The 122,861-nt window shown below is 34.9% G+C and overlaps 10 protein-coding genes and 1 long non-coding RNA gene across 28 annotated transcripts; 3 read left to right on the forward strand and 8 right to left on the reverse strand.

The window, feature by feature from the left end:
* Positions 1 to 306: 306 nt before the first annotated feature.
* LOC108917817 (COMM domain-containing protein 10-like) lies at positions 307 to 1,116 on the reverse strand. Its single transcript, XM_018724579.2, has 2 exons — positions 1,028 to 1,116; positions 307 to 975 (listed from the first exon to the last, which is right to left on the reverse strand). The coding sequence occupies exons 1-2, from the start codon at positions 1,057 to 1,059 to the stop codon at positions 411 to 413; spliced, it is 597 nt and encodes a 198-aa protein (XP_018580095.1). The 5' UTR covers positions 1,060 to 1,116; the 3' UTR covers positions 307 to 410.
* Positions 1,117 to 1,698: 582 nt separating this feature from the next.
* LOC108917822 lies at positions 1,699 to 3,153 on the reverse strand. The gene is made up of 2 exons (XM_018724583.2): positions 3,065 to 3,153; positions 1,699 to 2,979 (listed from the first exon to the last, which is right to left on the reverse strand). The coding sequence occupies exon 2, from the start codon at positions 2,957 to 2,959 to the stop codon at positions 2,075 to 2,077; it is 885 nt and encodes a 294-aa protein (XP_018580099.1). The 5' UTR covers positions 2,960 to 2,979; positions 3,065 to 3,153; the 3' UTR covers positions 1,699 to 2,074.
* Positions 3,154 to 3,527: 374 nt separating this feature from the next.
* LOC108917793 (CD2 antigen cytoplasmic tail-binding protein 2 homolog) lies at positions 3,528 to 4,758 on the reverse strand. The gene has a single exon (XM_018724552.1). The coding sequence runs from the start codon at positions 4,536 to 4,538 to the stop codon at positions 3,555 to 3,557; it is 984 nt and encodes a 327-aa protein (XP_018580068.1). The 5' UTR covers positions 4,539 to 4,758; the 3' UTR covers positions 3,528 to 3,554.
* A 312-nt stretch (positions 4,759 to 5,070) lies between these two features.
* LOC108917826 (anaphase-promoting complex subunit 15) lies at positions 5,071 to 5,697 on the forward strand. Its single transcript, XM_018724588.1, has 3 exons — positions 5,071 to 5,241; positions 5,294 to 5,353; positions 5,413 to 5,697. Exons 1-3 carry the CDS (start codon positions 5,119 to 5,121, stop codon positions 5,581 to 5,583), a joined length of 354 nt encoding a protein of 117 aa, XP_018580104.1. The 5' UTR covers positions 5,071 to 5,118; the 3' UTR covers positions 5,584 to 5,697.
* A 266-nt stretch (positions 5,698 to 5,963) lies between these two features.
* LOC108917886 (high affinity copper uptake protein 1) lies at positions 5,964 to 19,094 on the forward strand. Of its 10 annotated transcripts, XM_018724687.1 has the most exons (7): positions 15,640 to 15,782; positions 16,146 to 16,235; positions 16,293 to 16,434; positions 16,518 to 16,645; positions 16,822 to 16,917; positions 17,255 to 17,284; positions 18,601 to 19,094. In XM_018724687.1, exons 2-7 carry the CDS (start codon positions 16,150 to 16,152, stop codon positions 18,800 to 18,802), a joined length of 684 nt encoding a protein of 227 aa, XP_018580203.1. In that variant the 5' UTR covers positions 15,640 to 15,782; positions 16,146 to 16,149; the 3' UTR covers positions 18,803 to 19,094. The 10 variants fall into 10 exon arrangements, with proteins under 10 accessions (XP_018580206.1, XP_018580207.1, XP_018580205.1 ...); XM_018724690.2 differs by lacking the exons at positions 15,640 to 15,782; positions 16,146 to 16,235 and adding an exon at positions 5,964 to 6,268 and having other exon boundaries at positions 18,601 to 18,802; XM_018724691.1 differs by lacking the exons at positions 15,640 to 15,782; positions 16,146 to 16,235 and adding an exon at positions 9,164 to 9,306 and having other exon boundaries at positions 18,601 to 18,802.
* LOC108917888 lies at positions 6,735 to 7,616 on the reverse strand. Its single transcript, XR_001964816.2, has 2 exons — positions 7,138 to 7,616; positions 6,735 to 7,079 (listed from the first exon to the last, which is right to left on the reverse strand). It is a non-coding gene; the product is annotated as an uncharacterized LOC108917888 (long non-coding RNA).
* A 4,750-nt stretch (positions 19,095 to 23,844) lies between the features above and the next one.
* LOC108917770 (programmed cell death protein 4) lies at positions 23,845 to 25,904 on the reverse strand. Of its 2 annotated transcripts, none has more exons than XM_018724518.1 (2): positions 25,791 to 25,904; positions 23,845 to 25,418 (listed from the first exon to the last, which is right to left on the reverse strand). In XM_018724518.1, exon 2 carries the CDS (start codon positions 25,338 to 25,340, stop codon positions 24,006 to 24,008), a length of 1,335 nt encoding a protein of 444 aa, XP_018580034.1. In that variant the 5' UTR covers positions 25,341 to 25,418; positions 25,791 to 25,904; the 3' UTR covers positions 23,845 to 24,005. The 2 variants fall into 2 exon arrangements, with proteins under 2 accessions (XP_018580034.1, XP_018580035.1); XM_018724519.2 differs by lacking the exon at positions 25,791 to 25,904 and adding an exon at positions 25,505 to 25,709.
* A 644-nt stretch (positions 25,905 to 26,548) lies between these two features.
* LOC108917867 (leucine-rich repeat-containing protein 57) lies at positions 26,549 to 28,834 on the reverse strand. Its single transcript, XM_018724653.2, has 2 exons — positions 28,712 to 28,834; positions 26,549 to 28,636 (listed from the first exon to the last, which is right to left on the reverse strand). Exon 2 carries the CDS (start codon positions 28,613 to 28,615, stop codon positions 27,899 to 27,901), a length of 717 nt encoding a protein of 238 aa, XP_018580169.1. The 5' UTR covers positions 28,616 to 28,636; positions 28,712 to 28,834; the 3' UTR covers positions 26,549 to 27,898.
* Positions 28,835 to 29,137: 303 nt separating this feature from the next.
* On the forward strand, positions 29,138 to 73,504 carry LOC108917756 (guanine nucleotide-releasing factor 2). Of its 7 annotated transcripts, XM_023455354.1 has the most exons (16): positions 31,523 to 31,553; positions 32,241 to 32,477; positions 51,127 to 51,418; positions 53,122 to 53,386; positions 58,603 to 58,997; positions 59,165 to 59,334; positions 59,438 to 59,905; positions 60,186 to 60,311; positions 62,247 to 62,270; positions 62,820 to 63,042; positions 63,101 to 63,495; positions 64,587 to 64,755; positions 64,809 to 65,168; positions 67,464 to 67,742; positions 67,802 to 67,933; positions 71,652 to 73,504. In XM_023455354.1, the coding sequence occupies exons 2-16, from the start codon at positions 32,327 to 32,329 to the stop codon at positions 71,782 to 71,784; spliced, it is 3,582 nt and encodes a 1,193-aa protein (XP_023311122.1). In that variant the 5' UTR covers positions 31,523 to 31,553; positions 32,241 to 32,326; the 3' UTR covers positions 71,785 to 73,504. The 7 variants fall into 7 exon arrangements, with proteins under 7 accessions (XP_023311125.1, XP_023311122.1, XP_023311123.1 ...); XM_023455357.1 differs by lacking the exons at positions 31,523 to 31,553; positions 32,241 to 32,477 and adding an exon at positions 29,138 to 29,339; XM_023455355.1 differs by lacking the exon at positions 62,247 to 62,270.
* On the reverse strand, positions 34,318 to 40,438 carry LOC108917866. Of its 2 annotated transcripts, none has more exons than XM_018724652.2 (4): positions 40,330 to 40,438; positions 35,142 to 35,417; positions 34,547 to 34,999; positions 34,318 to 34,498 (listed from the first exon to the last, which is right to left on the reverse strand). In XM_018724652.2, exons 2-4 carry the CDS (start codon positions 35,413 to 35,415, stop codon positions 34,404 to 34,406), a joined length of 822 nt encoding a protein of 273 aa, XP_018580168.1. In that variant the 5' UTR covers positions 35,416 to 35,417; positions 40,330 to 40,438; the 3' UTR covers positions 34,318 to 34,403. The 2 variants fall into 2 exon arrangements, with proteins under 2 accessions (XP_018580168.1, XP_018580167.1); XM_018724651.2 differs by having other exon boundaries at positions 35,142 to 35,464.
* Positions 73,505 to 83,000: 9,496 nt separating the features above from the next.
* Positions 83,001 to 98,914, reverse strand: LOC108917823 (tolloid-like protein 1). The gene is made up of 10 exons (XM_018724584.1): positions 98,704 to 98,914; positions 94,968 to 95,175; positions 94,705 to 94,913; positions 94,418 to 94,646; positions 89,236 to 89,432; positions 88,811 to 89,039; positions 88,349 to 88,752; positions 87,490 to 87,619; positions 87,246 to 87,427; positions 83,001 to 83,239 (listed from the first exon to the last, which is right to left on the reverse strand). The coding sequence occupies exons 1-10, from the start codon at positions 98,897 to 98,899 to the stop codon at positions 83,001 to 83,003; spliced, it is 2,223 nt and encodes a 740-aa protein (XP_018580100.1). The 5' UTR covers positions 98,900 to 98,914.
* Positions 98,915 to 122,861: the final 23,947 nt, after the last annotated feature.

The raw sequence follows: 122,861 nt of genomic DNA on the forward strand, positions 1-122,861 counted from the left end.
TACACTTTCACAAAACACGTGTGCTCTGGTCGGCTGCCTGCTAGGAACTGACATCTCAGATCAGAGTATAGTATAAAGGGGAAATAGATTTGTGACCTTGAATATTTGACTTACATTTTTAGTTTCTGCAGTTCTGAGTGCAGAAGAACTTTTAATTCTTACAGTTACTCTTGTGGATTTGAACAAAATAAAAGTTTACATTTTAGACGAGTTAATTTTCATAAACCTCTGATTTTATATTTTGTCATTTCTGTAATGTACATGAAATTTTCTGTTTTAGGTTTATTATGGAACATTGCATTAAAAATAAAAACAATTTATTAACTAGTTATTGTGAATAATTTTTACAGGCATATAACTTAAAATTCAATAAAATGTATGGACCTTAAAAGTAAATTTTATATCATTATCTAATTGCCAGTATTATGAAGATTATCTAATTTAATTTGTATAGTCTCAAGCGTACTATACAGATGGAGCAATTCCTCTTCATCGAACTCGACTGTAACTGTGTCTTTTTTGCTGCTATCAGCCGACTTTGCTAGTTTGAACTGAACCCTAGCCTTCGGTATCACCTGCTTATTACAAATTTGATTCGCAGTTTCCAAATTTAGCTCCCAGTTAACATCCTGTAGTTTGAAACTATTTTCAAAATCGCCGACGTCCTTCTTAGTTTCACTAGACCATAGCTTAACAAACTCTTCGGCTTTTTCAGCATCTAACCCCAAATCTTCTATCAACTGTTTTTGCAGAACCGTTGGTTTGATTATAACCTTACTGGCCTGCTTGAAAATATATGCGATACTTTGAATCAACAGTTGCAAATTGTCTTCTGTTAATTTTAGAGAATCTTTTAACTTTTTCAATTCTTCATCGGTGAATAGCTCCTCGTTTTTGGTATTTACTATGTGAGTCAATAGAAGTTTAAACTTTATGGTTGTCATGGAATTTATTAATCCTGTACCATTTATTAACCTGAAACGAAAACCGTTCGAAGGACCTTTGAAATATTAGTAAAAAAACTTACCTGGAATTTACTGTGAGCCATTTTAAACTCATATTTATTTAATTTAATCAGTACAAATTTAGGTTAGAGTACATGACTTTTAAACAAACGTTTGACATTTTTGTTTAAAGCTGACTTTACACTGGGTAGATCACAAAACATATAATATAGGGTAGATCATATTACGATTTTTGAAAATTAGTTCTAACGTCCAACGTGTTGGTCCTGGCGATGTTGAAAAAACAACAAGAAAACCAGATGTTTTTATTAATGATTATTTAAAAATTTCGATATGTTTAGGTTTATTTTTATAATAATATTTAGACATTTTTAATTTAGATAATTATTTGCTAGCTGTTTACTAGATATTGTGGGTATAATTCAATGCTAGTTGAAGCATCTAGTCCATAAAGTAGTTGTTTCCCACAATATAATCAGTTAAAAATCTTGTCTATGTTAGTTAGTTTAGATATCTTTTGTATTCCATATTTTTCTTGATGTCTTATGCATTCCATATTTTTGATATGGAAGAATACTGATTTTAATAAAATATTTAGGAAAAATTTTGGAATTAATTTATTTCAATGAGCAAACGAAATAAAGGCAAAACTAAATTAAGAAATCCAAAAACTATTATAAACAATGAAATTTTATTATTTCTAAAATATAATGTAAAATACAATCAGGTAAAATGTATGTGTTATTTTTAAAATAACTTTAAAAATTGTCTTTTAATTCACATTTTCAAATTTTTTATATAAAATAACACTAAATAAAACAACTTTCTAGTTACACCTAAGATTTTGTCATTTGTCAAAAAGGTACACAATGAAAATAAAATCCATCCTTAAATGGCAGATATTAAAAAACCGAATGACTTAAAGATATATTTTGGGAAGTTATAGAAAATAAATATTATTTCTGCAAATAATAGGAAGTAACGATATTTTTAAAATACTCTGGTATTATGCACATGACCTTGTGTTAAAATAAATAATACCCTGAGACATAATATCAAAAATAACTGCAATATTAAACAAAACAAATTAAAATACAACACCGACCCCTCTATTTTTCAGAAGTGCCTTTGTATGCGAAATAAGGCTTGAATAGGACATCCCTAGCCACGCACTGTCTAAGCATTTCCGATATGTACACAGAAGAGGGTACAATTCCCCCTTCAATGGCTTCGAAAGACGGAAAGAGATGAGGATAGTTCGTAGTTGGGATGTACCTGCTGTTATTTTTTATTTTTGTTGTAGATTTCTTTGAAGATGTGCTTCTGGCTAGTTTCTCACTAATTAAAGTTATACCGATATCCACAACATCAGACAACTCGTCCTTTACACTTCCAACTTTTATGAAAACGATTCTACGGCTAGGATCTGTACATTCCACTACACATATCAACACTTTCTTCGAAACCAGTTCATCGAACCGTTTAACAACCTCATAGTTCCAGACATGTTCACTGTGTGGTTGTAAATCACTTAATGACGCCCTAACAGCAAAACGAGGCACTTCATAAAATTTTTCTGAAAGATAATATATATCTTCCAAGTTGACCATACACGTGTACCCAAAATCGAACAAAAACACAATTACTTTTTTATCTAGCGTAAGTGAATGTGGTATACTAACAATGAGTCCTCTGTAAAATGCATTTTCTGTAAAAGCTGTGCAGTACATGTTTTCTGAAATGGAGTTTAAAGACATTTTATAACGACTGCTATATTTATTATAAAAGTCTGCCAGAAACCTTTGAAATACGTCCAGTTCTTGCTCCTTCACCACTATCCAAAACTTTGAGGGGTCATATATATTACTTACACGCATTCTGTATGTTTCACCGAGTTCCCAGTTTTGCTTATCATAGTAATGAGGTATTTCGAATTTGGACTGATCACAGTGAGAAAATATATAATTGAAATCGATATTGTGTGGCAGATTCATCCTTTATTGGGTGCGCTGACCTAAAACAAATATTTGATACTATTTATTATTCTGTCTGAAATAAAGTGAATTTGAATTTAACAGTTCGTGTTTAGTGTAACGTACTCTTCATAGTATTCTGGTAAAATATTAAAACTTGGAAAACAATTTTCATTGCAACATAACCTGCAAAGTTTCGGTTTTGTATATAGTTGTATACATTTTGTACCATAGACCTTATTATCCCACAGAGGTAATAATTACTTCATTTACGCCATAGAACAAACACACTTCTCTGTTCTATACAGATCGCAACCATAGACAAATAATAATATTCCAGTTCTCTGGAAAATTGCAGTAGCTTTGTTCCAAAAGCAATCTAAACCCGTTTATAAACGTTGATCCAAAAAAAATTTTTTTCTTGAGAAAATGACCTACTATGAATCCATGATATAGGCAACAGAACATACAAGTTTGCAAAAAATTTAAAAATATTCAGTAATATATATTTAATTATTTATCAGCTTGCTTTACAACATTCTTGTTTAAACAAATCTCTGATGTATTGCACACAATTATCAACACAGCATTTCGAAAAATACATTTATTTTCAAAATTATTCATATAACTCAAAATCAATTCTACCCAGCGAATAGAAATTTGAAGATTCCCCACACTTTCTAACCATGGCACCAACTGTGAAATAATTCTCTTTTGACCACTTGACCATCTGTTGAGTGCTGTATGGTCCATGAATATCTTCATCCTCAACTTTCCACTTAAATTCCCACATTATCTCTTTCTTCACTTCCTCTTTAGTTTCACACATTGTAACGGTGGAAATTTTCTCTTTTTCTTTCACGTCAAAGTCATCAGCATACATATCCAATACTGGCTCTGCCACACCCGTTGCTTTTTTCTTTCCTTTGCTTTCAACTTTGGTTTTTATTTGCTCATACGTTTCTTGATATATATCCATATTTCCTTTTTCTGTTAGAATTTGATTTGCCAATTCCGTTAATTTTATAACGTCTTCATTTGTATTTAACGTACCGGCTTTCTTCCGTCGCAATCTTTCCACACTTGACAACTTCATATCAGCAGCACCTAAACGCTTGATAGCTTTGTTTACAGTTTCACCAGGCTTCATATATTCTAACATGTTTTTATAATTTGATATCTCATCGAAATCATCATTCATTTCGGAACCTGAGTCACTTTCATCGCCTAAGCCTTTCTCATCAATATTATATTTGTCTTTGGAATCTGACGAAGTTTTAATTTTTTGCCAGTCAATGTTGTCCAACCAATTGTCTCTTATCTCTTTCTCATTATTCCATATGAAATGGCCTTGTCTGTCGAAATGACCTTCTTCCATTTCTTCCTTCATGTTAAAGGCAGTCATCTTTTGCTCCCCATCTTGCCTGGCAATGCCCTCTTCTTCGCCTTCTATATCATCAACATCTAAGACGTTGTCTTCATCAACCTCATCCTCTTCATCACTGTCTAATGTGTGTTTCTTGTCGCTTTGCCTTTTATTGTTTGGTACACGTTTGATTTCCTTTTGCAAAAATGCTGCCTCATAATCTCTTTTCGACATTGTTATATATTACTTTTTTCATGTAATCACAGAAATCAATATTTTTCGAGGTTAGCTTTGCTTATCAAAATCGGTGGCAAACGTATAACTACAAAATACGTTTTATTGCACCAAGACACTTTCCAATTATTTGTGTTTGAAAATTTACCAGCAATTAATTAAATTTAATTATTATTCTTTGTAAATCGTCTGTACAAAATCAAAATCTATAAAATGTCAAATAAAAATCTTTAATTTATGTTTTCATTTCCCATCTTTCTCTTGTCTGTAATCTGTAATTTATGGTAAAATATACTGTGAAAATTGCCTAAAAGTCATTTGAACTAAATTTAAATTCATATTAATTTCATTTTCAAAAATATTTAATAACGTTTTCAACCTAGTTCTAGGTACCAATTAAAATTTAATTCGTGTGTTTTTATTAAATGGCTGTGTAGAACTGGAATAATAATTTCTACTTTTACGTTCTTTAAGATTAGTTCAAATATTCAAAACAATATGTCAGATGTCAAATACAATTTGACAGATGTGTTTTTGTATTTGTAATTGTTCCACACAGAAGTTTTAAAATAATCTAGATATGAGCATTCCACTTTTTCCAAATTTAAAACCAAGATTGATGCATTCCTCTTGGTTTGATGTAGACCAACCTTGTGATGATGAAGATGAAGTGTCCCAAATGGAAAGAGAACACCAAAATTGGGTTCGTAGGATTTTACTTGCATTCATAATTATCTGTTAATAAAGTATTTTAGCTCCAAATGATTACCCAAAGAAATTCTGATTTGACGCCCATTGGAAAAACTGCTTCAGAGGTAAAACTGAACAACAAACATTTAGTAATATCTTTCATAAAAATTTTATGTACTTGTAGAATATGGAAGAAGACGAGGAGGAGGATGATGAGGACGATAATGATGATGACGATGAATCTGAAACTCATGACGAGGAAGAGGAAGATGAAATTGAAATGGATGTTTCTCAGGAACGTAATTCGCCAGTGGATGTTAGTATTAGATTAGTACAGGGACATGGAGTACGATAATTGTGCATATAAACGTGCTTTTATTTTGTTTTCTTGTATTTCTTTAAATTTTAATTAAACTTGTTTTTATATGTGTAGTACAACAAAGGTTCAATAAATTATGATTGAGTAAAATTCCCCGTTTATTCATTTTAGTTAATAAAATATATTCATTTTTATTCCATTTTGAATTTTTTCTTTTATATACATGCAATTTTGAACAGACAGAATATGCAGCAGCAATATTTTGGTTGCCTATGTAAAGGGGCTCAGAATATCGGTTGGTCGACCTGTATTTTGACATTTGCCGTCATGTTATGTGACCACGTAAAGAGTTAAAAATAAACCAGGTCTTCGGATCGCCGATGTAGAACCGAATGTCTTCGAAAACATCGTTTCAATTTGTGCAATATTCAACTTACTGCAATTGTCAAGATTTTGATTTAACGATTATGTGTAAATGGTTATAATTTCCGTTTAAAAGAATTGCAGTTTTTAACCCCTTTAATTTTACCTGTCTTCCCAATATACAATGAAGCTATATTAACTGTTAACAAGAATCACGTTAACCTATAACTTTTCATAAAAAGTTAGAGGAATATGCTCTATATTTGAGAAAACTATTACTTTCTAAAATAAGTAGATGTATTATAACAATTACATGGTGCTAGTATCAAGATTGAAGACGAAGAAAACCTAATTTAAGGTAAGTTAACTTTTCACAAAGAATTGACCGTCCCAAATTACCTACAACAGTTTCATCAGTAAGTAGTAGTTTTGTTTGATTAGAAAAGGAGTGAAACAATTAATTGGTTAAGTAGAAATGTAGATTTTTCACATACATACAATACTGAGTATCAGCATATGCAGTGGTCTATAATTTATTCTTAAGAAGTGTCATTTCTCCATTTTGCAGTTTGTCAAAACATGAAGATATTGTAAAACGTTGTCTTCGTGTTAACATTTCTTTAACATTTATTAAAATCAAATATTACTCTACACATACAAAAATTCTAATTTATGAAAATTTGTTTGTTATCCTTTTTCATATCATCTGAAAGCTGCTAATAGTTAATTTTGTAAAATTTCAGTTGCTCGTTTGATATAGGTATCAATCTATAATTTTATGTACGTATGTCGATTTAATATAAATAATATAATAAAGCCTATAAAAGGCTTAACCGTTATAATTTATTATATTTTTGAACCCTAAAAAGACATATTATTGTTATAACATTATCTAGATCTGTTACTAATGTCCAAATTCCTCTCTTACAATTAGTTATTAATGCATTTGCTCGGAAAAGCCTTTTATGGCAGCCGTATCAACAATTAATCCCTATGATCCGTTTTCTTTCAAACATCACAAATTTTTATCCTTCAAATGAACTCTGGTTCTTAGTTTTCTTAAATCATTTTAAAATTTTTGGAAATATACTTCATCGGAAACGTTTCCTTGTTAGTGTACATTTTTCTCTATCTTCATTCCTTTTTAGTGCCAACCAAGGGGCCATTCACTTTTAAGAAATAAAATTATTGCCATTATTCTCAATAAACCAGATGCAATGCATATACCTAATGTATATTTTTAAAAACACCATTAACATTGTTTTTTGAAGAATATTCAATCATTTGAGTTGTTGCTGCAATATTTCCAGTAATAATATAAAGACAAGACTCAATAGATGAAATGTTTCTGATAGTTCTGAACTATTATAAGCCTTTAATACTGCTAAAATAGATAAATAATGTTTCATTAATAACAAAGGTTTGTAGGTATGGAATTTCAAAATATATTGCCATATACTTCGACACAGTCCTCGACTATCTAATATCTAATCCAGCTCGTCCAAAGGTTACTCTTACTCCTCCCGGCAACAGTCACCAAATAATAAAAACCAATCAATTTGTATCCAAATAAAAAATTATCGGTCGCTGCGACAGCACATTTCTAATAACTTAATAACGTTCAATTAAAACCCCAAGCCGGCCTGATAAGTCCGGCTAGCGAATGTTTTCGCACTGTTGAATAACGCACGGTTACGTTATAGTATACTTTTGCACACGGCACCAATTTTGCGCACGGTTTTGCACGCGATGGCTTGCACACGGCACCAACGTGGTGTCGGGCCGTGTGCAAGGGTTTTTTAGCAAGTCCTCTTCTCTGATCGCAGAAATTCAGAGGCCGCGATAGCGTTCCCTTCGTTCCGTACCGTAGCAAGCGGAGATAAAGCTTTTTGTTATCGGAATCGACAAGTCATGACTTCAGACACGTCGTGGTTGGCCGTTGCATAATCAGTAGTAAGAATTAGAAAAAAAAACACTGTCTCCTGGGAACCTGTTACTAGATTGGGAGATTTACTTTTCGTAATTGCAGATATTTCTACAGTAAAAATATTTAAAACATGATTTCTGATATCTAACAAAAAATGACTAAAATTAATTCTTCCATTTTTTATCGGTTGATTTTAAAATGGGATATTAACATCATTTTCAAAGTTCTTTTAGTGGGTAGTGGTCAAATATAAACTTGTTTGTTACAATGGACGAGAATATACCTATTTGTTATAATTTTAAGGTAACCCTCCTATCGGAATTCCAAAAACCGTAACCTAGGTTCCTGGCTTATTATAATTTATAAAGTAAAAATACTATTTTAAATATCTATAGGATTTGACCCAGAACCCAGATGTTTACCTATTTATTAACGACTCTTCACTTCCGAGTAATTTGTGAAATTCGTATTCTTTGATCGTTTTTTTCTAAAGAAATTCGCTTTAATGATCTGAAATGTTAAAATGCTAGATAGTACCTATTCTAATAAAAGGTTTTTTAGTGTAATATTGCGGATGAAGGTACTTATCTACTAAAATTTCTGATATTTTGTTATTTTGTGGTGGCCATTTTACAAAAGTGAAAACAGCCTGACCACAATTGTTGTCTTATTTCTTGGATATCAGTTCTAGTTTTTCAAGGTATTTTACAGATAACCAGCAAATAAGATTGCCTTGAAATGTAAATAAAAATAAAAAGACGTTATTTAGAATTATCTCTGTTCAAAGTATCTACAGGGCGTTTTCAATTTAAAATCTGAGATTACAGGATTCAGGATTGGATTCTTTATTTAAAAATTAGGGTACTTTGATCTACTTATAAACGTCTGTCTGATTTTCTTCTATATTAGCAGATATGATACCTGTTTTACTGGAACGCTGGGGGAAAAAAATGTACTAAATTGTTTTAAAAGATTTTGGACAATACCCTTCCAATTTTTTTTTGGGTACTTTATATCTTAAAAATTTTTGGAGATACAGGTAGTATAGAAAAGCAGAACCCGGTAACTTTTCATAATGCTCTTGCACATCCGCTTCTAGCCATACATCTTGAAAGAGATCGAGATCGCCGTTACATTGCAGTTACTTTCCGCATAAAATAACCGATCACGGCCCCGCCCACCGCGGTCTAATTACGTCTATTATTGGCCGAAATATCGGGCTTTGCTGTAATGAAGAAAAATTTGCGGTCCCTATCACAAATTTCCCTTTCCAGGTGAACGATATTTTCTAATTGTTAAAAATCCGTCGTCTTGACAGTCCAGCTCAGTGTTTGGTTATACCGAGCGCTCGCTCGATCATAGCAGCCAGTAGAATTGGTAGATTTCGGTTATTTTGTTATTTTAATCAGTGCCAGTTGGTAGATTGGAATCGGCCACGCATTGTTGAGCGACTGAACAGCCTGAATTAGGTCAGTACTTTCGTAAGTCTGTTTCTTGCCTACTAGTTGGATAATTGCAATTTTGTATGGAATTTTGTTTAGTTGCACAGGGCGAACCGCGATATACCGATTTTGTTTCGCTTCAGTCATTACTGAAATCTAAACATTGAAATGCAATTGGATCTGGAAATTGGTTATTTTTAAATTTTCGCGTTATCTATTTCTCTTTTCTATTGGGAAGTCTGCCATCGGTGAAAAATTTTAAAAAAATGAACGCCCTTGCGCCGAAAGGATTAGATTTTTGCTTAACTAAAAATCTAACATTGAAAAAATCCGACAAATGCAAATTACACATCGCTATTATATCGCGCTCTTCAAAAAATTGGTTTTGACTATTTGAATTTGTTTGTTTTTTATTGTTTACATAGCTAGAGATGTTTTATTCTAGTATTACTTCTTCTTTTAATATTGGTAGCTAACTAGGTAAAATGACTTGCAAAAAAGTAAAATAATGTTGGTCTGGAAATATACCACCTGGGATTGAATTCAACTTGTTAACTTGAAAATTTTAAAAAATCTGATTTTGTTCATCAGTAAAGTGTCATTTCATTATGAGATGCAAAATGTTAAAAATTCTATTATACTGCGCATAGGTACCTATTATGTATGTACTTACCTTCAAGGATCGTATATCAAAATTTTTAGAAAATCCTACCTTAAAAGCGTAGAGAGATGTTCAGAAATGCAGTAAAAATAAATAAAATTACCTACAGATGTGGCACCAGAAGCTTTTTCTTTCCAATTTTTACTATAAGCATTTATCTCTATCTCGATCTCATATTACTAAAACACATTGTATAGTTATTGAACTTAGAACTGATACCTAAAAGCTATTTTACATTTACAATTAATTGATGAATTAATTCATGAAGTCGCTTCATCAAGAAATTGGATAAGTGTAATGCACTAAATCTGCTGTCAAATAACTTCATGAATTTATTCATCAAGTTCTTGACGAATTCTAATTTTCGTCAATTTCTTCGTGAAGTTCAGAAGTACCAACTCAACAAATTTCCAGCCTCAGATCAATAATGAGGTTATGTTATTGGTATATATAAATAATTGTGTGGCATCGTACTAGTTTTGCATTGTTTTTACTGATTTGTTACTAACAAAAGCTAATGTTTATATAATATTTGTCAAAACGGTACCGCTGTTGTATCACTACCATTATGAGTGGAAGGGTGACCTTTTTTAAATTTATTTGCTTCTTTGATTTGTTGGTAGAACTGATTCATGGGTCAAAAAATTTCACAAAGTCTGTAGCAGTGTAAAACCACACTGTTTACCAATAAATTCGTGAATTAATTCATGAAGAACTTTGTCAATTTATTAATGAATAAATTGTCAATGTAAAACAGCTATAACAAATTGAAATTATAGAGAAAAGTTAAATAAAACCGTAAAGTATATTTTAACCGCCCTGTATTGACCTGGTTGTGAAAAGTTTCTGATGTAGTCAACTTCTTTTGTTTAAAATTATAAATTAATTCAAGTTTATAACTAGAATTGTTTTTAAGTGAATCAAATTTCATCTGTTTCTGTAGTAATTTCGCCAAATATATCCAGAAGTACAGGGCGATGGAGTAGGAAAACCAATTTTTTTAACTGAAGATTGCTTTATTCCTTTATTAGGGGTTCTTTTCTCACAGCGATTCATTTTATTTTTTTAGTCGATCTTTTCTTACAGTTCCATTATCTTTTTTGTACGGAACATTTTGCAGAAATGTGTATCACGTAACGCAACCTAAGCTTCAAATACTCGTATAGTAGAATTTGTAGAATGAAAGTCAATTAAAAAATAAATCATTTAGCTTTATTACCATACAATTAAAGATCATAGGCCAAGTATAAGCAGCATAAGTTTTTCTTGAAGTACCATTCCCTCAATTTTTAATCCCTCAACGAACTACGCCTGTAAAAGTGTAAGGTTGATTTTTAGTCGTGTGTTAAATTTTGTTTAAAAAGTCGCCAGTACGAATTTTCCAAATTTACCCCCAAAAAATCGTAGCAAACCTCGATTGTAAATACATACACTTTGCTTTTTAAATAACCCCACGAAAAAAATCTAGTAGGGTTAAGTCAGGGGAGCGTGGCGGCCGTTCAAGCGGCCCACTTCGATTTGGAATTTGTGAAAAGGTAATTTCTTACATCGAGACGAAAATGTGGAGGGGCACCATCTTATTGGAACCAGACATCACCAGCAGGCATATCGTGTTCATTAAGGTTTAGGAAAAATTAATTCCGGGCTGGAATCAACTGAAAACGTTCCGTTTAAGCAAAAAGTTGCTTCGTCAGTGAAAATTATATACCTAAGTTGGGTTGTCCTTCAAATAAATTTTTTAAGTTGGACACCCAGTAGATAAAAGCAACTTCATTTAAACAAAGAAGCGATTAACTGGAAAACCGCAGCGATAATTTCCCTTTCCAAACCCAGGTGAATGATATAATGATTTGATTCTTGGTCTTCCCTGGCCGAGGCGAGCAGTCTTCGTTCGGTGCGCTCGCTGCAGTTTGTAGCTCGTGCGTTTCAATTTTTTTTTAATACATTTGTTGCTCTTTACAGTGCAGTGTACCAGGACAGTATAACGCTTTCCGTGAACTAGGTTAGTATGATAAATGAATCGTTTGGAATATTAACTGTTTCCTGAAAATTGGATTGTTGGAGATGTCAAAGAAATTAAACGCCAGGTGTTTTACCTTCAGTGCAGTCACAGGGGGGGCTTTGATTAGCGTTAACCAGTGTCAAGTTGATGTACAGAGTGTGGCATTTAATTTTACCGGTATGGTTTCCTTAAAAACTTTTGCTGGGGTGAAAAATTTAAACTACTTTGATCGAACGAGTTTGGCGAAAATTTGTTTGATCAAAACAGTTTGAAGACGACATAAAAATCAACCTCGGACCCTCATATCTTCAAATTAGTTTAACCAAACCGATTTCATCTAATTAGTACCTAGAGTAATAGCTAAAGCTACCCTAAAAATGACCTAAAGAGCTATCGGTTTATTTTTCCGAATAATGTTTTGTTTTCTGTCCTATTCCTATTCTGCTATCATTGTCAAAACACTACAGTCCGTACAATATTTGTCTTTCTACCTCGAGTGTCGAATACGATTAATTCCAAAAAAATGACGTACACAAGGGTCTACTTAGAATTCTATCTCGACAAATATCGACTGCAGATAAAATTGCAAAGATCTCACAGTTGATTTTAGAAGCAAATATGGAAAAAATGTCCAAAATTTAGTCGACAGATTTCTTTAAAATTTTGGGGCAATACCATATTGTCTATGTTGAAATATAAGATTGAATCTGCAATAAATATGATGTAAAAAATATAAATTTTATACGTTTATTATACACACAAATAACTGCATTGCTGACTAAGGAAGGCTGCGTGAGACTGAGAAAGAACGCACTCTACTAGAAAGAGTAAGACACAAAGGCGGCGATTAGTAGGCGGAGCTATCTCAGATGAAAACTTATTTGTGTCGATCCGTAAATATATGATAAAGAAGCACCTTAAATATTAAATTTTATTATTTTATAGAAGTACGTATTTTTTATCAACGCGAAATTATTTTAAACAGTTTAACAAGATAAAACAAAATTTCAATCTAAATTAGTAAAGATTGGTTAAATTTTGATAGTTTTTGATTTGAGTAGCAGTTAAATTAAAACAATATGTAAATAACAATTGAAATGCAGGGAAATATTTAAAAACAAACAAAAGTGACTGTCGCACCACTTTTTCGATGCAAAACAAAAAACATTCGGTTGCGGTCACAAATCTAGATTTCTTTTCTAGGTTTGTGGTTGTGGGTTAATCTAGTACACGAATCCAGAAATACTCCTAAGGACTATAAGTTTCTTTTTATAACAACGCCATCTACAGCTACGAATACAAAGCAAATATTTGTATGCCAAGGTGAACCCACTGGTTTTACTATGAGCTAATGTTTCTACTATTAAGCCTTTGTAGTTGGTAGCTCATTTATGTTTTGAGCTGGTACCTGGTCTTTTAATTTCTAATAACCGTTTTATATTGTCATTCATGAAGAACTTATGTATGTCAAATAACATCATAAATTTGTTCATGAAGTCCTTTTCGAATTAAAACCTGTTCAAATTTATGAAGTTCAGTTTTCAATTTGTTTTTATTTACCCACTGCGACTTGCTTGCAATGTTGGTAATAGCCATTTTTGTTTCAATGAAATTCACGAAGTTTGGCAAACGTTAGTGGGGACTTTAAGTTACTCACCCTGTAAACAAGATGTTTCAACCAACGAAAGTGCCATTTTTAGCGAAATATTAAATTACGAAAAGTATTTCAATAACTCTTAAAAAATGTACCCAATCAGAATAAAATTTGTCGTACATTTCTAGCTACTGTTGCTACACATGAAGAAATTTGTGATTCCCCTTGTTAGAGACGTAGCTAAAGGAGATTTTTGAAGTTCGAGACATGTAAATAACAACTGGTTCTTTAACAATTAACATATTACCCGGGAAACCCCAGCTCGTTTCGTTCCGGTCTGTTTATTTTTCTGTACACCGCCGTTTTATTCATGCTGAATATGGCAACCTATTAACGTTTCAATTATTTGAAACCCTTTACTAGCTGATATACCCACGCAGACGCCGCTGCATTATCACTCTTTATGTACAATTGAAATATGTTTGTTTTTACCAACGATAAGTACTTGTAATAGAGATTAATACACTCTAATTGTTTTCAATTTCAACATTAATCAAACAAATGTACGATTGTTAATCTGGATTACTTGTGTCTGTCGATGGTCGAAATCATTGGTAATTATTAATTACACAACTGTCATTAATTGATTGAAGCGTATTGGTAATAGTCTGTCGCAGATAATCATCTAGGCATAGAAATTAATGATCTTAAATCGTTGTATAAACTCTTTTTACCTGTGTAGAAATTTTATATATTAAATGTTATTATAAAAAAACCCATTTCAGTTTGTCTGTCATTATCGTTAGAAAATTACATCGAATTATGATACCTATATAGGAATAATTGTATGGTGCCGACCTTGAGTAGTAGAAAGTGTGGCATATCATTATCAGATTAATGAGGTGCTTTTCATTTTTAAATAGTGACGGCCCAGACCATTTTTTCTGCACCCCGTAGAGAACTTTAGTGAGAAAAATTTTCGAATGTTGCACATAACACATATTTGCAAAATATATTTTTTTTCATAATAAACTTATATACGAGATCTGTTCAGGAAATAACCGAACTTGATTTTGACCCAATTGAGATGCTGACGCTGACCCCTTCTGCAATTTCTTTGACAGTCGATTGGCGATTTGCACACCAGATCTTTGACTTCCTGATCCTGGGAGTCAGGCATTCCTGGTCAAGGAACATCTTCAACCATATCACTACATCTGCTTTAACGTGTAATTCAAAAAGTTCGGTTATTTTCTGAACAGGCCACTATGAAGAAAAATTAATTTTGCAGAAAGAAACACCTGATTGTATTTGTTGATTGATAAAAGTATTTTGTAAATATTTATGCAATCCTTTTTGGGAACTGAGGAACTACCATCCCTATTTTAATATTTTATTTTCCAAAGACACGAAATCACTAGATCTCTATTTGGAGGTAAAAATCATCCTCTCAAAGAGGGTATAGGTTCAATGTTTGTTTATCAAAATATAGCTACATATTTTAATTTTCGCGAACTGTCACTGTTTTTAAATGAGATAGTGTAGATATTTGTTAAGCTACATATTTATTTTTATTTTGAATGTGTTTTGTAGTAGCCATGTGTTTTGCGCGATATCACTTTTATCAGCACATTTGTTCTGCACCAAAGTAAACCAAAGTTAAACCAATATTTTTATCTTCTTATCTAAGCAATAAAACCACTTAAAAGTTAAATATATGTAACCTTAATAGCGTACCTTAATAATTTGCAAAACTTGTTTTCAATAAGACATACAATTTATTACATTTGTGTGTTTTTTCAACTATGGACTTGCCCAATTAGACAAAATACTAAAATTACAGTACAATGCTTTGAATTTTCTTACATAAAATTATGATAATCATAACTTATCTTGAAAGTTATCTCGCTGGACTTCTTAATAAATTAAATAGTACAAAATTAAGTAAAGGAATGTGTTTGTATGTTAAAAAAGTTATCAAAGACAGTGGAAGCCACTCGAGATAATAAAAGTTACTAGTTTGGTTGTTGCTTTGTATTTCAATTGTTTCTAAAAAATTGATAGTGTTATCGACCATCTCAGTTCGGTACGTTGAAAAGGGTACGATGTATGTGCCCAGATTAAGTAGAATATTTTTGTAATTTGTTATTGTTCGTCATAAACAGAAAATTTAAAAAGTTATTTTGACATTGGCCATATAGTCGTCACAAACATTAGTTGGGTACATTAATATTGTTTGTAAATATGTAAGAGTTTTTACATTATTCATGACTATTTAAGAGACAAATTTATTTAGAACCAGCTCAGTTAGCAATCCAAGAAATGAATTAAATAATTGCAAGATCAAGATGTAGTGTTAATACATTCAAATTAGTATTTCCTCCGAGACGGGTAATAAAACAAGAAAATTTTAATGGTTTCTGTGAAATTTAAAATTAAAATGTCCACTTATCAGTTTAATATACAGGGTGTTAGTTTTAAAGTTGGACACAAGAGTATGCAATAGTACTTAACAAATAGGGTTTTCCATATTTAATCCGAATGCTTTTCTGTGATTCTGGACACTTGTACAATACATATGCGATGTACTTTCCTATTTTTGTTCTTAGGTAGATGATCCGTTTCAGACGTAGGCAAAAAATTATCATCCTCTTGGCGTGCTTACTATTTATTTGCGTAATTATAGCACATAACGATAGGTTAGAATGTTAGCGAACAATGTGTGAATTTCATTTAACGATTGCCTTCTTTCTCAGAAAAATGGACCACATGGATCACTCTCAGCACAGTATGCACGACCACCGTGACATGAAAACGGACATGGGCAGCGGCAGCCGGGTGGACCACAACCATGGAGATACCGGAGATATGGACATGAGCCATGGAATGTCTATGGCGGTAATTTTTTTGCCCTTATTATATAGACACTATAGAATTCTCTCTTTAGTACCGTTGTGTAATTTCTGGTACTCTGTTTTCAGTTTCATTTTTCGATCAGCGAAACGGTACTTTTCGAAGGTTGGAAGTTCGCTACAGTTGGCGGCCTAATAGGTTCTATGATAGGAATATTTTTTATGGCAGCTATATACGAAGGACTGAAATACTTCAGGTAAAACACACGGAACAGTATTTTTATGGTTTTTAGGTGAATCGTATAATTTTTTTTAATTTCTTTCAAAGTGTGTTTCTATATTAAATTATAATTTTGCGAAATTTCAATTTCAATTTTAAATTACATCGAAACGTCGTAGTACAAGATTTTCTTAATGAACCAATTTTTTTTAGGGAGTATCTTTTCTGGAGGACGTACAACGCACTCCAATACAGGGCGGTTTCGATTCCAGATAAGGGTACGCCTCCGGAAGACAACCAAGTCGTACAGTAAGTGTCCCTTGCCTTCGTTTTAAATTAATGGTGGAAGTATTTTGTTGTTGCTCATACTCCGGGGTAACAGCTTATCGTGTGTTTTCATTTTTATATGTCTGTATCACTAAGTTATGTCTGATTTACATTCACGGGTTCTGCATAATCAGTCGAACGTATTGTTTAGTGTTCGTTGCCCCATCAACAGACATTATTCATTCGATTTGTTAAATGTGTGATATTAATACATTTCGGCATAAAATAAACACATAATGTTGTCTGGGCAAAGAATGATATAGTTTTCATATTAATCCATATCATTGTACACATTTTTTTATTTATTTTCTCCTCGCAGAGTAATTGGGGAAGTCGTTCACAAAAAGCCGTAAGTTTGATGTTTGGATATCATTTTTGCATGCCACTAACATATTACGGCAAGCAAATTATTAAGCTGTTACAGAAAATAATTCTAATTTACGAATTTCTTTGCAAATAAATCCATTTGAAGGTATAGTCTTTCCGATCTCAATTGTTTGGTCGCTACTCAGCAACTCGACATTGAAATATTTGAAAAACTTGTTCCCATATTTATTTAGCCATACCCATATACAGGTCTGGTCGAACTAAACATGCAGGTGGTAGAAATGTATAAGCCCAGTCAAAGAATGCGCGCGCGGGCAAACGGCGCACAAACACGGCCGCATTGGGCGACCGGCCATAAATTTCAGTTGTTGACAAATTGCCTAGCAGTGCAGTGTAGCAATGCCAAGCAGTAACATATTTTAATGAAAATGTAAATGTTTTTTGATGTCACAACCAAAATTTACCATCAAAATAATAAAAATGTTTGAGCACATAAATAATTAAAATATGTCGTTGGCCAAATGAACATATAATAGAAAGTTTCTATACATTATATATAAATTATTATTTTTTACCTTTAGCAGAAGACTTTTTTAGGGACTCCTATGAAACTCATTAAATTTTGTTGCTAGGCGTTTTTATACATGTTCAACTGACTTCGGAAAGACTATATTTACTTCACTTACTTTTTTGCTTGTTTGCTAATAGCACTAATGTTTTTATCTGTATATTATTTTCCGTTTAGATCGTTGTACAGAAATATAAACATACCGAGGGTAGCTGTAGGTTATGAATTATTGTTCTTCTCTATTTTCTTAATGTTAATCTGATTTTTGCTTTCATTCGACTGTTGGCGAATTAAATTGACCCAAATTCAATATTTTGCATATTGAATGTAGGCATTATATTGAAATACGCATGCGTTTGACTGTTTTGGACTGCTCCGGGAACAAAGCTATTAGTTTTGTTCCTAGGGCAATCCAAAACTGTTCCTGGTGCTATTATAACCTGAAATCAAAGCAGTTGATTTGTTGAATTTAGAAAATTATGGTGGATTTTTAAATTCAGCCAATCTACTCTTTGATTTCAAAATTCAGTTTGTAATCATGAGCGAAAGAACTGAGGTTTCTCTTCAACTAGACCTTCTGATATTGTTATATTTCTGTTTGTGTAGACAATACAAATTATTGTACTTTTATGTTAAATTTTACTACTCTCTCAACTGTAACGACTCTTTTGCCCGTTTCCTTGCCTTGTCGTTCACAAACAAGAGACATATAAAAACTGAACGCAGTTAAGCGTCGACTCCAGTTCGATCTAACAATTTCTCCTTTGCAGGCCGACGATGCTGAGCAAGATACACTTCTTGCAGACGTTCCTGCACATGATCCAGATGATTTTATCGTACTTCCTGATGTTGATCTTCATGACGTACAACGTGTGGCTGTGCATAGCCGTGGTGGCGGGCGCGGCGGTCGGTTACTTTCTGTTCGGCTGGAAGAAATCGGTTATAGTGGACGTTACGGAACATTGTCACTGATACCGTGGGTCGTCGCCAGCGGACGATAATAAGTACATAGCAAACTTTAGATTCTTAAGATAAATACTTAGGTTAAAAAAGTGACTCGAGCAACTAATTTGCGGAAGTAAAATTAAGGGAAGCAAAACTGTTTTTTTTATGTATAAAATCTGTATATACAATTGATTTCTTGGGATGTATACTAGGAATTTTAGATTTTTTAAAGAATGTTTCGCGGTGTAGGCGCCGAGACGCCTATTTGTTTTATTATTTTAATAGTTATGGAAAATATACTCTCTGCGAGTCTTATACACCTATTTGTTTTAATTCGGAACAAACTTTTATTAGCGTTAACGTTGAGTTCTGGTCTCCAGAAGTATTTTTAATTAAAAAAAAATTTAGTGCGACCAAAGTTCTTGTAAACTATGAATTAATTTCTTACACTGCCTAAAGGAACTTCCACACTTCTCTCAATATGTATCACGTACTGAGTGGTTTGATTTTCTTTATCAAACTCTAGGAATAAGTGGATTATTAAAAAAATTATAATTCGCTATACAGGGTGGTCCATTAGCGTGAGGAAGTTTATATAGAAGTTGTACAGAATCAAGAAACCTAAACTACAAAATTAATTTGAAACATACAGGGTGATGAGTAAAAACGTTGCACGCCAAATATTACATTTTTTAAATCGAACACCCTGTATATTTTTAAACATGGATTTCCGAGAAAATTCTGTGTGTGGCAACATAGTTTATCATTTTAGTGCAGGGTTGCCAAGTTGTGTAGAAAATTCTTTGAATTTTGGAAAAAACATGACCTCGAAGAAGTTGTATTAACTTTCAGCTACTAACGCTCGGAACAAAATAATTAGACAGAGTTATAGGCAAATGTTAGGCAAAGATTCCTATATTAGCTAATATCGATATTTTATACAGGGCATTTTTTATAATATGATCATTTTTAGAAAGTTTAAACTTGATTCTCTAAAATTTTTCAAATGAAACACCCTGTATTTTATTGTTGTATTTTATTCACAAATTGGTCTACATCAACTTTTATTGAATATGTTCTTTATCTAAAATTGTTAGTGTTAAAGATACAGCAACATTTCTGAAAAATTTTAATTTTTATTATTTTACAGAATACCACAAATAAATAACTAATAAAATTAACTCAAAATGGAATGATACATTATGAACTGACAAGTTGACACAATGTGACAGTTTTTTCAAAAGCAACCAAAAATTATAAAAATTAGGTTTTTCCAGAAATGTTGCTACATCTTACAAACTAACAACTTTAGGTGTAGAACATACTTAATAAAAGTTGAAGTGGACTGATATGTGAATAAAATAGAATAATAAAATACAGGGTGTTCCATTTGAAAAAGTTTAGAAAATCAAGTTTTAACTTTCTAAAAATGGTCGTATTATAAAAAATGCCCTGTATAAAATATCGATACTAGCTAATAAAGGAGGCTTTGCCTAACATTTGCCTATAACTCTGTCAAATATTTTTGCCCCAAGTGTCAGCTGTTGAAAGTTAATACAACTTCTTCGAGGTCATGTTTTCTCCAAAATTCGAAGAATTTTCTACATAACTTGGCAACCCCGCATTAAAATGTTAAACTGTTTGTATTGCCATATATAGAATTTTCTCAGAAATCCATATGTTTAAAAATATACAGGGTGTTCCATTTAAAAAATTTAATATTTGGCGTGTCCCGTTTTTACTCATCGCCCTGTGTGTTTCAAATTAATTTTGTCCTTTAGGTTTTTTGATTCTGTACAACTTTTATATAAACTTTTTTTCTGTATTAAACAAGGGCGTATATACTCCATTCGAGAAATGTTTACTTTTTCAGGTACACTCTGTATGTCGTTACGGTTTCCTCACAAAAAATTACTTTTTCCTCAAATGATTTACAAATGCACCAAGTTCCATTCCTTGAAATTTGAGAATACCTTTTTAATGCTTTTTTAAACGCATTTTCAATTTTTCGGTGTTGCAAAAAAAATGGACAGAAAATGCCTATTAAAAAAAACTCGCCACAGACAAATTACGAAAATTTACAATAAAAGAAATATTTTATGGTTACAAATAAAAAATACATAAAATAAACCTGTGCCCGTTAATTTGTATTATGCAGGGTGACCCATTTATTCTGTCAATTACTGAATTTCATACCAAACTTGGGTCCAAGTTGCTTAATTTCTTTTAGTGTTGAGATGTCCGTATGATATTTACGCCAAATGTAACTACGAAGATTTTTATAAATGTTTTATTTAGAAACGATCAAATTAACAAAAAAAATTCGAGACGATCCGTTTTTAACCACAAAATGAGCAGAGATTTCGAAAAAGAATCAATTTTCTTATAACAAAGGTACCTGCCACCCTCTTTTCTGCGACATCAATAAAACTAAGACAATGTTTCGTTTAAAAACACTTTTTTCCCGCCAAAAATATTTGTTAATATTTCAACAATGGAACATTTGCCTGTTTATCTGAAAAAGTAAATATCTTTCAAAGTAACTTTTACTTTTTGATAATACTTCTGTTCTGAAATTGTCAAAAAAAATATAACCACCCTGTATATTTGAGGGGAATGAATTTTAATTCATTGAACTGCTTCTCTACGAACACCGATAAGACTGACTCGGTTTGTTGAACATTTCCAGAATACATGTAAATTAGTTGTTGACCTTTTAAAAGTATTACTATTACATATTTTAAATCGTAGACAGGAATTTAGTAAGTAAACAACTCGTAGGAAAAGTTATGCTTATTTTCAGCCATGCGTGGCGTAACTTTTGCTATTTTCATCCAAGTTACAAAGTGAGATTATTAGTTTTTATATCAATTGAGGTAAAAATTGCCTATTTTTGCTCTAAAAAAAAATAGGGGGTTTCCTCGTAACCGATAATAAATATCTATTGGTAATATAACTAGATGTGCGATGCTCAAGTATGTGTTCCTTGATTTTTATTTGTATAAGTTAAGAGACACAAGCTCGCTTGTCCATGATGTAATGTGGGATATATGTGGAGCTATATTAAAATGCATTATATTATGATGCCGTGTTTTATTTCAGGAACGATTGTTTGATAAGGTTTATATTTATTTTACATAAATTGGACACACTCCACTTGTAACGTAAATATTTTGATGGAATTTTCCTTCACCAACACAATCCGGTGGTATTATTACAGCAATTATTGTTATCTACACAATTATTTCGTTTTTACGAACTAAAAGTAGGTATTTTAACTCCACCTATAAAACGGGCCTATTCCTATTATACAGGATGGACCTTGATTACATTCTGATAATAAAGATAACTTTTAATTATTTTATGGTGAAGAAATTCTTAAATTTTTTTCATAACCAAAGCTTTAGATTTTTCGAAAAATCACTAGGAATTTTTTATAAAAATTTTGGCTGCTTAGCCTCGGTCACCATCACTTAAAACGCGAGTATTCATAAATAACTGCAAGCCATGTGACCAGTAATTTAAGTTCCTTCATGTTGGCAATTAAATTTCGATAAAATCAAACCATAAGGCCGTGACTACATTGAAACGGAACATTCTGTTTCACTGGCTGTAATCGATGCAATTTTTCACAAGATTCTATTCAACCATTCAGCAATCGTATTATCTTGAGCGTAACCGTAACAGTTTGTCATTATTCATTGTAAACGAATCATTAATATTGCAATGTTGGTTGCCTAAGGTCAGCGTTCACGTAGCTTGTAAACATTTATGAAGGCTCGGTAATATACAGGGTGAACCAAGGGAACTGCGTCGATCGATATCTAGGAAAGTATTGCTCTGAAAAATTTGAAAAGTTGGCAACATGGCAATGTCCCTGGGGCGAGCACAACTAATATATCTAGAACTGTCCAGCACCTCCGGTTATACCGGAAGTCGACACCAACTTCGTTATTTTAAATGGGACACCCTATATATTATTGCATTTTCGGATTCTACGTGAAATTTGAGGGTCACTTTATTAAATATTCCCGATACCTAGGAGTTATAGATTTTGAGATATTAATTTTTAAAGAAAAAATTTGACAGATACAAGGGTTCACGGAGATGCTACTAACTCGCTTTTCAGGAGCGTGATATCAAGCCCATTTTTGGCACCTGTAAAGGCCATAGGCAACAATACATTATAATATAGCAACAAAATAAAACATTTAATACTAGGTGTTTCATTTTTGCCGTTACATTTTGATAACTTCAAACGGCTATAACTTTGTTAACTTAAATGGAACACTGTATTTTCTTTGTAGTATGCAGATTGAAATTTCCTTTCAAGCCATATAATAATTGTTATGGTTGCCATTACTACTTTTAGAGATATTTGCAATTTTCTATTTTTTGGACAGTTTTTCTCGTATCAGACTTGCTGTCAAATTAGCCATGACCAGAAACACTCCAAAAACAATTGAAATAACTTGACATTCATCAAGTTAGTCATCAAATTATTGTTGAATCTGAATAGTTTTTGTCGAAAATTTAAATAAAAATGCCTGGGGAAACGTTTAAATTATACTAATAAATTATTTTAATTTGCTTGTTATTTATGGAAAATGTGACAAAGTAATTTCAATAACATGTACAGAATCTGCTGCTTTTTTTCATAAATAACAAAATAATCCTTATAAATATAATTTAAACAATCCCCAGCCATTTTTATTTAAATTTTCAGCAAAATTTATTACAGACAACAATAATTTGACAGCTAACTTGACAAATGTCAAGTTATTTCAATTGTTTTGGAGTGTTTCTGGTTATGGCCAATTTGACAACAGGTCTGATACGACAAAAACTGTCCAAAAAATAGAAAATTGTAAATATCGAGTTGAATTTTTACATTTATTTCCATTTTTTTTTTGCAGCTGTGTCACCACACCGAGTTTTATTATTCTACATTAAACACCTTTCCAGGTATCTGCAAATTTGACACGTTTTATCGAAATGTACTTAAGGAGCACCCTGTATAATTAGCAACAAATTTTTCCTTTCAAGTTTTGGTGAAGCATTGATACTCGTTAACTTGAAATAATCTTTATTTCCATAGAACATATACAAAAAGTAACACTTCAATTTATTTATTGAATTTGCACCTAGTGCTAATAGAAAGAAAAACGTACAAATGCATATCCTCATGAAAAACTACAGGCGTAGTACGATGTCTCATTATGAGCCACCCTCAATGAATAATTTTGTAGTTTTTAATGAAATGCTGGTCGCCCTCGGACACGAAACGCTTGCGTCCGCGAGCGGGCAATTTCTTGATGATGTTTTCGGTGAGGAAGCCCGAGTTATGGCAGCGATCCACAAAACGGTCCAGGATTATGTAAGCCAGGGGGACGTCCATGGATATATCGGGGAGATCGTCAAACACGCGCAGAAAACCGTGCTCCATCTGATCCGGGGTAATCAAAATGGCATCGGAGAAGGCCTTGAGGAGAGTGCAAAGCGCCTCCTCCTTTGAAGCGCTATTAGCCTCCAGAGCCATGACTATAGCCTCGTACACCAGCTCGTGGTGGAAGTGCGGCACCTCCAGAAGCCTAAGGCAGCGGCTCGCCTCTTCGATGTCCCTGGATGATATGAATTCTTGCAGAAGCAACGACATTTGCCGTGTCAGAGCCTTGACGGGCCTCAGGGCCCCTCCAACGCCCCAGACGTTGTGCAGGCGCACCAATCCGTGCTTCATCGACAGGAGAGTGTCGGCTCGAATGAGGGCCTCCTGCAATTCTTTATTATCGCTCTTTTCTCTAGTTCTCTGGATGAACTTCGGGGGGATACAGTCGTCAGCGATAGCTCGCGCAATGAAATTGCCAAGTACAGTGGGTGCGTCTGGAATATCCAGAATCAAATCGTTCAGATTAGCAAGGAGGTTCTCAAATGCCTTGCTAATGTCCGTTTCAGCGATGACGTGGGGAAATAGGTCTGAAATCAGCACGGACGTCATTTCTCGGTGAGACGGTTTGTGATCCATCGCTATTTCAATGAGTTGCTCTACGAGAGCATCTCGACGATTCGCGGGTATCTGTTCCTCTATGGAAAGAATAGCTTCGTGGGTGTCCCCATTCTCGAAATATTCTAAGATAATGGGTTCTACTTTCTTTTTTATTTCTTCATCGGACACCTCAGGCACGACAGCCTTTAGTTCTATATCACCGTTGTTCAGGTTCTCGTTATCAAAATTGGGATCGTCGACATCTTCATAGGTTTCCAGGAGTTCTGAGCCGGGCAAGCCCCATACACCTTTACCCCCAGCGCCACCCTTCTTGGGTAAGCCTCTTCCGTAACCATTTCTAGACCTGCGGCTATTCTTCCAAGACCTGGGACCATGCACGAAGCCACTGCTGACAACATTCTCCTTGGAGTTTTGCCTGTGGACCTTCTTGGGCTTGCGTTTGATCAGGTTCTCGTTCACTGTAGCATTCTCTTTGGCTGCCAATTCTCCTTCTACAATCTTGTCGATGTCTATGTCACTGTCGTCGATTTCGACATCAACTCCGTCCCTCTCTGAAGCCATTTTTGCTTCTTAACACAAAAAAAACTGGCAGTTTCTTTGACTGGGTGGTCAACTGTGCCCCGCCAATACAAGAATTACCTGAAAAATAAACGAAATGCAAGTACATGCACGAACGGTTCTGTGTGATTTTGATTACACGTCACTCAACGGTCTACGTGACATACCTAAATACGACTTAAAATATTGCTATTTTCTTACAGTTTCCACGTGAAAAAACGCCCACGAGTTTTATATCTCACATGACATTACTCAAAACAATCACACAATTTCAAATCACATCGATTACCGATGTTTCTAGAACGACAGAAAAGCCGCTGGAGGCAAGCAAGAAGTAAACAAAAACATCCAGCTGGCCGAGAAACGAACCAGACAAAACACCGCCATATCACACAGAACAAACAAAATTACAGTCGTAAAGATATGAGTTACGAGAATTTATTACTCACTTACCTTACTAATACCCGGAAACAAGTCTTTGAACGCAAAAAAAGCGGAAACTTTCGGGAACTAGGTTTTTGCGCAACACACCACACTACCTTCGTCGTCCATAAACAATACAAATCGAATGGTGTTTGCTTCACGACGAAGATCGTATTGTGTTTCTTTCTCCTTCTATGGGCACGTTTCGACAAACGCTGGACAAAGACAGAGAGAGGGGTAAGGACAAGTAGTTTCCAACAATCAACAGTGAAAACAAATAAATACTTTCATAAATTTGTACACACCTTTTTTTAACTGTTTATATATTTCAAAAAAACATCGTACATAAATAAAAAGAGTCGTGGTTAGAGACTAAAATTATTCAAATTAGAGGCCAGTCCGCTTCATTGACCTCTTTACGAACTGATACGTGATTTACCTACATCATGTCGTATGTGGTAATTTGCCGGTACAAACTTCCATTGATGTGAAACGGAAATATAAATATTATTAAAGTTAAAAAATATTTAAGTTGGAATGCATAAATTACGAACAATTAGTTTATGCATTAAACATTTTCCTTTTTTTATTTATAATCAATCAGTGCCTACATAACAGTATCTAAAAATAAAGTTATTTATATCGCAAAAGTATTACGATACTTACGCAAGATGTTTTGAAAATAGTCGACGCACCTTTATTTTGAATCTGATCTATGCAACCCACTGAACTACGTTTGTTTGGAGTTTAGGATACAAAGAAATTTACGAATAAAACTTTATTGCAGGATATTTTGTACAGATAGAAAAATGGTACTGAATATATTATATAATAAAAATAGAGCAAAAGTGCAAATTATCTATAAAAATTCAAATAGACAAAATACATAATTGATAAATATGATAGAAGTACACTTTAGGCATGAAAATACAGGATATTTATTTTGTATAAATTATACTAATACGAACAGAACCTAATTACATGTATAATGTACATATAATCCTAGACTAAAGGTATATACCTACCTAGATAACGTCAAGTATGTATTTAATAAAATAAAACTTGTATATTTAAAGAAAGCTGAATATTTTAGTGTTCGGCTACTTAAAAACAGACTTCCATTTCGTATCTATAATATTGCTTGGACCCCAAAAATATCGACAATTCGAACGAAAAGTGAAAAATTAAACTACAAACATCAACATCGAGACATGTTTCTCTAAAACATTGATTGTCTATACAACACTCATGCAGAACTTTAATTATTATATATTTCCGAAGCTAAGCTTAGAATAGACCAGTTAACGACAAATACGAATCGAATTATGCATATCTTTCTTGCACAACAAGGAAATTCCTATTTGTCGTTAAAATACAGTTTTAAAAGTTTAAATACATTATATTTCTGTAAAAGGGGGAGGGACTGGGTACATTGTTCAGTATTTCGACCTGATTGTATGGAAAGTTCATTTAAAAACATCACGAACGGAGGAAAGTCACTACCTCAAAACGATAACAATAGGCGTAATATTCTACGTTAGGGTATGATATTGATTAGTTGATAGAAAATTGACAGCGAAGCACCATAGGTAATTTTTTAATTTACATTCCCGGTAGAATTGTAGGAGTAAAGAAAATGCACCGAAAAGTGTGCCGAAGATAACGGAAACGATAATAATAAAATATTACGCAGATTCAGCACACGATATTGAAAAAAATTAAATAAATTATTATCTTTAATTAACAGAAATTTGGTTAACGAAGGCATAAAGACATTTTTTTATATTTACATATTTTAATTGTTTATCAGATGTTTTCATTAACACAGGAGGAAATATGAAACAGAATGAATATAAATTATTTGTCGATTTCTAGACTAGAATAAGACCATTTTGGTGGGAAAACTATAGATATTGCGTGACGAATCAAACTTGAACACTGAATATCGACACAAAATTTTAAAAATATACAAATTCCAACTACGTTTTAATCTTCTCTTCATAAAAATCATCCAAATATTTAAGATATCACTACTCAGCCTTGTCTACAGTCTTCCCATCGAATGATTAAGTTTAAAATACTCAAAACAAACATTCATACGATTTCTGTGCTTTGATATTTCTCCCCACGAGAACATTTTAGAACAACTTTTTCTTCACAGCGGTAAACCGTTCCATATAAGCCTCATAGCCCGGCAGATCAGACAGCTGTTTCGCCTCGAATAAATTACCGTCGACGGCTAAATTGGAGACTTTCGATTCCAGCAGGATCCTTGTAGGAATCGACGACAGTTGTAGACAGTTCTCTTCTAACCGCAAAGTCTTGAGTCTTGGACAGTCAGCGATTTGACTAGAAATTTGAGATATTTGGTTCTGGTTGAGGTTTAATTCAGTTACATTTAGGCCAGAAACTTCGGTTGGGATCGATACGATTTCATTTCTCGACAAATCCAATACGTCGAGGTGTTTGAGTCCAGAGAACATCAACGGGAAGTCTTTTATGTGGTTATCACTCAGGTTTACTTGTTTCAAGTGGATGAGGTTGGAAAAGGTTCTAGGTAAACTGGTGAGGTTATTGTGGCTTCCGTTGAATGTTTCTAGCTTTGTCAGGGCTCCAATGCAATCTGGAATCTTCGCTAATTTGTTTTTGCTTAAGTTAAGGTGCCTTAGTTGCATAAATCTACTTATTTCATTAGGCAAAATCACAAATTTGTTGTCGGATATGTCTAGAGTTCTCAACGAACTTTCAAGCTGTTTAAAACCAGGAGGGAATTCATTCAGTTTCCCCTGGGATACTTTTAAAACACCTGTTTTTTGAGCAGTTTCTATGTGCTGTTTTAGACCTGAGTTACCCATTTTCCAAGCTTAATTGGTCAGCTGATAAAAGATAAAACCTCACCTTTATAATTGCCTTGTGATAAGATAATCTATATTATTGAATTTAATAGTTACCTTTGCATTGTTGGGTTTAGATTTACGGCTTCTCTAACATCAATTACAAATTAGAAGTGTATTTTTCCTAATTACTTTTAAATTAAGTTTTCATATGGTGTTATCATCTCATTTACATCAAATTTGACAACCAGTGTTTTACAATTTGTAAATAACTTTCCAGTGCTGCCAGTTGGAGTGACTAGTTTTTTAAATGTTCACTGGAACTAAGAAGTAATGAGATTATATATAGGTAAAGTAAAATATATAAATTTTCTAACATTAGGCAGAATTTGGTGTAACTACATATTTAATTATAAAGCAATCATTTTAATTATTAAATGTCCACAGTTAACTCTGGCAACGATGTTAAATTGTTACCGACTGAGTTATCGATCCGTGTTTTTGTCTAAAATATTATTGTAGATGGCGGCGCGGCTCCGGCAGTGCAAAAGATTCTCCTTTTTTCGATATTTTTCTCAAAATTCAATAAAAACCAAAAATGAATAAACGTATAAATGTGTCCTATATTCGCCGGGGTGTTTCCACAGTAACTAAAAATCTCCCATAGTGTGTCTTGAATTGTAGTTATGCAAATGGAAGATATTGAATATGACATCCACACCGAAATCTGGAAAATATGTCCAAGGTAGGATTTTTTTGTAATTACATCACTGATTGTTCATTTTATTGCACTGCTTTTATCATTGTTAAATATAGGTCTGGATTGGTACATCGTTCCTGTCAGTTATCCCATCAATTTTTAAATAAACCTAATGTAGGCCAGGCGGTTTTTTTTTGTTTATTTTGCAAGTTCACTCAATGACCTTTTGGCATTTAGAAATCCTAACCTGCCTACAGAGAGCAGGTCATAATTACTTAAATACTTGCACATTAAAATAGCTTATTTAAATATTTATAACAGGAAGGTAATCATTTTCTATTTGTTATAAACTGGACTTTATCCTTGTTCTCTAGGTGTAAATCATAGATTTTTTAACCGACATCGGTATTGGTAAATGTTAATGATATTGCTCCCATATTAGGTACCTACTTGACAATATTGTTTATTGATTTATTAATAATTCATGCAGCTTCAGAAATAGCTGTGACCAATATTGAAATAAATGTATTGTTTTTTATATGGACTGGTATCTCACATTTTTTTATCGTGACGATATTTTTTGGAAAATTTACAATTTTTTTTTTCAATCAAATGGATATATCATCAACTGAGAATTATTAAGATTTAAAAAGTACCGCATTTTATACAGGGTACCTATTTTTTTTCCGATTTTGTAAATATTCTCAAAGTACATATAAGAATATTATTTAATTATGTTTAAAGAATATAAACAAACATAAGAAGTATCCCGTGTTCTATAAAAACAAACGAGACAAAAATTATATACAGGGTGTTACTAAAATCGGAAAAACTATGGTAAACCGCCTATGTTAAATTTATTAAAAAGTTCCTATAAATGTGCTTCCGGAATATAGACTGTTCATTTTTGAGACAACCTGCGCAGCGCTCTACAGGGTGTCCAGAATCGCACACGCCAATTTAGGCGATAGAGAACCCCTAAATAAGGAAAAAAATCTACGTAAACATAGCTTTGTTTTCGAGATATAGAGCTGAAAATAAAGAAAACTCACATTTACTTAAATATATATGATTTTTTCTCGGTCTGCAGATTTTTAGAGCCTTACAACTTATGAATATTAAGTAAATCAGTTTTCATTAATTCATTTTTATTTGTTGTTTTATTTCAAAGTATCTTGTTGAAATCAAGAATGCGAATATGAATTAAATATAACTTGTCGTTTGTATGCTAATTGTTACTTCCAAAAGCAACGACTGTATCCCAGAACAGTGCAATACGCTGTTCAAAGAGTGAATCCAACGTATGAACGTAGCGGACAAGAAAGACCGCAACAAAGCTAAAATAGAGAGGACATTTTACAAATTGTCAAAGAAAACCCGAGCCGCAGTACCCGCAACATTGCACATGAAATAGATGTTTTGAATATAACCGTGTAGGGTGTGTAACGAGAGCAGTCGCAGCATCCTTATCATGATCAATGTGTAGAGAAGAATTGTTGTCGTAAGGAATAATTTTTGGGAAACCGCTCTATATTAAGATATGAATGAATCCGATTTACTACACCGGGATTACGTCTATTGCAAACAAACGGGTAACAAGCGAGATCCTGAAATAAATCGAAACACAAATCGCATTTACAGGCCTGGACAATGTCCAAAAAAATATTGTTCATCACTACACGGCACATATGTCCGAGATAAAGGCGTCACAGCACAATAACACCGGAAACATTTCTGCTGTGCGGCAAAAAAAAAAAATCCACGCAGCCGTCCAATTGACCGGCAATGTCGAATTAATTAGTCGCTAACTGTTTATGGAATAGTAATTAACGTTTTTTTTTTCTAACGCATCCAGTAAACGTCGTGCGTCCAAATCCTAACGAGCTGTAAGCGTTTAGGGAATAATAGTTGCATGGGTTCTGCTGTCTGTCCCGTCCAGTTAAGATATTGGTCCCGAACTAGAAAACTAATTTCGAATTGTCCCGTGAATTTTTAGTTCCAAAACGCGACCGCTCGCGAAAGTACCTGGGGAGTGACACGCGATCAGATAAAACGCGCTTTTGTGCGATTTGTCGAAATATGAAACCGAAAGTGTAAATTCCAGTGTTCCTCGAGGGTCGGTGGGGAAGTGATTGCCATGTGTACAATAAAATTGGTATTCAGCGAATCGGGTTGCGATCCGAGTAATGGTGTATTTCTGGACGACCTTGGCGTTTGGTATATACAGGGTGAATGTATGGTGCCGCGTAACCAGAACCGGTGCGTTTGCATAAGCGGAATCCTACGGGGTGTATCAGAAAACAGTGATCGTACAGCAACCATACGTTATTGAGGTACAAACAATTGAATTTGAGTCAACTTACCTTAGTGCGAAAATGCACTATTGTATGATATTTCCGTGAATTAAAATCGGTTCTCTTGGCGCATGACGTCATGTGGAGAATGATTCAAGCAGTTCATTAATAAAGTATAGCCACTGTTTTCTGGTACATCCTGTATACAGGGTGATCCACCTAAGAGGGACTTTTGTAACTGCAACTGTAAATTTATATAAATAATAATAATTTATAACCATTTTGTTATAAATTTTTCAGTTACAGCTCCATCATTTTTTGTCTGATTAAAAAAAAAACAAAATATACAAATTCTACAAACTGACATCCCGTAATCATATCTCTAGGCCTACCTCGATTTTAGGCGATTGCCAATTGTTTATTTTTTCAAATGGAACGTTGCAGGAAATTAAACCAGCTACCAAAATCGCGTTAAATTTTCTAAAACTACTTCTCCGTAACCGTAACAAAGCATCTCGAATTCCAGACATTAAAATCTAACAATTGGTTCCGTTAAAGATAGATAAAACAAAATTGACCCGACCAACCCGTCTAAAATATGTGGCACCACACATTCTTGACCAATTTGTACCATTAATCCCTATTTAAAAAGGTCAGCGCCCAATGAACGATCCAGTTGAACAGTGCAAAGAACTCTGGAAATAAAAACTGGTGTTAATTCGATACTCTGCCGACGATATGCCTGACTACGACGAGCTGATATCGGAACCCGGGAGTCGCAGGAGGAAATACCGCGTCTACGGCGGCAGCCAGACGTGGGACTTCAGGAAGTACCGTCGCAAGTACTGGACGGTGCTGCTGTCCGTCTCGCCTCTGGAGGACGTGCTAGGTAAAAAAGCAATTGGTTGAATTTCTTACGTTAATTTGGAATATTTTCCTATTGTCGTCTGTACCAATCCACGTATCAAATTTTTGCCGCATATGCGCTTTCATTGCACAGAAAATACGTCTACCATTTCATTATTCTTTTAAATCGCTATATTTAACACGAATACAGCATAAGTCAGTAAAACTATTGACTATTCTTAAAGGTACTTGTATAACCCAGTCGGTTTGTCATCTAACCGGGAAAAAATTAGGGACCACAATTTTATTGTTCTAACCTTTAGGGGGGGGTCAATAGTAGTGTAAATTCAGAATCGCGACTGAATTCCACCCCTGCGTCAGCCGCCATCTTGAATTTAAGGAAAAATCGTTTTTGCTCAATATCTCGGCCATTTTCAACTTTACAACAAAAATGGTAAGGACTTAAGTTGTTGCAAATGCGATTTCCTACAACTTCTTTTATTACAAATTTTATCGTGCGATCGATATTTTTCAAGTTAAGGGGGAAAATAGTGACAAAGTATAATTATTGAATTATCTCGTTTGTTATTGACTTTACGACATAAATGTACATAAACAAAGTTGGAAAGAATTATATTTTCTACAATTTTGATCTCTTTGATTTTTTCGCTACTACCAATATTTAAGGTCCTACGCTTGCGGTAAAGACGCGAGCGTAGGACCTTGCGGGAGTTGGTTTCATAGGAATTGTTTTTGCTCAATACTACAACTTCTTTTCTTACAAATTTTATCGTGCGATCGATATTTACAAGTTAAGGGGGAAAATAGTGACGAAGTATAGTTATTGAATTATCTCGTTTGTTATTGACTATACGACATAAATGTACATAAACAAAGTTGGAAAGAAGTATATTTTCTATAATTTTGATCTCTTTGATCTTTTCGCTACTACCAATATTTAAGGTCCTACGCTTGCGGTAAAGACGCGAGCGTAGGACCTTGCGGGAGTTGGTTTCATAGGAATTGTTTTTGCTCAATACTACAACTTCTTTTCTTACAAATTTTATCGTGCGATCGATATTTACAAGTTAAGGGGGAAAATAGTGACGAAGTATAGTTATTGAATTATCTCGTATGTTATTGACTATACGGCATAAATGTACATAAACAAAGTTGGAAAGAATTATATTTTCTACAATTTTGATCTCTTTGATTTTTTCGCTACTACCAATATTTAAGGTCCTACGCTTGCGGTAAAGACGCGAGCGTAGGACCTTGCGGGAGTTAGTTTCATAGGAATTGTTTTTGCTCAATATCTCGGCCATTTTCAACTTTACAACAAAAATTGTAAGGACTTAAGTTGTTGAAAATGCGATTTTCTACAACTTCTTTTATTACAAATTTTATCGTGCGATCGGTATTTTTCAAGTTACGGGGGAAAATAGTGACAAAGTATAATTATTGAATTATCTCGTTTGTTATTGACTTTACGACATAAATATACCTAAACAAAGTTGGAAAGAATTATATTTTCTACAATTTTGATCGCTTTGATTTTTTCGCTACTACCAAAATTTAAGGTCCTACGCCTATGGCAAGCCTAACTAAACTCAAGTGATCAACATTCCATAGGCCTGACGTCTCCGCAAGCGTAGCTAATTTTTTTCCGGTTAAGCCCTTTTTTTGTCTAACCTGACTGGAGTAGTAAGAAAAACGCCGTTCGTGAAAATCACAAACAATATTTGGAGACTACAATCTCCCCAAAATTGCAAATCGTATGCTTGCTACAAATTCTGTAGGATCCAATTTTTTAAAGCGGTTAAATTATTGTGAATAACAGTTCTCAAAATGGAGTTAAACAAGGTGACAAATTGATGCGAACATTGTATTTTTTGACTTCTACATAGGAAATTGGACAAAATTTATGTTGCCGTACTAAGAATTTCTGGCCGCCTTTTTACGTGTTTGGTCACCAAAGCTTGTGAGAAAATCCACCCGGTGGAATCCTGTGCGTGGACGGCGTCGCCTCGGGGCTATATCCTACACCTAGCAAAGGATTACCATCTAAAAAAAAATGATTAATAATTTCCAATTTGATTTAGAAGACTTTACCTTTTCTTTTCGACCCTTTAAACTTGTACTCGTCGTTAGACGTGAGCCCCGTGCCAGTGAGGGGGTTCCTGGCGCTGCCGGAAGGCCTGGTCAACTCGTTGTAAGTCTCCTTCGCATCTTTCACCCTCTCCCTGGCCGCCGTCACCTTCTCCAGGGGCGGTTCCCCATTAGCCGCCTGGCCGAAGGGAAACACGTTGCTCGCGGCCGTCTCCCTCCGTCTGAACACCTTCCTCGAGGGCGATCCGTTGACTGAGAAGATGGCGGAGGCGATGCTGGTCTGTTCCTTCAAGGAGAAGATGTCGCTCTGATTCCTGATGATGCGTTCGCTCTGGATTAGGCCGCTGGTCGCGGACCCCAACCTGCACTTCTTCTCTAGGTTGGTGGGCAGGGGTTTGTCTTTTGGAACTTCTTCGGAGGTTTTGACGTCGTCGGACGGTGGCTCTACTTTGATATCTGTTTAAAATTGAAGAGAGTTAAATTCAAACGGTTTTTCTTTTATTTATTAATCTAGATTTATTAACTTTATGCGTTGAAAGTAAAATAAAAGTTGATTAACGTAAAAAAGCGACAAAAGAACGAAAAAAGACAAACCAACCCGCCTCTAGCCGGTCCACTTCCGACTTGGTCTCCTGCACCAACTCCAGGGGCTTCTCGAAGACGGTCTCCACTTTGGCCTCCGAATCCGCGGGCTCGAGCACCTGCTCTTGCACCCTCTGCACCTTCTCCTCGCTGGGCGGGGACGGCTCGTCCAAGATGGCGATGTTCTCCGACGGCCTCACCGAACGCAGCGGCTTCAGCGAGCTGCCGGACTCGCTTTGTTGGTCGCTTAGTTTTTCCTTTTCCGTTTCGTTGGTTTTGTTATCTCCCATGGCTGGAATCAAGACACCGAATGTTGTTTGAGTGTAGATGAGATGTAACCTATAAATAACTCCAAGCACTATAGAGAAGTGCTTACAGAAATACCCGAAAAAAAAAATGACCGTATATGAAATTAAATTTTAAATTGAGTTTCTTGTTTTTCAACTCTATCCAAATTGGCGAACATGGGTAAAAAATAGCAAAGTTGAAAAAAACGGTTTTTCTAAAATAACTAAAAAAAAAATATAGCACCGATCGAAAAAATTTAAATCAGAAAGTTGTAGGCTTTAAAAATATCTATCGACTGATTGTTTGTAAGTATTGATTACTTTGTTACTATAATAAAATAAAAATTGACAGTTATTTGAAAAAACATGCCCAAAAAAGTGTTCAGTTCAGTTATTTTTTATCCTTTAAATGAATAAATTCGTCAAAGTTTTATAACAGCATGGTAATTAGGGTTTCTAATTTCTCGGCCTACTTTTTTCTCGGGTCTCAAGAATTCTCGACTAGGAATTCCAGGGAATTCTCGAATTCTCGAGAAATTTCTAAAACTTAAAAAAGTCATAATTTTGGTATTGCAATGCGAAATATAAACATACTTAACAATCATTATTAACATTTATTATTTATTCAGTATTTTTATTAATTACTTATCTTTCTACTTCTACTAACAAAACTAAATTAAACTTTGAGTTTCCTCTTAAAAACCTTTAACTTGTTTTTTTATTAAACACTCAATATACTTTGTTTATTTCAATGTTTTTGAATCGTAGCTTTCTTCCAATAATAATTATTAATCATTAATCATGCAGTCTTTTAATGAAATAAATAGTAAATAAGGAATTTAACCGAAGAAATCTTAAAAAAACAAGCTTTAATTTAAAGATACAGAAGCGTTCTTACTATTAATTTATCACTTATAATCACAATCTTTTAATTAACAAAACAAAAATAAAATAATCAACTAAAGGAACAGGAACTAAATATTTTCAGAATCAACATCAGCTATAAGCTTATAATAACATTTCTACACAGACTTATAACTAGGTACATTCAAAAAATAAGGATCATCAAAGTAAACTAAAGCCTTAAAAACTTAAATAAATCATGAGCTAGTCGAGAAACCACTTTAACCGCTCAGTTATTTGTCGAGAAACGAATTGAACGCATGAACGAAACGAACTCCAGTCAAGAACTTAAGACGCGCGTAATTTTTAAATTTCTCGATTTCTCGACACTTTTTTCGTCTCGAGTAAGGCCAGATTTCCCGGAAATTCCCGCTTCGAGAAGTCTCGACCAGAAACCCTAATGGTAATACAACTCTTTACGAAGAAAATCAACCCAAAATCGTTACTGTAAGGCTATCCTCTGAGAAGATCTAGCCGATTTTCGAGAGCGCCTTTTTTTAAAAAAATCGATATATCGAAAAATAATTAATATTTTTAAATTTTTCAAAAATGTACCTTTTTGGATTGCCGCGGGCTATGCTTGCAATAAATAGCAAGTATGAGAACTTAAATGCAAACGAGTTATTGAAGATGAAAAAAGAGAAGATTTTTAACGGTTTTTTCGATATATCTCGAAAAGTAACAAAGCAATCGATACTTAAAAACAATCAGTCGATAGATCTTTTTATAACGTACGACTTTCTCATTTAAAATTTTTCGATCGGGGCTATATTTTTTTAATTACTTTAGAAAACCTGTTTTTTGACATTTTTTTAGCCATGTTCGCCATTTTGGATCGAGTTTAAAGAACAAGAAACTCAATTTAAAATTTAAAAATGCTTGGACTAAATGGGAGATAGAGAGGAGTTACTTAAATAAAGAAGTTTTCTGCAAAAATATATCCATAGTCACAGGTTTGATGACAGTGAACAGAACACAAGAGCACCTTTCTACTATAAAATTGTCTAAAACTTCTCATTTTTAAATCAAACAGTGGAAAAGAGTTAGAGCAAAATTGAACTACAACCCCCAGGTTATATTCACATACTTTTTTTCTAACTTTTAGTCCTAAAAATACTTATTGCAATCAAATCTCGGGACACCCTGTATAATACACTATTTTGCAGAATCCGACACCAATTTTCGCAAGGTACTTTCTAAAAATCCACTTATCTCTTAATTCTTAGATTCTTAGACTCCGGATTAGCTTTATCTTGCGGCGTATTCCAAATTCGCGGCTTCCCATTAAAAAATCCTGCACTATGTGACTTCGAGAAGGTATTAACACCCATTGCCATTGCGGGGCAGGCCCTTCTCCCGTCAGCATCGTGTCGGATATATACGTAAAGGAAGTGGGTTCGTAATGACATCTCGACGTAGGAAATGAGGTCTTCGTTCTGGGTAATCTTTCCCGAAATGGAAATGCCTGTCACGGTGACACATAAATATCGGCAAACGGCGGTTTGTGCGCGATCGATTGAGTACGTCACGCCGTGCGTAGGTAATGTAAGGAGTAAATTTGGATCACGGTGTAACTTCATCGTGCGGAATTAATTTTAAGAAGAAATTACTCGCTCTGATATAAAATTAAGTAAAATAGAATACAAACGATCAAAAACATATTTGGAATCCTTAACAGTCGTAATCAGTACACATTGTAAACTTTTAAAAAACGCCTCCTTGTATTTTACTCCATTAGTTCTTGGAAACCGATTTTACACGTTTTGAAGTTGCTTAGTTTAGCAGCTAGATGGCGTCTCAATCGTGAAAAATTATCACTAACCGCATATATCCTCCGGTCTGTATTTTTTTTCATAGAATCCTAAAATCTCGGAATGCGGTTTGCGTCGCTACAATATGATTCCGATTCTTGTGTCTGATGTGGGAAGTGGTAGTTAGATAAAAATGGTGTAATATGGAAATCTCGTAGGTGGACATTTCACTAAAACAATGAATGGTCGCTAAAAATAATAAAATCACACCCATCCGCGGTTTCATGTTTATAAATAAGCACGTATTTCTGTTTGGTGAAGCAAAAATATATTGATGTGTCGTAGTTTGGAAAAATTTTGTATCTGAAACACTTTTCTTCGTGGTTTTTGACGTTTGTAAATTATTAAGTGAAAACACACTATATTTATTGTGCAATTTGCTATATGCGATCTGGAAAATTTCAAGGATTTCGGTGGAAATCAGAAGAAATTCCAGAGTTTCATAAAATTCCAGGTCGAAATTTCTGAGATAAATAAAAAAAAACTCATTTTTCCCCGCATATGTACCCCCTTTCAGGTTTACTTCTGATTTGATTAATTTTAAAATCAAGTGACACCAGGGCGACCCAACATCTGTTTATGTTTACCACCACAGTAGGCCTTAAAGGTGTTTCATTTGAAAAATTGAGGTTATGTAACGCCCAGGATAAACTGGACACCCTGTATTGTAATTTACTTAATTATTATTTACGTTTCAAGAGTAATTAAAAAATCCTTGCTCTGTGCGCGGTATTTTTCTAACATAAACATTTGTTTTATGTCTAACGTTTTATTATCGTTTCTGCTTGGGTACGTCCCTTACTATTACCTTAGCAAGTGCCCGAAAAGTAAATATTTTGTTTTCGGTAGTGTCATACACAGTTTTTAAACACACCTCGAGTTTTGGTAAATAAACAGTCGGTAAAAATGTGAGGAATTCGGTGCAAAGTAGCAGACAGAAAGCTAAAAAAAACAATAAATAAAGTGGTGTGTTTTTTGAATTAAAATAGTCATGACTGCTGAAGAATTTGAACTATTTCTCAGTTTAAGCTTGCTGACCATTCGATAAATAGGTATACGTACATTTTTACTAAGGAAAAGAGAAAATTATTGTTTTATTACTGTTTGAGTATAGCGACTTAGATTTAGTTAACCCTCAAAGTGAATATTTTTTATTTATTTATTTATTTATTTAGGAAAACGGAACATAAACAGGCTGGCTAAGAGCCTAAAACAATGTTCACTAAATATAATTGATTAACAACCAAATCAAACATATACATATACACACACATATATCCATACACCCATAGACATATTACAGTATAGATACTATACACTAATAAAATATAATAAATAACAATAATGTAACTATCTGTACTAACAGAATGTTGTTTGTTTTAGTGCTCTCTTAAAGCTAACTAGCGATACTCTAAATATATCTACATTGGAAAATAAATTGTTGTATTTTGAAGTTAACTAAAAAAAAAAATCATTTTAAATCGTTATTGTCTAGCTAGATTTGTATTACGAATGGTGGTTGCTGTTATTTTCTTTTTTCCTATAATTAATTTTCATAAACTTCAGTAATTTTTGAGATAGAATATTCTAAACTGTCAAGACATATCTACTTCTTGAAATTTACCTGTTTTTATTTAGTTCAATGTTGGTACTTATCACTTTATCAATTTTTCTTACTTTCTTCTGCTTATTTTATTTATATAGCGAGTACTTAAATTTTACCAAAGCTTATTCGAAGATTTTTTATATTAAATTCATGAAGTACATTATTTTTCATTAATTTTGATTGCCAGGCAGTCTGACTGAATTCGATTTATCTCAAATGACGCATAATAACTGATGATTGTTACCTTACTATTTGCTATTAGGTATATTATAGCACAAACCCCGATTAGTATGAAAAAATTCGTAGAAATCCGGAAACTACCACATTGGCAGAAATGATCAATATATTTGACTATAAGACTATACTCTAGAAAGCTGTTATCAATTTCGTTTCTATTGTGATTTGTAATAGATCATTAGCTGTTATCTACAAATGGTAAGTGTGGACATTAAAGTATATTTCTTCTACTTTGCAGCATTATGGCTCCGTAAACATCGACGTTTATGGTGGTGACATTTAATGACGTTTTGGTGTTATCGTATTACATTAATAAAATTAAAATTAAAAGCCAGCCTAAAGAATTATAGCGGTACTCACTGTTGTGATTAGGTCTTCGATATTGTCTTGACTTTTACATTGATTTTTTATAACTTTCAAAAAATGTATTGTTTAATTTCATTTGGAACTGCCAAACAAATTTCACACGTCACTACTTCATATTTGTTTTCTATGTGAACCTGTTTTTCGGTCGCTGAATTTCGTTATAGAGAAAAAAGGAGACTTGTTTTGCAACTTATAGTCCAGTTGGTCCTAGAGGTTTTGAGATGGCAGTGAATAACTTGAAAAGTATTGAGAATTTTACAAACACGCAAACGATCAAAGTTGTAGAGCATAAAATTCTCTACGAAAAAGGTTTCTATTGATTTTTTCGTACAGTGCGTTATTTAGGAGATATTTTGGGATATACCTACATAAAATGAAGATTCTTATGCAAATCGGCCAAAAAAATACGTACTTCAAAGCGGCGCTGCACTAAATATGCGACTGCTCTTTTGTTTCTTGATGAAAATACATGAAACGAAGTTTGTTCGACAGGAGGAGGTTCAACTTTCCTTCTATGAGTTATTTTACAGGGAAAAATAATGTTAATGGGACAATCAATCAACTGAAGCGAATTGGGCGAATATTTAGCAATATGAAACCAACCGAAATGCGACATGTTTCAATCAAATTAAAAATGTAAATTACTATATTAACTACAGTTACAGTTTTAAATGAAAACATTATTTTGCTGTCGTACATCTTACATTTATTTATCTTTTTTTTGACCTTGTACAGACAGTAAACAATTTTGGTAATAAAATAAGTAGGCCACTCAAAATTCCTCTCTGTCTACACCACCAATTTAACATTTAACGGTTCGTTACGAAGGCTGTCGGTTATGTCAGTCGCTATTTTTAAAAATTAATATACTATTCGTTTACCACTGTAATCTTTTATGGTAAATTCCAAGTCTTACGATAATACAATAATAAAAAGTATCGTCCAGTTTTGACATAAATTAATTGTCTGCGGGAATACTCCATTCAAATCTCTCATCCAAGGCTGAGAATGTTTATGAGAAAATAAGCCACTTCCCTTTTTGTATGAGAATTAGTAATTAGTTTTTATGGCTATGATTTAATTATTAAAATAACACACTTGTGTCATTTTTAATAGCAGTCGCGATAGTCGAGTCTAGCTGGTTGAATTATGTGATTGTATAACAGCAGGATTTCAAATTCTCAGTTCTAAATAGAGAACGGTACATTCATGTGTCTATTTTCTTTAAAAAAATACATTTTCTTAAGTTTAATCATAAAAAATATGTTCCATATAAGGTGGTTTATGGGAAACGTTTTCCAGAAATTAATTAGCTGCGAATCATTCGAAATGAAACATAATCCATTTTTTTCCAGTGGTCTTTTACTTATTTTTATTTCAGCAGCACCTATCACAGATGCCATGTTTTTAACAGCATCAGCTCGAAGCCTGGATATTTTCATTCCTGTCATTTCATTGCATCGAAGCTGAAGAATTTTTACGAAACATATATTTGTATAGGATCTCTGGTTTATATTTAAAGCGGTATCGCCGCATTTTATTTCGACATCTGTAAAATAAATCTAACGAAACTGTCACTGGATTTAACCTGGACTGTTTTGTCAAAAATAAAAAAACAAGTTATATTTATTTTTATTTCAAAAATATGTTCTACAGTTTCGATTATGTGTACATGTATGAGCTACTTATATATGAATAATAAACTTTTAATTTAATTGTTAAAAAATAAATGTCTCGGTATATTGAAATTTAGGTTGGCTGTGACTGTATTTGTTTGGCTTAAAACGGCGACCATCATTCAATTGTTTCACAGGACAAGAGTGATGTAACAGGACGGAATTTGATTTGAGTAAATAAATGTACAGACGGAGCAAATCGGTTGGTTATGTTTAATAAACAATAAAACGCTTAAATAAATAAACAATTGCTTAGACATAGCCTTGATGTCTTTGTTTTTGCCAAAACACGGCGTCGTTCCTGATAATCACCTACAGACAAATGTGTCATAAAATATTTAAGTGTTGCTCATTAGAAGTGTTTGCTTTCTTTGTTTGTAATCAATGTCGCCTTTAATTGACAAATTCGAAATGTTTTGTTTTAAAGATAGGATGAAACCCGCTGTCGAACCTTTTTATCTTCGTTTTAAGAAGTCGTTAGTTTTGACAACTATTTGGTAAATATTTTTCTTTGACGTGCTATCAACACAAATAATAAATATAAAAAAACTACTTACATATGTTACCTACCTGTATTTAATATTTTTATTATTGGTAACAGTACCAATAATGTAACAGAAATATTAATTGACTTTGAAGTTCCTCAAATCTGGATGATAGTACCTTTATCTTTTTTTTGAGTAACGCCAAACTGTTTCTCGCTTACTCACTTGTGTAAATATAGTATTCCAAGTAATATTCATTCAATTTTTACCCTTATTTATGTTTATTACAAATCATATCGTTAAATGATAAACAATGACTAATATTTGTATACACCAGCACATACTACAAGAATCTCGTCACTGTGATCAAAATTACTATTTATTACCATTACCAATTGGTAAATTTTGTATACTCATGTACAGGGTGTCCCAGAATAACGTGTACGAAGGAAGCCCACAGATTCGTGGACTCAAAATAGGCAGATTTAGTCTAATTCACCTATATCCAAAATCGCTTCGTTTGTCCGGTAGATGGCCTCAAAGTTCTTGATAATTTTTTTAATTTTGTAAATAACTCAAATACGTATTATTCTACAAAATTTTAAAGTATCTAGTGTTAGAAATTTGGGGCGTTATTAGTTTTGTTTTGTCTTTAAACCACACCTTCTACCAATCATACAATGTTTACACAAATGATTCAACTTTGATTTTCACAACACTATTTAATGACAATAATAATTTACTTATTAATTTAACGGACAAAATTAGAAAAAAAAACAATTAATTATTATTAATTAGCTAGCGGTCTTAAATCACGACTGTATTCACCAGGCCAGCGCGGAGAAGTGTGTAGTCCACATCGGCGCTAGGACAGGCTAGTCGCTGCACTCTATTCCGCTGACACGGCTTTCTTTCAATCGTCTGTCTCTGCGATTGCTAACACTAGATGCTTTATTTGAGGCTGTGCAACATTTTGAAAATTCGAAAATTTTTTTTTCAAAGAATTTTGCTAAGACTATGGAACCGATTTTAATGAAATTTGATGTGTTACTCTACAGTTTTTTTACCAAAATTAGAATGCCCTCGGAGCAATTAAAATATTTAAAAAAAAATCCAAAAAACTTCATTATTTTGCCTTTTTTCATCAATTATTGCTATTTTCCAACATCGGTAATAAATTTAAACATTTTTAACTTACAGTATATTGTTCATTGTTCTAAAATGCATAGGTTCCAAGATATAAGTAAAAAACTCTAACTAAAATAGGTGTTTTTTTAAAAATTTTTAATATTTTTGCAATTTTGAAAACGTTCCGGACCTCGCCCAGATCTAGGGATCTACACTTTTATTATGTACTGAAGGTAATCCACAAAAAAATTGCTTGCCCCCTCTCACATCCACCTCCAAACATATCTGCCCTGGTCTATAGCACTTTATTTAGTATTGTAATATAGACATTAAAAAATTTTTTTCTTGTACCCAAACCGCTCATTTAATCAAAATTCTACTAGAGGCCCAAAAACTTCCAAATGGTATCACCTATCAAATAAAAAATAGTTGTCATTATTGCCCGAAAGAGGAAAAGTTATGAACGGATATTATCACCATACATCAATTTTGTAGGAGTTGTGAGTTTTAAAAAACACTCTGTATAACACCAAAATTTGTAGATTGAAAGCAAAAGTCCACACGCCAAAAATAATCAAAATCTATTAATACATATTTGAGTTATTTACAAAATTCAAACAATTTTCACGAACTTTGAGGGCCATTTCGCTGCCAAACGAGGCGATATCGGACATACGTGTATTTTGAGTCTACGAATCCGTGGTCTTCCGTTGTACACATTATTCTGGGTATATCTAAAAAAAATATGTATACCTAGTGCGATTTTTCTCATTATATTGCGATTTTTACCAATCGAATTACAGTTTTGTTGACATATTGAGATTTTTCTCGGGGTTAAGTTCCCATGATTTAAGTACCTACTTTCTTAAAAGAAGTAATCTATTTAACTACACTACTGGACAAAATTAAAGAAACAAAAATTTTCAAGAATTTTGTAAATCTCTAATTTTTTTTCCAGTACTTAGTGTATATTATTTCTCTGTACGTGGAGATTCTTCTTAACGTAAACATTTTGACAAATTCTTCTTAGCGTATCAGTATTTATTTACAGATCTGTTTATATTACGATTTTACAGACTTAACATTTCCCGGAATTTCGATACGGTCCTTCTCGGACTGATTCAATGTAAATATCGGTGGGACCGAAGTCACATGTGGCACCTCCATTGTTAAGGCCTTAACATAGGTTGTGTATATTTTTATCACGCCCCGAGAGTTGTGCGCTGGCAGCAGTGAATGATCTCTTAAAGATAAGCAAGCCATGGAATAGTACGGTCCGTAGGCGATAGAAAACGCTCCGCTTGAGAACGAAAAACCCTGTCGATTTTTCTCGTTGCTTGGATTTTATCGCTTGCTTGTATTATTGTGACGTTCGTTGTTCGTTGAAATTAGTTGTTTCTTAACTGTCATTTTCACGCATCTAAAACTGTGTTGAATTTCGGATGAGTTTAATGATTTTTGTTCCTTTTTTCCATTGACAATTGCGTTTCTATAGTTTTGTGTGAATTTTAGTGCTATATACACAGATTTTTGTGGTTCTATGTGTTTATTCATCCTATAATTGGGTTTCCTTCCCGTTGGATGAATTAAATAAATTAAATTAAATTAATTAACGATCCGACTCAATAATGAACCTTATCTTATCCACTGCTACTGATACATACACACTATCTCTTGCAATTCTTGCACTCAGCGTCCATACTAAAGCTTAAGTTGACTTAAGTCGAGTCTGTAGTTAACTGGCAACTTTTTAGACGTCTAGAGAGTCGGCAGTCAGTCGGAGAACGGCTTCGTGGAGGGTTAGTCGCCGCGTCCGCGCGTTTGGTAATGTTTATATTTTTTTTCACTGACTATCGCCAAATTTGAGTCACCGAAAGCATCACAAATCGGGTGAAGCACGGTTTGCGGGTTAGTCATTTTTATTTATTATTAGCTGCGGGTTTGTACATTTCATTGTGGTGTGACAAGATACAGAGTTAGTTTTGTTGTGGTTCTGTGACTTACTGGGGTTTCTACTCAACTCTCGTCAAAGGTATAGTGCTATGTTAAAAAAAAATAAGACAGTTTAGAAAGGAAAGGGACACCTAGTTTTCCAGCGACAAAATTGTGCAGCTTAGTCTGTGATCGAAAATTGGAAAGAAGTCAATTGTTTTATTTAATTCGATATTTTCTTCAGCCACACCTGAAGGATGTTTTTTAAATAAATACATATTTTTTCCTGTTAGGCAAAACTAAATTTGCAAAATCAACTTCCTGATAAAAATATCTTCAGTTTGGCAGAAATACCCAATTAAATGGAAATAGTAACTAAAAAGTCTATAAATAAATAATAGTAGCATTAAAGAAAGAAGTTTATATGAACATTTCGGTTTTGAGTGAACAACAACTGTATATTTTCTAATACATATTTGTTACAATAATGAACCAACATGTTCAAGATCTGTAAAATTAAGAACATTCGATATTTCATTGCTTTTTTAATAAATATTTTTTTTTGTAGAAAATAGGAACATTTGGCAATTTCGAGTAGTTCATAATTTTATCTATTAACAAATTGTATTACGTAATAATATTGGTTATTAAATCTCGTTTAGATTTGTATCTTGTACACCTGTTATCGGTTATTCACATTTTCCCATCGATAAAACATTGTTCTTAACTAAACTAATTTACATCTGAATAATGATAAATCTTTAGAACTGTCTATGATTTATTAATATTTGCCTTGGCGATGAAATCCTATACATTTTACTTATGGGCCGTTGTTGGCCCTGCCAACTCAGTGACTTAGTAAGACATGAGAAAACTACCGATATAAATATAAAAGTTTGTAATAGATCATCTGAGGCATGTGACAACTGTCTTGGAGGAAAACCAAACTTCAAATAAATTGATTTATACAGTATACAGAGGCAGTTTTTTGGTATAAAATAAAAAAATACAGACTTCACAAAAAAATGTACTTGAAAACGATAGATTAAATACTTATCAGAAATATGCCCCGGTTTTAAACAAAGCTTTCCTATAGTATTTGCTTTCAAAATAACAAAAAAATATAAATTAACTATTTATAAGTAAATTTCCACTAAATAAAAGAATCAGGATAATTTCGATCTGTACAGGTACCTATGTATTGTATTGTAAAAACTGCTTTTTGTTTATTTTTTTTTAGCTTAGAACACGGATATAAAAGATAGGACCTACATACATAAAACATGACAATACTTTTCAAACTGTTTCCTTTCAGGTCTCATATATTAAGAGAGGATAAAACTGTTGAATTTAAAAAAGGCACACTGCGTTTCGTGCTGACTTCCATAATCATCTACTAGGTATACAAAACATTTTGTAACATATATTTTCCTTAGAATAAAATTCAGATTCTTGGTTTTGTTTCCAGTAGAAACGTAATCATTGTTTCACTTTAATATTATATTGAGGAAGCCAACGAAACATAACAAAAAAATTAATTATGTACGTTATTTATTGAGCACCATTGATTAAGGACTTTGTTTAAGCACTTATTATGTTGCGAATAATGACGAACAACCTCGTGCATTTTTTCCATTAAATGACATCCCTTTCGATGTCAAATGTTGGGCCTCCTTTTTACAAAAACTTGAATTTTCGTTCCGTTTTCTTTTTGTATGTTGCTTAAAGACCACCTTCTAGAGATGCTAACATCTTCTGCAATTCCTCTGACTGTCGGTCGACGATTTGCACGGACCAGATCTTTGACTTTTTGAACGTGGGAATCATCAGTCGAGGTCCTTCCTGGTCGAGGATCATCTTCAATTGACTGACGACCACTTAAAATCGTAAAAACCATTCGTAACATTGCATACGACAGAGAATAATCTCCATAAGCTTGATTCAAAAGTTGAAACGTTTCCGTGAAAGCTTTCCCAGCTTCACCCGAAATTTTACGTTGTATCGTTGTTCCAGAAATTCGCACATTTAAAAAATCGCCACTAACACTTCAACATGTGCACTAAAATCACATTATCACGAAAACTAAATGACATTTCAACTTTTCAACAATCCAAGAACAGTGGTTATACAGAGGACTCAGATGAGGTTATGCGCAACGCAATGCTGCCAACCGCATCTCACTAAATATCTCTATTAGCGCGTGTTTCAAAAAGTTAGGAGTGTAAACGTACATAGGTATTGTATTTTTGAAACCGAGTGAGTTGTGCGAAACTAAATATGTACAGGACATAGCTCTAGTACCATGCGAAACATCGCCATAATTTTAAAAATTTTGTCACCGCCGTTCTTGGGGGTGAAAATTCGAAAAATTTAGAATTATTCAAATTTCGTGGCTGAAAAGTGTTAGGTTATTTTCTGAACAGATCTCGTATAAACCGTAGTATTATCCACAAACTTCTCCAAGTACCTCCTGTTTGATGTTCAGTAATCTACACTAAATGGAAAAAGCCTATTAAGCAAATTACCTACTTCTCGAGCTATATCAAGGTGTCATTATTCCGCGTTAAAAGCATGGTTCACACGGTGTAGGTTACGATATTATGGTCACCCTCTAAATATAGCAGCAACTTGCTAAGCTCGCCAAAATTCGTAAAGAAGTCACAGTACGGTTTTACAGGATGTTTTTGTGTACGTTTATTTGCAGTTTTATTTTCGTTTTACGCCCAAAGCGAAAATAAAAAGCCGCTAACGTCGCTAAAGATAATGCGTATCATGAAGCGGTAAACAGAAGGCCCGTAAATTGTCTTTTATTTCATGTTACTGAGTCCGCTTTGATAACAGTTATCTTGAGAAGAAACGTCGAAGAAAAACTTTTTGTAAATTCGATTCGATTTATTAGAGACCTTGGCGAGTACATCGCTCGATTATTTTTATATACCTACTGCATTTATATGGTCATCAAGAGATAAAAATGTCGTTCTTCATAAATGGATGAAATACGCAAGAGATGCATTTAAGGAATACAAAGGGGGCTGTTGTTTTAATGGGATACGATAGTGAGGCGTTTAATTCATTGCAGACATAAAAAAATTGCCTGGAAAATGGCGTTCAAAATATTTCTTAGCAAGATGAAATGTTAACTTCGCCTACATGGTTTGATAACGCTGAGTATGGTATTTACAAGTATTAGGAGTTTTTGTTTCATATTTTCCAGTTTTTCGACCAATAGATTGTTCAAGAAAGCAATAATTATTGAGGTATTGCACTAAAAAAACTTTTTTCCGGAGATATTTCTTTTGATTACTCGATAACCGTAGCTCAAACAATGTTTTGTCTACAGATCTTGGAACTAGAAACTTAAAGCTTGAAAATGTTTTTTTTCTAGTGAAAATTTTAACCCGTACAATCTCCGGGTAGAAATTATTAGCTAGCTGTAAACAAATGAAGCATAATTCAATGTAAATGCCTCCATTATCATCGACAAAATCACGCGTCGCCACATTGACGACACATAACGATAATCGCAATCTCTAATCCGTTTAAAGACGACACACGCGACCATTTGGCGTCATTTCCATAACAACCGCAAACGAGAAAATATGGCGGCTTCCTTTTTCAGCACTAGGTATGTGCGAAATTTTTTAAATCGTCACTGTTAAATTAATTGTATGCTAATAATCCGGTAGGCGTGTGTTGCGCAAATAACATCGATACGCATGTATTTAATATTATCCGCTCGTACAGTTTGTTGCTAATTGTTAAGGTTCTTGTGGGTAGTACCTCTTTGGTTGTATTGATGAGTACTGAGTAACACAGAAGCAATCACCATCGCCTGGCGGTTATTTCGGGAGCTGGACGCTAAGTAGTTGGGAAAATTTTACACTGATACTGTATCTTGGTATGTTAAGTAGCGACGAAGAGGATAGCTTAATTGTTATTTTTAACGGCGTCTCCTACAATCGCGATATTCTTGAACATGAGTATTAATAACCATCGAGGATTCAAACTGATACCTCGTTGGAAAATAAATACGTACTTTATTTTTTGGAGTAAAATGGGGAAGGGGTATTGTTCAAAAATGTGTTTCTTGATGTGATAAAACATAAAAAACATCTTAGATTTTTTTCATTCCTAGACTTATGACAGATTTACAATGGTGATATTACTTTTTGACAATCAACATTGTGGAAACTTTAAATTGTCGGCAGTTGGTGAAAGCGTTACTTATATAATTCGCAACAAGTCATAGATCATTTACAAACGGTCTGTCACGCACAAGGTACACAGGGTGTCCTGGTTTCAAAGCTCAAGTCTGCTCTGTTGTTAAAAATATGATCGATTAAGTCGATTTGCCAATAAGATTGCACGTGTTGTGGTTTGCGATACAAATAGTCAATCAAGCAATGATTCTATTTCAATTTAAAGTCATTGCTTACATCTTAATACTGCGTAAAGATTTTAATAAGTATTTCTGTCTACACCAAATCCTTTGTTTATGTTGTTTATTCCATGTTCATTCAAGCATGTCTTCATTAAATTTGCGCAAGAATTACTGTCGATAGTTGCAAGAAAAAGCTGTATTTTTCTTATTGTTAGTTCGAATAGGACATACATATGAAATAATGTTAAACTTTACGTTTAAAATATGATGGTTTATGAACGAGATCTGAATTTGTTAGCTTGTTAGCAATTTTTTGACGACACCCTCTTTTTGAGCATAAAATATGTTGCAAAGAACTTGACTATTTAAAAATATTTCGCTTCACGGAAATTTTCTGTAGATACTTACCTCCTACCGCTGATGCTTCAAACTCAATAAAATATGACCTATATTACAGCACGTTCTTATTAATAATAATTTACATTAGCATATAAACTTGCGGAATCGCTTTCTTCTGCTTTAAAGCGATGTCCCCATTGAATCAGGAAATAGATATTTATTTCGATATCGGTGTTGTACATGCGGCGCTTTCTTTCTTTACTTATTAATATTGAAACGTCTGTGACATATTTTTTAATGAATATTATCTGTGTATACACACGTAGGTACTTCGGAGGGCTGTTTTCAAATTTAACCTCAAATTGTACATAGTACAAAACATAACAGAACGAATTATTGAAGAAAAATGATAGATCTCAAACAAATCAGAAATTTATTTATATGGATCAAATTGAACAAGCGTTGAAACATTGAAATACACCCGTAATATCTACAAATTAACTAAGATCGTTTCGAACCTTTTAAAATACGTAAAAGTCTCTCGAAGGTTATTCGCCATGTTTTTGGAATAGAACGGAACTTCCAAGATTGAGGTAATTAAAAGGGCCTTTCGATTTGGCAAAAATAGTAGCTATTAGTAGCTAATAGCAACTTGGAGTTACTCTGAACTGATATTAGTTGCTAATAGGTACTATTTTTGCCAAAACGAAAGCCTCCAAGGTTAAGTATTAACTTTCTGCTCAACTTTGAAAATTCGGTTTTCAGTGGTGATGAGACAGAACTAGCGCGGCTCTCAAATTTTGTTTATCAAAAAACGGGAAATTATTGAATATCCTCTTTTTTTTTTCAGAGAACGAAACCTCCACGCCATCACCCCTGGCCGGATCAGGCCCGGGCGGCCACAAGGCATCCTTCAAGAGCACGAAACTCGCCCGGCGCGCCCGCTCCTTCAAGGACGACTTTTTGGGAAAGATATCGCAGATGCGGAGTCCTACCGGTCCGGGGCTGCGCTCGCACAGCCCCAAGGGCAGCCAGTCGCCTAAGCCCGACATGGTGGACCACGCCTACATCACCAGCAAGGGCCCCATCCAGGAGCTGGACGACTTCTGGAAGCAGATACAGATCGCACTCAAACACTTCAGGTAGGTGGCTGTTAATAATCAACTAATAAAATCGTTGATGTACGTTTGAAATACCTAGGGGCTCAAATTTGAGCCCTGAGGTACAATTTAATACATAAAAAGCAAGTGTTCGAAAGGGGAAAAGGTATCATCCAGTATTAGCTTTGTTTTTATAATTATAATAATTTAATAATTTGGGAAAATGGAACTAATTGTTAAAATTGTGGTGAAAATAGCAAAGAAATAAAAATTAATTAATAACAAATTTAGTGTAACCAGAACAATTAAATGTATTATCATTTATTTCATCTCTTCAGAGTTAAAAAACCATGGAATTAGACAAAAGTTCCATAACAGTCATGGTGCTCAGGAATAAAAACCACTTGCGGCTTATAAACGAAAGGATGAACATTTTGAAATTAATTTTTAGTATGATTGTTACGTTATTTTTAATTTGTTTCATTTAATGTTTTTATTGTTATTTTTTCACATTAATTATATTTTAGCATTGCAAAATTTTTCCGAATCACTGAATTTTTAAATCAAATATTTAAATAGATTAAGATTGTGTTATGAAACTAGATTTAATTTGAAGTTATTTATTTCGACTTAGGATAATTATAAAAACAGATTTAACAGTGGACGACAAAACAATTATTAGAAATTTCAAAAGAAAATAAATAATTGAATACTTGGTTAAAAACAAAAAAAAGCTCCCCAATGAATCACTTAAATATAAGGTCTTACAGTTAAAATGTAATACAAAATATTTGAAATTTGTAAAGTTGGTATGTCTGTAGAAAATGCCCTGTATAATAATGTATGATTGTTGATTCATGTTGTTGATTATTCTGTCTCTCATGATATCAAATACTTTGGTTCTAACTTTAATTATTTGTAAATTATTACCATTTTTCACAGATCATGTTTATCACAGAATTTAAGAAATTTTCTATATAATTATCAAATTATTATAAACTATCTGACCCGACAGACTGACCTGTCCAAGGGACAAAACAAAAAAGAATCAACCAAATATGTCGTTCCTATCGTCAATTATGATCGAGAGTGTATACAAAACTACGATTTTTACATTTTCCGAATTTTCAGACTTTCGTTTGTAATTGTCTCCATTTTTTTTCCTGAAAACTTCTTCAAGACCGTAACAAACAAAACAAAAGTACATACAAATATCCCATAGAAAAAAAACACTTTCAGTTTTTCCAGAATTTTCCAATCTTCCTGGTAACTTTCCCAATATTTCTTTCTCTAAAAACCTTATTTGACCTATTACGAACATTAAAAAAATATATTAGCCAAATCGGTCCAGCCGTTGTCAAGTGATGCGCTTACCAACAAACAAGATTTAATTTTTATTTATGTAAGCAGATATTTAAAAATATGTAGGATGTTCTATTTAACGTGCACCATTTCATACATCACCCTATATATTTAAAAATAAAATCTCTGGTCTCCTCTAACTTTTGTTTTATTTTTTTTTTGTATTTCAAATAATAATGTAGCTCTTGTAGTTTACTACATTAATAGGGCACCCAGTATCTGATCATTTTTAATAATTTTGCTTTTAGTATATATTTGTACATTTTTATTTGTTTTACTTTTTGTTTATTTTTATGTATTTGTTGTATATTTATTATACTTTCGTAGCAGATTTCATTCCAAAAAAGTAGCCACAATGCTCACACTATCCTTTTCCGTTCCAGAGATGTCGTTTCGAAACAGAAACTGGAAATGCTGCCGGGCAACGGCACTATCGTGTTGGACACGGTCTGGGCCATAAACCTATCGGTGAAGTCGTCGGTATCCGCGGACAGCTCCAGCAGTATTAAGTCGGCGATATGTCGCATGTACCAGAGCGTGGCGCGGTTGATAAAGCTGTGCGATGATGTCCTGATAGATGATAAAAGCGACGAGTTGGACAAGGAGAACGTGAACGAAATCGTGGCGCAAGTCGAGGATGCTGTCAAGGTACGTTCACGTTTGAAGTTGATTTTTTTAACTACCTGAAATTTATCTGTTTTTAGTTACTCTTAGTTCTGCGAATGTTTTATAGTTTTTCGAGCACGGATTTTCAATTTTTTTTACAGTGATAGAGAAAAAATTGAAATTATGCGTTATATTATAATCCTGTATTACTTAACAAAATATATTAATTGTTTTTGCAGATTTTGGCATGCAGCCCAAATTAATTTCCTTTTATTTGATAAGGAGGTACGCTTAAGCAGTCAGATCTTATCGTAAAGTACATACACAATAAATATTAGTCTAGGGTCGAGATAACGATGCAATAAAAATTTGCGCATGCGTACTCGTTATTTAATCTAAAAATAATGTTATTACTGTCTAAATTTGTATCGCAAAGTATACAATAAATTGTTAATGAAAAGATAAATGAATCTAATATGTACAGGATGTTTTGAGAGTTTCATTGAAATCATTTTATATCCAATAGCGTAAATGTGCAGAATACGAGTCAAATTTGTCACAAAAAATTGTTTTTGGTGCTAAAATCATCTAATTTTGTAAAACTTTTTCATTAATTTCATTCGAGGGACGTAAAGTANCTTTCGGAATTAGCAGAGACAATTAGTTTTGATTTTATTAAATCCAACAAGGCTTTATTTCTTTCATCCCGCCACTTAATATTCATTAAAGAAGCACAGAAGTGGCAGAAATGCTTAGAGCAAAATAAATCAGAATGAATACATTTTCGAGCCCCGTTATATTTTGAAAAATGAATGACCATTTTTTACTAGTTTTGTAACCATGCCAAGTTGAAAATGGTAGATCGCTGTTGTCTGTTGTGATCAATCAACGTTGCCAGGTTGTGCGCCAATAAACAAAATCTTAATTTTTTTCGTATTTTTGGAATTTTAGAACATTTTAATGTAAAGGAGGACAAATTGCGTCCTCCGATGTACCTATGGAGGACGGTTGGCAACCCTAATCTGACCCGACAGACTGACCTGTCCAAATTTCAATAAACTTGTTTATGATCATTTTGTGAATTTGTGAAAAACTATTGGAAATCTGTAAACAAAGTAAAAATGAGGTAAAAAAAACGTATTTCTGAGTAATCATTGTATCTATTAATGATTGTGGTCATCGATGTTCAATTTGAGGAGGAGTGCGTTTTTCCAGATTTTTCACCATATCTTTCAGATTTCTTTTTTTAATTGAAAACATTCAATCGAGTTATTTCCATCCCGAAAGCATAAGGAACAAAACAAAAAAGAATCAACCAAAAATGTCGTTGCTATCATCAGTAGTTATGATCGAGAGTGTATACAAACTACGATTTTTGCATTTTTCTGAATTTTCAGACTTTTGTTTATAATTGTCTCCATTTTTTTTCCTGGAAACTTCTTCAGGACCGTAACAAATAAAACAAAAGTACATACAAATATCCTATAGAAAAACACACTTTCAGTTTTTCCAGAATTTTCCAATCTGGTAACTTTCCCAATATTTCTTTCTCTAAGAACCTTATTTGAACTATTACGAACATTAAAAAAAAGATTAGCCAAATCGGTCCAGCCGTTGTCAAGTGATGCGCTTACCAACAAACAAGATTTAATTTTTATTTATGTAAGCAGATATTTAAAAATATGTAGGATGTTCTATTTAACGTGCACCATTTCATACATCACCCTATATATTTAAAAATAAAATCTCTGGTCTCCTCTAACTTTTGTTTTATTTTTTTTTTGTATTTCAAATAATAATGTAGCTCTTGTAGTTTACTACATTAATAGGGCACCCAGTATCTGATCATTTTTAATAATTTTGCTTTTAGTATATATTTGTACATTTTTATTTGTCTTACTTTGTTATAATTTTTGTTTATTTTTATGTTTTTGTCCTACATTTATTATACTTTCGTAGCAGATTTCATTCCAAATAGTAGCCACAATGCTCACACTATCCTTTTTCGTTCCAGAGATGTCGTTTCGAAACAGAAACTGGAAATGCTGCCGGGCAACGGCACTATCGTGTTGGACACGGTCTGGGCCATAAACCTATCGGTGAAGTCGTCGGTATCCGCGGACAGCTCCAGCAGTATTAAGTCGGCGATATGTCGCATGTACCAGAGCGTGGCGCGGTTGATAAAGCTGTGCGATGATGTCCTGATAGATGATAAAAGCGACGAGTTGGACAAGGAGAACGTGAACGAAATCGTGGCGCAAGTCGAGGATGCTGTCAAGGTACGTTCACGTTTGAAGTTGATTTTTTTAACGACCTGAAATTTATCTGTTTTTAGTTACTCTTAGTTCTGCGAATGTTTTATAGTTTTTCGAGCACGGATTTTCAATTTTTTTTACAGTGATAGAGAAAAAATTGAAATTATGCGTTATATTATAATCCTGTATATTTAACAAAATATATTAATTGTTTTTGCGGATTTTGGCATGCAGCCCAAATTAATTGCCTTTTATTTGATAAGGAGGTACGCTTAAGCAGTCAGATCTTATCGTAAAGTACATACACAATAAATATTAGTCTAGGGTCGAGATAACGATGCAATAAAAATTTGCGCATGCGTACTCGTTATTTAATCTAAAAATAATATTATTACTGTCTAAATTTGTATCGCAAAGTATACAATAAATTGTTAATGAAAAGATAAATGAATCTAATATGTACAGGATGTTTTGAGAGTTTCATTGAAATAATTTTATATCCAATAGCGTAAATGTGCAGAATAAGAGTCAAATTTGTCACAAAAAATTGTTTAATTAATTTCATTCGAGGGACGTAAAGTACTGATTTCAATTTTAAAAAGGCCTTCTTTTCCTGTCACTGATTTTCCTTAGCAAACACTATTTGTCTCATTAGTCCAACCAAATTACATTTGGAGAAAAAAAAATGTTACCTGGACTTTTATAAGTGGAAATAGTAAAAGGGCTTATAATAAGCCTTAAAAAAAATAAATGTGTGAGCAGGGGTGGCGGAGGGTTGATTTGGGGGGGTTGAAAAGTTGTGAAAAATTGTATCATTGTATCATTGTAATCATTGGGATTTCTGGCGAAAGTTGACGTCAAACAAAAAAGTATCCAATACAAAAGTTGTAGACCATGCAAAAATCTACAGCTTTTGTAGAGGTCACTTTTTAGGATACCCTCAAAATTTCCGAGAAAAATGCGAAAAACAGGATTTTTCGTTTTTTATTTCTCATTTCCGCAAAAATAATTTAATTTTGACGAAACTTGGTGAAAGTATACCTTTCTGTGTCATAAATAACCGCAAATTTTTTTAGATAAAGACATTGAGAATTTTCCGAGATACTAATTTTTTCCAGTCTAAAACACTTTTTCTTCAAAGAAAAATTCTACTTAGAAATATCATCGTACAGGGTTCTGCCGGTAATCATATTTTTCGTTTTGACATATACTTTTTGGTGAAATAAAAAAATTTGTAATCACACTTCAATAACATGCTCAAAAATGCAAAAAAAAATAAAAAATGACGCAACAATGGATTTTTCAGTAATTGTTGATAATTTGTTTAAATTTAAAAAAAAATCAAAAACTGATTACGCCATTCAATTCTACGGAAAAAAATACAAATTTTATTTATTCACTATTCGACTTTTGTTTATAGCAATACTGTACAAAAATAAAGTTTTGGGTCAAACAATGAGACAGTTTTTTTTGTATTTTTTCCATACAATTGAATGGTGTAGTCAGTTTTTGAATTTTTTTAAATTTAAACAAATTATCAACAATTACTGAAAAATTTATAGTTGCAAGTCATTTTTAATTTTTTTACATTTTTGAGCATATTTTTGAACTGTGATTACAGATTTTTTAATTTCACTAAAAAGTATATGTCAAAACGAAAAAAATTATCACTGGCAGAACTCGGTACGATGATTTTCCTAAGTAGAATTTTTCTTTGAAAAAAAAGTGTTTCAGATCGAAAAAATGAATATCTCGGAAACTTCTTGATTTTTTTATCTAAAAAAATTTGCGCTTATTTAAGACACAGAAAGGTATACTTTCACCAAGTTTCGTTAAAATTAAATTATTTTTGTGGAAATGATAAATAAAAAAACGAAAAATAAGAGAAAAAACGGTTTTTCACATTTATCTCGAAAATTTTGAGGTTACCTTAAAAAGTCACCACTACAAAAGTTGTAGATTTTTGCACGATGTACAACTTTTGTAGAGGTGACTTTTTTGTTTGACGTCAACTTTTGCCAGAAATCCCAATGATACAATTTTTCAACCCCACAAATCAACCCTTCGCCACCCCTGCTCGAGCATTTATTTTTTTTTTCGTTTATTATAAGCCTCTTTACCATTTTCACTTATAAAAGTCCAGGTAACATTTGTTTTTCCTCCCTCTAAATGAATTATTTCGACCGGTCTACATGTTTCTGATGTTTCTCGAACTGTTTATTTTTCAAACGCACTATTTTTATTACCAATTTATGAAAGTTAAAAAGTAGCCTTGCCTATTTCGGATAGTATTTTGAGCCTTTATAGTGTCAGGCCATTTCTTATGGTTAAATAAATGTACAATTCCAGCATATAATGATGCAATTTGAATTCATTTTACATATCAAATTTTTTTTTGCAGTTATTTATAAATACTTGTTACGAAACTTTTGTATAATTACAGGTATATCTCATTTCATATCTCCATTGAGACATTTTAATTTCAATGTTTCCACTGAAAAATATTTGTATTTAGATGAAATATCTAATCGGTTATTGTATATCCTCCAACCTTGCATTGAATAGAATTTCTCAAGAATCTTAATCTTGAAACTTTGAAAACATAAAAAAGGAAAGGGATAACTAATAATTTTCAAAAATATATTCTAAAATCTTTGATTTAAAAATAAGAATAGTTGCAACAATAATTTCCCTTTCATTTACTGTTTTTCTATGCTTATTTTTGATTAAAATAAGTAAAAAATTTTGGGGATCATAGTGACATAACCTACAAAGTAAATGTCAAACCTTAAATGTCATTGTTACTCAGTGCCTACTGGCATGAAGCATTGTTTTGTACCTACTGACGAAGTGACCTACTAATCTGTGTTTTGAAAATTAAGCTATTTCCGACATAATTTCACAGAAACTTTTCCATTTTAAATGACAAGTATATTTTCCATGTCTTTTTGCCATTTAATTCAGTTGTTTTTTCAACGTTTGACGATACGTACGTTATTCCAGGATCTCATAAACCTAGCTCAAGAAAAAATCTCGCACCAGCAAATAACCTACAAGACAACGCCCAGGTCGACGTACGGCAACAGCAGCTTGGAGATGCCGGCGCAACGAAACTCCCTCCCCGACATACCGCTCACGCCCAGGGAGAGACAGATCCTGGAACAGACGTCGTGCGTGACCCCCTCGATGGTGCGCAGCAGCCACAGCACCGAGTCCATCCTGAGGGATTCTAGTCCGCCTCCGAAACCGCCGTTGCCGGAGAACGTGTGTCGGTCGGATCCCAGCAGCTGCGTCACCCCCCCACCCTTGCCGCCTAAGAAGAAGAGCTTCAGGGCGCATCCGTTCATGGACGAGGGGTTCAGTGTGGACCATTCGCCGATAGCTAGTAGTTTAGAAAGGTGAGGGCGGCGAAGTAGTTCAAATGTAGAATGTCTGCGTGAAAATGTTTATCGCCTCTGTCCCTTTGCCATTCTCAACTGAAAGTATTATTTTGTACCTACTGGCAAAGAGTGACCTGCATATAGCTCACGTAATATTGTTTTTAATGGAATTTATATTTTTGTAGGGTCTCGATGCGGTCAAAATCCCCAGAGGACTCAATATCCTTGCTTTCGGAGAGCGCCGGTAGCGTAGACTCCATGTTAAACCACTCGTCGAGGGAGGAGGACGAAATCAAGGCTCTAATGGACGGCGATTCCGACATGATGCTCGACAACCACACCACGGACATTTTCGGTGAGTATCTCGTCCGTTCCGACCGCGTTCTAGCTTGGATTAATTCATTAACACCCCGCTGACTTTCCTTTGGAGTGCGTTTTTGAAATTAATGCTAATTTAGGGGCGAACGGCTCGAATTCCTGGGAGGAATCCTCGTTGAGTTCTAGCATATCGAACAGCAACAACGAGAGGCACACGTCCGTCAACGACTACCACCGTTTGTCCAACACCGATTCAGGTATCCTCTCGATCCGTTCGAACTACTCGAAACGGAGCTCCCAGCAGAGCTCGATCAGTACGCAGTTCACGCATCACATGTCCAAGCACTCCTCGAATGTATCGGAGATGGCGCAGTCCGAGAGCCTGCTACAGAACCTGCACAGGAGTTTCGAGAACCAGTTGTCGTTCAAGAATTTCAGCCACAGCTCGAGCAGCAGCAGTTCCGTCGTCATGGTCGCGAACGCCGGCCTGGGCAGGGACGAGCTGGATTTCTCGAACGAGGAGATCCCGCCCGCCATCCCGCAGAAGACTAAAAGAAAGACTGATAGGCAGCCCTCGCCTTACGATAATGTACCTGATGAGAAGTTAGGTGGGTGGCGTGCATGCCGTTTTATTAACCTCGAGATTGCAGCGTTTATTTTTCGTCTGTATAGGGTGATGAAACTTCGATGAGAACGTAAAAGTTACATAAAAATACCCGGTATGGCAGCTGTAATACTTGTTTTGACATATTTTTTCGCTGCGTCTCAACAAAATCGTTTCAAAAACTGCTCCGTCGCTGTGTGAGCAGCTTTTCCATCGAATTCGACTCACTCTGTACACGCGTGGTATCTAATTTAAGTTCAGTTTTGATTTTTTTTTGTGCGCAGGCGAATTACTGATAACCTGTGAGAGACACCAGTCGCACCAAAGCTTGTCGAGCAGCACAAGCATTGCCAGTACCCTCGAACAAGACGGCTGCAGACCGCCGCCGTTGCCGCCCAAGAAAAAGCACAGTAAGTACTTTTTTTAATATAATCGTTAGAGAATTGTACATATGTATGTGTTCCTAGAATTAGAAAACTAAATTAACGGGTGTTTTGGAAATATGTTTAAACATACTGTAAATGAAATAATATTTGTTGGGTTTTAGTCGTAGTTTTTTGAAATATATCCGGCTTCGAAGGACCAAAATTCAAGTACGATCTAAAGAAAACATTGAATATTCAAATTTTTGTGTGAGAAATCGTGGATAGTGGCATAACCGATTTTTCACTGTATTAGTTATTGCAAAAAAACGGCTAAAAATCGCATTTTTTTTCAAACTTCTACATCTTTACAACGAAAAAATATTTTTTACGAAAATTTAAGAATATGTAGTCGAAATAAGATTTGATGGGTTTTAGTCTAGTTTTTTTAAATATATCCGGCTTCGAAGGACCAAAATTCAAGTACGATCTAGAGAAAACATTGAATATTCAAATTTTTGTGTGGGAAATCATGGATAGTATTGCTTGTATTCGAGGAAATAAGATTTGATGGGTTTTAGTCTAGTTTTTTGAAATATATCCGGCTTCGAAGGACCAAAATTCAAGTACGATCTAAAGAAAACATTGAATATTCAAATTTTTGTGTGGGAAATCATGGATAGTAGCATAACCGATTTTTCACTGTATTAGTTATTGCAAAAAAACGGCTAAAAATCGCATTTTTTTTTCAAACTTCTATATCTACAAAAAAAAAAAATTTTACGAAAATTTCAGAATATGTAGTCGAAATAAGATTTGATGGGTTTTAGTCTAGTTTTTTTAAATATATCCGTCTTCGAAGGATCAAAATTCAAGTACGATCTATAGAAAACATTGAATATTCAAATTTTTGTGTGGGAAATCGTGGATACCATTGTTTATATTCGAGGAAATAAGATTTGATGGGTTTTAATCTAGTTTTTTGAAATATATCCGACTTCGAAGGACCAAATTGAAGTGCGATTTATAGAAAACATTGAATATTCAATTTTTTTTGTGGGAAATCGTGGATGGTTCTTATATTCGGGGAAATATCGTTGTGTGTGTACCTGCAAATTTGATCGTGTGTAAGTGTATATCCAAAACATCCGACGAAAAAAGTGCTCTGGAAATGAAAGTCCCGTCGAAGTAAATGTGTTTGTTCGAAAATAACAACCGATTAAACGTTCTGTCTCTTCATTTCGACATCTTCAGATATTTCGTTAAAACGATTTGATTCTTTCNGAAAACATTGAATATTCAAATTTTTGTGTGGGAAATCGTGGATAGTATTGCTTGTATTCGAGGAAATAAGATTTGATGGATTTTAGTCTAGTTTTTTGAAATATATCCGGCTTCAAAGGACCAAAATTCAAGTACGATTTATAGAAAACATTGAATATTCAAATTTTTGTGTGGGAAATCGTGGATGGTATTGTCGACATTAATTTTTCTTATATTCGGGGAAATATCGTTGTGTGTGTACGTGTAAATTTGATCGTGTAAGTGTATATCCAAAACATCCGACGAAAAAAGTGCTCTGGAAATGAAAGTCCCGTCGAAGTAAATGTGTTTGTTCGAAAATAACAACCGATTAAACGTTCTGTCTCTTCATTTCGACATCTTCAGATATTTTGTTAAAACTATTTGATTCTTTCAAGCGATAAACATATAAATATAAAAAAATAAATCCTAAACTCGTATTCTGTGCTAAATTGAACACTTTTACGGGGTTCTCTCGAATTTTCCGAAGAGACAGAAAATATAGACATATAGATTTTATCGAGAACTATACTGAAGATGTCTTGATGTAGACGAAACGTTGAGGTTTTAGAATTTTGTATGTGAAAAGGTGCTCAACGTAACTAAGAACTGACGTCGTGAAATTTTTAGAGCACTCTTCAAGGGCCAGTAATCGTGTTTAATATTGACGTTTTTTCCTAGTGTTCCAATCGGTGGCTTACTCGGGTAAGTGAGCCGCTACATTTATGGCGAGATAGGAAGATTTCGGACCCTCCTTTTGTTTTTTTTGCTCGTCTAACATCGTTTCGTTTTGCCTCCCGTTTGCCGCTTTGTGTGTAAATGCAACTTGCAACATCTCTTTATTTTCTCCCACGGTGTCCCCTTAGCAGCAACGTTGTAGTTAATTTTATGGTTTTTGTTACTTAATGCGTTTTACTCCTTAATTAAACGTTAGATAACGAAGATACACAAGCAAACACCCAGTTAGATAACTTTAATCAAACTGCAAACATTTTATATAATTAACAAAGTTTTTTAGCTAATCTTTAACGGTGTGATTTTACTTTAGTTCCAGCTTTTACCTGTTTGAGTTTCATTCCGTTCGGTCTATGAAAAAAAGGAACTTTTTATTTTGCTCGGGAACGACGTATAGAATCTGTTTTGCGTACATTTCTATACTGTTCAACCCGTTGAGGTAGCCGCTGCAAAATAAAGGTGTTCCGTTTGATTCGGTCTCTGCGAAAGCGTTTTTTCAACGTTACCGTCAATTTCTAGTTATGGCGTACATGGAGATGTTCGGGAATTGTTCGCACACCAACGACCAGGAGTTCATGAGGCACTCGGTGCACATGGTGCAGTCCCAGTGGGCGCAACCGCTCGCCTCGGGTCTACCCACCACCCAGTCGTGCTCTTTCAGTCACTCTTCGCACAGTTCGAGATCGTCGCACACTCACATACAGACCCTCGCCCTGCCGCCACATTCCAGTTTAGACCAAAGGTAAAACGTTGGATCACATTTCGTCCGTAATCGTTACAACGTTTTCCCTATTTTGCAGAATACCGTCGCCCTTGCATTCCCCCAACTCCATCATTTCTTCTTCATCTTCAAACTCCAGCGTCCCGCCGGCCTTACCGCCGAAACAGAGGTCGAGAAAGTCCTCGGCTAAATCGCCTCCGCCCACGCCTACCGGGCCGGTTATAACGGAAGTGAAACCGTCATCGCCCGTCATCAAGGCACTGCCCGATCTGTTGGAGCACACCGCCCTGCCTAAGAACGAGGAGAAGTCGGACGGCGGCGACATTAGTCCGTCTTGCGAGGAAGACTTGATGGAGATGCTGAGCGTCGATCAGTTTCTGCTGTTGAAGAAGCCCGAGGAGGACGGGCCCGATATCAGGGGCGGGCCCATAGATGCGCTCATCATACAGGCCACTAAGGCTACGAAGAATGGAGGTAGGTTGTGATCTTTTCGTAACGTTGTTTTTTGTAGCGTTCTGGCCGACTTAACTTGAAAGGTGTGGAGAAAGTAATTTTTTAAATATTTATTATATTTTAATATAAAAAATTATGCTTTTGTCATTTATTATTTAAAATTTTAAATGAAATTTGAGTTTTTACGTATTTCTCCAAAATATTTTTAGTAGTCGGGAAAGATTAAAATGCTGTTTTATTATTTGTCTACAAAAATTTTTAAATATTGTGCCATTTTATCAATTTTTATGTTGATATTTCTCTTTTTATCATTTATGAACGATAAATGTTTAAAATTTCAGGAATTTTTATTAGAACTACATTCTAACAGGGCTCTATAGCAAATAGGCAACCAGCAATACATTTTTTTATAGATTTTACTACTCAGTTTGTCTAAATACGAATCAATGTGCAAATAACAGACTTTCCTCCATTCTAACGCAGATTTTCTATGAAATGGACTTAGTTTGAAATTCAAGTTACTTTTCGTCGTAAAGAAATTTGTAATTTGCATCGTAAATTACAAATTTCTTTACACCAAGAAGTAATTTGAGTTTGAAACTAACTCCATTTCATAGAAAATTTGCGCTAGAATGGAGGAAAGTCTCTTATTTGTGCATTAATTCATATTTACACAAACTGTGTAGTAAAATCTAAAAAAAATGTATTGCTGGTTGCCTATTTGCTATAGAGCCCTCTTAAAATTATGTTAAGAAAATGACTCAAATTTATATGTATATGTATATGTCGTGTTTCAACATTATTTCCTGTATTAATTGAAATTTTTTGGCGCAAAACGCAGAAGAGAAGGAGAACGGTATGTAATGGGTTTAGAGATACCACTCAGAGTTAGATTTTGATTTCACAACAGACACAACTTAAGGGAATCGACACTTATTTTCCCCCCTTACACCGTCACCGACTTTATTTTAAAATCGTTTACTTCACACAACCTCCCCGACCGGATCCCTAGGATCCCACACTGTTTCTTCTCAGTTCCCCCTATCTCTCTCTTTTCTATCTCCAAACGACTTAGACGTATACAAAATCGATCACGCGCGTTTTATTTTCAGTATTCATGTACCAAGAGGCGTTCCTGACCACCTACAGGACGTTCATATCTCCCTACGAGCTCATCACCAAGCTCATCCGGCGGTACAATCACTTCTACTACCAACCGGATAAGAAACCGAGGTCCCGAGAGGCGTTCGCCTTGATCGTTCGTGTCGTTAGCGACCTCACGTAAGTAACCGCGTGACGTTTACGATTTTTTTTATCGCCCGCTGCTTTTGCAGTAGCTTAGACCTGGACGAGGAACTGCAGCTGAAACTCATGAACTTCGTACAGCAGCTGATATCGTGCGGGGAACTCACCTTGGCCAAGGCGCTCAGGGTGAAGCACCTGCAGCGTCACGAGGCCAAGCAGATGTCCATGAAGTACACCAACATCGTGACCAGTCTTTCACTGAGCGCGAGGAACTTCACGTTGTTGGATTTTAAGTCGGAACAGATAGCCGAGCAGATGACGTTGCTCGACGCGGAGCTCTTTATGAAGATCGAGATACCCGAGGTGCTGATATGGGCGCAGGAGCAGAACGAGGAGAGGAGCCCCAACCTGACGAGGTTCACGGAGCACTTCAATAAGATGTCGTATTGGTAAGAGTTTTGGGTTTAGGGGAGGTTTAGTCGATGAGTTTTTCGTGTTACACGAAATTTTTTATATGGAACAGGAAGAAAGACATTTTTTTTTAGATGAACCGTCAGAAATTTGAAATATTCATTCATCTCTATTTAGTTCAATCAACAGGTGGAAGAGCTTACAAAAAATACCGCCTGGAAACGAAAAATATGGTGATATAGGAAAAAAAATTCTAAGAAAGATCGTGTATTTTTTCTGTTACGCATAAACGGCGAAGTTAACCTAAAAAATTCATAAAAGTGAAAAAAACGGTTTTTCGCTGATAAAAAAAAACTTGGACTACAATCGAAAAAAGTTAAATGAGAAAGTTGTAGCTCTTAAAAAAATCTATCGATTCATGTTTTTAAATATATCGATTGCTATATTACTTTCCGAGATATATCGAAAAAACCGTAAAAAGTCGACTTTTTTTGTTTTTGCTGTATTTCTTGCAAATTAAGGTTTTGAAACTCGTTACTTGCTGTAAATGTAGCCCTCGGCAAGCAAAAAAGTACCTTGTTTTAAAATTAAAAAATATTAAACATTTTTCGAGTTATATCGATTTTTCGAAAAAAAGGTCATCTCGAAAATCGGCTCTCCTTGCTTGACGAATAGTCGTAGAGAAACGAATCAGGGTTCATTTTTTTCCTTAAGAGTTGTACTTTCAAGGTAAAAAAGAGCGATAACGATTTTATTCATTTCATGTGTCCAAAGGTGGTTTAGAAAAAAGTAAAAATTTTTTGGTTGCGTTTTTCTTGAATATCTTTTTCGATTTTCATTTCTCAATAATGTCTATTACAGGAATCGATTGCTTGCATTTTGACGCGAATTTTTATTTTAAAAATGTTGCTCTGCGACCTTCTGGAGCAGCTATTTAAGTGCTACAACATCAATTCTTACTGAGATTGAAGTTGAAGACTTATATTTTCAATACAAACATACTGTGGTTTATTTTAGCCACACATTTTTAATTGTGCGTCAATCCGAAGCATTCGAACATTCTAACTGTAGCGGGCGGCGGAGTGGGGGTAACGCTACTCGGTCACTCCGAAAACTGAATTCGAGCATTCAAAAGCGCTCTTACTTTCAAAATCTTCTAAGATAATTATGCTTTTAAGGCTGTCGTAAACATCATATTTTGGTTTATCTCGTCGAGCTACTCCAAATTAAATACAAAAGAATTTTTGTATATGGTCCGGAAGTCGAGATAATGAAGATTTTGAAAGTAAGAGCGCTTTTGAACGCGCGAATTCAGTTTTCGCGCTCAATTGCTTCGGTTTTATGCACAATTAAAAGTGAACCACAGTATTTTTTTATTGAAAATATGTCTTCAACTTCAACCTCGGTAAGAATGGACATAGCGGTCTGTGGAATTTTTTGAAAAAAAAAATTATCGACCCCAGAAGGTCGTAGAGCAACGTTTTTCTTTTAAATTCTTGTAAAAATATCAGCAATCGATTCTTGTAATAGACATTATCGAGAAATGAAAATCGAAAAAGATATTCAAGAAAACGCGAGTAAAAAATTTTTTCTTTTTTCAAAATCGTCTTTGGACACTTGAAATGAATAAAATCGTTGTCACTCTTTTTTACCATCAAAGTACAACTCTTAAGAAAAAAAAATGTGTCCTGATTTGTTTCTCTGCGACTATTCGTCGAGCAAGAAGAGCCGATTTTCGAGATAACCTTTTTTTTCGAAAAATCGTTACAGCTCGTAAAATTTTTAATATTTTTTAATTTTAAAAAAAGGTACTTTTTTGCTTGCCGAAGGCTACATTTACAGCGGGTAACGAGTTTCAAAACCTTAATTTGCAAGAGATACAGCAAAAACAAAAAAGTCTATTTTTGAAGGTTTTTTCGATATATCTCGAAAAGTAATATAACAACCGAAACAAAAACATGAATGGATATGTTTGTTTAATAGCTACAACTTTCTCATTTAACTTTTTTCGATTTCAGTTAGTTTTTTTCTTAATAGCGAAAAACGTTTTTTTTTTACTTTTATGAATTTTTTATATTAACTTTGCCGTTTATGCGCCACAGGAAAAATACACTATTTTGCTTAGAATTTTTTTCCTATATCATCATATTTTTTGTTTCCAGGTGGTATTTTTTGTAAATTTAACATAAGGCCGTGACAGATTGATTGGACTAATTTTTTATCAACAAAACTGCGATAAATGCTGCCTTTAAAGTAATTTTCTTTTAAAGTAAAAGCATCTAAAACTCCGTTACTTTTACTCCCACATTTGTTACGTAAACGAACGATTTTAGGGCGAGGACGAAGATCCTCACGGCCGAAGGCAAGGACATCAGGGAGAAGTACTTCATGAAGTTCATAAAAATCATGAAACACCTCAGGAAAATCAACAACTTCAACTCGTACCTGGCCCTGCTGTCCGCCTTGGATTCCGCCCCGGTGCGACGGCTGGAATGGCAGAAGCACGTTCAGGAGGGCCTGAAGGAGTACTGCGCCCTGATCGACAGCTCGTCCAGCTTCAGGGCCTACAGGATGGCGCTGGCCGAGACCCAACCCCCTTGCATCCCCTACATGTAAGTCGGTAAGCCTCGCGATTTGTTCCTCGGTATATTTTCGTCTGGATCTTTTGCAGCGGTTTGGTTCTGCAAGATTTGACGTTCGTTCACATAGGGAATAGCAACCTGTTGCCCAACGGTGCTATAAACTTCTCGAAACGGTGGCAGCAGTTCAACATCGTCGAGAATATGAAGAAGTTTAAGAAAGCGTGAGTAATTTTTTTTTTTTTTGATGTGTCGTACCTCTAATATTAATAATAATTCATGTCGTGGTATTCTTTGGAAGATGTCGTGTTTGCACCTCAACAATCATTTTTTGGGAAAATTGGGAAAAATTCACCCCAGCTGAACGTTTTCCCCGTTTTGATATATTTTTTAGAAATCCGCCATTAATTCTGAATAAAATTGGTCTCTGCATTTTTTTTCGTAAGATACACCGTTTTCGAGGAAAAAAATTAAACATATTTTATTGTAGTACGCAGAGCGCAAATGGCTCCATCTGTCGTGCTGACTCCCAACTGCGCCATTCAAATGACGACAGTAGGAAGCGACTTGCTACATCGCTAAGTACTTTGTAGCGACTGCCGCCTACAGAGGGCGAAACACACTGTTTTTAATTGCCAGTGTTGCGAGAAACAACTACTCCGCGGACTACATGCCCCGACCGGCATTGAATTATACTCGCAACACCTAGTGCAACAGACGAACGATCCTAGCTGTTGCACTAGGTGTTGCGAGTGTAATTCAGTGCCGGTCGGGGCATGTAGTCCGCGGAGTAGTTGTTTCTCGCAACACTGGCAATTAAAAAAAAATATTGTGGGTTTTGTTAATCTTTTATTTAAAGCATTTTTCAAATTTCGAGTCAATATCTTTAAATCTTTGAAATAATTATTAAAAATAAATAAAAAATTGAAATTTAAAAACTAAAAATATTTCGCACTTATTTTACAAACACCCTGTATAATATAGAGATTAAAAAACGGAGGAACTAATGCATGCAAGCAAAATAATGTGGCATGTCACTACGATTTCAACAATTTGGAAGGATAGAAATAAAGTAGTCTCTATTCGTAAACAACTCATTGAAAATGAAGTGTGCGAGATCTTTTGAACATACTTAAAGATTTGTATTTCTCAATTTTTCTATAAAAATTTTAAATAAAATACATGTAATTGGTTATTACGTCTATTGGTTATAACAACCGTAAACAAATGGTCCCTTGAAGGTCGTTATAACCATTTTTCACTGTATTAGTTATTGCAAAAAAACTGCTAAAAATAATAATATGTAGTTCTTGGTAGATAGAATAAATGCATTTTTGTAAAATTACAAAACATTTTAATAGTTTTTCTAAAAATAAATTAATTTTTTTCAAGTTTCAATAAATCATACAGTAACGCACTTACGTGTCCCAACCTAGGCTTAAAATTTTCTTTAAGAAGTGTACTTTTTTATGCAAATTGTATGCGTATTGCAAAATTATTGGAAATATGCGAAAAATCAACTGAAACTTTGACTTCTTTTTTTAGATCATTTTCTTATTATTGAAATTTAATCGGAATGGCATTATTGCCATTTGAAAGCAAACGTTTTTTCACGAATTTAAAAAAAAAATGTCTTACGACCAACAGGAACCGAGAATTTTTTTTGCAAAAAATCGCTACGACCTTGTTTATTAATATTAAGGTCTGAAATTTACTCGTGTTGCAGTTGAATACTTTTACTTCAATATAAAAAATAGTCCACAATGATTGACCCACTCGTTTTACAATAAACTTAATTTTGTTGGGCCCCGTAAAATACTTGCTCCGCTCGATACATCGATGCGCATGGTGTGGGGAGAAAGACTACGGACTATTTTTTATATTGAAGTAAAAGTATTCGACTAGAACATTTGTAAATTTCAGACGTTAATATTAGTAGATGAGGTCGTAGCGATTTTTTGAAAAAAAAATTATTTTCTCGGCTTCTGTGGGTCGTAGGACAATTTTTTTTTAATTTGTGAAAGAGCGTCAGCTTTCAAATGGCAATAATTCCATTCCGATTATATTTCAACGATAAGAAAAAGATTTATCTACTCCAAAAAAGAAGTCAAAGTTTCGGTAGATTTTTCGCATATTTACAATTATTTTGTAATATGCGCATAATTTGCACAGGAAAGTACAACTTTTAGAGAAAGAGTTAAGCCCAAGATGGGTCACGTAAGTGCATTACTCTATGATTTATTGAAACTTGAAAATGTCTTTTTTTTTCAAAAAAACTAATTTTTGCAAAAATTATCAAATATTTTGCAATTTTACAAAAATGTACTTATTCTACTTGCCAAGGACTTACATATTCTGAAAGTTCGGTAAAAAAATCTTTTTTCGTTGCAAAGATATAGAAGTTTTAAAAACATGCTATTTTTAACCGTTTTTTGCAATGATGATAATACATTTGTTCATCAATTCACTTCGGGCAGGGCTCAAAACTTTTGTTATAAAAAGCTTTATAACGTTTGTCTAAAACATTTTTTTCTAAAATGTTTAGTTCTTTTTTTCAGAGGGCTCTATAGCAAATAGCCAACCACGAATACATTTTTATAGATTTTATTACACAGTTTGTCTAAATATAAAATTAATGCACAAATAACATACTTTCCTCCATTTTAACACAGATTTTCTATAAAATGGAATAAGTTTGATACTCAAATCACTTTTTGGTGTAAAGAAATTTGTAATTTACTTGTTCAAAAGCGGCAAATTACAAATTTCTTTATAACAAAAAGTAATTTAAGTTTCAAACTAAGTCCATTTCATAGAAGATATGCATTAGAATGGAGGAAAGTCTGTTATTTGTGCGTTAATTCATATTTAGAGACAAATTGTGTAATAAAATCAATAAAAATGTATTCCTGGTTGCCTATTTACTGTAGAGCCCTTTTAAATAAAACAACTGCTTTTTACGAACTTTGAACTCCATTTTGAAAGTAAAGCCCTAACATTCAGCTGGGGTGAAATAGTTCATTCAATTTTATGGAATTTTTCCTAATTTTTATGTGTAGACTAAATTTTGGCTTAAAAACAAGGTATTTTTGACAATTTAAAGGGCCTGTATGTCGATGCCCACAGCAACTGGACTAACGGTATTTTTGGGGATAAACCTGAATACACACAATGATGAATACAATGATACACTGAACCGACAGTCGAATCGGTCACAAAACGGAAAGTGTTGCATTTGTTTTGTTGGAACTATATCGACATAGAATAAAATAATGTAGCAAAAGACATAACCCGTATCTTTTTGTTTTTGCAATAATTAACTAGCAATTAAAAAATGATAAAAGTGATATGAACTAAGTAGACAACTGTAATGTCCTAACCTATGTCCTATTAGCGCCACCTGTTAGGAGGAAGCTCAATTAAAATACTCATACTACAGTGCTCTTTTTTTTTATTTAGTAAAAGAGAAGAGGGCTCTATAGCAAATAGGTAACCAGCAATACATTTTTATATATTCTATTACACAATTTGTCTAAATATGAATTAACACACAAATAACAGACTTTCCTCCATTCTAACGCAAATTTTCTACAAAACGGAGTTAGTTTGAAACTCAAATTACTTTTTGGTGCAAAGAAATTTGTAATTTAAGATTCAAATTACAAATTTCTTGTCAACAAAAAATAATTTGACTTTCAAACTAACTTCATTTTATAGAAAATCTCTGTTAAAATGGAGGAAAGTCTGTTATTTGTGTGTTAATTCATATTTAGACAAACTGTGTAATAAAGTCTATAAAAATGTATTGCTGGTTGCCTATTTGCTATAGCGTGCCATAAGTCGATGCGTAAGATTTGAATAAAACTCGAGTCACTGTTGGTCGACCATAAAAATTCATAAAGCTGGCGAGTCCGAAGTGCAACGGAATTTTTGTATTTCCAGGACCTATACGTTCAAGAGGCAGGAGAAAATCATCAACTTTTTCCAGAACTTCGACGACTGCATAGGCGAGGACGCGATGTGGAAGCTGTCGGAGAAGATAAAACCCCGCGGCGGTAAGAAAACCGCCCAGTAGCTGCTGATACAAAGCAATACCTAACGATTTTAGTGCAATTATTATTTGTTAAGCTAAATTGTACATTCTTTTAAGGTAGGTAATTTATTGTTGAGACGTTTGCAGCGCAGCATTTATTAGGCCGGCCGGACGAATTTTTTTGAAAATAACCCCTTTTCCGTAAGTAACAGTTTCCGGGCGTCTGGTAGGAAAAAGAAATCTAGATGTAGACAATGAAGTATTAGGCATCGAAATTTTACCTGCATTAAATTGAATTTCCTGATAGTTACCTTCTCGCCGGGAGGGCCTGCGTTACTTTGGAATTGTTTTAAACGTAATTTTAGCGGACCTACGACTATAATGTTGAAATAATTTGTGAGATTCTCTTGTTATATTTAGAGTCCTAAAGTTAGATGTATATTAACGGGAGATTAAAAGGAACCGGCTGAAGATAACGAAGGATATAAAAAAAAATACTCTTAAACGTCGTTGGTACTTCCCGTTTTTCCCAGCTTGTGTAATAAGACTGACTTCCTAGTATATTTTCAAAAATTTTAAACGTCTAAAGTATACAAGTGGATGAAACCGTTGCGGGAGGCATAAATTTATATTTTTTAAAAAAGAGAACTTCGCTCTTACTTTTGCCCGTTTCGGAACGGATGGTGCGCTTTAGGGACTAAGATGTACGTGCACTTCCTTCCGCATGTTTTCTTTCGCAAAGTGTTAGATAATAAAGTTAACATAGTACTATATGTGTACCGTTGGCTTTGTGCGAGTTCTGGAATCGCCCGACGGCGGCGATTCCAGGGTTTCGCCCGAGAGACGCCAAATTAAACTAGTTAAACATTTAAATATTAGAAGGCCTAACTAAAATTTAAGCCGAGTACGTTTAAATGAATCTTGCTGATGTAGACTGCTCCAGAACAACAAGACGTTTCCGTTGCGGTATTTTTTAGATGAATTTGTCACTGTCCAGTGTTTTGCGAGAATTATATTTTTTGAAACTTGATGCGGCGTTCCCGGCATATCGACTCCTAACTGGTAAGGCGTCGGGAACTTCGCGCTGTATGTTCTCATTTTTCGACTTGGTCAATGTCCATCAGAAAACAGCTACGAAAGTAAAAGGTTATGGTCGGGTTTACCATCGAAGGTGTTGAAAAATGTACCTTGCAATTTTTTCTGTTGTCAAAAAAAAGGTAAGTTTACTTTTTAAACCTGCTCAAATCAAATTAGGCCTCGGTTTTTTGTCGTTATTTTAATTAACAAATCGATATTTTCTGGGCCTTTTACGGCTAAAAAAGTATAACAACGAATCATCAACTGTGAATTTTTTTTTTATTTATGTACAGGATGTATCTTTACACGGGGCCATATTTATAAGGAAGCTACGTTTGACCTGATCTAACATAAGTTTATTTTCTGAAACTTTTTTCGTAATTTTTCGTACCTCGCCGCTGGACAGCCTCAAACAAACGAAGGCTAGCTGTGGCACACTCAATTGTTGTCGAGTATCATTTTTCTTGATTCGCTGACCAATTTTTTCATAATATACAGAATTGAGACTGAGATTCAGAAACTAAACACAGTGCTTTAAAAAAATAGTAACAAATACTGTTTTATTAAACACTTGAAATTATTTGAAGAAGCACTTCAAATCTATCATATTACGTTTTATAGATTTTATTACACAGTTTGCCTAAAAATGAATTAATGCACAAATAACAGACTTTCCTCCATTCTAACGCAGATTTTCTATAAAATTGAGTTATTTGGAACATCAAATTACTTTTTGTTATCAAGAAATTTGTAATTTGAATCGTAAATTACAAATTTCTTTGCACCAAAATGTAATTTAAGTTTCAAACCAACTCCATTTTATAGAAAAACTGCGTTCAAATGGAGGAAAGTCTATTATTTGTGCATTAATTCGTATTTAGACAAACTGTGTAGTAAAATCTATAAAAATCTATGTATTGCTGGTTGCGTATTTGCTGTAGAGCCCTCTAAAACTGAAAAAGCTGACTCCCGCTTAAAAATACACCCTGTATATATTTGCAAGCGACGAGGTATATTTTTTAATAACTTTCTAATGATTTCACGAATTACAAGAATTGTTTCTTCAGCCTCTCCGAGAGTCAATTAAGGGAGTTTAGGTGACTTTTCAACGGCAAGCTAACCGTAGGTTTTGTGGCAGAAATGTGCTATTTAACTTATGTTTTTGGTGGTCTGTACCGTACGGTGTTTTAATGTCGCGATACTTTAACAACGGGCGGAGGTTATTTATTAACAGACACAAAACATATCAGGAAAAAGACCATGGTACAATTGTTTCTACGAAATTAAAAGTATATTTTAAGAACAACGCGGAACAACAAGATAGTTCATTGCACATTTCTGTAATATCTGTGATGTTAAGTTTAAGCATTCATATTTTATTTATTACAGGCAATTTTTGAGTTTTATAAAGGAGATATTTATAATCGCCTCGTGCTAGTTGAGGCGAGGGTTTTAGCGTCAGGTTGTTTTAACGATGTACACTGTCTTGTTTATTTATTTTTTGAACTTTAGTTGTAGAATATCCCTCGCGGCTGTAAGCCTGGATTTAAATTTATGTGAAATTAATTTGAGAGATTAGGGCTAACTTGTACTTATTTTGTACTAAACGTGTATATAAAGATATATTTTATTTATACATTTAGAGTTGCGATTTGGCTTATTTTATTGTGCCATTCTGTACGTGTATCTAAAAGTTGATATTATTTATAGTTTTTGTATTAATTTAGCTTTAAAGGTAATATAGAGTATTTTCCTGTAATATTTATTAAAATATTTCTATCTCGGTCATTTAAGTTGTAAATAATTGTCTATATTTGTTTATATTCTACTTCCGTCACATATTATCCTTATTTTCCCTGAATAGTTATGCTTTTTACAGTATGTATGTTAGTGTGATATTGTATTTCTAAGTACCTAAATAAAAATGTGTGATAAAAAGGTCGTTTTTTTTTCAATTTTACGTTTTTAACATTCCACTGAAATTAATTTTGATATATGCAACTTGCATTACAATTTGGTGTATGTTGGGTTGCATAAGCAGACAATAACTAAACCGCCATCTGTTGGTTAAAAATTTAATATTCGAAGTGGTATTGCAGTTGTCTAACTAGAAAAAAATTAAACCTCGAAAATAATTAAGACTTCTGCGCTACAGGTGGCGTTACAAGTAACAAAATTGTAATAATTGCATTTTTATTGTGAATGGTCAATATGTCAATTAGCACAAATTTCATTGAATCAAAAAATTATTAGCATGAGGTGCAATTTCACTAAATTGTTACAAAATTAAATACTCGATTTGAAAGCGTGTCTTTACGTATTTGGGTCTGCTGAACACACGGGGATTGTCAGTTTCTGAGTAAGCCCTACTCTTAAGAAAAAATGTTCAATATCTCGAAAACTTGAAGAGGTAGACAAGAACAGACTGCAGTTTTGGATTCACCAGGCTGGTTATAGTCTAAAGAATTTTTTCACGTCTTTCTGAAGCTCAAAACATTTTGGGAAAAATCGATGGACTTTTATAGTCCATGAAAATGATCAAAAATTAGATTCTCGATTTGATGGTGCGTTTATACGTATTTAGGGCTGCAGAACACACGGGGATGGCCAGTTTTTGTGTAAGCCCTACCCTTAAGAAAAAATTTCCAATATCTCGAAAACTTGAAGACATAGAGAGAAACAGACTGCAGGTTTGGATTCGCCAGGCAGGCTATAGTCTAGAGAATATCTTTCGCGCTTTTCTGAAGCCCAAAACATTTTGGGAAAAATCGATGGACTATAATGAACCATGAAACATGAAAATTATCAAAAATTAAATTCTCGATTTGAGGGTGCGGTTATACGTATTTAGGGTTGCTGAACACACGGGGTTGGTCAGTTTTTGTGTAAGCCCTACCCTTAAGAAAAAATTTCCAATATCTCGTAAACTTGAAGACATAGAGAGAAACAGACTGCAGTTTTGGATTCACCAGGCTGGTTATAGTCTAAAGAATTTTTTCACGTCTTTCTGAAGCTCAAAACATTTTGCAGAAAATTGTAGCCAGTGAAAATATGTGAGAAATCGATACATACCTTATTTGCAACTTACGGGGGCTCCGTGTATAAAATTTAATATTCTGCTGCTTGTACGCATATTTTATCAAATATTTTTAGTTTCTATGATTTCCACGAGTAATTTTTAAGATTATGCTATCTGCTATTTGATTTGACAAGTGATATTAGAAAGTAGTTAGACACGAGCCTAATTCTGGACAATGCCTCCTAGATGGCAGAGATTGAAAACATTATTCAAATATTTCGCACATCCGCGCCATCTAGGAGACATGGACCTGAATTAACGTTGGGACTGACATTACAGTTACCTACCTGTCCATAGAATCCCTTATTGCGAGTAGTTATTAACAGCCAGTAGATGGCGCAGAACCGAAAAATGTAAATCATTTAAAAATTTTATTGGTGCGATTGGTAAATGAGTCTACAAGTAATACAGTGGAATACACTTTTATTTACGATCTAGTCGCTGTGAGCATTTTTGATACAATATATTACAATTGCGACCATCTTTTATCTTAACAGTACTTAACAGCTTTTAGGTTAACAAATAACATATTGATGGAGATGAAATATCGAAATACAATCATGTGTATTTTGATCTCTGACCTAAGGAATCCCCCGACTCCGCCAGTAGGGGTTCTGCAAAATTCTATACAACAACAAACACTTTTTGGATGAGGGAGATTCCTCATTCAGCACAAAAAATAACCCCTGGGACCGCGAGTCGCGGTTCTAAGTAGGATGCCGTATATAAAAAATTAGAAAAACAATGGATCCGTGGTCTAATGCAAAGGTTCACTGGCGCAACCCGCGGCACGGGGGGTGTGGTGCGCTGGCATCGATTTATCAGACGACTGAACACCATCTCTCTTTGTGGCACTGAATACAGAAGGCTAGAAAAAATTATCGGTTAAGCACTTATCGTACATTCGTTGTTTCATCAACCAACCGTTCCTCATCGAAATTTATTCTCCTGAAATTTTGAAACAAAAACACACTATGATTATTTCATAGAATTCCCAGAACACGAGGCGGAAAAATTTAAATATTTATAATGTTTTTTATTTTAATTTTGAGAAACGTAATACGAAGAAACAATAAAAATTCTCAAGGCTGTAAACGTTGCTAAAACTTCAAAAAAACTTATCTCGACGGATCATTGGTTGACGAATAATACCCACGAAACGAAACGGACACCTGAAAGAGTAATAATTGATTGCTACTATTGACATACATTTGTACATGGGAAATTTTATTAATCTTTTTCAACCACACGTCACTTAGACAGACTGGTGTTCATGTTCTGCAACTTGCGCCCCAATTATTGCCCACAAATGGGCTACTACTATACGATATTAACAAAGTGCGTCCAAAACGCAGTTGCACATAGAGTGTGGTTGGAAGCCGCTGTGCTCAGTGCTGGTTAACTGTCAAAATTATCGTGTTTTTATTTTTAAAAAAAGTTACATTACCCGTATTTACAATTTCAATTAAATTTCATTGACCCCCAAAGGACAACATTTATTACCTATCTAAGTTATTTGAGCATCGTGTGAATGAAAAGTGTTTCTGAGAGAGTGCGGAGAAAGGAATGTGGTCGTGACAAGAGGACGGATGATTTAGTATCTTAACAATTATAGAGAAATAACGTCGAACCTGAAGACAGATGCATATTGTAGCATTTTTTATTTCTTATCTGCTACGTGTCGAACAAAATTTGTATTTGGTACGATTGAATATCCTGGACGTAACACCACAACCTGCCAAAAATGAAGGAACGTCTTCCGCATGCAATTTTACTGAGGTACAAGGTGTTAAATTTCAAAAAAATAGTGTCAGCATCGAAATACAGGATAGAAGTAGATATGTGAGAAAACTTATTGAGGAACGAAGATGATGTTTTGAACATATTTTATGGTCATTTAAATAAATTCCACTTATACCCGAACTTATAATTTCTACGAATTATCCAGTCAAAATGTTCATAAAAATGTTCCTTTATTTTTGACAAATTGTAACGTTACACCGTGTATATTCAGCAGCTTTAAAGCTTTTTTAATTTTCCTTATGTGAGTTGAACAAGAAAGGCTATATCGGTTTAAATTTATTTTACTCAATTAAGAAACTGATTACACTGGAATTGTTAGTTTTCCCCTTAAGTGCCGTCATCGCTTAAAAAAAGCAAAAATCGAGAAACCGCAAAGAACCTGGACACTTACGAAGGAACAGATTTTACTGTGAAATTTGAGTATCGAGTACCTCGAAATAAATCTGAAGATGGAGTTATTCGAGAGGGTGGGTAAAGTGGATAAAAACAGTTGAAATGAGGATAAGGGCGCCCTTGACATTTTTCGTGGAACTTTGACAGTTAACCGATGTGAGTGAATTTATATTACGTAAATGATAGTGACTCGGCACCTTACGCACCGTCACTTACTCGTCAACTGCATTTGTATCAATATACATACAATATTATATATAAATATCTATCGCGAGTGGATATTATTTAAAAATAATGATATATCCTAATAACAATGTGTTGGCCTCGGCCTACTTATGTATTTTGAGTGCATATGCTACTGCAACCAATCATGCTACTTTCCTCCACAAAAATGCAAACGGCCGATTCGGAAGAACTGGGAAACTTCATCGAAACGTACGATTGTTCTAAAACAATAAAGCAAATAGTTAAGCCATATAGCAACGTGTTGCTGGAAGAGTTATAATAATAAGGTACCCTGTCCTGTTCTTGTCTGCCAAGGAAGATTTGTTATTTACCGGTTGCTTCGAATCGGCGTCTTGGAAATAAGGCAAAACGGCAACGTTGCAGTTGAGAATAATTTCGTTAAGCCTAAATATTATTTTATCAAGAAAAAACACAATAACTGTAAGGAAGACGTCATGACAATAATGCTTTTCGAAAACCAAAAATAATATGAATTATTTACTTTGGTGTTCTGGTTTTATAATGTACACTGGTACCAACCTATAGATACGGCAATTTGCCAGAAACTTGCTTGAGTTTTGTTTATATCCCTTGAAAAGAACTCCCCGTTAGTATAAAAATATTAGGTCCATTTCTGGCAAATTATCCTTACTGAAAAAGACAAATCTAGGAATATTACCAAATTAATCACAAAAATCACTGCAAGATAAATATTTAAAAGTGGTCTACATTAATGATTCGTATTACAGAAAAATATAAATTCTCCGTTACTGATTTTATTCAGTAAATAAAAGTTAGTAGTAACGACGGAATCGTGGCAATTATCTATAATATTCCTAGACATAACAAAAGATTTCAGTATTGTTTTTCCAATTACTGTGTTGCTTCACTGTTTTTTATATATTTTACACACATTTTTACGATCATAGTTTACTTTAGCCACAGACTAGTTTAGGTAACTAATTGTTTTACAACGTTTTTTCATATGCCAATATTAACACAAAACATTTTAGGTACACTCAACCTAAGGAGCACCTTGGTAACGCAGGGAACACCCCCGAATGTTACCAAAATATTCCTTTTCCGGTGTATACTCAGTTAAATTTTGCGACGTCCTTGTCTTGGGGTCTATGCGGTTACGAATAACGTCACGTATATTCGTAACAGCAGTCGGTTACGATACGATTACAAGTCCGTATAAGTATATATAGGAAGCCCGGTAACGAATTAAAATGATAGCAACATATAATAGGAATTTATAAATAACATTAATAGAATTATGCACTTTACAAACAACTTACAGCAAATCGTCAGGTGTTTCGCCAGTGTTCAAGGTCACTATGTCTCGGTGCAAGTACTAAATTGGATCTACCGTTATGATTCAAAACTAATTTCGTACAAACTGAATATAAATGGTCAAAATATATGATTTAAGTAAAGTTGCTGACTGCTACATAAAATTTTGCTTGTATACCTTAATCCCAGAAATATGTGTCAAAGTTTTAATCACATACTTAACTCGTCAAAAGCAGCAACTCGCTAAGCGTTTGCTAGCCTAAATCGTACTAACGGTTTCAATTTTTCTCAACATAACTAAACTAAGAGTTGTGAGGTGAAAAATTGAAAACGTCTATTTAAAAAACTAAGGTTTATGAAAAATATTATTAGCCAAATGTTGCTAGTTAAAGTTAAAAGTTAAATCCGTGGCTAATTTTCTAATTACTTATTTCATGTTCAAAACTACAATTCCTTACCTTGCCAGTCTATTAAATCTTTTACAAAAATTACTTACAACTTTAAATGTGATATATTCAATAAATTATACGTAATAATAAAGTGTAATTTTTGAACCATGTTATGTAAAAAAAGAAAGGAAAATGTTTGGAGCATATTAAAATTACTGTACCTGATTTGGGAGCAATTCACATTTTGTACGGATAATAAGTAAATTTCCCTGGAATCGAATATTTTGTGCAATATCCATTAAATTAAAATGTATAAAACGGACAAACCAAATTTCTAGGTTAAAAACTGAACGATAGATCAAATGTGACAAATCTTCTTCTTCTGTACATTGTTCACAACAATAGATTCGATTGTCGGATGAATACAATTTTAGGTTAGAAATTAAACGATAAAACAAATGTGACAAAACTTCTTCTGTACATTGTTCATAACAACAGAATCGATTGTCAGATGGATCAAAATTTTAGGTTAGGAAATTTTTACCTTTTTCTTCTTCGTCTTCTGATCAATCTAACTCGCAGCAAAATTGAATGATTAGAGATGTGTAATTAACTTCGTTTGAAATTTGTGGTTAAATATTTGTGAATGTTTCTACTGACGAACAAAATATATTTTACTTTATTCTGTTTTCAGTTTTAAGGACATTATGTTCCGATATTATCCCAAACCTGGCGAAAGGAAAGATACTGAGATAATATGAGCAGTAAGTTCTGTAATAAAAATTATTGTACGGCGAATTTAAAAACCGCGTTGTTCGAGATAGAACTTAGCTACTTTCAGTCTGGTTATCCCGCAATTAACAAGAATCGAGCGAAGATGGAATTTAACTGAGCATAGTTAACTACATATAGAACTACATACAAAGTATATTACTCCGAAAGACATTTTTTTAAAAAACAAGAAGAACGCCTGCAATTCGTCATTTTCCAAGGATAATAAAAGTAAAAGTAATGTTAATTGCACAAACGTCCACAAAACTAATGATGACACTATCGAAGTCCCCCTCAGTCAATAATTAGCACTAATAACAACTCGGTAAACGAAATGGCGATGGGCAAGTCCCCATCCGTCGCGATCACACTACAAAGCAAGGAAATTTTTTTAACTCGGCAGTAGATTTTTCACGCAATTCTTCTTCTACGCACCAGGAAGATTGGATATTCGTTGTAAAAATAAAATCTAGAGCACCCTTGATTAATTTCAGTAAAAAAGAAACGAATCTTTGAACGTCGATAGTTGGTATATATATATTCGGGTTTATGCTCTGTTGTGCGCATGTGCATCCTAAATATTATTGCAGTTGATCGAAGTGATTTTTTTAATTTTTAATCCAACGGAAAACCTATCGACGTACAAAATGTTACGATTTAAAAATTCAGTTTGTGTCATTTAGGTCACCAAAACTCCCAGGAAGTGTCACTGGTCCGCACGCGAACGCACGCACGACACACGAGTAACTGTTGACTATTTGTTGCGCACATACGTCGCACTAACATATATAACTTTAACCACGTTATTCTTTATTACTATTTATTGTTTAATGTTGAATTGTCGGCTTGTTAAAAATATTGATTATTTTTCGAGTGTCGCTTTTTTTTCAAGGTCTTTGACTGCACTTGTACCGAGGCCGCGGGCCACACGTGGCTCCTAGCCGTCAGCAATACAGAGCGTTGATTGTCCCATCCAACAACGGGGGCTTCCGTCTCTCGGAAAAATCTCTAGAAACTGCATTGATCCATGCCTCAAATCTCAAACGATGGTTTTAGGAGGGCTCTACAGCAAATAGCCAACCAGCAATACATTTTTATAGATTTTATTACACAGTTTTTCCAAATATGAATTAATGCACAAATAACAGACTTTTCCCCATTCTAACGCGGATTTTCTATAAAATGGAATTAGTTTGAAACTCAAATTACTTTTTGCTGGAAAGAAATTTGTAATTTACGATGCCAAAAGCGGCAAATTACAAATTTCTTTACAACAAAAAGCAATTCGAGTTTCAAATTAAGTCTATTTTGTAGAAAATCTATGTTAGAATGGGGGAAAGTCTGTTATTAATTCATATTTAGACAAACCGTGTAATGAAATCTATAAAAATGTAGTGCTGGTTGGCTATTTGCGATAGAGCCCTCTTAAGTTTAACTGAATTCGAAATTATTTGCTCCGTCCAGTCACTGACTATATTTTTTGTACGTGCTAGGTGTTTCGAAAAAAAATTCATAGACTGATACTGCGGAACACCAAAAATTAAGACTATACTTTTCTGCAGCTTGCCAGCCGATTTTTTATTTTAATCAAATTTTGGCCATATCTTTTTCGAAAAATAATTTATTGCATTGAAATTTGCTCCCTGTAAATTCTTTAGGATATTTTAGAAGATAACTTTATTTTTTGACACCCTGTGTGTCTGAAATGAGGTATTTCACGACTAAACTCGATAATCTACAAATAAGAAAGTCTCGATGGAAAATATACATTTAATGGTGTCGCTTTAATCTCAAGGTCATTGATTTGAGCCCCACGTTAGGCGCCAAAAATCATCTTTGACATCCCGTACCTTTAAAATAAAATATCCATTAAGAAAAATTTTCTTTGCATATTTTTAAGGGAATAAAAAGAATGTATTACCTTATTTCTCAAATTTTCTCCACGTCGAGCGTTCAAAACATTTCTAGTTACATTTTCCGAAGAGGGGGCCCCCTCGTGAGCTAGTATTGTAAAAATCGCCGCCGCCTGGGCGGTAATAATAGTAAATATGTAACATTAATAGGCCAACAAACATAGTCGCAGTGTACAACAGCTACGCGTTAAAAAATGAATTTCATTTCTACTTCATTGTGTGCCGTCGTGTAAACCCTGTTTGAGAAAATATTGCTGACAGCTGAAGAGACCACATGAGGCGACGTTTCGACAGCGGCGCGTGCCACCACCATCAGACGCTGTCGACGGAGGCGAATCGTTCGCCCAGCTCCTCGCAGAAGTGGAGCGGGGGCTGACGGGACGTCCCTGGGACGGCGGGGACGTGGATCGAGCGGTGGACGGCTCTGCGTCTGCGTCTCCTCCTCTTCCTGTGGCAGATGACGCACAGGAGGACCAGCGTCAGCATTATGGCGGCCAAGGCGCACACCCACGACATACGGATGCGCTCCCGTGGGGGCTCCTCCAGCTTGCCTGCAACAGAATTGGGGGGGGCTGTAGGGCAGCGGGCGAGGCGTCCACGGGACGAAGCTCTATCGATTGTTCTATTACTTCGAGCAATGTGTTTACGAATCGTATGCCTCAAACGTAACATGATTAACGTTTCAGAAGATGTACATGACTTGAACGCTCCAATTGTACGTAAAAATGTAGAGATTGAAGACCATTTTTTTCCTTTTTTGTTTATACTCCAAGTCTGATCTCGAAATTTCATGCCCTGAACTCAAAATTTATAATTTGAACTCGATATTTCAAGTCTGAGCTTGGAATATCGAATATTATGCACAAAAACTGGCGAACAAGTCATGTATACTGATCTATTGTGTAACATTTAACTACAAGAATGACTGCCGAGTGTAAAAACAATCGACAATTTCTACCGTAATGCAGATGAGAAACTAAAATGAGACGGAACTAATCCAGGCTAACGTGCAAATGAAGTGGTGAAAGGCAAATAAAGCCAGAAGAGATAGAGGCGGTGACTCGGCTAAAATAAAGAAAACTTAAAAACCGTCCCCAGAATAGACACCCTCAAGCCGTATAAAAAAAAATACGTATCGAGGTGCACAAGAAAATAATTCGATAATTTTATAGCGTCCAAAAAAAAAACATACTCGTCTCTATTGTACCCCTCCGAGACAACTTCAAACGTCCGTGTTTTAATAAATAACAATTAAAGTTACCGAGGCACGATACTGGTTGTTAGTCTGATGAATCGTAGCCGTAGACCGGCACCCGTTTGGCTTGAGGGGGTCGCGTTCTGGGACGTGGAAAAGTAGAAAACAGACTCACGTGAGCGTGAGGTTAGTAGGCATGCTGAGTTCAGTGGGGGCGTCACGCCAGCCTCAGCAGCGGCAGCGTCGCCAAGAACAGTGGTGGCAGGAGGTGCCGTAGGCTACGAGGCCGCCGTAGAGACGCGCGCGACACACCTGCACATACAACAAGACTTTTACGACCCTGCCACCACCTCACTCACAGATTAACGATTAACGTCCACATGGAAACTTGGATGTTCGAACGATTCGCCCGTTTGCCGTTTTGCGTAAGTTGCAATTTTCCTATTAACGGAACGCAACGTAATAGTTTTTTCACGTAACATTTTTTTAAAGTCTTTTGGGTATTAAATTATTTGAATCCTCAATTCGCAGTTTAATTGAAAAAATTGTAGCATCTGTGCAAGAATTGTTATTTTTTCGTAAATGTTGTTAAAAAATTCGTTTACCGAATAAAACTGGTATCACGGACTCTACGTTTGCCGTAAAAAATACTGGGGAAATAATTAAAGGAAAACTTTGTAGATACCCCAAGCGATAGCTTGTGTGAGCGATTCCAGAATTGGCAATTTAGAACATACTTTGGACAGATCTGGACTTATTAAGAGGTCATTTTTTTTAACTTTATCAGATATTTTGAAAAAAATTTGCTTTACCTAATTCTATCTTGCGTTAAGAGGAAAATTCTCAACTTAACAATGCCTCGTATACACGTAATCAGAATTATGTGCAACAGCATACGGGGTGTGTATTGTGAGTATTGAGCCTCGAAACACAAAATTTGTATAATTTTGTTTAGGACGTCGTCTTGTTTTCGGTTACTTCCGAGAACTTCCGCTTGGGAAGAAGTAAAATTTAAATTCCGTATCGCGATATTCAACGTGGAAATACTGAAAATTGTGGAAGGTACTCTATTTATTAGATTTCGAAATATTTTTCCGATGAAGAACACTCTTCATGTCACCTTTTTCTGGAAACATCGATTCTGCTGTTTGACGTTTCGTTTTTTTTATTTGCATCAACTTCATTTACTAAACTTGTTTTACATTCACCGATTTTTTACACAATAAAATGCTCAAGAAATGACACGAGTTATATCGGTACAAGTTGTTAAAAAAAATTATAGTAAATGGCGTAGTTTCAATAACCTAAATAAGAAAATGGGTACGATAGAACTACTTCTAATTTCGGTGAACGATTTTTATTCTAAAGGTTGACTCCCTCTGTGCTCTGTCCTCTCTGTGCCATTCAAATGGCTATAGTAGGAAGCGACCTGCTATATTGCAGGACTGCCACCCACAGAGGGTGAAACGCAATGTTTTAATTGCCAGTGTTGCGAGAAACAACTATTCTGCTGGCTATATGCCCCGACCGGCATTGAATTATACTTGCAACACCTAGTGCAACAGTTAGGATCGTTCGTGGGTTTAACCTACCAGGCACAGACCAGTTTCGGACTTATTAGTCCTCATCAGTGTGTCATAGGTGAGACAACCTACGAACGATCCAGCCGTGCAATGTATTTCCTTGTCGTGAGGATACGATCCAGCCGTTATGCGGCCGTATCCTTGTTTCTCCCAACACTGGCAATTAAAACATTGCCGAATTTGTTGTAGCGCGTAAAAGGTACCACAACCATCGTGTAAAACAAGTGTTAATCATTCTGTTTTTCAAAATACACATTTTTGTAGCACGCTTTATTAACGTGTACGTGTGGCGTTATAATTATGCTTGAGATACATTTTAGTCATCGTCAGGAGCTTTTTTGAATAAATAATACGAAATTTTTTGGTTTTAAGGATGAAAACACGTTTGGCCTCGGACTCTTGATGATGATGATGATGGCTGAAATAGAACCGAAACGTATCTAAACCGCAACGACTTACTACACACAATTAAAAATATGTATTTTAAAAGCCCTGTCGGCACAACACGCATTTCCATTAGAAAGTACAGGAAAACCAGATCGGAACAATGGTTTTTTGCTCTGGGTTCGACGGCAAGGAGAAAAAATAAAGTAGGGAGTCGATAAATTTGGTTTTTTTTCAAACGCTGCTATAACGACGCTACTTTATTCCTATTTGAACTGTGTTTATTATTTTCAATATTTCCATGATAGAATTACTATTTCAGATAAAGTGTATACGTTATATTAAATTTTTTTATTATTTCTCGAAACAACACACTTTTCAATCACACTCCGTATACGTTCGGTTTCCATGTTTCCGGTAATTGTTGACACTTTACTTAAAATACATCGGCTTCGTTTCAGCGACCGACCGACTCGTGGTGCTAAAACGAAGCTTATTGTCAAAGTGCATCGGAGAACAACTTGTGAGGCTAGGAAGACTGAGAGAGGACGGCGGAATCAACTCTTCAGCCGTCCGCGACCTCACCGTATTAGGTACAGACATAGAAATGCAAGCGTTGGACATCGAATCAAGGTATTATCGAATACGTTTTGTAAATTTCGACTTTTATAGATCTAAGTAATCGAAGGCTGGTATTTAACTAATAAAAAAAAGTTAACTGGTAAAAGCAAGATATTTGTCGAAAGGTTTGTAAAGGAAAGTTAAAACAAATCCGAAGCGTAAACGGGTAACGCTTCGCTTAAGAGGGCTCTGTAGCAAATAGGCAACCAGCAATACATTTTTATCGATTTTACTACACAGTTTGTCTAAATATGAATCACTGCACAAATAACAGACTTTCCCCCCTTTTAACGCAGATTTTCTATAAAATGGACTTGGTTTGAAACTCAAATTCCTTTTTGGTGTAAAGAAATTTGTAATTTAAGATGCAAATTACAAATTTCTTTACGACAAAAAGTAATTTGAGCTTCAAACTAACACCATTTTATAGAAAAACTGTGTTAGAATGGAGGAAAGTCTGTTATTTGTGCATTGATTCATATTTAGACAAACCGTGTAATAAAATCCATAAAAATGTATTGCTGGTTGCCTATGTGCGACAGAGCCCTCTTAACATACAAACGACGAGAATCTGCGCCAACGAAACGTCATTACTTAAAAAAAAAAATTGAAAACGGTGTGACTATGAACATTACTCGGAACGAAAATGAGGGAATGACTCAACTATACTGAAAGAAAAACAATTGAAATTATTCACTTGTGGGGTGACATCCCGCATCTTTTGCGGTTTGAATACTAGAATTTTAGTACAATATCAACCGTTGCGTCACTCACAGTCCGCCTCGTCGGATTCGTCGCCGGCGCCGCAGTTGTTCATCTTGTTGCACCTCAGCTTGTCGGGGATGCAGAACCCCGTCTGCGAGCACTGGAACTCGTCGCAGCTCGGCCCCTCGATCACCTCCGTCCACACCGCCCTGAAGCCTTGCGCCCCCACCGCCTTGTCGGCGGTTATGAAGCTGGAGACAAAAAAAAAGGGACGCGTAAACTGAATTTTTCCAACGGATCGAGGCCAAATTACCTGAATCGCATCGTATTCGAGGTCGATATATACTGCCACTTCTCCGTGATCGGTTTCTCTCCGCACAGTTCTATCGGCGTCGACGTTAGGTCGTTCCACAGTCTGAGGACGGCTGCTGGACAGCCCCGACCTAGAACGTGAGTGTGATGATATTTAATAGGAAAATTTGATAAATTCAAGCGGCTAATTGAAAAAGAAAAGCAAAAAAATGGCAACTGACCACCTCGATCGCCTGATTTGAGTGCCCTTGATTATTTCTGTAATGTTAGAGCAATGAGGAATAAAAAGTCAGCGTAGAGTTAAGAATTAATAAGCTTGAAACAGGTATATGTCTGGTGGTTCAGCTGACAAATGATCCTAGTGGTTTACTAGATATTGCGAATGTAGTTGAATGCTGGTCGGGGCCATTAGTCAGCAGAGTAGTTGTTCCCCGCAGTATCAGATAGACAACTACTAAGCGTTTAATATACTGAAGGGAATATAATGGTTCATGTATTCAAAATTGCCCTTTGCCCTTAGAAAAAACATGCCACGCCTTTTAAATTGATTACAATCTAGTCTAATCTAAAGTGTCAGTTATAATCGAGAACAATTTCAAATCTTTTGCAAGAAATTACAATTTTTTTGGAAGAATTACTCGTAGATCATCATTTAAAACGGTATTAAAGGACATTGGCCCCAGTAGAGAGTCTTGGGGCACACCTGACACTGCTGCGATGGAATTTTAAATACTTTTTATCCCGTCTAGATGAGCATAAGAAATTTGTGGATTAAAGTAAAAAATAAGAAAGGTAATTTCCAAAATCACTCTTAAAATCACGTCATTAAACTATTCCCCCGTAATTGAAAAAATTCATACCCAGCGGTTCCCCTTCCACGGCGAACTTTTCGAACACCAGCAGGATCTTGTACTTCGGCCTGACGTTGACGTACCAGTTGCAGCTCTTCGAAGCCTGACTTTTAGACGGAGCGCCGTAGTCCTTCGGGAAGTTCGGACTGGTGATGACGCCGTAGTCCAGGCTGCTCACGTTGCCCCCGCAATCGCCGAAGATCGACTTGGCGTCCTCGAAGCTGTACCTCGCCTTGAAGCCGCTGAACACCCCCTCCGAGTCGGAGTGTAGGATGACCTTGAGACCCATGGCGCCGCGGTTGGACTCGATGGGACCCGGGGCCGTCATGTGGCAGTACCTGCCGATCATGGTCTCCGTGCCGTCGCGGTAGATGTTGTGGATCTCCACCCAGTCTTCCTGGCAAACCGTGGTGCTGGAAAATTGTTAAAAATTTGTAATGTCGCGGTGTTAGGTATGTCTGGAAGTCTCACCCGTAGAATCCGATGCTGCTGTTGGCGTTCTCGGCTCGTATCTTGAAGTTATCGAACACCAGTGAAACCTGCTCGTTATTCGTCGCCAGAAAGAGGTAGGTGCAGTTCGTGTCGCTGGGGTAGTTGGCGGGGTATCGCGGCGAATTGAACTCCCCCTTCTTCTTGCTGGTGCTCCTGTAGGTGAACGAGCAGGACCCGTCCGGGGCCGCCGTGCCCGGGATCCGATACTCTGGGGAAGGAATAAGATTTATTCCATATCGAGGGGAACGATGACGTATTTAGCGTAGTTTTGTTGTAAATACACTGATTTAATTGTATCTAAACGGACGTATTTCAAAACGATCGAAAAAATACAAACATGACATAGTTCCGGCAAATAGAATTATTGTTAAAAGGGGAAAGGACTTTATTGCTTCAAGCTTTACCTGTCTCGAACGTGTAGTTCGCCTTGAAACCCCTACCCATCAGTTCCCCGCTGCTGAAGACCATCACCAGCCTGGGTCCATCGGAAACCACAACGGATGGCTTCGTTTCTTCCCCGCACATCTCGTAGTCGAACTTGTCGTACGAGTCAGTGGTCTCTTGGCCGCGGAGATAGATCTTCAGGTAACCGTCAGAACAGCTGAGGGTGAAACAATGCCGTTACATATACACGTCTTTAGATAGATCTAATTGTTCATATACGTAGACTACATTAGTTTATAATAGTTGTGAACCTAGAAGACGGATATCCAGAAGTCGTATCGATGGACAACAGGCACACAAAAAAAAAGTTCAAAACCAAAAGACTCGCAAATCATTTCTGAAGGAATTCGATGCGCTGAACACAATCAAAACATATATTTTCGTAGTATTTTGAGACCTAGTACATTGCTATTAGTAAAAATTACACATGACCTCTATATTTCTCAAAAAAATCCAATATTTGGGTGAAAACTGGCTCAAATATGGGTCAAAACTGTTTTTTTCCTAAATTTTGTCAAAACTTATAATTTTCGTAGTATTTTGAGACGCTGAATACGATGCAATTAATAAAATTTACCGATGACCTGATATTTCTCAAAAAATCCAATATTTGAGTGAAAACTGGCCCAAATATGGGTCAAAACTGATTTTTTCCAAAATTTTGTCCAAATATATTATTTTCCTAGTATTTTCAGACGCTGAACACAATCAAAACATATATTTTCGTAGTATTTTGAGACCTAGTACATTGCTATTAGTAAAATTTACACATGACCTCTATATTTCTCAAAAAAATACAATATTTGGGTGAAACTGGCTCAAAGATGGGTCAAAACTGTTTTTTTTTCCTACATTTTGTCAAAACTTATAATTTTCGTAGTATTTTGAGATGCTGAATACGATGCAATTAATAAAATTTACCGATGACCTCTATATTTCTCAAAAAATCCAATATTTGAGTGAAAACTGGCCCAAATATTGGTCAAAACTGATTTTTTTCCAAAATTTTGTCCAAATATATTATTTTCCTAGTATTTTCAGACGCTGAACACAATCAAAACATATATTTTCGTAGTATTTTGAGACCTAGTACATTGCTATTAGTAAAATTTACACATGGCCTCTATATTTCTCAAAAAAAAAAACAATATTTGGGTGAAAACTGGCTCAAATAAGGGTCAAAACTGTTTTTTTCCTAAATTTTGTCAAAACATGTAATTTTCGTAGTATTTTGAGACGCTGAATACGATGCAATTAATAAAATTTACTCATGACCTCTATATTTCTCAAAAAATGCAATATTTGGGTAAAAACTGGCCCAAATATGGGTCAAAACTGATTTTTTCCAAAACTTTGTCCAAAGATATCATTTTTGTAGTATTTTGAGACGCTCAACACGATGAAATTTATAAAATTTACCCGCGACCTCTATATTTTTCAAAAAATCCAATATTTGGGTGAAAACTGGACCAAATATGGGCAAAACTGCTTTTTTTTCCAAAATTTTGTCCAAATACATATATCATTTTCGTAGTATTTTAAGACGCTGAACACGTTGAAATTAGTAAAATTTACCCATGACCTATATATCTCAGAAAATCCAATATTTGGGTGAAAACTGGCTCAAATATGGGTCAAAACTGTTTTTTTCCTAAATTTTGTCACAACATATGAATTTCGTAGTAATTTGAGACGCTGAACACGATGAAATTAGTAAAATTTACCCATGACCTCTATATTTTTCAAAAAATGCAATATTTGGGTGCAAATTGGCCCAAATATGGGTCAAAACTGATTTTTTCCAAAACTTTGTCCAAAAATATTATTTTCGTAGTATTTTGAGATGCTGAATACGAAGAAAATAATAAAATATACCCATGACCTCTATATTTCTCAAAAAATCCAATATTTGGGTGAAAACTGGCTCAAATATGGGTCAGAACTGATTTTTTCCAAAACTTTGTCCAAAAATATCATTTTCGTAGTAATTTGAGATGCCGAACACGATGAAATTAGTATAACCTCTATATTTCTAAAAAAATCCAATATTCTTCCAAAAAAAGTAGGAAGAGATCAGTTTTGACCCACATTTCCGCGTGTTCATGCAAAAATTTCACTTTTTTTCCGAAATTCATCGGCAAGTCATGAATTTTGACTAGGTATATGGTGTCCACCACATCGAATTCCTTAGGAAATGATATGTGGCTCTCTTGGATTTGGACAATTTTTTTGTGAGCCTGCATAATTAACCAAAGAAAAAAATATTAATTGGGAAAGAAATTCGTCATCCTCTTCAAACTTCAAAAAGCGACATCATCTATCACTTTTTTCCGGGATTCGATGCACCGGCTTTGTCCCCATTGTACGCCTAGCTGTGACAGAACGGCTAATACACAACGCATCCGTCAATTCGGCTCTGGATGCGGACTACATGAAGATGACAGCACTGTACGCGGAAAACGTACTTGGGCCGGCCGGCATTCCGAAGGGTTAATTAATGGTTCGGTTCAATCGGTCTACGGTTTGATGCATGTCGGCCTCGTGTGCAGCAGATATTCGACGGTAAACGGAAATACCTGTGAGTAATTGCGTCATGAACAAAAAGAGAAGAGGAATCGAATAGTGATCTTGCAAATTAAATTGGTTCTATCGAATTTGGTGAAAATCAGTCCAGGCAAATAAAAGATGTACGGGATGCAACAGCGACAAATCCTCAAATCTGCAGAAAACGTTAAAAACGAGAGTAACAAAGATTGGAGGTTGAATACAGTTTTTCTTCAATTACTTAAGATGCATTGAAGATAAAGATTTCAAATTTGGTACAGTGTATTTCCTTCACTTAAAAATTTGATCGAAATCTAACCAATAGTACCTATTGAATTATCTGAATTGATATAGCGTACTATAGATTATACAATCACTGTTACAGTCCGTACAATACATGTCGAGATAAATTCCAAGAACTATTGTAACAATTTACCGCGCCTATAGGAGGAGTTTGAGAAGTTTCAACTGTCAAAAAACAGTTCTGATAACAATCCAATGAGCTGAAAAATGTGATCGTACTCCAAATAAAGAAGAAATGTGGACATCGAAGTTAATATAATTCGAAGTTATTGGAAAATACCACCGACAACTTATTTATTAATATTATTTGCAGTAGGAGATATGGAGTGCGAAATCGGATAATCAACCTACTTAACGATGTTGGTAAAGTGCCCAAGTTTTCTCATCGACAAGGAGATGCGACAATCAGCAACTGAAAGGGGGCTATAGAAGTTATTAACAAAGTTTGTGTGAACGTCGCTGTATTGGGGAATATTCTGCACCTAATAAAAATATACGTCTAAACTGTGGGGGATTTATACGTCCATATATATCAGGGGCAGTTATTAACATTTTTAGGCTCGTTCAATGAATTCCACCAAATTTTCGATTAATTCGACAACTGTTTCAAGAAGAAAAATCCATTTCTAATCAGGTATTTTGGACATAATATCATTGGAAAGGCTTCGTAAATATTTCGATATTATAATTCCGCTTGTTTCGACCCTGGTGTGAATATATAGGGTGTCCCAAATTTGAATTGTGCGTCATTTTCATTCATTATGCAGGGTCACATGTTGCGGTTAGACAAAATGGAGCGTTATGACGGATGAGCGAGAGAAGATTGTGAAAATTCATTACAAATACGGAGAGTGTGTAGGTGAGACTGTTTATACAGTAGAGTTTGTGTCAAAACAAAAGTCTGCATCTCGTTACTGACGTCATGCGCCAATAAAACGAAACTAAGCTGGCTAACGACACACTATCATATTTACACTACAGTTTCGACAAATGTTTCAAGTAGAAATAGCCTCTTCGGATCTTTAGGTATTTGGGACAACGTGATACCATTGGAAACCGAGCTTTCGAAAATATTTCGGTAGTTAACATATATTTTATAATACAAAACAAATTTTTCTTTAAAAACTCACGTCAATGATCAGTTAACGTTTAAAACTCTTTGATATTTAACTTTTGGCTTGTTTTGATCGTGGTGTGAATAAAGTACAGTATGCCTAGGCACATGTAGTGACGTCACTAACGAGACAGACGAAATCGAGGCATACATGATGCATCATTAGATATAAAGGACAATGTGGTGACGCCACTAACGAGAACACTTTCTCAATCTTCAAACGAAATATTTATTTTGCCACAATATTTAAGGTTACGTCCACATTTCAACTGTACATACTTAAACTGACTTTTAAACAGATGTTAATGTGGAAATTCCACGTTTTGCGTCTTACGACCACGGCCACCTTGAATTGAATGTTTATGCAGTAGAGTTTGTGTCAAAACGAAAGTCTGTATCTCGTTACTGACGTCATGCACCAATAAAACGAAACTAAGCTGGATGAAGACACTATATCCATATCCACACCATGATTTCGGCAAATGTTTCAAATAGAAAAAGCCACTTCGGATCTTTAGGTATTTGGGACAACGTGATACCATTGGAAACTGAGGTTTCGAAAATATTTTTCTTTAAAAACTCACGTCCGTTGTCAGTTAACGTTTAAAACTTTTTGATATTTAAATTTTGGCTTGTTTTGACCGTAGTGTGAATAAAGTATGGTGTGCCTAGGCGCATGTGGTGACGTCACTAACGAGACAGACGAAATCAAGGCATGTATGCGTGATTAGATATAAAGGACAATGTGATGACGTCACTAACGAGAACGCATTCTCAAACTTCAAACGAGATATTTACTTTGGCACTTTCAAATTTAGACTCTACATACTTTTAAACCGACTTTTTAGCATACGTTTATGTGGAAATTTGTCCTCAGTTCGTTACTGACGTCATGTAACTAAGCTGGCTGTTACTACGGTGTCAAGAAATGTTTTAAGTAAAAAAAGTTCTCCCTTTAACCCTTTGAAAACCACTTCTTTAATTTATTTTAACACATTTTTCAAGCTGGAAAAATAACTTACTCTTTATTTGATCCTTTGAAAATATCGAACATGGCAAAATAAAAAAACTGAGGTCTTGAAAATATTTGGTGTTGAGATTTTAAGTAATACAAGTTTTCTAGAACCGTTGAACAAAAACTACCAATTTTTCAAAAGTTTAAAATAGAAAAAGCCACTTACTCTCCTTTCCGCCCCTTGGGTATTTCGAACAGGACGAATTCGAGGCGCACCCTCTCCAGGTGCTGCGCGTCCTGCATCCCGTAGATGAAGTACCTGCAGACTAGCTTCGGCATGTAGGGAAAGGGGTAGTTCGGGCTGAAGACGAACCCGCTGGACTCCCTTTTGCTCAGTATCTTCTGGTCGCACTCGGTGCCGCGGATGTGCTCTCCGTCGTTCTTACTTATGAAATCTGACGACAAAAAAAATTGTTACAATGTCACGCGTGATCGTCGTGAGTTGCGGTTCACCTAATTTTGTGAATGAGTTGGAAAACTCAAAAATGCCCTTAAAGCCTCTGTTCTGAGTATTGGCAGTGCGTGGAAGGGTGACGAATGTGACGAGAAGGGAAGATTCAGACGAGTAGATGACCAGGTTGCGCTGCTGGCCGCAGTAGGTCCCTATCACGGCGGAGGTGTTGTCCGGACCGTCGTATACTTTCACGAAGTCGAATGGACAGCTGCAACAGATCGTCGTTAACGCGAAGCTCCTCGCACCGAAGGATATCACTCACTGTGGTCCTCCAAAAAAGAGATCGAAGTCTCTGAATTCCAGTCGGATCCTCTCCCCGGAAGCCCCAAGGAATTGGTAGGAACAGTACAGTGCCTTCGGGTAGGAACCCGGGTAGGTCGGCGTTAGAATGAGTCCTGTGGGTCTGACGGCGCCTTTTACCAAAAAATTGCAAGGCCCACCACCGATCGGCGTACCAACCTCGTACTCCGCTGAGGAAGCGAAAATAATGATAAAAAAAAATCAATTACAAGGAGGAGGCAATATAGTTTGAAATAAAAAAAGTATATTTAAAAATAATCCAGGGAACTAGATCACTGGCGCATCATAGATTTAGAAATACGGAAGTTAATTTTAAACAACTAGAGTTATTAGTGACAATAGGTACTTGCCAATATCTCCACCACTGACTTGTGTACTAGCTCAGTAAAATTTGCCCATAATTAGTAAAGTTTCATCAATCTACAAACATCTTTAGATGGCTCTATAGCAAATAGGCAACCAGCAATACATTTTTATAGATTTTATTACACATTTTGTCTAAATATGAAGTAATACACGAATAACTGACTTTCCTCCATCCTAACGCAGATTTTCTATAAAATGGAGGTAGTTTGAAACTCAAATTACTTTTTGTTGTAAAGAAATTTGTAATTTGCATCGTAAATTACAAATTTCTTTACACCAAAAAGTAATTTGAGTTTCAAATTAATTCCATTCTATAGAAAATCTGCGTTAGAATGGAGGAAAGTCTATCATTTGTGCATTAATTCATATTTAGACAAACTTTGAAATAAGATATATAAAACTGTATTGCTGGTTGCCTATTTGCTATAGAGCCATCTTAAGAAATATGTATTTAAGTAAACGTGATCTACTTTTAAATTAATTTTAACACTCTGTATCTCGTGAACGAAGTATTTCTGGACGTATGTTTATACGGACTTTTTGTATCAGTTTGTGACGTAGACTCCTTTATTAAAGTTTGGCAGAGTATTTCGTTAATATCCTGTAACACTGACTGAAAGATTTTGAAACGCCGGCATTCAAACATTAATAAATTAATGTTGATACGCAAACTGTAACAGGTAAATATTAATTCGAACGTTCTAACAAAATTGTGAATGTACTATGCTGTCGTAGCTTGCGACGTTTTCTATTAGACACGCGGTATAACAAACAATAAAAAATGAACCGTTACACCACTGACGTCAATCCGTTGTTATTTAAAGCTAACCTTTAATGGCGGCACTAAATTTAGGCATCCGAAACGTTTACCCAAAAAGAAAAGGTAGAAAGTAAAAGTCGACTTTACGGCTTACCGCACGGTCTTTGCGTACAGAAACATGAAAATTTAATATGCTCTTCCCACATTCTATTCTCGGTCTAATCTTCATTAAATATTTAATTACGTTTTGGCAGACAAATTGATTGCTTATTTCAATTAGCTTGGCGCTCTTCGTTGGGCTTTGGATATTTTCGTTAACAACAAAGGAGCCTTTGATTCCATAAACTGTAATTAATTATGTGGCGGAGGGACGAAACGAATTAACGTCTTAAAAATGGCGAAGGGAATGTACAGGAAATGCCATACTCTAATTTTTTTTGTCCTCCGTGTCCAGTCGCGAATAAACATATACTTCTGTTATTTTCCCAGGACTAAGGGTCGTTCCATACATTTCCGCAAACGCTACGCCCAGTCTGATTCCATCCTCACCGCGACGCTCCCAATCCATCAACTGCGGACTTATTGTTGGCTGACCGCTAACAAATACCTTTCTATTTTCTCTATTTTCCCGGAGTCCCTATTAATCACCGAATAAATACATCAAACTTTCCGGCATAAGAAAATCCCCTTTGTCGAAAGACCTGCGGATGATTACGGAGCAATTCCGATCTCTTTGAATAGAATTGGTGCTAATTATTACGGATTTAGCCTTTCATTAAGTAGAATTGTTAAATACGCTGCGGTGAAGAGAGACAATTATTCGTCTTTATGAATGTGGTGCAGCAAGGAAGCATAGATGGATTCTAATTATCTTGTTTTTCGGTTAGTCTTGTGTGATTTTTCCAGTGAGATGGACACACCAGTGTAGAGGAAGATTTTTTGATATGTATATAAAATTCTTTTTCAAAACGTTCAAAAGAACATGAAACCCATAATTTTTTAACGTTTAAACATTATTCAAGTCCTTTAATAAGAAGCAAGAACTCGGAGATTAAAAAACATCTTTTTCGAAACGTTCAAAACAACATGAAACATAATTTTTTAACGTTTAAAATTTTTTCAAGTCCTTTAATAAGAAAGAACGCAGAAATTAAAAAAAAAACATCTTTTTCGAAACGTTCAAAACAACATGAAATAAAATTTGTGAACGTTTAAACGTTATTCAAGTCCTTTAACAAGAAGCAAGAACGCAAAACATCTTTTTCGAAACGTTTAAAACAACAGGAAACATAATTTTTTAATGTTTAGGAAATAACGCAGAAATTAAAAAAAAACTTTTTTTTCGAAACGTTCAAAACAACATGAAATAGAATTTTTAAACATTTAAACGTTATTCAAATCCTTTAACAAGCAAGAACGCAAAGATTAAAAAACATCTTTTTCGAAACGTTCAAAACAACACGAAACAGAATTTGTTAACGTTTAAACGTTATGCAAGACCTTTAATAAGAACCAAAAACGCAGGGATTAAAAAACATCTTTTTCGAACGTTCAAAACAACATACATTATTTTTTAACGTTTAAACATTATTCAACACCTTTAATAAGAAGCAAGAACGCAGAAATTAAAAAACATCATTTTTGAAACGTTCAAAACAACATGAACTATATTATTTTTTAATGTTTAAACATTATTCAATTCCTTTAATAAGAAGGACGCAGAAATTAAAAAACAACTTTTTTGAAACGTTCAAAACAACATGAAACTCAAAATTTTTTAACGTTTGAACAATTTTCAAATCCTTTAATAAGAAGAAAGAAAGCAGGTATTAAAAAACATCTTTTTCGAAACGTTCAAAACAACATCATGAAGTACATTATTTACGTTTAAACATTATTCGAGGACCTTTAATAAGAAGCAAGAACGCTGGAATTAAAAAACATCTCTTTCGAAACGTTCAAAACAACATGAAATACAGCATTTTTTAATGTTTAAACATTAGTCAAGACCTTTAATAAGAAGCAAGAAAGCAAAGATTAAAAAACACCCTTTTCGAAACGTTCAAATTACCATGAAATATTCTAATTTCGAACGTTCATAAATCTGTAAACTATATTTTTCGCGATGCCTGTTTTTGTTCAAAACGTTAAAAAAACACTATAGCTTTAAACTATAGGGACTTCATATAAATACCTGTTACAACGTTCAAAAGAGACGTTTAACTGTCTTTCGAGTTGCTTTAAAGCGACGAAAGGACGTAAAGTTATATATGTTTAAAAATATTTAAAGAAATCTTGTTTTAAACGTTCAAAATAGCATGCAATATCGAACGCTTGAAAGTTTGCATGATGTAAAAGCGACACAATTCCGCAGAACTTGAAACATTTATGTTCTAATCCTCCAAAAGAGGATAAAATGATGATCTTTTGAACGTTTTGACGTTATTCGCGTAAGAAAAGCAAGGCCTACTGTTACTATTCGCATTTTTTTAGTTGGATCCGAACGAAATTTTCCGGTAAACTAAAAGGAATTACATCCGTTCAAGAAAACACGACTGTTAAATGTACTCACAGTCATTAATAAATTGATATCTGCCGAGGAAGATGTCGCTGGTGGAGGCGTTCTTGTCGGTGTGGAAGGAGAGAGCGAGCGCCCTGTATAGCGAGACCCGCGCCCTGGGTGGGATCGGGCCGCAGTACCTCCCGCCGAAGGGGGTGTTCACTAGCTCAGCGGGGTCCGGCTGCAGCACCTCGGAATAGACGTCCATATACTCGTGGACACAACTACATAAACAATAGGGGGGTTAGGCATCCTCAGCTATGGAAGACATGAATTGGATATAGATTTGCCAGTATAAAAAAATTAGTACCCGTATACGAAAATATTACAAGTGACGAAATGATTTATTTGAGCCCCCGTGTCTACGGCACTGGAAATTCATTTTGTAATCCGTGAAAAGTTTTGTGATAAACGTTAGTTTTATTATTAAAAGAAAGCATTGTGTTTATTATTACGGCTGTCAGAGAGAGCCGCAATCCAATGGCGTGCCAAATTGGTCAACCGAGATATTCGTGAGCCGCCTTACTGTAGCTGAAATTATAGTAATACCTCCGAATTTTTTATAACTGCATCGATTTCTCTCAAAATTTAGAATTAGGCTTATCTTACCCCCCACTTCAAAACTTATATACGCGCTAGGTGTGCTTTTTGTTCTTAAGGGGTGAAAACTACCCCTTATTAAAAAAAAGAAAAAATACAAATTTAAGCATTTTATGTAATCAATCTTTTTTATTTGTGCAGTATGAGTAGTTTCATGTGCTATCTAACATGAAACTTAGTGTATCCCAAATTTTCAACCCGGATAAACCTTTAAAAACCACCCCTTTGGATGAAAATAATATAAAAAATTGTTTTCAACTTGAAACGTTTTAATCATGCATTTTTATCAAATTAAAATTGTTTCTTGATTAAAAAATCTTTTTTATCGATTGCAACTTTTAACCCTTGAAAAATACCCCTTCTTTCGAAAATAAAGTGAAAAAATATTATTGAAAGAGTAGAAACATTTTAAATGTGCATCGTATCCAATAAACATTTATTCCTTTATTATAATATAGTATAGTACTGGTTTATTCGAATATACACATACTAAATACGTATATATACAAAAAAGATCTAAATGCTTCAAAATTGTCGTTTGACCTAAATTTTCCTAAAATTATCACCTATACACGTGCTAATTTTTTTGACGATAACTTTCTTACTTTATAAGATTTTTAATCGCACAAAGACTCATTTTGCAGGAAAATGTAAGGGCTACGTGAACTGTTGAGTTGATATTTTTTAAGCCCTTCATTTTTAAGTTTGAAGGGTTTAAAGGGCTCGAAGAGGGTGGTTCTCTCATTCATATGATAACTTAAAATGGCGATATCTCGATTAATAGTAATTTTAGAGGAATACAAAATGAAGCAAAATCTTCAGCAAAAATAAAGCTAACTTTTTTTACTCCTGTATTTTTTTCGTACACCTTTTAATTTTTAAGTCACAGCGTAAAAATCGATTTTTTTTTCAGAAATTTGAAAAATTAACATTTTCAAAAATTAAGTTTTTTTTCGAAATCATGCTTTGTAAGTGAGCCAAAGACCCAGAACATATTCTTAGAACATAAATGAAGAAATCTGTAAATCGATTGCATTTAATTTTAATTCTGTCGCCAAAGGCACTGATTTGTTTATTAATTTTTTCTTAAAAAAATGAGACTATCATGTTATTTCGATCATATTTCCGTTAATTTTAATTCTAAAGACTTTTAAAATATCTCATTTTAAAGGTTTTTTCACAGTACTTTAAAAAAGGTGCAAATAGTTTTTTCCTAATATTTATGATTTTGGCGTTATTTAACGTAAACTGATTCCAATTTAGTTTTTAGCTAACATATAATAATGTTTAAAAATCCATAACTCGGTTTATATTGCAATTACAGAAAAACAAAATAATGCCATTAGATTTGTTTTTTTATTACCTTTCTTTTTGTTCATTGCAACTTTTTCGTTAAATCCAATGTTTCAGAGTTATTCGCAAAAAACTGTCCGAAAACAAGCACTTTTTCAGAAAAAATCAACATTTTCAATGACGAATTACTCGGAAAGTATTGTATTATCCAAAAAACTTTATATAACATTTGTTACTTAAAATTGACTCCTCTATCGATTCCAGTGGTTATTTTGGGCGTAAAAATTTCAAGACATCTCTCATCTCGTGAGTCAAAAATTTTAATAAGTAACTTTTCTATTTAAACAAATAAGTCAGGAAAACAGTTTTTTCACTTCCGTCAATTTTAGCGAAAAGTGACTCACAGACAATTTGTCTTTAACAAGTCTCATTTTGTAGATAATTTTATTACCTACAAGCTGTCTGCGAGTCACATTTCGCTAAAATTCATGGTTTTCCCTGCAAAGTGAAAGAACAGTTTTCCTCACTTATTTGTTTAAATAGAAAAGTTTGCTATTCAAATTTTTTGACTCACGAGATGAGAGATGTCTTGTATTATGTTCCTTTCGTCAATTTTGCAATAATAATATCGCAGATAGAAATTTTTCGAGTTTCTCTTTTTTTTTCGCTAATTTTCCTGGTCTAATAATTTTCCAACGACTACTTGATCCTTCTACCGTTAACGTGATTTAAAAAAAAATTATGAAACCTTTTTATATCCAATTCATGACCAAAATTTAACCAGAAAAACATCTTGGACAAATTAAGAACACGATCGTTTCTCCAGTTTATTACAGGACAGTATTACATTCGAGAATATTTTTACAGTAAGCCACCATTTTTTTTTAAATAGACATGCATCATTCAAATATACATGCAGAAATAATTTCCCATTGACAGATGCAATACAAGTTCGAAACGTACGAAACTAAAACCGAATAATATTAGAGCTTGACAATACCATTTCTGGTTTCGTACACTGAGACCTGTCAAAGAGAAACTTTAATTTACTCGGGAATACTGAAAATTGATTAGCCTCTATAAAAGTAAGACACAATTCCGTTGTCGAACGGATGGTAGCATTTATGAGCTAATTTCCAATTTATTTATGTACAGCTCTTGTATTAAATTCTGCTTTAAATGCAGATGCTTGGCTTTAAAGGACTACAAAACCAGACACGGTTAATACCGGGATTCCAGACAACTGTATTTAGTTTTGTCAATATTCATGATTTTCAGGGAACAAAACCTCGGCGAAACGAGTAATGCTGATGGGGTTTTTGCACAGTTACGTCCTCTGGAAGTTTTCGTATCACCTGCACAGAACGGCTTAAGGAAGTATATCGGGTTTATATGGCGAAGATGGACGGTGCGGCTCTTTTTTTGCCCATAACTGAGAAAAAAATGTAGAAATTGTGAAACTAAATTTTTCCATAGTATTAGTATTATCTTATTTAATCTTTATGTAAAACTAATGTAAGTTTTGAACATAATACAGCTGTATTAATTAGAAACAGAAACCAATAATTCTGTCTGACTTGAGGATTAATGTGGCAACGTCGCAATCAGCCGACAGCAAGGAGGGAATACATTTGAAAGACTTGATAAAAACGAAATTGATTTCAAACATATACATTTTTCCTAAATCTCATGTACATTATTATCAACAATAAATTATCCGCAACAGATGATTTTTTGTAATGTTTTTAAAAAAACTAGATTAATTAAGAAAGACTAGGAAGCTGTGATATATTTATTGGAATAAAAAATACAGTTGATAAATCCTTTTAATATACTTAGCGGTTTATAAAAACATCGTAATCATTACCCAGCAATATTTAGGGTTACATAAAGTTTTCTTGATTAATATAATTAGTAGGTAATACTTGAGATAAAAGCATTTGTACGGAATAACAAAGGAACATAAATATTTCTCAGCAAACTTTATATCTAAAAAATTAGTCATAGTTGCAAAACGTTTGTAACATTACTAAAATAGAGATTAAAAACACGAACAGTGAGTAATAATGTAATTTCTATCACAGAACCTTCAAAATTGCATCCAACATTTTCTTTGACTTGAACGAGCGATGGGCGCGAGTGTCATTTCATTTCTTTAGAACTAAATTAACATAATTCTTGTTGTTTTACCAGTTCACATGATTTACGAATTTTAAATAAAGGATACAAATCGTCGTGAGGATAATATTGTACATAGTTTACACACAATACATTTTTGGACGCGTACGCATTTTTACCCGAATTTGACGCGCAATATCTCCGATGTCCGAGGTCTGTAGGTTCGCATTGTGTGCAACTACTAGTCAATTATTAGCGCTGTTGCCACATCTACATAGTCTTTATGCGTTCATTAAATATAATTTAAAACAACTTAAACATTATATTTTTATGTTGTTAATTAATCAATATGTATGTTATGTGCATATGAGTAGATTTCTTTGCTATATAGATAATGTTTATCGCAAATAATTTCGTAAGAATTTAATTTTTTCAAATTGGCAGCGGGCTTTAGTCCTATAAGAAAAGCATATGACCCCCCCCTGCGCTCCTCACTCCCCTCGGACCCTGATATACCTCCTTAATTAGGAATTTTGGGAGAAGCATATAAATTAAAAATTCTCATTAAAATGCGTGCAAGCAATCGAGATCGAACGAATCTTTTTCACAACTAAAATAGCAAACCATAGAGAAATATATTTAAAATAGTGGGAAAACGAGACATTGCATGAAAATGTAATTTTAACATATTTCTCTTTTATTTGGTTGGTTCTCTCTAACGGAAAACTGAAGTGTGACAAAAATGTTTATACTGCTCCAAATTAAATTCACAAGTGAAGTTGAGGCTAGAGAAAAAGGTCCATTGGAATAAAATGAAAAAGATATTTAGGAAAGATTGTAAATAAAGTTGTGGAAAACCGATTTTCGATATTTTCGTTGTAAAATGCAGGTAAAAAATAACATAGTTTTCCGCAAAAATTGATAGAGTTTGCTTTCCCATTTGACTACCAAAAACAAACGATATATTTGTCCCCATTTCCGTTTTGATGTAGGTAAATACATAAAGTTTTCCCTTGACGCATGTTTTTCTTGTTTTTCCTCCTATTTCGTTGGTTTAGGGAAATTCCTAGTATTATTTCAGCATGAAAGGGAAATTTTATATCAGGTGTTTATATTGGTTTGGTAGTAGCGGATAATCCAAAGATTTCAATCGTCCCTCAAGCTCGCAAGCGTATAAACTAAATTTTTTATGTCCAATGTAAATATACAGAGTGTCCCACTAAGGCCGGCGAGGTGCGATATTGGAGAAAGTATAGGTCCTAGAGCTTCGGGAAAAAATTTGATATATGAATCGACCACGAGAAATCGCTGGAAATAGTTTTCAAGTTCGTAGCTCGGCCGCTAGGGGGCGCAATCTCTTGCAAGAAATAGACAGAATTTTATGAAATGTACAAAGCAACGTAGATATTTTTGTTATCACGAATTAGAAAAACGGGTTTAAAGTTTAAAAATCACTAGCAATTGATTATTTTATATAAATAATAATTAATATAATTTCATTTACTGATGTACTTCCCTGTGTAACTTTTTTTCTATAGCCAATTAATCATTTGCATCTCTTTTAGATTTATTTGATACAAATTTCATTTTTTTAATTTGATTTTTGGAGCAAAAAGTCAAATAAACACAAAACCATCGAATATCCAAACAATTGCGAATTAAAAAAAATACAACCCAGCATTGGACACCGAAAAACGATGCGGCGGCCTACAGCTTTTGTCAGTCCGTTGATATTTGGAAAGCGACCGGTTCGGTTATAACAAAGAAGCGTGCACACACGGGACTACCAATCAATATTCAATCAAAAGCGATATCCAATTTTCAGTTGCTACCGCACACTCAATTATTTTGCAGCCAGGCACTTTCCATTAAGACTAATGGAAAATGGGGTTACTGGAAATTCGTGCATGCAGTTCTGTGAAAAACTGTCGCCGGATTCCGCGATTGCAGTTGGCCAGTTGATTGTTTCGTCGATATATTCAAGGCGATATTTTAATGAGGTTATGAATTCAATTGATTCACCGTAAATTGTTACGCTAGATGGCGTAGTGGCCACCATTCTGGATATGTAAATGCCGGCAAATTTAAATTCATGAATATTGTAAACCAACATGTACTTGATAAATCAAAGCAGACAAATTTATGAGATGTAATTTTTTAAGTGTATGTATTAATCTAAACCTTTAGAAATACTTCTTTTGTGTATAAATACCATTAAAAAAACACATTTTCAGTATTCTTTCGAGTACGAAATGCAACATGCAACACTTAAAAAGTTATAGACGAAGATAAGCAGATCGATCTCATAGTTTCTGACCGACTATAAAAACTTTCCTTCGTGTATAAACCTACTAAAAGCGGATAAACAAAGCGAATACAGTAGGGATAAAAGGGGAACTTTAATTCGGCAACGTCGCAAGGAGAATTTTTATTACCGTACGACTATATCGTATTTTCTAAACACACGAGCTTAAATTTAACTCCGAATCTAAATGAATTATGAAGCCAAAGGCAGCTCCTAATGTGATTTTGAACGTGTTTATATAGAGCTAATTATTTCTAGTTGACGGCTCTGTGCCGCGTTATTAATTAAATCTACTTGCACTATGACGATATAACGAACTTATTTCAATAGCTGGAAGTTATAATACACATCGAATTATCCGAAAGCGACGTTGCAGTCTCGCAAAGCGCTGGGTATGGCGTTTTACACACAGGGGTGGAAATCGAAACTGTAAAACCGGTTTAATGTTATTTTCTCGACACTCTCCCTGCGGCAAAATAGTTAGGGGGAAGCCGGAGATAATAGAGAATTGCTCAATAGTTCTTAGAGATGAAGACTTCCTCGTTAAGGGGTGAAATATACTCTTGGAATCACCAGAACGAAGTGGGGATAACTGCTTTTTGTTCGCGGTAAAATTTAATTTACTTAAATAACCAGAATTTATTAATTAGATAAAAAAAAGAGTCAAATTCCTCACAATATTTTTTATTAACGGATAGTGTTGGACTGTTCGTATCAATACAATATACAGTGCGCCCTAATATTCCATGTACATCGAACTACCACAGATTCTAGTGGTCGAAATTAAAAAATCCTCTATTCTCAGTAATTTGTTCTGTTGGTAAATGTACAATTGGTGGTAAAAGTTTTTAAGACGCGTTGTTGAGCCTTGAGGTTTCCCCCAACGGTTCCAGTGACTCCAAGAGAGACGGGGGAGGGGCTTGAACGCTGAAGCACCAGGAAAAGAGTACATGGAGCTAACGAGTGGTCGAGAGGTGTGTGTTTAGAGGTACTCACGCCGGGAGATCTCCGACGGCAGCTCCACTGTGCAGGCAGCAACGGCAACACAAGAACACGTCAAGTCATGTCAACATACGGCACGTGCCATGGGCAATCGCACGTGCAACGATCATCTAAGTAAGGTAACAGTCGGTCTCTTCTTCCTTGCAGGACCCCAACGGCAAGCCGCTGAAGCGTACACCAAAAGGGTCGTTTCCAATTTTTTATAATCCACTTCAATGAATTTTATTGGTTTTCGGTCGATTTGTGTAAAAAAAAATGCAGGTACGAAATATTTAATTTAAAATTACCGCAATATACAACGTTTTTTGCAAAAGATACGACTAAAAAAATATGTTTGACGTCTTGTACCCCAAATACAAATTGAATACCGCCTTTACTATCGGAAAGTGCTTAAGGACCACCCCGTATAACATTTCGAACACAATTCGGTGCAAATTACTGGGAACGATTAGCCGTCCCGCGCCGAAAATCTAGTGCCCATTAAAAAACTGCGCATCGTTATGAATATCCGCTATTAAACGGACGATCGGGACCGACACGACCATAAACAAAACCGACGGCAGCCGTTAAACCGTCCTGCGACACGCCAACTGCCTTTAAAATTTAAATTCGATAATCTACTGGCCCGCTAAAACAGAGGCTTGCCGTTTGGAAATCATTCAAACTCCCATTTGCCACACCGTACATGATAATATAATTATTAACATCGACAATTCGACCTATTTTACAAACTGGCGGTCTCTATGTCACATCACAAAATACAGTAATGCGTACGTTAGTCCAGGATCGCGTGACAAACGGCAGAAAATCAGAGGTTTTTGCCTAACCGGTTGACAAAAGTCGTCGCATACTCATGCACTTCGCGTACTTATACATGTCACGTATTATACGATATGTCGCATACTTATACATGTCATATTATGTCGCACACTTATATAACATATATATTTTCATGTTTCACGTGTATAAACTTGGACGAAAATAAATATACGACATGTAATGTGTAAATATACAACGTATCGTAAGGCGTGTGATATGTGGCGTACCGCATAAGTATGCGAATTGTATAAGTATGCGAGTGTATCATTATACATGTAATAAAAATATGCGACATGTATGCGTATGCGATTTGTCTTATACGAGACGTAGCATACTTATACAATATATCACATACTTATACGGTTTACTATATGTCGCATACTTATGCGACATGTCATTACTAGATGTCGCATGTTTGTTTTCGACAAGTCTATGTATACACTAGATGCATAAATGTTCTAACAATTCGTTGAAAATGAATATATCTTCACCATATGCGACAAGTATAAATATGCGACAAGTGTAAATATGCGACAAGTATAAATATGCGACAAGTATAAATATGCGACAAGAATAAATATGATGCGACAAGTATAAATATGCGACAAGTATAAATATGCGACAAGTATAAATATGCGACAAGTATAAATATGCGACAAGTGTAAATATGCGATAAGTATAAATATGTCGCATAAGTGTACGACCGCCGTAACTATACGAGAAAGTCTATTTAAATTAAGAAATCTATAAAAATGTAATTCCAAAGCTGCAATAAAATGAGCTGTGGTTGTAAAGAAATATCAAACAAGTTTAAATTTTAATTCTATTTTGAGGTTATAATGTTGTTGAATCGATACATTACGTATATACAAGGTGTCCCTTAATTCGATTGCCAAACTTATACTGGGTGTTTCTTACCTTCTAAATCAATTGAAATATCAGTAATAGATTTGACACGTTTTTTATTTGTGGCTCATATTTATACACAAAAAATTGAGTTGAACATTTCCATAGCTACTTAGCTTGTTCCTTTGCAAAATGTTCCAACAGTAAAAATTTTTTCAATTACATTTTAGGTAGTTTACATAACCCGATTTTTACAGCTATATCATCTAAAAGAAGTCAGATTTCTAATTCGTTTGAACTTTCTGTGTTAATTTTGACCAACCTGCATAAGCTTTTCAGTCTAATTAAGAGTCACTTTACACAGAAAGCTGTTCTTTGACAGATTTTATTTTCTAGGCAAAAATTTTATGCAAGAAATTTATCTTAGACGACTTGAAGCTGGCAAATGCTCGACTACGTGATTTTCAACGGCAAAATAATAATCCTGGACTAACATTCAGTGATTGGGTACACAATCTACGGTAGTACAAAGAAGCTTGTCGTCCAATTTACAGTAAAGCCTACAGTACAGCCTAGACCGCAGCAGTTTTGAACGGTCGATTTATTCAATCCAATCTCATTCATCTAAACCGTCATACAATTTGGTAGTCGTTCAATGGTGTCATCGTTACTGTTAGGTGATAATGTAGAGTGAATAACCTGAATCGGAAGTATAATTCTTTTAATGTTCTTATTAATGTTAGCAAAATAATAAACAAAATCAATGACATGGCGCCCAACGTGGGGTCACGATGTCAGAAATGCCAACGAATAATATAAATCCAAGACAACAGTCTTTAACTTTAGATGATTGTAGATGCTGGAGGAATTGACGGCTCATCAATAGTGAGCCATTGCTGCTACAAATATAATGGCAATAATGAGTTGCCTAAAATTCTTATTCTTATTGATAACTGATAGATCTCTTCACTAAAATCTGCAATATAAAAGCTTGTATTGCTATTTTTGACACGATCGAAGATTCATATTAATTTTTGAAAAAATGGTGAAATCAAGTTATGTAAACTATAACATCACAGATCCTTAAAAGAAAGAAAAAATGTTTCTAGAAACGTCAGCATGGCATGACAATCACATGATTATCGCCATTCAACTGTTTTTCATATATACAGGGTGTAAGAAGTTTGACTGTCATAACTTCAGCATGAGGTAGAGTAATCATAAATGAACAAAAAAGTTGTATATTATAGGGGCGTAAGATTAAGAGTTTTCAAAATACAGTGAGTATTAATATTGGGGAGTTTCATCACAACGTGACAACAGCGCTCAACCTAACGCTACACAGCTGGTGCATGCCACGTGTGCACACAGCAGACTTGTCCTACGGAAAAAATGTAAACAACTATTATTGTGAAACATTTTATTCAGGACCCATGTCATATAAAGGTTTTTTGTTTATTTTAATGTATTCTATCGTCTGTTAAAATTAAGTCAGTCAAACTTATAACACCCTGTATAGTCTTTTTGCACATATACAGAAGCTGAACCTTCAATTGACAAAGAAAAGATGCGAAAAAAAATTTTCGGTAGACATCGAGTGAATAATATTTCTCTAGTCCTTCTGTCTGGCAGACCTGTACAAACATACCAAATTGTATGAACCAAATAAAAAAAAAATACAGTTAAATATACACTACGCGTCCGTAGCGTAGGATTGTGCGCTCTCACAAATCGGTACTTACTCTGGTGGCGCGCCCCTGAGGTTGAACGTGACGAAGTTGATCTTGACTCGTTGTCCAGGTCCGGCCAAGAAGGTGTACACGCAGTTTCTCGAATGGCTCCGGGGATTATCGAATTCCGGGGCGTGGAAGGTGCCGTTAAGGGGACCTCCTGGTCTACTCACGAACGTCTGGTCACACTCTGAAACAAAGACGTGGCTAAATAAAGGATTCCGCCAGAAAAATATAGCAGGTTGGTTTTTACAGGGGCAATAAAGACAGAAAGTCGAAAAAAAAAATTACTCGACATTTTTTCCGCTAATACGGCGCCATCACGTTCGAACATTGAAGCGAAACAGCAGATTTCCCCAGTCGTCTGGTGTCAAACGGTCGTCAAAAGCCATAGCATTTAATTTTTACATAATTGACGAACTACATTGACAAATAAATGGTGACAATAGCACAAAAGAATAAAGAGCTACAACATCACACACGATAATGGCATCCAGTTTTTATGATGAAGTGATCAAAAGATGATTTTCCCTAACCAGTGTCGTTTCAGCATAAAAGAGATTGTGCAACCTGTATCGCCAGCACCCCGAAGAGTTAGCTGACAATTTAATTTCCTCATAAGCCCGTTGTCGCCATCGTGAGCCGGGCGAATTTGTTTCAACATTTTGTCATCGCTGTAGTTATTAATTCGACCGCGATAAAACCGCCCTTTCGTAGTTCGGATTTGCATAAACATGATGGATGGTTCCGAAATGATTATGTGGCGTGCCGATTTGGTTTTGCCGTTTTTACATCAGCGAACAAAGAAATTCGGGGGGAATTTACATTTAGCGGACGTAAATATGTGTATCCTCAAGGTTGTAGATAATAAAAATGATAATTATAGTACTCATATAGAGGGTCGCTGATATACGGGGTGTTCCATCTAAGAGGGATTCTTCTGTACCTCTGTAACTGTAAAATTTATAAATGTTGTCTGGAATCATGGGGGTCATGTACACAAAATATTTTTAGCTTCACATGGTGATCTATTTCACATTGCATTTTTTAATTGCTTGCTTAATATTAGGTAGTTTATTAAATGTACATGGTGTTTAAAACTTACTGTTTCAGAAGAATCCCTCTTAGGAGGAACACCCTTTATATGGAAATACAAAAGTTCTCTATTCTAACAATAAAACAATGCAATGATGAATAACAGTCAAGTGAAAGCGATTCAAGAAATGGGACTAAATAGAAACAAATAAAGAAAAGATACCACATGAGGTGTTAGGATCGTCTGAGTTCGTGACAGAAAGAGTCTCGATTGGACTCGAGGGAAGAAAGGAACAAAAGACAAAGGAAAATAAAGAACTAATCATTACCTTTATCAGCGACAGAGAAGGTCAAGGGTTAAGATAAATACAGAAGACATTAAAACAAAACAATACTAAATAAATTCGTTGAAGCAACATTTTCTATTTAGCGAATTGACTTAGCTTTTAATAAAATAGCAAACAAATAGTAAACTGCTGTTTGACAAGAGCAAAAAAAAATTACCATTACTGGTCATTCTAACTCTACTATTCTCTATAGCGACCACGTAGACCCATCTGTTATTTTGTAAATTGCTTCCAGATAACGAAGAAATATCTAAAAATAAATTCCGTCAGCCCCATCGATCGGGTCGCGCGAATATGCAGCACGATCCTGAGTTTTTTTTTCCGGGCACATCGCGACCCGCTCGAGATAAAAGAAGGAGGTGATAAATACGTCGGCATCGGGCCGTCCGGAATTAGCCAATCAGTGGAATAATAAATCTCTGGGAGAGCACTGTAAACGCTGAAACAACTAAAATGTCGTCGGCGGTATTGATTCGTCGTAAATCCTTCCCAACATACATTCGAGGGGACAATTTCCAATTATAACGGTCCAGAGTGGGATTTTCCAACATCTCCCTTGTAAAAATCATACGTATTTTTTATAGATATATAAAAAAATTTATTGGCATTTCATAAGTAAAGGGATGCTATACCACGCAACTATATGATAAAAGTTGGAATTTGTTCACCAAATTCAGAAGAAAATTGTATTTGGTTTCTTCGGCCTGACGTGAGAAAACCTTGGGATTTATTTTCCTCTAAATAAGCAAAAACTTGTTCAAAGGCAACGAATACGCTTGAATTCGAGTCGTGTACATGCACTGGCCAGAGACCTCTGCTCTGGTTATACAACTGCAAGATACCATGGCCGACGTTCGATCCCGCCACAAGTTGGCTCAGCCAATTCTTGGGGACTGCTCGTCGGCGTTTATTCTAACAGCTGACCTCTCTGCATTTGAGATAATTTTTTACTGCACAGAACTTTCACTATTAGACGAGTTTAACCCGAAAAGAAACCCTTTGCTTTTAGATATTTCCACTAATTCTTGAAACACTGACGCTCTATACGAAGTATCTTTTCTTTTGTTTTGGGCGTTGGATGGAACGGGAGAAGTTCCGTGTTTATCGCTTTTGTTCCCGATTAGGAACTGGAAATTGAAAAGCTCGCTAAATTAGTTTGTTAATGTGCAGTTAGCTTAACGCTGCGAGTTCGAAAACACGATCGAATATTCTTTATTAACGTTAACGCGAAACGCTGCAACTCGAGAATAACACCGCTCGCAAAAAAAACAGGAACGAGAAAACAAAATGTTGAATTAACGGCTGCTCGTTTGTGCCACCAATGTCGTAGTAAATAGAACTGTAATTCGTGAAAATATGTTTGTTAGTAAACAGTTTTCAAGTCCGCTGTCACTATTTCTAAATATTCCTTTTTTACAGAGATATTTTATTTATTAACTCTTGTTCATTATTTTAACGGTTATTCGAATAAACGTGTTTAAATCTTTGAACAACGGTTTTTCTGGTTACGCGGTTCTTTGGTCGTCTTAGCTAACGGCTACACCTACGATTCCCCGCCTGTATTATCTCCAAATCGTTACAAATAACTCCTAGCTGTGGCAGAGAAGGTCGATCCGCAAAATCGGGCGTTAATCAACGCTGCAGTTCCCGTTCGTCGATCGCGAGTCGCTCTCAACGTCCTGTTTAAGGGCTATCAATGAAATATACAGGCTAGATGGCATCTCGTGAAATAAGACGCGCGAGCCTCGAGATACGGCGAGCAATTTGGAGCCTTGCCACGAGGTAGATCGATGGCGCTGTCGGACGGACGCTGTAAGAATTAATTGACCGCGAGGAGATACTCCTACGACTGAGTCGATTGGCTCAGGTCGGGCCTCAGGCTGAGATAAGAGGCTTGCACATTTTGCGGACGATTATGATCGTTTTGATGTGTTCACAACATAACTGAAATAGTTTTTGAGTAAATCCAATAAGTAGTTTTAAAAATGTATTAGTTTCAATTATTATACTAGGCACAGGAATTAAGGGATATTTAAAAAATTCCAAAATTTTGGGTGATCTTCAAAGAACTTTATTCTCTCTACGACCATTTACCTCCAAGTTACAGCTCTTTGAAAAATCACCCAAAATTTTGTGATGAATGTTCTTCAATATTAAAAATCTAGATATGACACGGTAGATCTAGGTAGACAAGACTCCTCACCAAATATCCTCATAAGCACAATAATATTCTGCACAACTCACAGACAATTAATTAATCAAAATTGAAAAACAGCAATTTGTATGTAGGCACATAGGTGTATTAGGACATGATCCCATACAAACATAATTATCTTCACGCAAATATTTTTGCAGCCGGAAGATAAACAGGTTCGTGGAAAAGATGAAAGGTAATGTATTCATCACTCGCATTACAAACACATTTCGCCTACGCTTACGACATTCCCGCCCCCCTGCATGTCGAATTTAACGTTATACGCATTTGCTGTGGTGGTTTGCGTTTTATCAGGCGCGTTCGGGGGTGATTCCGTGGAAGCGCTGCCGACTGGGATTCCTCCCAACTCGACTTGCAAAATTCGTTTGAATACGTGGGCTCCTCGTAGCTCGCCTCTACATCTGTAAAGTGTTTACAGTGGTGGTCACGGTTACCGTTACTATGCAGTTTGGGTTCCGTTTAGTCCAACCGTAACCAAATACTAGCAATTCACCGCTTTTTTCTCGATAAACGTAATTTGTTTAAGTGTGGTGCAAAATTGTTACTTACATACGTGTTTTTCAAAAAATTGTAAAAGTTTATTTCGGACTAAAGCTTACAAATGGAAATAATATTGAGTACATTTTCCCTATCTTTCAATAGTAATTAATTATATTTTTTTGTACCTAAATGTTATACCATTTCCAAGTTATATATAGTTCTAATTCGGATAAAGTAATCTTATCAAAGACTTCAACTAATGCATTTCGTATGAGGAAGTTATTTTTCAGCAGCAAAAATGGGCGTTTACCCGTTCTTAAAGTTGAGCCATACATTTTCGAGGCGTTCTATAAATTTCACAAATATGAGAGAGGGAAGAAAAATGGATATGATATTTTACTTGAGCTCGAAAATACAGTGGCCAAGAAATAAATTTAATGCCGTTTTATATATGAAACCGTGTCCTGAGATCTAAAAAAAATATCTGATTCTAAGAGCGTCCAGTTAAATAGACTACTTAGGAAAATCAAGTTCTCACACTTATGAAACAAGATTAAAAATAAGATGAGCAGCATCTACTAAATACAGTGATACAAAAATATCTAACGAGCGTTCAAATAAAAACGTGGTCGAAGTTGGCTCTGACACATTGGACGTAGGGAGTAGCTTATAGCGACCAACTTAACCTCATTTCTCAACGAGCTGTATAGCAGCTGTCAGTTTCAATAACGTTAATGACTATATAACTTTATTTTAAAGAATAATCGTGATAACAATAACAAACAATTAAAGGAGCTGCTGAAAGTGTCCCCCTCCTTGTTCCAAGCACTTTTCACACATGTTCATCAAAGAATTAAAGACATTTTCTAAGATGCTCGGGGTATTGTTAATTTCACGAATCTTGTCTATAAGTCGAGCCTGCAGATGGTCTAAATCAGGAATAGGCAGTTCAAAAATAGTGTTTTTAAGGTAAGGCCACAAAAAGAAATCACACGGCGTAATATCACATGACCTCGGTGGAAATTCATGTTCAGCATTGAGACTTATTAGTCGATTTTGGAAAACTTCCCTCAACATATTCATCGTCTCGCCTGCCGTATGTGCCCTTGCGCCATCTTGTTGAAAGTAAAAGTTTGTAATTTCGTTTTCTTCCAGCTGGTTAACAAAAGGAGCGATAATTTCTTCTCTATACCTTTGCGCAGTAAGAGTACCATTAAAAAAAATAGGTCCATAAATCCTCCTTCGATTGAGAGCACACCAAACTCCAATTTTTTGAACGTGTAGAGGGCCCTCGACAAAAAAGTTATCTGGTTTTTTAGAAGACCACATTCTCATATTCTGTGAGTTTACGTAACCACTTAAATGAAACCAGGCTTCATCAGAAAAAAAGGTGATATTATGAAGTTCACCGTAGTTGTTTAAAAACCATTCACAAAATACAGCCCGTCGCGGAAGTTCTTGCTGACAAGTTAAACGATAGGAGAACAAACGTAAATCTTTTTTTAACACTGTGTGGCAGGTACCGATTGATACTCCCACCATTTGTGACAAAACACGTACAGAAGTTCTTGGCGCATTTTCCATTATTTGTTGGACATTTTCTTTTAATTATTCAGTCCGCTTTTTAGGTCGGCCGCTTCCTTCTTTTCTTGTTACACTGCCCGTTTCACGAAAAACATTAACACAACGCTGAACTGCACTTTGAAAAATTTTGTACTCAACAACGCCGGGAAATTGATTTTGAAATTCTATGAAACATTCCTCAATAGAATACTTCCATATTCCATCAATCTTGCGTCCATTTCTAAAGTAGGACCCTATGATAAACACTTTTTGTTCTTGAGAAAACACCATTTTAAAAGCTTTTTAAAACGAAAATATTCAAATTGATAGCGGCGATATAGCGCTTTGACAGATGACGTTTAAGTTCATTTGCTATACGCTACGCCCTACGTCCAAATTTTCAGAACCAACTTGACCACGTTTTTATTTGAACGCTCGTTAGATTAAATGATTTACATGTACACTAATATACTATACTTTATACTCTAGTACTTGTACGCTTTGTTTACGTAATTTCCGAAGGTACAAGAAGCCGATGCTCCTTACCAATATGTTAATTATTTCTAGTGAGATGCACTGGCACTTATTTTTTGGCTTTTATAATCTCTCAATCTAATCATTGCGCTGTAATAATTATGTGACACTAGTTGCATAGGCAAGGAAATAAAAATATTTATCTGAGCAACTCCAGAGTCCATTTCAATTAATAGACATATTTATCTACCTCAAATTTAATTTATACACAGAGCACCATTTTCATTATAGTCACTGGTACAGCATCCAACTGGTGATAAAGCGTCTGTTCCATATTTAAACGGGTTTCCAACGCCATTAAAAAGTTGTTTGTGAAGTTGAGAATTTGCATCAATAGTTATGTACACGCGGTTTATATCGCACGTTGGAGCAGCTCTGTTTGAATAGAAATAGGCTCGGAATCGAGCATAGAACCAGACAGTTAAAATGATCTTATAAAAGCGAGTTAGTTACTCTAGGTACCGTAAAATAAATCATATAAATTAGCAAGAATTAGAAATAAGTTGAAAATAATATACTGTAGACGTACCTCAAGATTAAAAAGAGCGTGGTAATTTATTTATTAGTTCTCGGAACGGATGGGCCAAAAAGTAAAATATTTCAGTCGACACCAATTATCGAAAGTTAAGGGCTGTCAAGTAGATTTAGCGTCGTCCTTCGGAGAAATTTAGCAATATTTTTTTAACAAGTTCACTTGTCGGGGCCATGTGACAGTCATCTGTCGCGTCCGGAAGGCGCCACCCTATGCTGGGACAGAACAAACAAACCCATATTTTTAATAACGCGCGAAACCACGAGAAGAGCGTAGAGGTTCCAAATTAGAATTAAATCAAATTGTTAAATTGATAATAATTGGAAAGGAAAGTAATAGATCAAATAGCTGTTTTTTAGGCGGATTTTCCAAGCTATTAAGAATATATTAAATGTGATGGACTAATCCGTCCCGTATTGCTATGCGGAGTCACAAGAGGAAGGTATAGGGTTGTTTGTAAGTTTAGTTTCAAAATTATTTAGGCAAATGTAAATTCATGCCATTAGACAACTATTAACATGGCATAGTTATGCCAAAGCGTCCCGGTATACAGGGTTCCCGCCAGTAAGATAAGAACAGAAACTTCTCCCCCCTGGGCGTGCCGAAGCGAGGTGTCGAATTCAGGAGATATCTCCGAAGAAAGCAGTTTTTCTTTAGGTTCCAGATTGAGCAGTCTACTTAGTTTTAGAGTATCGGGTTAATTTAATAATGGATAAACAGCCTTATTGCTTATTTTTTCGTTTCAAAGTGACCAAATCTAGCAAATCTTATGAAGAAGTTTTCCAAAGCTTAGTGAAATATTATATTTTTTCTTCCGCAAAGAACAGCGCTTTTAAGAGAACAATTCATCGGCCCATTTCAAACTAAAGCACCGGCAGCTTTATTTATAGCACCAGCGACAGGACAAAGGGCGTATCTAGGTCCTAATTAAAACATTTCCAAGGGATCCGAAGCCAGAGGACGAGGGAGAAAGGGCGGCGGAGCCGGTTCAGCGTTCAGACCGTATGGCGATCACGTAGCCAGCCGCCCCCGGACGCTGATGGCGAGACGTCGAGGTGAGGAATATCCACTTTATGCCGAGAAAATAAATAGCGGGGGGCGTAGGGAGCATGTTCCGATACTGAGCCGGGTGTCTCTGAGGATTTTCCACGGTTCGAGAGGTCGTCGTCGGTAAAGGAAGGACGGGAAAGGGGACTCGATGATAGGTATTGTTTTCGAAAGACAAGTAAAAAATACACGGCTAGTACTATTTTCTAAAGGTAAGTATATCGGTTAAAATAAATACATGCCCTCCCTACGGACGCCGCTGGAAATCGGGTTTTCTTGAATAACTTTTAAAGTACTTAATACAATTTAATAAAAATTTTATGTGATGGACACTAGTAAGGACCTTTTAAAATAGTGTCCTCGAAACATGTTTAGCTTTTTTAATTTACTAGGGGCGGGCTAAGCTTTACAACTTAATGCCTAAATTTTTAACACCCTGTATGATAAAGACTTTAAAATAATAGATCTGGGTAGCTTCAACCTTACACTAAAAAAAGGTACTCTTATTTATTGTCGATAGAATAAACGGTTTACGAGAAAAAGAATAATAAACGAATTCATGTTTTATTTTAAATAAAAAGGGCCATGATTTCTATTTTTTTTTCTCGACAACAAAGTGCGATAGGAAAGTCATTCAAACAAAAGGAAAGTACTTTAAAAGTTATCAAACACTTTGTATAACCGAGATATTTAGATTCAGGTATCCGTGCCCCGTAAAGCCGCATCGGTAAAAGCGTCATATATCTCCAAAAACAAGGGTTCATTGTATGGGAAGCATAAATAAATACTACACAGCAAAGCGCTCAGGTTTCGTGACACATGAAACCCTTTAACGGCGAACGCTTGAATTTAATGATAGTATCCGCCAGATCGGACCCTGGGGCCCTTTTAATCGCCGTTTCACCGCGTATCTACGCGGGGCGGACGTAAACAATGTTCGTTTGTTTTTCGTGAATATTTTTGGGTTTGTGGGGCGACAAGCCAAGGACGTATGACAGATCGGAATTTGGTCGAGTTTTTAACTCCGAGCTCAGAGCGGGAACTTATAGTCTGGGAGCCAGATAGGGTTCCGTGGCCAATCACAGTGCCACGGCTGCAAACAACTTATTCCCGAGTATTTTGACCTCCTGAATCCAAAAAACTGGAAGTGGTCAGTTTAATTGTTATTAATAAGAAATGACAAATGTGCTAATAAAAATTGTGAAGCTTCTAGCCTCTCTAATTTTAGTTTGGCGAAAATTCCGACCAAACATCGTCAAAGAAAAAGTAATTATGCTATTTAAAACGATCCAGTCCATTTCCAACGGATCTGCATCACATAACAAGCGGACATTCGCGGCAATACGCTCCACATCTGCATTTCAATAAAACTATTAATCGCGAAATGACCCATCACGGCGGATTAGTGTAACTTAGTGATTTTATGCTTTAGTAATATCACATTATCTAGTTTAATGCAACTATAAATAAGGTGATTACGTGACTAATTTGACTGTGTACAGACGAAATTAGGTTAATAGGCAAGGGCAACTATACCGTGCTGTAATATTAACTTGTGAATGAATGCTGAACTCGACGTCTCCGTGGGTTGATTTTGTAGGTTTTACGAAATACACAAGGAAACGTAAAATAATGTCTAAAAGTCTATAGCCTCTGACAAATTGCAAAACTGTAGCTATATTTACACAGGCTAAAAATCGAAGAGTAAATATCTTAACACATGCTCTAAGTGGGATGGCCTTTGTTCTAGCCCTAAACTAACACGAATTAAAAATCATTTTGAGGAAATACTGTTGGTTCTCTGCAGATCGGCAATTATTTTTGACATCCACACATTCATATTACGAATACTACAGAGATATTTTTTATTAACTTGGTGATGATGCTGTTGGTAAAACTAAATTAAATAAATAAAGTAATATATTTCTTATACTTATTCATGGTTATTCTGTTGGTAAAATTACTGTAATGTATACAGAATGATGCACAAATGGTGACCAAAAATGAATCCCTGTATATTTTTGTATTAATTGTGTATTATCGTATTTATCTTCGTCTAATATAAGTATTGTTTATAACGACATTTTTTTAAAAATACAATTCAGTTTATTTCATAACCTATCGGCAACTTCACGCGGGTAATCATCCTCATAAATCTATGAATGTACTCTACCTACATCAGTAAATAGAGGATGCAAGTCTCGATGCAAGTATTTGAAATTGCGAGTTTGATTCTTTCGTGTGGGCATTATAAACTTTACTCACAGCATTCCACCAAACGTGGCATCGCTAGAACATACTAAAACTGCAAAGCAAGACTTCCGCTACTCGGTAATGGATTTGCAAGGTTAATTTCCCATTCAAATATTTGAACACCTGGCGTTATTTATGGCGGACGAACGTGATGCCCCCGCATGGAATTTCACGGAGTACGTGTGCTCGGGATTCACCCGAGCAGGGCAATTTGAAGCCGGGACGTTTCTTGCAGGAAGGGGAGTAAATAGAAACGGGACAATTAAAAAGATTTTCGAAGACGATACTGAAGATCTAAATAAGCGGTAAATAAGGGAAGAGTGTCGTGTGGCACAGTTCAAACAAAATTGATATTTACTCAAGAATATATTTCTAAATAATAGGTAATAGAATCAAACCACAATTTCTTCTATTTCTTCTTCTTCTTCTTCTGTCACGGAACGTCGTATTGCTAGAAGCGACTATTTTTATATTTGCTTATCGTGTACAAAAAGAAAGACGACTCAGTTTCCAGCTGAGGCGTGTCAATGCGTGTCATAAGCGTACAATTGGGAAAGGAGTATTATTATTTTCACATTTTGGTTATTGCAATGAGTGTTGTTTTAAAATAGAACATTGTACGGGTATTAGTGGATCAAAATCAGTGCGGTCGTAAACGACACAAGATATCAATGACATTTAGAGATATGACATATGATTTGTAGGTTATGTCTCTAGTGACTTTACTAATGATTACAGCAATCTTATCGATGACGCATCCCATTTTTCAATTATTATACTTTTATCAATCGACATATCTGTTTGTTGCTTTATATTTAACAATTTTCGAAATCTTCTAAAATGGTACGCCCATGAAGTCGCATTCCCTGCACGCCTTATCCTGTCGCAGACATTGAGAATGAGTCTCTGTCGACTATTTTAGCACTAGAGTTTATATTATTTTTAAACGAAGAAATAATATTCATCCAGTGAAGCATTCATTTTTAAATCGCAAGTCGAAACAATATGTCCACGCGCAAAAATTTTTACTCGTACTATCGATTACCGCTTAACGTCCCCCCATGAAAATCTCCCGAACTGTCCGCAAAAAGTGCCACCGAGACAGCGTAACTCGACCTACTTTGTGCTCATGGGATGGGATTGATCTCACAGATTGCTCCCCGCTCGAAGTGGAAGGTCCGACGTACACCGAGAAAAGTGTAACAGAAGCGAAAACAAAAGCATTCGGATGTGAAATAATGCGTCATGTCAACACTTTGTTAAAGTTTAATTAATTAAATGGAGCAAATAATGAAATTACATGAACAAATTATTAAAATATAAACGTAATAAAGCACATATATTTTTTTATTGTTCTTGTTGTGTCATGTTCATAATTAAAATCCCAAAATTTAAAATGTGACGAAAACCAATTGAAATGAACCACGAAAGTAAATATTGATTGATTGATAAAAAAGGGCTGCATCTAGTGAGCCTGGAACAGTCCGAAAATGAACCTTGAAATGCTTCATTCAACCAACTTTGGTAGACAAGTAAATGAGATCTCGTTAGATTCGTCTCAATGATATTATACTTCGTTCAAAAGACCACTTCTCTGGGTGTAAAGCTCGCGGTACATGAGCGTTTCCTTACCGCTCTATTACCGTTTGGAGCTTTTCATTTGGTGAGCAAAACGTGCTCGAGCGCATTTCCCAAAGAGCGCTAATGAAAAACTGTAGAGGGGGCAGGGCGGGTGAAATTGGATTTGACTCAACGGCGGGGCGTCAGAGTCGTTCGTTGGTCGGTTCCTTTGCCGAACTATTTTTCGAACGTACGGCGACACTGCCCCGCTCTTATCCCAGAAGGAAAAAAGCATTGGTCTGTTCTCGGCACTTTGATACGGTCATGTTATACAGGGTTTTCCGAGAAAAAGTGCGCAAACTTTAAGGGGGAACAGAAAAAAAATACTTGTGTTAGCAGAAGATGAAACATAGACTTTTTCGCCACAGTTCTGAATCAGGGCGATTAAAACAGATTCGAAAGTGTGGCGATTTTTGATAGTGGCTCATGGCCACTTGAAAAAAGTATTGTTTTCGCAGAAAAAGTTTCATTTTGACTGTTAATCTTTATTTAAAATAATATGATAGTAGACACTATACGGATTGATTATTTATTTAGATAATTATTGAAACCAAATTATAACTAAAAAATATCCCGTGTTTAACCGTATTTGCTCTCCTTTCACATTACCCACAGTTACAGTCTAGTTTATGATAATAGACCTGCGACCACGATTGTAGATAATTTATTAAGCCGTACCACAATATATTTCCCGGTCCACGTCCCAGTATTCGCGTTTAACAATTAACAGGGAGGTACGAATGAAGTTCTCACTAAAAGCTTCCACATCGCTATCACAATCGATTCGCTCTATTTTTAAACCTCCACTACCGGTTCAAAATTGATAACTCTTTTAGGAGTTTCACACTCGGCCCCGATTTCAACATCAATTCGCCGAGCTCCATATATCGATAATTAATTATATTGTCCGTTGCTGCATTTGGCTAAAATGATTTCATGGTGCCCATTTTCATTAAGTGGTATTTTGAAAAACGCATTCGGACAGTTTCGATGTTGAATTGAATACTGCTAACAATTTAATTTAATTGATGCAATGTTTTAAAAATTAGTTACTAGACTATACAGGGTGCAGCGTGTATAATCTATAAGGTTAGGTTACATTGTCAAAAAATTTGTCCAGTCAACTGATTTTGTATTTATATCGAATTCATTATTCACTTAATTATTAAATATTAAGCATAGTCCATCGACCCATCAGTGTTAAAAAGTGAAAGATTCCAGGCAAAAGTTTTTATTTTGTAATTCCACGATAGTGACTGTGTAATTTTTTAAAGAAGTAAAAAATAAGAATAGCGTGTCGATTACATTAAAAACTAGATTCTTATTTCTTACTTTGCTTAATTTTTTAGTTTGTACACAAACTAGTTTTACAATGAATCGAGAAAACAATGCATTTACTATTTTCGAACGTGTCGACATGGTGTTAGTGTATGGTGCAGCCAGAGAAAATGCGCTCGCGGCGACTAGATTGTACCGGGAACGATGGCCACAACGTCACCCCCCATGTGTAAATACAATCCTACAGTGCGTTCAGCGGATGCGAGATACGGGAAGTGTTATTCCTAGAGGAGAAAAACGTGGTCAGCAAGTGAACCTTTATGTTGAACATGCAGTGTTGGAAAATCTTGACGAAGACCCCACAATTAGTACTCGACGACTCGCACAGCAAGTAGGAACCTCATCTCGTACCGTACATCGCATCTTAAGGCGCCAGCTGTTGCACTCCCTATTATCTGCAACCAGTTTAACAGATTTTACCCCCGGATTGTCATCAACGAATGCGTTTTTGCAGATGGTTTTTACGGCAATATGCCAATCAAGTAGACTTTCC

Source organism: Anoplophora glabripennis, unplaced genomic scaffold, assembly GCF_000390285.2.
Source record: "Anoplophora glabripennis isolate ALB-LARVAE unplaced genomic scaffold, Agla_2.0 scaffold17, whole genome shotgun sequence".
NCBI lineage: Eukaryota > Metazoa > Arthropoda > Insecta > Coleoptera > Cerambycidae > Anoplophora > Anoplophora glabripennis.

Bases quoted from the DNA above. Each gene is read 5' to 3' on its own strand.
- LOC108917817 (XM_018724579.2), bottom strand. From the start codon at position 1,059: ATGAGTTTAAAATGGCTCACAGTAAATTCCAG. The intron at 976-1,027 runs GTAAGTTTTTTT...TTTTCGTTTCAG, and splicing joins TGGCTCACAGTAAATTCCAG to GTTAATAAATGGTACAGGAT.
- LOC108917822 (XM_018724583.2), bottom strand. From the start codon at position 2,959: ATGAATCTGCCACACAATATCGATTTCAATTATATATTTTCTCACTGT.
- LOC108917793 (XM_018724552.1), bottom strand. From the start codon at position 4,538: ATGTCGAAAAGAGATTATGAGGCAGCATTTTTGCAAAAGGAAATCAAA.
- LOC108917826 (XM_018724588.1), top strand. From the start codon at position 5,119: ATGAGCATTCCACTTTTTCCAAATTTAAAACCAAGATTGATGCATTCC. The intron at 5,242-5,293 runs GTTCGTAGGATT...AAAGTATTTTAG, and splicing joins AAAGAGAACACCAAAATTGG to CTCCAAATGATTACCCAAAG. The intron at 5,354-5,412 runs GTAAAACTGAAC...ATGTACTTGTAG, and splicing joins TTGGAAAAACTGCTTCAGAG to AATATGGAAGAAGACGAGGA.
- LOC108917886 (XM_018724687.1), top strand. From the start codon at position 16,150: ATGATCCGTTTCAGACGTAGGCAAAAAATTATCATCCTCTTGGCGTGC. The intron at 16,918-17,254 runs GTAAGTGTCCCT...TTCTCCTCGCAG, and splicing joins GAAGACAACCAAGTCGTACA to AGTAATTGGGGAAGTCGTTC. The intron at 17,285-18,600 runs GTAAGTTTGATG...TCTCCTTTGCAG, and splicing joins GAAGTCGTTCACAAAAAGCC to GCCGACGATGCTGAGCAAGA.
- LOC108917770 (XM_018724518.1), bottom strand. From the start codon at position 25,340: ATGGCTTCAGAGAGGGACGGAGTTGATGTCGAAATCGACGACAGTGAC.
- LOC108917867 (XM_018724653.2), bottom strand. From the start codon at position 28,615: ATGGGTAACTCAGGTCTAAAACAGCACATAGAAACTGCTCAAAAAACA.
- LOC108917756 (XM_023455354.1), top strand. From the start codon at position 32,327: ATGCCTGACTACGACGAGCTGATATCGGAACCCGGGAGTCGCAGGAGG. The intron at 58,998-59,164 runs GTGAGGGCGGCG...ATATTTTTGTAG, and splicing joins ATAGCTAGTAGTTTAGAAAG to GGTCTCGATGCGGTCAAAAT. The intron at 67,743-67,801 runs GTAAGTCGGTAA...GATCTTTTGCAG, and splicing joins CCCCCTTGCATCCCCTACAT to CGGTTTGGTTCTGCAAGATT.
- LOC108917866 (XM_018724652.2), bottom strand. From the start codon at position 35,415: ATGGGAGATAACAAAACCAACGAAACGGAAAAGGAAAAACTAAGCGAC. The intron at 35,000-35,141 runs GTTGGTTTGTCT...AATTTTAAACAG, and splicing joins AGTGGACCGGCTAGAGGCGG to ATATCAAAGTAGAGCCACCG. The intron at 34,499-34,546 runs GTAAAGTCTTCT...ATTTTTTTTTAG, and splicing joins TAAAGGGTCGAAAAGAAAAG to ATGGTAATCCTTTGCTAGGT.
- LOC108917823 (XM_018724584.1), bottom strand. From the start codon at position 98,899: ATGGACGTCTATTCCGAGGTGCTGCAGCCGGACCCCGCTGAGCTAGTG. The intron at 89,433-94,417 runs GTAAGTGGCTTT...TTTCACCCTCAG, and splicing joins CCCAAGGGGCGGAAAGGAGA to CTGTTCTGACGGTTACCTGA. The intron at 89,040-89,235 runs GTAAAGCTTGAA...TTCCTTCCCCAG, and splicing joins GAACTACACGTTCGAGACAG to AGTATCGGATCCCGGGCACG.